Below are 144,179 nucleotides of genomic sequence, written 5' to 3' on the forward strand. Positions count from 1 at the left end.
ACAGGAGGTTGGAGACCGGTGCTAGACGTCAGTGCGCTCAACGTTTTTGTTACGAAAACAAAGTTCACCATGGAGACCACGAAGTCAGTCTTAGCAGCGGTCAGAAAGGGAGACTGGATGGTCTCTCTCGACCTACGAGATGCGTACTTCCACATTCCTATACACCCAGATTCCCAACCGTTTCTGAGGTTTGTTTTCAGGAATGTGGTTTACCAGTTTCGGGCCCTGTGCTTTGGCCTAAGTCCTGCTCCTCTCGTGTTTACGAGGCTCATGAGGAATGTGGCAAAATTCCTCCATTTATCGGGAATCCGAGCCTCCCTGTACTTGGACGACTGGCTTCTCAGAGCTTCGTCCAGTCATCGCTGTCTGCAGGATCTTCATTGGACGTTGGATCTGACCAAGGAATTGGGACTTTTGGTCAACCTAGAAAAGTCCCAGCTGATTCCATCCCAAACTATACTGTATTTAGGGATGGAGATTCGCAGTCCAGTTTTTCGGGCTTTTCCGTCTGCCACCCGAATAGATCAAGCCCTGCTCAAAGTCCAACTAATGTTGAAGAGAGAACGGTGCTCAGTCAGGAATTGGATGAGTCTAGTAGGAACTCTATCATCCCTGGAGCAGTTTGTCTCGCTAGGAAGACTACACCTTCGGCCTCTCCAGTTCCATCTAGCCTTTCACTGGAACAAGGACAAGACGTTAGAGACGGTCTCAATCCCGGTCTCCGAACCAGTAAAGGCATGCCTGAAATGGTGGAACAACAATATCAGTCTGAGAGAGGGACTTTCCCTAGCAGTTCAGAACCCAAACCACGTACTATTCTCAGACGCGTCGGATTTGGGTTGGGGTGCGACCCTGGACGGTCGGGAATGCTCAGGTCTGTGGACCTCAAGTCAAGAGGAGCATGCACATCAATGGCAAGGAGCTTTTGGCAGTCCACTTGGCCTTGATGAAATTCGAAAGTCTCCTTCGAAACAAAGTGGTAGAGATCAACTCCGACAATACCACAGCCTTGGCGTACATCTCCAAGCAAGGAGGCACACACTCCCTCACGCTGTACGAGATCGCAAGGGACCTGCTCATTTGGTCAAGAGATCGAGGCATCTCCCTGTTAACGAGGTTTATCCAGGGCGACTTGAACGTCTTGGCAGACTGTCTCAGTCGGAGGGGTCAGGTAATTCCTACGGAATGGACCCTCCACAAGGACGTGTGCAAGAGTCTTTGGGCGACTTGGGGTCAACCCACCATAGACCTCTTTGCCACCTCGATGACCAAGAGACTTCCAATCTATTGCTCTCCAGTCCCAGACCCAGCAGCAATACACATAGACGCATTTCTCCTAGATTGGTCTCATCTGGACTTATATGCATTCCCACCATTCAAGATTGTCAACAAGGTACTGCAGAAGTTCGCCTCTCACGAAGGGACAAGGTTGACGTTGGTTGCTCCCCTCTGGCCCGCGAGAGAGTGGTTCACCGAGGTACTTCGATGGCTGGTAGACTTTCCAAGAAGTCTTCCTCTAAGGGTAGATCTGTTACGTCAGCCCCACGTAAAGAATGTCCATCAAAGCCTCCCCGCTCTTCGTCTGACTGCCTTCAGACTATCGAAAGACTCTCAAGAGCTCGAGGCTTTTTGAAGGAGGCAGCCAGTGCGATTGCAAGAGCGAGGAGAGCTTCTACCATTAGAGTATACCAGTCGAAGTGGGAAGTCTTTCGAGACTGGTGCAAGTCAGCATCTGTGTCCTCGTCCAGTACCTCTGTAGCCCAAATAGCAGATTTTCTTTTACATCTGAGAAAGGTTCGCTCCCTCTCAGCTCCCACGATTAAGGGCTACAGGAGCATGTTGGCTTCGGTCTTTCGACATAGAGGCTTAGATCTTTCCAACAATAAAGATCTCCAAGATCTCCTTAAGTCTTTCGAGACCTCTAAGGAACGTCGTTTGGCAACTCCTGGATGGAACTTAGACGTGGTCCTAAGGTTCCTCATGTCAGACAGGTTTGAGCCATTACATTCAGCCTCCCTGAAGGATCTCACCCTCAAGACACTTTTCCTAGTGTGCTTGGCTTCGGCTAAAAGGGTCAGTGAACTTCATGCCTTCAGTAAGAACATCGGCTTTTCTACAGAAAAAGCCACTTGTTCACTTCAACTTGGTTTCCTGGCCAAAAATGAACTGCCTTCTCGTCCTTGGCCTAAATCTTTTGATATTCCTTGCTTATCAGAGATCGTAGGCAACGAACTGGAAAGAGTATTATGTCCTGTTAGAGCTCTTAAGTTCTATTTAGCTCGTACTAAGTCATAACGAGGTAAATCTGAGGCATTATGGTGCTCAGTTAAGAAACCATCATTGCCTATGTCAAAGAATGCTTTGTCATATTTTATCAGATTTTTAATACGAGAAGCTCATTCTCACTTGAATGAGAAAGACCGATGTTTGCTTAAGGTTAAGACGCACGAAGTTAGAGCTATAGCAACCTCCGTGGCCTTCAAGCAAAATAGATCTCTGCAAAGTATTATGGACGCGACTTTTTGGAGAAGCAAGTCAGTGTTCGCGTCATTTTACTTAAAGGATGTCCAGACTCTTTACGAGGACTGCTACACACTGGGTCCATTCGTTGCAGCGAGTGCAGTAGTGGGTGAGGGTTCTGCCACTACATTACCCTAATTCCAATATCCTTTTTAATCTGTCTCTTGAAATGTTTTTAATATTGTTTTTTGGGTTGTACGGAAGGCTAAGAACCCTTTCGCATCCTGGTTGATTTGGCGGGTGGTCAAAGTCATTTCTTGAGAGCGCCCAGATTAGGGGTTTGATGAGGTCCTGTTGTATGGGTTGCAGCCCTTGATACTTCAGCTCCTGGGAGTCTTTCAGCATCCTAAGAGGATCGCTGGGCTTCGTGAGGAAGACAGACTTACAAGGCAGAGTAATCGTCTGTCAACTTCCTTACCAGGTACCTATATATTTGGGTTTTGTTATATTATAACTGTCAAAAACTCTAAGCATATACGCTGTAAACTTAATTAACTCTGGTCTCTACCCACCACCTTGGGTGTGAATCAGCTATTATATATTCACCGGCTAAGTTAAATATTTAAAAATGATATTTTAATTATAAAATAAATTTTTGAATATACTTACCCGGTGAATATATAAATTAAAGGCCCTCCCTTCCTCCCCAATAGAGACGCAGCGGGACGAGAAGAATTGAGGCTTGTTTACATGCATATGCGGTATCTGGCCGATAGTTGGCGCTGGTGGGCACACCCGCAACCTTCATAGCGATCGCTCGCGAGTTTTTGTGTGTTTTTCTGTCGAGCCGCTGGAGCAGCAGCTATTATATATTCACTGGGTAAGTATATTCAAAAATTTATTTTATAATTAAAATATCATTTTTAGCTAGGGATTCTTATATTATGTCATCGTTGTCGTGGATTTGGCTATTTATGATCGAGCCTCACGAGTGCTAGGCTTCCTAGCCTAGGCACCTACACACTTCATGCATGATATAACCTTCCTGGTAAAGTTTTATTGAAGCTCAGGCAATATTTTACACATTTATGATATTACTGCCTTATGTTTTCCTCTTCCTAGATAGTATACAAGAGAGTTTTGGTGAACGATTCTCAATGCTCCTATGCTACTAGCCTAGGGGCTTTAGTATACCTTCTTATATGTCCCCATTGCTCTTGTATTGTCTTTTAAGGGGAGACTGACACCTATACCTTTTAAGTCGATACTAATCTCCTAGGAGATTTAAGAGCAATCCCCCTTCCCTCTGATTAGCCTAGGCTATTCTCAGTTTACTTTGCTGCGAACCGAGTTCTGACAAAGTTTTACTGAGACGTTTCGTTTTCTTTCTCCTAACCACTGAGTCGGTTTTTAGTTTAGAACGGGACATCAGAGTAATAAGTCTTTGTTAGGCATCTTACTGTCTTGGTGAAATGATTTCCCATGTCAGGTTAAGCTGCTTTTACAGGAGGCTAGACCTCCCTAGTCCATACGTGGAGGGTTTTGTATGACAATCCCTCCTTCCTTGGTCTAGCAGACAGTCCTGTGCTGGTAGATCTTAGACCGAAGAAATGACTTCTTCACTGCCTAAGGTCTCTGGTACGAGATTCTGTTCTCTTGTGAGATTGTGTCCTGTGTGCCGCTCTCTCACTTGACTAACCCAACCTTGGGAAATGATTTCTCCTACCTGAGGTTACTCCATGAGACCAGAATCCCTTAAGTTGGGTGGTGCCTTCGAGCATTACCTTACTTGTAGGACATCTACCCCCTCCCCTCTGTCTCTTTGTGTTGGATGAGCCAACACCCTCCTGGCCGTCGTTCTACATTTGACCCTAAGGGTTATTTATAGAACTGGCCTGAGGTTCCCTGTCTGCCGCTGGCCGAGCCGGCTGCCAGCAGGTACCCTCGTATTCTTTAGAGTGTTCTTCAGTCCTCCCTTGGACTGCCTTCCATAGCCCATATGGATGGGATATGGTTGGGTGGAAGCCCGAATATAATTCCCCCTTCCACTTGAACCCTCATTCTGGATGTACGCCGGCAAGGCTGAGCTCTTGTCTTCCTCCATCCTCTCTTTTTCTCTGCCTTTCGTTTTACTGGGCCATGTCAATTGTCTGCCGGCTGGCAGTTGCTCTGCCGCCGCTTACTGTGGGCGTCGCTGATCGACGACCCAACGACAATAGACATACTGGGACCGGCTGCCGGCTACTGAGTTACCGGCCGGCAGCCGGCCACCCATAACTTGGACATTTACCGCCGGCTGCCGCCCGGTCCTACTTGATGGAAGGATCCTCGGCTGCCGGCCGGCGGAGCTGCTGCTGGCCGGCAGGGCCGCTGCCGGCCGGCAGAGCCGCTGCCGGCCGGCAGAGCTGCTGCCGGCCGGCAGATTTGTTGCCGGCGACCTGCCGCCCATTACTCTGAAGACAGTAACTGCCTTCAATAGCCCAGAATAGACCGGCATATGCCGGCTTGCCCGGCAGATGCCGGCAGGACTGGCGGCATGCTGCCGACAGTCAGTGCTGTAGCCCAAAAGTTTTTTCCAACCTACAAGGTGCTTCATAGGCAGCCTATTGTGAGACCATCACATACAAGAGAGCGATTCTCTCTACCATTAATGGTTATTAACCATTATTGTCTTTAATCCCCAATATTGAACCTAGAAGATTGTGTTAAGAAGACACTCTATATCAAAGGATATCATCTTCCCCTAAAATTTCTTGAATAATTTAGCGTTCAATATCGGAGGTCATAGCAATTGGCTGGACAGGAAACACATGTAGGTGTCTTTCCTATCTCTAGCTTACCCTATCCAAGCCAATATTATTAATAATATGTATGCTGAAATCTGAGAATTTCACCGAATACTTATATGCTTTTCTTTCTTTACAGGAGGAGCATCCCGAGTGCGGGAACAACTTTTGCAGGGTCCGTAGTAAGAACTTCTACGGCCATGGCATGTGCAGGGCCCACGCTCGCTGCGCAGTCACCAAGGGGGCTCTCAAGTACTGGGACCCACAGGTATGTACCGTTTGTTAAAAAGTGGTTAAAGAGGCTTTTGACGACCAAAAGTCTACTGAGTCAAGGGACGCACCAAGGGAGACGCTGCGAAAATGGGTCTGGGGCTTCCAGAAGAACACCTCTGTCTCATACCTTCCTAATGAAAAGATGAGGGCTTGTCTTTTCCCTAGGACATCTTCGGATGCAGTTAGTCCCCAGGCTCAACCCGAGATTCCCCTTGTTCAGATTCCGGTAGAGTCTGAAGTTTCGGATGCCTTGGAGAGCATTCAATTAGAGGACAACATGTCAGTTGTCTCGGAGGAGACTGAGAACAATCTCCTAGTGGAGGAACTGGATCAGGCGGAGGACGTTCCACCTGAGGCCGAAGTCGAGAAAGCCGAAACAATTTCGGTATCATCAGCCACGGTGTCTGAGCCGGTACTTTCGACTTCTTCCGCTGCACCCCAGTTAGATTCCATCACGAGTACGTTGCAGTTGCTGTTGTCCATGGTGCAGGACATTCAGAAGAAATCGTCCGAGAAAGAGGCTTCTCTTCGGACGAAAATGCATCGGCTGGTTGCAACACGTTTAGCCCCGAAGAAGCTAAACGTCAAGGATCTCCCCGCCTTCTCTGACGTCAACCCCTGGAGGTACGCAGAGCATATGCCTATGTCGGGGGGGGGAAGATCTTCCTCTCAGAGAAACTGGGCATTGTCCCAGTAAAGGAAATTGAGTTCTGCCCCAGCAAAGGGGCCTATCTGGATTGCTATGTCCGTCTAAAGACAGAACCTGCATCCAAAGAGGAGACAGAGCCGAAGGAAACCATCGTCCTTGAACTCTCTAAGGGCCAGGCCTTATATACAACCACCTTGAAGGAGAGGGCCTTTACTAGCTCCAAGGTGCCGGCTCTCAGCAAGAAGCACCCGTCCTTCATTGCTGACCCCAAATGTGCCTTTCCCTTTATGGACAAAGGGCTTAAGGCAGTCTTAAAGGCACTTGAGGCAGGGAAACCGTGCCCTACACTGGAAGAGTGTAGACCCTTCTCCCTCGCCTTTCCATCAGACGATGCAGACTGGAAGGATGTTCACAACACCTTCACAGTTGGGAAGCTGGAGGCAGATATTGCTGGACAACAGTTCGGCGAAGAACTCCCGAAGCTGTCAGACTTTCTCCTGCGCAGAGAACAGGAGACGAAAGAACGTCTTGCTGCTTCCTTGTCTCTGCAGACCGGCCTAGAGACAATGGCAAGCATCCCGGATACCCCAGACATGTACATGGTCTTTGCCAAATCTCATTTGGCGACAGTCACCAAGGACCTGTACAACTTTATTAAAGCCCGAAGGGCTTGCAGAGAGTTCGTGTTTGCCTCGGCTGCGGTGAGACACGAACCAAGGAAGCTCATAGCTTCCAACATCTGGGGAAAAGACCTCTTCCCAAGCGAAGTGGTCAAAGAGGTCGTGGACAAAGCTGCTACAGAGAACAGAAACCTTCTCTCTAAATGGGGCTTGTCCTCTAAAAGAAAATCTTCAGCTGATGAGGGTCCCCAGCCGAAGAATAAGTCGAAACGACCAAGAGTCCCCTCTCGGCCGAAACAACAGCAACAGCTTCCCGTGGCCACGGTGCCCCAGACGGTGGCACAACCACCCACCACCTTCCAACTGGTGCCCCAAACGCTGGCGACCCAATCGCCTGTGTTCACCCAGTTTTTGAAAGGCAGTCGACAACCTTTAGGCCGAAGTCTCGAGGTTCCTTTCGAGGATCCTCCAGACGCCCCTTCAGAGGTAGGGGCAACAAAGGTGGACGTGGCCAAGGAGGTAAATCCTCCACCCAGCACTCAGAGTGAGATGCTACCGGTAGGAGGGAGACTTTTCCTCTTCCGGGATCGTTGGACCTTCGATCCCTGGGCCCACAGCCTAATCAAGAACGGACTAGGGTGGAGTTGGAGCTCAACTCTACCAAACTTCCCTCAATTCTTCCAACACTCAACCTCCATATTGGAAGAATATGTTCAGGAACTCTTGAACAAAAGAGTTATAAGGAAGGCGAAGTCCATCAGATTCCAAGGAAGGCTACTGTATTTTGTGTTCCGAAGAAGGACTCGGAAAAGCTCAGAGTCATTCTGGACTTGTCACCACAAAACAAATTCATAGTGAACTACAAGTTCAAAATGCTGACCCTTCAACACATCAGGACCCTTTTGCCCAAACGGGCATACACAGTCTCCATGGACATGACGGATGCGTACTGGCACGTTCCAATCAGCCGTCAAGTTTCCCCCTTCCTGGGATTCAAACTAGAAAAAAGAAAGTACGTTTTCAGAGCCATGCCCTTCGGTCTGAACATAGCTCCAAGGGTATTCACCAAGCTTGCGAATGCAGTCATTCATCAACTACGCCTAAAAGGAATCCAGGTGGTAGCCTACCTGGACGTCTGGCTGGTGTGGGCAGCATCCGAGGAAGAGTTCCGGTTCCTGGAACACTTAGGATTCAAGATCAACTTGGAAAAATCTCTACTATCTCCAGCTCAAAAGTTTCAGTGGCTGGGCATCCACTGGAACATGCAGTCACACTGCCTTTCCATTCCGTCAAAGAAGAGGAAAGAGATAGCAGGATCTGTCAATAGACTTCTTCAATCTGCAAGGATATCAAGAAGGCAACAGGAGAGAGTGTTGGGGTCCCTCCAGTTCGCCTCAGTGACAGATCCAGTATTGAGAGCACAATTAAAAGATGCATCAGGAGTTTGGAGAAAATACGCATCAAACGATCGAAGAGATCTACAAAGACCGATACCACATCGTCTGCAATCACTACTCAAGCCATGGTCGGAGGCCAAGAACCTAAGGAATAAGGTTCCCTTACAACCACCTCCACCGTCAGTCACCGTTCACACGGATGCCTCGAAAGAAGGGTGGGGAGGTCACTCTCATCACCGGAAAGTCCAAGGAACCTGGTCTCCCCTCTTCAAAACCTTCCACATCAATTTTCTGGAAGCCATGGCAGTTTTTCTTTCTCTGAAGAAACTGAAACTCCGCTGCTCAATCCACATCCGTCTGGTTCTAGACAGCGAAGTCATAATGAGATGCCTAAACCGACAGGGCTGGAGATCGCCTCACATAAACCAAGTGATACAGGTAGTCGCTGACTTACGACCGAGAGATGAGTCGTAAGTCGAGTTCACCGTATATCGAACTAGAAAAGTGAAGTTTCCGTAGATTTATTTTGATACGTTATGATTCGGCAATCATCTGGATCATATTTTGTCAATATTTTCTTACTGTCTATCATTATTCCATTTTTTTGTTTCATAGGATATCATATGCTCTATAAATGCATTTTTGTATTCTATTTATCAATTTTGGAAGCATTTTACAATCGAGTACTGAAAATTTTGTTTACCTTTGGTTATGATCAGCTGATCTGAAAGTGCCGCTACCAACCGTATCAAAATACAGTATGGCATACATACGTATGGCATATTTTTTTTATCATTTCTTAACTTATTAGAAATATCTTCATGATGAATATTACATCAACGCCAATATGTTACAGGAAATCAGTTTCTTATACAGTTCGTCTAATCATTAGGTATAATGCGAAATCGTTGTAGCTCTTTGTGTGTGTGTGTGTGTGTGCGCGCGCGCTCGCTCTCGCAATTGCATACGGGTAGTTCATTTTTAAAGCTTCATACAGTATTCTAGTTCAATATTAAGCCTTTATATTTCATTAGACAATACTGTGTTTAATTGTGGTTTATTAAATCACGTTTATATTTTATTTTTCAATTTCTTGAGCATATCAATAATCAACAAATGCTTTTGATTTACTTTCGGTTGGCATCAGCTGATCTCAAGGTCACGCTGCCGTATTACTATTATGAGCACATATATATAGTGCGGATAACACTGATTTATATAATTTTCTTGACATTCGAAATTTCTTCATAATGCATATTACATCAGCGCCAATATGTTATAGGGTATCACATTTTCCTTACAGTTTGTTTATAGACATTATTAGTTATAAAAGGGATGTGCTCTCTCTCTCTCTCTCTGTATTTTGTTTTAATTCAGTTGTATCTTCATATTTTTTTTTTAATTTTTAAAAAATTCTATATATCATTATTCGATGTTTTGATTATGGGAATATTAACGCATCGGAAGGAAATCACTTGATTTGCCTTTCACCTTCCGCCAGAAATATGACGTCGTCAGACTTTTTTTCTTAAATTTACGGTAAGTTGTACTAATCTTATAACTAATGATACAGACCACTAAAACACTTGATATCGTTACTGGGTGTTTCGATTATGGGAATGCTGTAATAAGATTACTCGGTAACAATGAAAGGAAATCATTCCTTTCAAATGGAAAAGTGGTAGAAAGAACATTAATGGATTATGTGTTGATAACTAAAAGAATGTTTGGAAGATTGAAAGACGTGCACGTGTTTAGGTGTATGGCTAACGGTATGTCTGATAATTTTTTGGTGGAAGGAAAATTAGTTGTAGCAAAAGAGTGGGGGAATAGAGTAGGTGGATGTAAAAGGGAGCTAGTGAAGGTTGAAGAGCTATTAAAACCGGGGATAAAAAGTATTTATCAAGAAAGGTTGAAAATGGCATATGACGCAGTGAAAGTAAGAGAAACTGGTAATTTAGAGGAGGAGTGGAAGTTAGTAAAAGAAAATTTTGTTGGGATTGCAACTGATGTGTGTGGCAAGAAGTTTGTTGGAGGCAGCATGAGGAAGGGCGGTGAATGGTGGAATGAAGTAGTGAAGGTAAAAGTGGAAGAGAAAAATTGGGCTTTTGAAGAATGGCTGCAGAGTAATAGTATAGAGAAGTATGAAAGATATAAGGAGAAAAATGTGGAAGTAAAGTGCAAGGTAAGTGAGGCAAAAAGGGCAGCTGACCTGAGGTGGGGTCAGGGATTGGGTCGTTCATATGAAGAGAATAAGAAGAAGTTTTGGAAAGAAGTGAAGAGAGTAAGGAAGGCTGGTTCGAGAATTGAAGAGACAGTGAAAGATGGAAATGGAAGGTTGTTAAAAGGAGAGGAGGCAAGGAAAAGGTGGGCGGAATATTTTGAAAGTACTGAATGTTGAGGATAATAGGGAGGCAGATATAATTGCTGTTGCAGGTGTTGAGGTGCCGGTGATGGGAGATGAGAATGAGAGAGAGATTACAAGAGAGGAAGTGAGGAGAGCACTAGATGAAACGAGAGTAGGAAAAGCATCTGGTATGGATAGTGTGAGAGCTGAGATGTTGAAGGAAGGGGGTGTGATTGTACTTGAATGGTTGGTGTGATTGTTTAATATGAGTTTTGTGTTGTCAATGGTACCAGTAGATTGGGTTTGTGCGTGTATTGTACCACTGTATAATGGTAAGGGAGATGTGCATGAGTGTTGTATTTCAAGGGGTATTAGCTTGTTGACTGTAGTTGGAAAAGCGTATGGTAGAGTACTGATTAATAGGATTAAGGATAAAACAGAGAATGCAATTTTAGAATTGGAGGGTGGTTTTAGAAGAGGTAGGGGTTGTATGAATCAGATTTTTACAGTTAGGCAGATATGCGAGAAATATTTAGCAAAAGGTAAGGAGGTGTATGTTGCATTTATGGATTTGGAGAAAGCGTATGATAGAATTGATAGGGAAGCAATGTGGAATGTGATGAGGTTATATGGAGTTGGTGGAAGGTTGTTGCAAGCAGTGAAAAGTTTCTACTACGGTATTAAAGCTTGTGTTAGGATAGGAAATGAAGTGGGTGATTGGTTTCTGGTGAGAGTGGGCCTGAGACAGGGATGTGTGATGTTGCCGTGGTTGTTTAACTTGTATGTTGAAGGAGTGGTAAGAGAGGTGAATGCTCGAGTGCTTGGACGAGGATTGAAACTGGTAGACGAGAATGACCATGAATGGGAGGTAAATCAGTTGTTTGTGGATGATACTGTACTGGTTGCGGACGCAGAAGAGAAGCTTGGCCGATTAGTGACAGAATTTGGAAGGGTGTGTGAAAGAAGGAAGTTGAGAGTTAATGTGTGTAAGAATAAGGTTATGAGATGTACGAGAAGGGAAGGTGGTGCGAGGTTGAATGTCATGTTGAATGGAGAGTTACTTGAGGAGGTGGATCAGTTTAAGTACTTGGTGTCTGTTGTTGCAGCAAATGGTGGAGTGGAAGCAGATGTACGTCAGGGAGTGAATGAAGGATGCAGTGTTGGGGGCAATTAAGGGAGTAGTAAACAATAGAGGGTTGGGCATGAATGTAAAGAGAGTTCTGTATGAGAAAGTGATTGTACCAACTGTGATGTATGGATCAGAGTTGTGGGGAATGAAAGTGATGGAGAGACAGAAATTGAATGTGTTTGAGATGAAGTGTCCAAGGAGTATGGCTGGTGTATCTCGAGTAGACAGGGTTAGGAACGAAGTAGTGAGGGTGAGAACGGGTGTAAGAAATGAGTTAGCAGCTAGAGTGGATATGAATGTGTTGAGGTGGTTCGGCCATGTTGAGAGAATGGAAAATGGCTGTCAGCTAAAGAAGGTGATGAATGCAAGAGTTGATGGGCGAAGTACAAGAGGAAGGCCAAGGTTTGGGTGGACGGTTGGAGTGAAGGAAGCTCTGGTTGATAGGTGGATAGATGTGAGAGAGGCAAGAGAGCATGCTAGAAATAGGAATGAATGGCGAGCGATTGTGATGCAGTTCCGGTAGGCCCTGCTGCTTCCTCCAGTGCCTTAGATGACTGCCGAGGTAGCAGCAGTAGGGGATTTAGCGTTATGAAGCTTCATCTGTAGTGGATAACGGGGGAGGGTGGGCTGTGGCACCCTAGCAGTACCAGCCAAACTCAGTTGAGTCCCTTGTCAGGCTGGGAGGAACGTAGAGAGGAAAGGTCCCCTTTTTTGTTTCATTTGTTTGATGTCGGCTACCCCTCAAAATAGGGGGAAGTGCCTTGGTATATGTATGTTTTTGGGCTCAGGCCATGTTGTCCTAATGGAAGTTCCTTCTTAGTAGCTTCCTAGGTTATATTCAACTACAGTGATATATCCCAGAGAATTTTACTAAAGGTATCCAGAATTCTAACTCCTGGTGCGAGTATCCCTTGTATTATCTTATAGGGATATCGCAAAAGATCAGAGGACGTATTCTTGACACATAGCTATCTACACCCCTAATAGCGTGTACACTTCGAGAGGGAAAAGTGGCAAGAATTGTAGGAGAGCCATTATTAAGGCAACACTCCTACTCATACTATGATTGAGCGCCAGCATGCCGCCGTGTGGCGCCCTCTAGTCATTCTTTCTCGTGTATCGTTCCTTACCGGTGTTTATCCTGTGTACCTCTCGCTATTTTGGATTGTTTTTGAGCAATGATGTCCTCACCAGCCACATCTGCCTCTGGAAAGTTAAGTACTATCTTTGATTTGTATAAATGTAAGCTCTTGCCAGTTTTTTCCTCGAAATATGTTCGTAATTAACGTAATAAGAGCTGTTGTTCAGCCGGATGGCGTCATGGACGCGATCGTTCTTGCATGTACATTTAGTTGGCCAGAACGATGTTCCCGGCATATTTCGCTTTAATAACTTTAGCTATTTAGCTTTTAGCTAGAAATTCTTATATTATGCCCTTGTTTTCGTGGATTTGGCAATTTTATTGCCGAGCCCCACGAGTGCTAGGCTTAGTAGCCTAGGCACTCATACACTTCCTGGTAAAGTTTTATTGAAGCTCAGGCAATATTTTATACAATCAAGATATTACTGTGTAAAATTTTCCCCTTCCAAAATGGTATACGAGAGATTTTCGGTGACCGATTCTCACTGTGCCTAGGCTAACTAGCCTAGGGGCTTTAGTATACTTTCATACATGTCCCCAATTGCCCTTGTATTGTCTTTTAAGTGGAGACTGACACCTCCTATACCTTTTAAGTCGATACCAATCTCCTTGGGAGATTTAAGAGCAATTCCTTTTCCCTCTGACTAGCCTAGGCTAACCCTAGTCGGCTTTGCCGTGAATTTTATTCAGGCAAATCTGGACTGGGGTGTTCCCGTTCACCTCTCTCAACCACTGAGTCAGTTTTGAGTTTAGGACGGGCCATCAGAGTATTTGTCTGTGATCGGTGGCCATCTGGATTGGCAAATTGACTTCCTAAGTCAGGTTAAGCTACCGATGCAGGAGGCTAGACCTCCCTAGGCTATCTCCTGGAGGCCTTTTATGATAATGCCTTCTCCCTGTGGCCTAGCAGACAGTCCTGTGCCGACAGATCCTAAGCTGAAGAATTGAATTCTTCCCTTGCTTAAGGTCTCTAACACTAGATTTTGTTCCTCCATTGAGATGAGCAGCCTGGGTGCCGCCTTCTCTCCCTGTCAGACTAACCTGATCTAGGGAATTTAATTCCCTGGCCCCAAGGTTGTCTTTGCTCTGGATCAGAATCTTTTAGGTTAGTTACTACCTCACCTACAGGACCCTTGCCCCTCCCCTTCTGTCCTTTAGTGTTGGCCTAGCCCTCACACATCCTGTCCATCATTCTACAATCGACCCCAAGGGAAGATTGCGGGATTGGCTTGGGCTCGCTGTCGACTGAGTTGACTGCCGGCAGGGATCCTCCTATCTTTAGAGTGTTCTTCAGTCCTCCCTTGGACTGCCTTCCATGGCCCCACTATTGATATTGAGGGGCTATGGTTGGATGGAAGCCCGAATATAATTCCCCCTTCCATATGAACCCTCATTCCGGATGGAGGTATGCAAGGCTGAGCCTTTGCTTTACCTCCCATCCATGCTTTCTCTCTGTCTTACCATCCACCCTGATCCAGCTGCCGGCACCTAGAGCGCCGGCGGCCTCTCGGACGACAGTCGTTGCTCTGCCGCCACTTGCCATGGATTGCCGCTGATCGGTGACCCAACGGTGACCAGCACTTACCGGCCGGCTGCCGGCAACTATGCTAACTGCCGACAGCTGGTCGACCAATTGTCTGAAGACGTAACCTTCCGCTGGCAGCCGGCGGGTCTGCCCTTATAGAGGGATCCCCGGCTGCCGGCAGCGGAGCGGCTGCCTGTGGCCCGCCACCCTATACCTAAGAAGGCAGTATACCTTCAATAGCCCAGGGTAATCATGGCGTATGCGGGCAGGCACTACAGTACTGGCTGTGTAGTGGTCGTTGTCACTGCGATATTGATATTCCGCACGACACATAACGCTGTGCGGTCCGTGCTGTAGCCCATACATTTCTTCCAACCTACAAGGTACTTCATGGGCAGCCTATTGTGAGACCACCACACCAAGAGAGTGATTCTCTCTGGCTTAGATAAAGATCAATGATCATTTTATTCAATCCCCAATATTGAACCTTAGAAGACGGTGTTAAAATTACACCTTATATCCAAAGGATATCTTCTCCCTTAATTCGACTAGAATTTAGTGTTCAATATTGAAGGAGATCATAGCAATGGGCTGGACAGGAAACACATATGGGTGTCTTTCCTCTTTTCCTCCTAGCTTACCTATCCTAAGCTAAGCTAAGCTATATATACAACATCGTATGATGAAATTCTGAGATATTTCACCGAATACTCATCTGCTTTTCTTTCTTTACAGAAGGAGCATCATGAGTGCGGGAACCATTTCTGCAAGGTCCGCAGTAAGAGCTTCTGCGGCCATGATATGTGCAGGACCCACGCGCGCTGCGCAACTACAAAGGGATCTCTGAAGTATTGGGACCCCCAGGTATGTGAAGTTTGTTCAAAACTGGTTACTGAGGCCTTTGATGATCAAAAGTCTACTGAGTCAAGGGATGCAGCAAGAGAGACGCTGCAAAAATGGGTCAGGGGCTTCCAGAAGAACACCACTGGTCCATACCTTCCTAATGAAAGGATGAGGGCTTATTATTCCCCAGGGCATCTTCGGATGCAGTTATCTCCCAAGCGCAGCCTGAGATTCCCCTTGTACAGATTCCGATAGAATCTGACGTTTCTAATGCCTTGAAGGACATCCAACTGGAGGACGACATGTCGGTAGTTTCCGAAGAGACGGAACGAGTCTAATGGGAGAGCAGGATGCTATAAGCCCAAGGGCTCCAACAGGGAAAATAACCCTGTGATAAAAGGAAATAAGCTACAAGAGAAGTTTAAGAACAATAATAACATTAAAATAAATCTTTCATATATAAACTATGATAACTTCCAAATAACGAGAGAAAGAGAAACAAGATAGAATAGTATGCCCGAGTGTACCATCAAGAGAGTGGAAGACCAAGGTACGGAGGCTACGCCACTATACAGTAGTAAAGGATTGAAAATGAGAACCAGAAATTTCTTAAATTAAAATGAGAGAAGTAAAAATAATAGAAAACAAGAATTCAACATTAATAAAAACAATAGCAAATTAGCATGTGGAATCAAAAGGAAAAATGGAGTTTAGATTTTGAGGTAGGTGAATGTACAAGTTAATGGTGAGGGTTACAGAGGCACACATAACACCAGAGAAATAATTATTGTAATTTATAATAATTTCTATTATATGCGATGGAAGTTGAGACAGGCTGATGATACAACAAAACATAATTATTTTAGCCAAGCTCTAAACAGTTAGAAAAAAAATTGTAGTATAGAAGCATGAGAACTAAAAAGATAATATGGCCATCTCAATAAAGGCAAATGTAGTTTACTGGACTGATATAAAATATTTTAACATTTATATAGGATATAATTAGCCAAACAAAAACATTGGAACAGAGACAACACTAAAAACGCCACTACAAATAAGTATTTCCTGAAAGGTTTGAAATTAGCGTATGTATACCGGTAAGTGAATTATGATAGATTCTGTTGGTTTTGAAAATAAACTCTTATTTCAGTAAAACGAGTACCATGCAATTTGGGAGCCGTTGCAAAGAAAAATACTTGATAATTACTCATTAGCAGTTTTACCAACTATTATTTTACGGTCTGCCTTATGCCAACTCCAACTTCCCGCAAACTTATTCCGCGGATTGAGCAGGTTAGGGACCAGGAACAGTAGAGATTTTCGTCGTTCTTGCAAATGGAAAATGTTCAGGACACTTATATTTTAAACACTTTGTGATCAGGAGCAAAATTAATAAAATCATCTTAATGCATAGAAAAAAAATTCTGCACTATGGAGAGCTGATGGTTAAGGTAATTTTGAAATTACAGATGAGTGGCATATTCTAATCTTGTTAAATCAATGAAAGAACTTGGTGATACTTTTCATGGTCTCAGAGGAAGTTCATACTAAGTCAGGTATTTCATACTTATAATCATGTGGTAGGTTGGCCTGGCACCAGCCACCCGTTGAGATACTACTGCTAGAGAGTTGTGGGGTCTTTTGACTGGCCAGACAGTAGTACATTGGATCCTTCTTTCTGGTTACGATTCATTTTACTTTTGCCCATACACATACACACACAACGAATAGTCTGGCCTATTCTTTACATATTCTCCTCTGCCTCATATATCTGACAACACTAAGATTACCAAACAATTCTTCTCACTGCACTGTAATTTTTCAGTGGCCACTTTCCTCTTTGTAAGGGTAGAAGAAACTCTTTAGCTATGGTAAGCAGCTCTTCTAGGAGAAGGACACTCTAAAATCAAACCATTGTTTTCTAATCTTGGGTAGTGCCATAGCCTCTGTACCATGGTCTTCCACTGTCTTGGGTTAGAGTTCTCTTGCTTAAGGGTGCACTCGGGCACACTATTCTATTTTAATTCTCTTCCTTTTGTTTTGTTAAAGTTTTTATAGTTTATATAGGAGATATTTATTTCAATGTTGCTCTTCTTGAAATATTTTATTTTTCTCCGTTTCCTTTATTCACTGAGCTACCTTTCCTGTTGGAGCCCCTGGGCTTATAGCATCCTGCTCTTCCAATTAGGGTTATAGCTTAGCAAATAATAATAATGATAATAAAAATAATAATAATATGGACAAAATAACAATCTGTAGGCCTTATTATATAGGTTATTTTTTTCATAAATCTAATCATAATTTCATTGACAATAGAACGTTAGAATGTAGGCTAAAGATAGTTTATCGCAATAACGTAAGAAGTTTTTAAGTTTGAGAAATGAAATAAAAATATTGCATTAAGGAGTTCGGAGAATTGGAACTTTTGACGGTGTTCTTACAGTTAAAATTCACTGGTTAGAATTTATCTAAACATAAATATGTAAGGTAATTACCTGCAGAGTGGATTTTGCAAAATTAAAAGCCAAAAATGCACGACTTAGTTTATATAACTATAAATGACAAAGAAATGTGACGATATTTCGATAATTATAATACTCGTCAATCAATCAATAATAATAGTAATAATAATATTATTATTATTATTATTATTATTATTATTATTATTATTATTATTATTATTATTATCATTGGTTTTCAAACATTTAATATTTGATAAGATATCTGCATTGAGGGATTCTGGCAACACTGTGCTTCCTTCAGACTGCTGCTATTTCAAAACTTCGTCTTATCGGCGAAAGCTATAAACCCACCAGACTTTAATAACTTGAGCAAAATGTCCACTTCTTTGGTCCTTAATGACGTATCTCAACAATTATCACAAATATGGAAATGTGACGGTGACAGCAACAAACGCAAAATACATGAGCAGTATATGAAGGTAAGGTAATAAGATGAACGGTTTGCTATTTTGTTGTAAAAATTTTTTTTTTTTATCTTGGTCTGAAATACGATGATATGAAGATAGTTTACGACTTAAGAAATCTTATTTAGTGATGCTGTATTAATAGTGAAGCTGGTTGGAAAGCAAACATAGAGTTGAGACTTGGTCTTGCGGTTAAGCTAAGTATATGGCAGCTTAGGGGGAGAGGGTCCTTCGGGGGGCGTAGCCCCACCTAAGTAACGATAGAGCTCTGAGGTTTGAAAGCTTAAGTTACGTGTTCGGTAAAGTTCTACGTGTTCTTGTGTTTGTTCACCTTTAAAAGTGGTTTTTAGTCAACTTTTGAAATTTTACAAAGGCTCCATTTCTGCAAAATGCCAAATTTAACCAGATTCAGTAGCCTAATCCGTAAATGTATGATACTTTAATTTCTAGCCAAATACATGAGCCTACTATTTTGGTTTCATTGTAGTGAATTACATGGCAATGTAACCTAGGTAAAAAACTACTGTTTCTTATAGAAAAAATTACGCTCTTTGAAAATGACACTCGTTCCCGTCGCAAATTAATAGTTTCAGAAATAAATATACATCTATATCCTCCAATAATGGGGGACCCCCAGTGGGAACTCGGGGTTTTGGGTGGGGAAAACATACTGGGGAATCGATATATTATCGTAAAACAAGCCTTTTCTTCTATATACATTACCTTCTTGAAATTATAATAACCGGAGGAAAATACAAAACCGTATATCTGGATAAACTTTGGAGGCGCCGTTGCAAAGATTGTGTCATGAAAAAATACAGTAACCAGTGCTGCCAACGTCCGATGTAGATCAAATGTTATTTTGTGACCTGTCATACTACTAGGCTAGGTTAGGTGGGTTTTTTAGGTTCTGTGCCCTTTTTGTACATTTTATATATTGAGTAAAACTTATATGGAGAAATTATTTAATATATGGAAATATCTATCATTACTATCTTTAGTAATGTCAACGTGTCGTTGGTAACTCTGTGTACCATACGTCAACGTTGGTAACACTGTGTATTATTGGTAACGTTGCTAATGTTATCGTTTGTTCGTAAGAGAAGTGACACCGTGCATCTCAAAGTTATCCGAATTGGTTGATCTGTTTGTTTCCGATTGAAATGAACATCAAATTCGCTTAATTCACATTTTTTACTATAGGAAAACAATTATATATCGTTTCCCCAGTATGTTTTCCCCACCCAAAACCCTGAGTTCCCACTGGGGGTCCCCCATTATCGTAGGATATAGATGTATATATATTTCTGAAACTATTAATTTGCGACGGAAACGAGTGTCATTTTTGAAGAGATCTTAATTTTTTCTATAAGAAACAGTAGTTTTTTTCCTAGATTACATTGCCATGTAATTCACTACAAAAATACCTATATTTTTCCTACTCGCTATCCTGTGTTTTATGCATTTCTGACCATGATCATTGGGGCAAACCACCCGTTCGTGAATTTTCGGACCCCCTTATATAAAAACAGTTGTGGGGGACCTCGTTGGGAAACATAGTTTTTTTTGGGTGGGGAAATGTCATAAACAGTGATTGACAGCCATAATAATGGCCAGAACATAATTATATTTAACACTTGAGATTTGTAAAAGGGTACATAATCTAACAAACCCACCTAACCTAATTTAGTAGTTTCCAGGTGACCGCCCCTCCCAGGTCACAACCCCTAGCTAGGGAGAAAGCCCTCCAGAGCCCCCTTTCCCAGCTCATAAGCCCCCCCAGACCCCCTTCCCAGGTCACAAAACTTTCCAGGTCACAACCGCTAGCCGGATCCCCCTTCCCAGGTCACAAACTAAAAGTAAGTTACAAATAAATCCTTACATTATGATAAAGTAAATCACAAATAATTCCTTGCCATAGGATTGACACCAATATCTCTCTACAGGGGGTTTGCAGTAGAAAATGTGCTGGTCTTCCTTAAAAGTTAAATCAGAATAGGACCTTTGAGGCATAACTGGAACTAATAGTTTCTTGAGAACAGGTCCCTCTTCTTGGTCACTACCACTTCCTTTTGTCCTTTAAAGAAAGTACTAAGAGATCGAGGGAGTATAGATAAAATTATGACAGTTTTGGCATTTTTTGCTAGATATGATGAATGGTGTAAACTACTTTTGTTCCGTAACCGAAATACAAACCACGCTATTTATATTGGGTTTACCTTTTAGCGCAGCTGAAATGGCGAGCCATTAGAATTTAACGAGGGTGTATTACCCCCGCGCTAGTTAGCGGGGGGTAGGGGAGTGGTAGCTAGCTACCCCTCCCCTCCTCACACACAGGTGAATGGTCACTTTCACTTTTGGCTCGGACTGGGACAGACGTCTCTGTCTTGGTCCTCGCTTGGCAGCCATTGTTTGTTTTGTCTTTACTTAATCGCTTACTTTTCTTTTACTCAATATATATGTAAACATGTTTTCATGTTTGTATATATATTTGAGTATAGAAATCAGTAAGTATCCTTTTCAGAGTTGTGTGTGTAGTGTACGATATCTCCGTGGAGTCCTCGGCAGTTAGGCCACCACGGCGTAATTTTATGGGTTGCGATCAAGTTTGACTTCGGTCTTTCTCTCTCTCTCTCTTGAGGTCGTTCACCCTTTTACTACGTTTTACTACGCCCTTGTAGCTTCCTTCCCGTGTGGGGGGGGGGGGGGGGGTTGCTATGCCGTACGTTTTGTCTCAATTAGGCCTAGTTTATGAATCTAATTGTAGTTGTTAATTTTTCAGCTTGTAGAACGATTCCTTTCGGGGTTTTCGTTCTTTCTTTAGTGTTCATTCATTTTTAAATGACATAATTACATAGTTTCATAATTATAATTGTTATAATTCTGTTTTTGGTTACAGCTCTCCTTCCGTGAGTGTAAGTGGTTGTGAGGGCACGTGCCTGTTGTGTAATTCTTGTTTCCTTTCCCTCGGGATTCCTCTTCGGAGCCTTCCCGAGGGAATGAATGTGTACTAATGTTTTTTGTTTTTATTTTTTTACAGTTACCGATCTAGTTCGTTTCTGTAATATGGCTACGGTGTGAGCTGTCTTGTGGAGGCCTGGGGATTCGGCTGTTGCTGCCTCCCCTTTGGATTTTCGTCAGAGGCGTGTCTCCTTCTACTGGAAGTACTCCCGTGACGATTGACAGCTCTCCAGTTCATTTTAGAACTCAGGAGGCTTGCCTCCTTGGGTGGGTAACTTTCCTTCCGAGGGAAGTTTTTCCTGTCCAGGCTTGAGTTTTTCCCCTTTTGGGGGTTCTTCTCTTGCCTTTTTTTCGTGCGACTATGCTCTTGGTGCTGAGCGGTCACACCTGCAGTTTCGCTCAAGGGGGCAGGGCAACTGCAGGAGCCCCTCTTTGGAGGATTGTTCCTTTTAGGTCACTGGCTGACCAGTCTCTTCTACGAAGTGTTTCTTTTTCGTTCGCGAGAGAGTACACTCATAGAGACTCCTCTTCGGAGGATTCTTCTGCTGCTGTTGCTGTTAGCCTCCTTCGCCGTAAGGCTCACCGTCCGCCTCGTCGTAAGGGCCTCTCATCTCCCTATAAGGGTGCTAAGAGGCGCCTTTTTGGAATCTACGTTTGCAGCCTACAACTCCTTCATCCGCCCTGGTGCAGATGGACAGCAGTCTGACCTCGTCTTCCGACGGGCAACGGTCTTCCCGACGGACAACGGTCTTCCGACGGACATCAGTCTCCCGGCGGACAGGCAACGGTCTTCCGGCCTGCTCCTGCTCACTGTTAGCGCACAGGCGCTCTCCTGCTCATCAGCGCTTCCTAATCGCTAGCGCTCTCCTGTTCGCCAACGCTCTCCTGTTCGTCAGCGCTCTCATGATGATCATCTCTGCTGTTCCTGTTGGTTCCTGTTACGCGCCCACGTTCGCCCTCGCGATCTAGAACTTCGGTTCAGGTCTGGGTCAAGGACTCTTCTTCTATGCGCAGGCTTCCACGCGTTGCCTTCTGCTCGTCAGCGATCATCAGCTCGCCAGCGACCTTAGACGCGTCAACGGTCACCTGCTCGCCAGCGATCTCCTACGCGTCAACGATCACCATCGATCTGCCACGCGTGTCAGTTCCCTTGACCACCATCAGTAGCGATCTAGCGCTCGCCTGCTGTGGACCACGATATCCGGTAGCTGAGTCTTGCCGTAGATCTTCCTCCTGCTCGCCAGCGCTCACCTTTTCTTCTGTCGTTCTGTGCGCCAGCTTTCTTCAATCGCCAGCGCACATCTGCGCGCCCTTCTTTGCCGCGCACCAATGGGCGCCAACGGGTTTCTGACCGTCTAGGATCGCCTGATTGACAGCTGGCTTCAGCGCTCACCTTCCTGATGCACCTGCGCGCCTTCTGTTAGCGCGATGCGCGCTAACCATCACTAGTCTCTCTCACGTTGGCAATCGCCTATGCACCCGCGCGATTCTTCATCTGCTCGCTAGCGTTTTGTTAACGCACCACCGCTCGCCAACGCGCCGTCGCGCCATCGCTTGCCAACGCTCCGTCACTCTCCTGCGGGCTATCGCCTCTCCAGAACGCGCCATCGCTCGTCAACGCACCATCGCTTGCCGACGCGCCATCGGTCTCCCGACCGCCTGTGCTCACCCGCGCGCCCACGTGCCTGCGCGGCCACACGCCCACATTCCTGCGCGACCGCACGCCCGCGTGTCTACGCTCATGCTCGACCGCGCACATGCTCTCCAATGTTCGCCCGCGCGCGAACCAATGGTATTCCATAGCGCGGACGGAACGGTGTTCCGTCGCGCGGACGGACGGTGTTCCGTCGCGCGGACGGACGGTGTTCCGTCGCGCGGACGGACGGTGTTCCGTCGCGCGGACGGACGGTGTTCCGTCGCGCGGACGGACGGTGTTCCGTCGCGCGACGGACGGTGTTCCGTCGCGCGGACGGACGGGGTTCCGTCGCCCTTCCTTCCACGCTCGCCCTTCCTTCCACGCTCGCCCTCCTTCTGCGGTCCTTCGCTCACCTTCGTTTGCGTTCCTGCGTGACCGCGCATGGGCGCTTCCACGTTCGCCCACGCGCAAATCATTGATTTACCATCGTGCGAGCTCCAGGGCGATTGCGACCACGATTCCCATTGGGGTTTTCGTAGCATGGACAGCCTGGCGAGTTCTTCCGGAGCGTATTTCCAGAACACGGCCTCACCCCGTAAACGCAGAGCATGGCACTTGCAAGAATAGGAAGAATCTTCAGGGAGGTCTGAGCAACACTCCTCTTTCCAGAACCTGGGTTAGCCCTTCCCCGTCATTCCCTGGAAGGATTTTTGGCGGGGGGCTTTCCGTTCGAGATTTCTCCATCGGCCAAGGGGTGACTGCTTACCCCTTCCTCTTCTCCACCTCGTGTAGGGGGCTTACCAGGTCCTTTCCCTCCTCGGTTACGGCCTGAGGTTTGGTTCAAGGAAGCTACAGGAAGGTCATGGGTACTTTCCTCCTCTCGGGCTCAGGCACCTTGGCGTTTCGTCGTTAAGTATCTAACTTGCGGGCAAGCTCGATGTTGGGCCATCTGGACGCGCTGACCGAGGGCTTCCTTTCGGGTGTCTCATCCGTGGATGTCGACAACCTCAGACACCCTTCCATCCTTGAGAAGAGTTTGTTTGTGCCCAAGGACAGAGACTTAGACAGCGGCTGTGCGGAGGAAGTCGACTTCCGTTTTCACTCCTCCAAGGCGCTTTCTTCCAGACTCTGCAGGGCTCCAGCGCCTTTTTCTTTCAACCACGTCGGCCTAAGTTATCGGCTACGACAACTGAGGCAAGGTGTCCAATTGCAGTTTCCTCCTGTCAGGAACAGATGGCACGTGAGGCTCCCCCGGGGGGCGCATAGTCCTAAAGTGAGCGGTAGAGTTCACGAACTCTAGGATTGGCACCTCCCCCTTGCAGGTTTCACGCTGGGAGAATGCTTAAGGTTACTCATCCGGATGACAGCTTCCCGTGATCAACCAAGGATATCGCGCCTGCCGTCTCTGTCAGCGAATTCAGTGTCTCTGAACCTCTATGCCATAGGGTCGGCAAGAGTTGCCCGTTTGGGCAGAATGATCCATACCTTAGGAGAAGGTCCTCCATAGGATCATCGACGGCTTCACCCCCGGCTTCTTCAGTCGATCCTTTCTTGTAAGGAAGTATCTGAGACGGGAGTTCCGTAGTCGACCTCTCAGCCCTGATCAAGTTTGTCGAACAAACTTCGTCCAGCGTAGAACAGCAGAATCGATCAGACTGGTAACGAGGCGACAGGACTCCTTAAACCCTGGATCGGAAGGACGGGTACTTTCAGTTTCCATTCCATCCATCTTCCAGGGAGCTCGTGGAATTCAGCCTAGACTGCAGGTATTCCTGCTTATGATGCAGTGTGGCGATCCCGCCGTAGCATCGCAGGTTTTTTTCCCCTGAGAACTCTCCCTGCTTTCCTCATGGCCGCTCAGGTGCAGGCTTCCGCCTCCTTCGCTTTTGGATTGCTGGTCAACTCCGGTAGGCTCGGGTTCGACCTTCTTCAGCGCCGGGACAAGCTTCCGGATGCTTACCATGAGTGTGGGTTCATGGTATTTTGCTAGGAGCCTTCTCTTCTTCTGCCTCAACATCTGGAGTAGCTGGCCATGATATGGAGTCAACGGCCTTACCACGTTGGAAACCCCTCTTCTCGTCCGTCCAGCGAGGTTAAGCAACGTCGGTTCTGGTCGGTACTTGGATGGGTGACCACCTGGGGATGCCAGATTCTGTTGCCACCTCCTCTGAGCCATCCCTTCAGTTGACTGTGGCAAGGCTGAGGAGAGTCGCAGTACCTGTTCTCAGTCAAGCAGAGCTTTCAGCCCTACCTTGGAACGTTTCCTAGTTCTCCTTTCCTCATTGACCCGTCTATAGTTCCGAACGGTCGCCTCAGGATAAGTTCCATGTGGGGCGGTCCAAGTTCCGGTGGTTTCAGGCAACGATTAACCGGACCTCCTGGCCCCTATGGGACCAGCGGAACTATTAGACCTGCAATGGGTGTTGACCTATGGAACCTCTTCATGGGAGTGGATATTCTCGTCCTTTCCCCACATTCTTGATGCTGTTCTCGGACTTGTCAAAGAAAAGGGGGGGGGCGGGGGGGGGGGCATGTTCCGGTCCAGGCCTATGGTCAGGACCTGAAGGATACCCCTCCATCATTCAGGCAGGCTTAGGGGCCGTAGTCTGGCCCTCTACAGATCCTACAGCTCTTGCCGAATCGCTCCGTGCGCGTCGACTTCATGATTCTGGCGTTCTAACCAGCAGGGGACGCATTTTCACACCTTCACATCTTGCAGTAGAGATACCGAGATGATTGAGATACTCTCAATACCTCCATCGGCTCTCTCATTCCAGGCAGAGGAATGTTCTCTCCGACTATCCGAGCAGAGCCTCGTAGAGAGAGTGTACCTGGGGGTCTTTGGCCTTGAGTAACCAGCAAGTCCTGTTCTGGGGGACCTGTTCGCGACAGCTTGGAACCTTAAGCTTCCGCTGTTCTTCCCCCCAGTCTCAGACCCCGAGACTCTGGCAAGATGCATTCCGGTGATGGTGGGACAACTTCGACGCCTGCGTCTTCCCTCCTTTTTGTCTGTGGAGAATGAGTCTCAACAAGACCAGGTTGTCTGTCAACCTTTCAATGGGAGAGCTCCACTGGATCTATGCGCAGAACGGTTTCTGGACCCTCTGCTTCCCCTGACGGAACTCCCGGGAGAGCTTCTCCCACGGCACAGACTACTCAAACAACCACACTGCAACATCTTTCACGAACCGGGGCGTCGCTTCGGCTTCATGCCTGGAGACACTACGCCTCCTCCTCAAGAAGAGACAACCCGCTACAGTCGCGGGACGGAGGTCGCGTCATCTGCGATAGTCATCCACAGGGGCCTTCCAGGCGAAGTGAAGAGTCTTCGGTGGTTGGTGCCGTGGGAGATATACCTCTTCCCTTGAGGCCTCTTCTCCAGCAATAACGGTCTTATTGCCTTTCGGCGGGAGGAAACTCCTTTCCGCTCTCGGCAATGAAGCCTGTCGCTCAGCCTTTCCCTGACCTTCAGGCTTAAAGGAATAACTTTTTCCTGCCCGCTGGATCTTTCCTCGCTCATGCGAAGCTACGATCGTCCCTGCCCTAGTCGGAGTGAGACCTCCAACTTGGAGCATGGCTCGGACTTTTTAGTCCCTTAAGAGATCTTCTCAAGACCTTTTACGACAGGCCTCGGATTGTATTCCGTCTTGGGTCTCCTGCTCACTCTGGCTGCGGCCAGTGTGTAAGCAATCTTCTTGGTCTCGTACGACTCCGCCCTTTCTAAGGAAGAGGGTAAGGCAACATTCAGGTTCGCTCCTGAGTTGTTGGCTAGACTCAGAATCTGGGGGTCCCGGCCCTTCGGTCCAATTCCTTCAAGATTTCGAGTCTCCATTCTGTATCTGATGTCCCAAAACCTTCTCTTTCTTGCCAGTAAAGGAATCGAGAGGTTAGCTTTGGGAACAGCTGCAGTTTGTCCTCAGTTGCAGCCGATTTGGGAGCACAAGGAGGACACGGGGGAGAGTCACCAGTATACCTCTTCAGCTCGGACTCAAGGACATTCATCTCGACCTGTCTCCAGACCCTCCCCCGTCACGTCGCCCTACAGCACGATGCTGGATACATCGCAACGTCCCTCGCCTTCGAGTAATACTATGTGATGCAGGTGCTACAAGCTGGAGTCTGGAAGCGTCTAATGACCTTCGCAGCCCGCTTCCTGCAGGGTGTGACCCACAGGAGTTTCGATACGTTTTCTATCGCTCTGTGGTGGCTACACAACAGCTGGTCTAACCTCAGGCTCCTTTTTGGAGAGGTAGCAGAAGGTTGAGGGCATTGTTATCAGGTTTTAGTCTGCATGAACGAAAGAAGTATGTCTGGCCCTTATTTCTTTCTTCATCATCCCCTCTACGGGTAAGCAGCATCCTGGTCTCTGCATAGCTGACCTCGAACCTCTGCAGGTAAACCATGCTTCCTTGTGTTCCGAGTATTGAGTCAATACTGTCGCGTCCCCCATACCCTGACGAGGTGGTATTGGGAACGTCCTAACCCAGAGTTCCTTCTGGAATTCCAGGTCAACTGCCTAGGACGGGTCACACTTCTTCCTTCACACACAAGCTTATGTAGGCCACACGGTTCCTTGCGGAGCAAGGAACTTGTGAGGTGCAGGGACTCCTTTTCTCGAGTGCGACTCACTCGGATTCTGAGTCCCCGGGTAAAGCCAAAGCCAGTATGGCTGGGGACTTTCCACCCTACCTAAGGGGTAAGTCACCCAATGTAAATAGCGTGGTTTGTATTTCGGTTACGGAACAAATGACAAATTCGAAGATAATTTGTATTTTTCCTAACCATACAAACCTTAGCTATTTACACATATTTGCCCGCCAGCCCTGTCCCCCAAGACAAGTCCTACCTCTAAGTGAAAGTGAGCATTCACCTGTGTGTGAGGGAGGGGAGGGGTAGCTAGCTACCGCTCCCCTAACCCCCCGCTAACTAGCGCGGGGGTAATACACCCTCGTTAAATCCTAATGGCTCGCCATTTCAGCTGCGCTAAAAGGTAAACCCAATGTAAATAGCTAAGGTTTGTATGGTTAGGAAAAATACAAATTATCTTTGAATTAGGTAATCCCCACTAAAGGCTCTTTTATCAACGTATATGGTTGGTCAGGAATAAAAATTTTCTTTTTGAGTATGTCGGAGTTGTTGACTAAAGGAAAAGGAAATACAGTATAAAGTGATAATATACAGTGGTAATCTATAGTTTATCATGAAATACAGCTCTTTAGTATTTAATATTTGTTCTTTAATCTGATGTGTTTTAATATCTTTCAGATATTTGCTGAGGTTTGGAAAGAAAGTATTCCACTCTTTGACAATGTTGAGACTGGCCAGAATTTTAAGGAAACCCCTGATCAACAAGAGATGAGAGATGAAAAAGAAGGTAGGTTAGTTCCCATACTAAAAAATCTTCCATTATTTATGTGGATATTCTTTCAGCGGCAGCCAGAGGTAGCCATTAGACATTAATTGTGAGGTGGCAACCCTGCCTAACCGCTTAGCGGGTAGGCTGGGGCGTACCTAGCTGGCTCTATATATACTCTCACAGCGGTGAGACGTAACTTTTTTTTTGGCTCAGTAGAGATCGGATGTGTCCGGTCTCCTCCTGACTGTCTTTGGACTTTTTGATTTTTGCTTTCTCTTGACAGGTGTGTGTTCTTCTGCGATGGCCTTCACTATGCGAATGTGTCCAGGGCGAGAGGGTGCCGCGTGCGGAACCTTCATGCCGTTGTTAAAGACAGACCCACACTCTGTGTGTCCTACTTGCTGAGGGCATCGTTGCGAGCAGGGTTCGCCCTGCGCAGAGTGTAGGGAGTGGGAGAAATTTGGGCGGTGTAGGAAGAAGAAGACTAAGTGCGATCGTTCTCCCTGAGGGGCGAGCGGTGCATGTTCTTCTCGCACTCCCAAAACTCTCTCAAAAGCTCTTTCTCGTGCACGCTCTCACGTGGGACGTGCGAGTAAGAGCGTAGATTGCTTGTCTCCTTGGCAACCCCAGGGTACTAGGGCGGGGTTGCATCCCCTCGAGGAGCAACTTCTCCTCCAGCCACTGGCGAGCCTTTCTTCCTTTCAGATCTGTTTCAGGTGTGCTCGTCCTTAGGGATAACGGGATCCCCTTCGAAGGAGGAGCTGCAGCGCCGCCTTCAGCGTGGTGCCACGAGAGATCCTTCTCCGGAGCCGTCGATATCTCACGCTCTTGAGCTTTGCGAGGTCCACCTGTCGCCTTCCCCTAACCCTTCCACGGGTGGACAAGGTGATCGTTTGCGTTCGCCTCCAACGACCCCCTGCTGATGACGAACCTTCTCTCCATCCTGGGACCTCGTCGTCCCTTAACCCTGAACCCTCTGTTTCTTACCACAGGAACCCTCAGGTTGCAGGTGATTATCTTCCAGGGATCAGTGCTCCTTCCACCAGCAGTGCTAAGGGACGAGCATCGCCATCGCCTTGCCCTTCAGGAATTTATTCCCCTGATCGCTGTTCGCGACGATCGGAAGATCGTAATGATCGTAGGTCATCACGATCAGAGTATGTCTATACGTACAACCCTGCAGGCAGTTGTTGTACAAATTGATATATGGCGAAAATATACAATATGCTCTCTGTACTTACCCCGAAATGATAATATTTTATATGATGATTTAGCAGAAGTCATTCAACAACTCCCTCAACCTTTTCTCTTACTGGGAGATATGAATGGTAGACATCCTTTATGGGGTGATGTTTTGGCCAACACAAGGGGCAATATTATCTCATCAATTGTGGAGAATGAGGATGTGGGACTCCTTAATACAGGAGAGCCCACACACTTCCATGTTCAGACAGGTACCTTGTCATGCATTGACCTTTCAATTGCAAGCTCTAACTGCCTTCTTGATTTTGATTGGAGGACATTAGATGATTGGCATACTAGTGATCATGCACCAATCATTATAAACACCAACAATGATCCACTTTTACAGAGATCGCCACGATGGAATCTTGACAAGGCGGACTGGGAAAAATTTCGTGAGCTAAGCGAAATTGAGGGGGATGCTGAACAGGTTGAAAATATCGATGATGCCATAGACTTACTGAATGGAACTCTCCATACAGCAGGAGTCAATTCAATTCCCAAAACAACAGGGTTATTCAAACGACGACCAGTCCCGTGGTGGTCTTCAGAACTAACTGCCCTCCACAGAGCCACAAGAAGATCTCTAACACGATTGCGTAGACTCCGAACTGATGAGAATTTAATTATGTACAAGAAATGTAGAGCACAGTTCCGTCGTGCCATGAAAGAAGCAAGGCGCCAGTCATAGATGTCTTTTGTTTCCTCCATTAACAGTAGAACACCACCATCTGCTGTGTGGAGGAAAGTAAAAAAGATAGCTGGCAAATTCACCCCCAACCCACCACCAGTGTTGAAGGTGAATGGTCAGTATGTAACTGAAGGAAATGATGTTACCAATGCCCTGGCTAGTCATTTTTCAAATGTATCCAGCAAGTGTGTAGGAGCCCCTGGTCACCAGTATAGGAGCGTTGAAGAAAAGAAAATGTTAAATTTTGCAACAAGAAGGGAAGAGTCTTATAATTCTCCTTTCACTGAAAGAGAATTTGATTCCGCACTTGCTCATTGCAATGATACAGCCCCTGGACCTGATGGAATTCCATATGCAATGATTAAACATGTACATTTTAATACAAAGAGATTTATTTTAAGCATTATTAATAGAATATGGCATGATCATAGCTACCCAAGTGTTTGGGAACAAGCCATTATTTTAGCCTTTTTAAAACCCGGTAAAGACAAGTTTTTAGCAGCAAACTATCGTCCTATTGCATTGACATCTTGTTTATGTAAAATCATGGAGAAGATGGTCAATGCAAGGCTGATATGGTACCTTGAAAAGAAAGGTATTTTATCACCGATTCAATGTGGATTCCGAAAAATGCACTCAACGACTGATGTGTTGATACGACTTGAGTCTTCTATTTGTGAAGCCTTTCCTTCCAAACAGCACAATGTTACAGTATTTTTTGACCTTGAAAAGGCATATGATACCACATGGAGATATGGTATACTTGAAACCATTCATGAAATCGGATTGAGAGGAGAGCTGCCACTATTTATTCAGGCATTTCTTTCACATAGAGTTTTTCAAGTGAGAGTTAGGGAAGCTCTATCAGAGAGTAAGTGCCAGGAAGAAGGAGTTCCTCAGGGTAGTGTGCTGACTGTAACCCTTTTTGCACTAGCAATTAATGGGATATCCTCAGCAATTCCCCGGGATGTTCTCTCAACATTATTTGTGGATGATCTCTCCATATCATTTGCTGGAGCCAGAATGGCAATGGTTGAGAGAAAACTACAGCTCTCAATTGACAAAATTATCCAGTGGGCCGATATGAATGGATTTAAGTTCTCGACAAGTAAAACTACTATTGTACATTTCTGTCGTATCCGGGGAGCACATCCTGACCCGGATATATACATTAAAGGTCAACGGATCTCATGTGTATCGGAAACCAAATTTTTAGGTTTGATATTTGACTGTAGACTTACATGGGTTTCTCACCCAAAAGCGCTAAAAGCTAAATGTGTTGAAGCTCTGAATATTTTAAAAGTATTGTCCCATACATCATGGGGGGCAGACCGCAATACTATTTTAAAATTATACAAGTCCTTGATTTTTTCCAAAATTAATTATGGTTGTGAAATATACTCTTCAGCCACCCCAAGCCGGTTGAAAATATTAGATTCAATACATCATGCAGGTATTAGATTGTCCACGGGAGCATTCAGAACATCACCTATCCCAAGTCTCCTTGTTGATGCTGGAGAGTTACCACTAGACCTTTACCGGATGTCTTCTATTCTTCGGTATTGGTTTAGATTGCAGACTCCCTAATTCTTTAGCCTTCCAGACTGCAAGCCTTGTAAGGCACCCAACATACTTTGAAATGCACCCAAAATCTCCTCAACCCTATGGCTTTCGGGTGAAACAATTATTAAACAGTCTGGATATAATTAGATGTAAGGTACTTCCATTCAAGGTATCATCAACGCCTCCATGGAAATTACCAGAGATATCTTTTTGTAAATATTTTATAGGAGATAAGAAGAATATGTCAGACCTAGAAGCCAGGTCTCTTTTTAATGAACATGTTAAAGAACATAAAGGATAAACTTTTATCTATACTGATGGCTCCAAATCTGATGCTGGCGTTGGATTTGGGGTACATAGTAATGGTTTTAATTGTAGAGGTGCACTTCCTCTGACCGCTTCCATATTTACTGCCGAACTGTATGGCATATTAACCGCTATTGAGAAAATAGCATTGGAGAAGGAGGGTAATTTTACAATTTTTAGTGATGCAAGGAGTGTCCTTCAAGTTATAGAAGTTTTTAATTCTAATAACCCTCTAGTTTTAAAGATTTTAGAATGACTTTTTATTATTGGACGGAGAGGTATAACAGTTCAATTTTGTTGGGTTCCAGCACATGTAGGTGTGTGTGGGAATGAGAAGGCAGATTCACTGGCTAAGAAGGCTGCATCCGAGTTGCTGCCAAGAAGGTATCCCATTGCCTGTAATGATTTTCTTACCTGACATCAAGAAATTGGTTTGCAATAAATGGCAACAGCAATGGGATAGCCTAGATGGGAATAAAGTGCGAGAGGTAACAAATGTCATATATCCTTGGAGGTATAATATGATGCCCCGAAAATGGGAGACGTCTCTTTGTCGTCTCCGTATTGGTCACACTCGGTTGACACACGAGTTTCTGCTGAAGGGCCAACACCAACCGTATTGTGACGACTGTTTAGTACCTTTAACAGTGAGGCATTTGTTGACCGAATGCCCCAATTATAACAACTTAAGGAATAGATATTTGTTTGAGGCTCGAGGTGAGGGTGGCAGGTTCATCCTTGCCAAAATTCTTGGAAATGATGTGTCCTACCATGCAAGTGGCATTTTTAGATTTATTTCAGAAGCAGGTCTTCTGAAAAATATTTAACTTTTATGATTTTAATTGAATACTCTTTTATTTTTTATTTTATTTTATTTTTTATTTTTGTATACATAAATTAAATGTTACCGGCGTCAATGACCTCAGATGTCAGGATGCCTGAAAACTTTAAATCAATCAATCACGATCAGAGCATTTTTAGCCTAGAAGATGCTCACGCTTTAGAGCTTCGCACTCACGAGGCCGCTGGTCTCAACGCTCTCTTCAGAGGCGTTCCTCTTCACAGGGACGAGTCTCACAATCGTGAAGAACGACTCTCACGACCACGAGGGAGGCGTTCGCGCTCGCGAGGGTATCGTTCATAAGGCCGACACTCACGATCGTGAGATAGGCACTCGCGGCGTTCACGCTGTTCTCGAATGAGAGCTAAACGCTCGCGTTCACAAACATCTAGTTGTTCCTACACTAAATACAAACCCTCATTTTTTACTATAGGAGATATTCTAGCGCGAGCTGGAAAATACGGCAGAAAAACCTTAACAAGGTCGTTAACGACTGGGTCAGTAGTTATCCACCTGTTAGGGGTGGGGGACTGCCGGCCGGTAGCTACCGAATACCTTCAATCGAATTCTAGCCGTCGCAGTGGTAACACCGCTGCTCCTGCTTTTGTTTGACTGGCAGACTAGCCTTTCTTTAGTGTGTTTTTGATTAACTTTTTCTTTTTCTTTCTTTATTAGATGTGATGTCCTCTAATATGAGGAAGTGTCCCGGGATTCCCCCGAAATCTTGTGGCACATTCATGTCAACACCAGAGGTGGATCCTCATTCCCTATGCCCTTTGTGTAAAGGTCATAGGTGTTCTGAAGGCTCCCCCTGCCAAGTATGTAAGGATTGGTCGCCTACGCAGTGGGATAAGTTCATGAAGAGGAAGAAGAAGAAATCCAAGAAGGATTCGTTACCTCCAGGTTCGCCGTCAAAAGGTAAGGAGTCTCGGGCCTCTTCTTCGGCCTCTCGATCTCTTCCTTCGAACTCTTCCTTGCCTCCTTCCTCTGAGGGGGAAGTCAAGGAAGAGCGGCACCATTGACTTAACACCCATTCCCCCGGGTCAGGAAGATCAAGTTGCCCCTCCCATTGGGACATTTTCTTCCATCATCGGTGATAATTCTTTTACCGCTCCTATTTCAGATCACGTACGAGCTGTATGGCCTGCCCTTGGACTTCCTGGTTCTCCTTCGGTGGAAGTGTGGAACCAGTTCCTCGCGGGCACAGTTTTACCTCGGGTCCCTTCTGTTTTGGAACCTTCGGGAGTTCCGGACCTCGCCTACATCCCGTCAACCCAATCGGCGGCCGCTGAATTGTCGGCAGTTGTAATAACTTCAGCTCCCGCGGTGCCTACTTCGCTCCTCGCTTGCGCTTCTCCGAAACAACGTCGCAAGCGCGATCATCGCGATACCTCCTCCGCCTCCTCATCGTCTTCGTCCTCCTCAGAGGATAGGAGGGAGAGAGAGAAGAGGAAAAGGAGAGCTCGCTCTCCTTCGCCCAGACGTTATCGTAGGAGAGAGAGGCGACATAGGAAGAGACGTCGTCGTTCTCGCTCTTCCTCGCCTTCTATCTGTTCACGATATGTATCGCCGAGAAGCGATAAGCACTCTTGTCATGAACATAAGAAGAATACATCCTCGCGCCATCGTTCTGCTTCGCAATCGTCTTCGTCTCGCGAGGGATCATCTAGGCGCTATAAGAAGAAGAGCTCTACGATACGTTCTCGCTCTTCGTCATGAGAGAGTTTTCATAAGCGCAATAAGCGCTCCCGTTGGGGGGATGTTTCTTCTATTCACTCCCGGAGCGCGACCAAGGAAAGATAGCACTCTGAGTGCGATTCCTCTCTTTCACATAATTTGAGGAGCTCAGATTGCTCTAGGGAAGGGAGAAAGAACACTTCTTCTCGCCGTCGTTTCGTATCAAAGGGGAGAGATCGCTCCCGTCCTTCAACCTCCCGATCGCACAAGTCTCTGGACATATCCGCGCGGGGTCATTCACCTCGCCCTCGCGTTTCAGACAGAACAGCGCCCGTTCCCGTACTTTCTAACGAGTTACGGAATATGAACTTCACGAGAACTTCAGAAGAAGACGCAGGGGTTCAACCCTTCTTCTCTTCAGCTGAGAACAGAGGAGAAAGGCCAGACCGCCGATCAATGCAACCTCTTATTGAGACAGTACCGTTAATTCGGTCGCCTACGCCTAAACCATCAACTTCCAGGCAAGATCAGGCGCGCGCAGCGCCATTAACCAGCGCCCAGCCTTCCCTTGGAATATCGGCAATGGAGTATGCTACTTCGCCGTTACCTTCAGACACTCGGACTTCTATCGCCCTCCCTCGCGAGGAATTAGCGCGACCAGAAGATTCCGCGGAAGAACAACCATCAAAAGATTTAGAGTCCTCCTATCTGAGGGCTCTAAGAACGATGTGTAATATCTCAGGCCTCGGAGATTTACATCTGTCACCTCGACATACCGACGCTCCAGCTCTAGACTGACTATGTCGTCCTCCATCAAACCCTAAGACCAGAATCGAACTTCCCTGGTCTATTCACACTGCAGGCCATCTTAGGAAGGTCTCGCAGCGGTCTCGGGGGAAATGGGTTCCTTGAAGTCTCAAGGATCCCATAAACTTCTGCAATTTCCTTTTTCGAGGCAAAAGCGTTTTTACAAGGTCAGAGACGTCAACGCTTCTCCTCTGACCCTGGATCCCTTCACAGCAAGGCTCACACCTGGCTGCTCTGCGGAGAGAGAGACTTCTCTTCCAGTCTCCTTCACCGCCACAGAAGCCTCGGCAATGGAAGCAGCGTCAATGTCCCTTCTGGAGGCATTATCCTGGTTTGATTCGTGTTCAGGCACAGTCGACTACCTAGCAAGTCACGAAGACCTTTCAAACCAAAACTCCATGCAGTCCCTGCAGGAAGTCCTTGCTGCTGGGGCCAAAACAATGGACTTCCTAACTGCTATGGCTGCAGCGATGTGGGGCAACTGGATTCTCAAAAGGAGGGAATTGGTAGTCTCCAGACTTCATAGGAGCATCAGTAAGACTGAGAAGTCTGATTTGAGGAACTCGGATCTTCTGCAACCTCTCCTCTTTTCTAAGCAGGCAGTCTCCTCTGCCTTAAAATCTTGGAGGAAAGAGACGTAGGACACCACGATGCAAAAGGCTGCTTCCTTTCGCCCAATGCAACAGCAGCCAACTCCACAACCCAAAGCAACAATCGCAACTCCACTGCCAGCCAAGACCCTCAGCCGCCCCTCTTTTACACCCAAACCTATGAGTAGAGGAAAGTTGGCTCCTCCTAGGGCTAAAGGCAGAGGGAGGAACCCTAGACAGAAATAGCGTCACGGCTCCCCCCTCACAGTGCGTAGGAGAGTGCCTGCAGGGGAGTTGGAGGAGGTGGAAGGCCATGGGGGCCATGCAATGGACCATCAAGGTGCTTCGTTGGGGGTACCGCATCCCCTTCATAGACTCTCCTCCTCCTCTAATTCCTCCCCCAATCTCGTCCTCCCAGGTCCCTCAGGATCCCGGGAAACAGCAATCCCTAGCTCGGGAGATCCAGAGCATGCTTCTAAAAGATGCCATTCAAGAGGTCTCCAACGCTTCCCCCGGGGTTTTTCAGTCGCCTCCTTCTGGTAGAGAAAGCCTCGGGAGGTTGGAGACCAGTAATCGATCTTTCGACCTTGATCCAGTTTGTGAAACAAACTCCATTCAAAATGGAGACAGCTGCCTCCGTGACCCAAGCGGTGCGTCCAGGAGACTTTATGGCATCTGTGGACTTAAAAGATGCATATTTCCAAGTGCCAATCCATCGCACATCTTGGAAATTCCTGTGCTTTCTGGTTCAGGGTTGAATCTCCGAGTTCAAAGTCCTGTGCTTCGGCCTCTCGACAGCCCCACAGGTCTTTACGAAGGTTTTCGAACTCGTATCTTCGTGGGCTCAAAAACACGGAATTCGTCTGCTAAGATACCTGGACGATTGGCTACTCCTGGCCTCGTGTAGGGAGGTAGCTCTGGATCACCTGGGAAGACTTCTGGGCCTTTGCAAGTACCTGGAGATCCTTGTAAATGCAGAGAAGTCTTGCTTGACTCCAACCCAAGTCTTAAACTATCTGGGTATGTCCATCAACACCCAGGTAGGGAGAGTGTTCCCATCGGAAGACAGGCTTCGGAGACTGGATCAGTCCATCGCCCATCTCTTGTCTCCACTGCCGCCTTCAGCCAAGTCGTGGCAGTGTCTTCTGGGCCATTTTTCCTCCCTGGAAAAACTAGTTCCAGGAGGAAGATCGAGAATCAGAAGTCTTCAATGGCATCTGAAGACCCATTGGTCTCAAAAGATAGATTCCCCATTCTTGGCAGTGGAGGTTCCAAGTCTGGTGTTACAAGATCTTCATTGGTGGTCGACCAGAGAGAACACCTAAAAGGGCATTCCCCTCCAAAACCCCAGTCCGAAGTTAAAACTCTTTTCGGATGCATCGCTACGGGGATGGGGTTCCCACCTAGGCCCGAAATTACCATCAGGAGTTTGGTCTCTGGTAGAGCAGCCTGGAAAGGCCGAAAATTCTTTGTAGAAGATCTACAAGGAGGTGAGGTGGTGCTGATGAGCGACAACTCCACAGCCGTCTCGCACATCAAGGGGGTACTCTGGCAAGAGACCTCTGTCTGCTTGCGGTCCAGATTTGCCAGTGGGCGAAAAGTCACAACATTTCTCTCACAGCCAGGTTTTATTCCGGGCCGGAGAAACATCGTGGCTGATCAACTGAGCAGGCATCACCAAGTGCTGAGTGGCGAATGGTCTTTGGATCCTCGAGTAGCGAAGACAGTAATAGCTTTGTGGGGTTTCCCCACAATAGACCTGTTCGCCACCTCTCTGAATGCGAAGCTTCACCGCTACGGGTCCCCAGTTCCAGATCATCAGGCAGCGATCCAGGACGCCATTCAACACTCCTGGGACAACCTGGATGCATATGCCTTTCCACCCTTTTGCCTACTCAGAAGGGTGATCAACAAACTCACGACCTCCCGGAACTGCAAATTAATGCTACAGTAATAGCTCCGGCTTGGCCAAGCAGAAAGTGGTACGCAGACCTTCTTTCCCTGCTGGTCACAGTGCCGAGGTTTCTACCTCCAGAACCCCTTTTGTTGATGCAGCCACACAGTGGTATCCCCCACGGGAGAATCCACTTCCTGAAGCTTCACGCCTGGAGGCTGTCTAGTTGCTCCTCAGAAGCAGAGGATTTTCAGGAAAGGTGGCTGAGCACATGTCCAGGCACCTGCGCCAATCTTCCACAAACCTCTACCAAGCAAAATGGAGAGTGTTTGCAGCTTGGTGTAGAGGGCGAGACGTGTCTCCACTCGATCCCTCTCTTCCATTAGTAGCAGACATCTGGTGTACCTCAGGGAGGAGAAACTCCTATCAGTCTCGGCAATTAAGGGCTATCGTTCAGCCTTAAGCCTCATCTGCAGACTGAGAGGAGTTGACCTTTCCACCTCAGAAGATATCACCTTGTTGATTTGAGGTTTTGAGAGATCTTGCCCCCCCAGTGGAGATTAGACCACCACCTTGGGACGTGTACCTGGTCTTACGTTCCTTGAAGGAACCACCCTATGAGCCCTTAAATAGGGCCTCTGACTACTTCCTAACCCTTAAGACTGTTTTCCTAGTAGATCTGGCCTCGGCAAAAAGGGTTGGTGAATTTCATGGTCTATCCTATGAAGTCACCCATTCTAGAGGATGGGGAGAAGTCTCGCTCAACTTCGTGCCAGGCTTTGTGGCCAAAACTCAGACTCCTTCATCGGCCGATGAGAGGTTTAGAGAATTTCAATTTTCCAGCCTCAAAAGGGTAACACAGGATACTGACCAATTGCTACTGTATCCAGCCAGGGCGCTAAGGAAATACCTGAAGCGCACCAGACCTTTCAGACCACGTCCCCGTCATCTCTTTCTCAGTACCAACAAGGTAAAGAAGAGAATCTCTCGCAACACCATCTCTTTCTGGCTCAAGAAAGTTATTGCGAGAGCCATTCACGGAGACCCTGAGGCAGCTCAACCCAAAGCCCATCAAGTTAGGGGAGTAGCTGCCTTGCTGGCATTTAAGAAGAATTTCTCAGTCTCCCAAGTCTTAAGAGCTGGAGTCTGGAAGCGCCAATCTACATTCACCACTCGCTATTTATCAGATGTGACACATAGGTCTCTAAACACCTTTTCTATAGGGCCTATTGTGGCAGGGCAACAGGTGCTGTAGCTACCTTTACGCCCTTTCAGGGGACAGTAGCCATTGGTGGAGGATTTTGTGTTACACTAGGTTTTAGAAGAACATCCATCTATCTTCTGCTCCTTTCTTCTTCCTCCCATCTGGGTATCCTAGTCTGTAACCAGTTTCAGCTGGACTCACCAATGGAAATAAGGTATGAAACTCATCTGACTCCTCTCACAGGGTATAAGTTATACTCGTAGTCAAGGGGATTCCCCTTTTCAAGGTCAGGGGAATCCTAGGTATGAAAGGGTCCAAGTCATTGTTCCCGACCCTCTTCATACTGAAACATTTGTTTCCACGTAATTACAAACCTTCAGTCGTGCTAAGATTATGGGGATCTACAAAGAAAAGTTAATGGAGATTTGTTCATTAATAGAGTCTAGTCTGAGGACTATCTTCCCTAGGAATAGGGAACCCTTTGTCCACCCTGACTTCAAGACTAAGTCTCCTATAGTAAAGAATGAGGTTTTGTATTTAGTGTAGGAACAAATGACCAACTTATAACAGAGTTTGTATTTTTCCTAACATACAAACCCGAATTCTTTACTCAAATCTTCCCTCCGTCACCGCCCCCTAAAGTAGTCCTAGCTAGAATCCGATTGTATTGTATTCATTAGCTACCGGCTGGCAGTCCCCCACCCCTAACAGGTAGATAACTACCGGCCCGGTCGTTAACGACCTTGTTTAGGTTTTTCTGCCGTATTTTTCAGCTCGCACTAGAATATCTCTTATAGTAAAGAATTCGGGTTTGTATGTTAGGAAAAATACAAACTCTGTTATAAGTTTGTCATATCTCGAACCGAGTGTTCGCGATCAAGGTGTAGACGTTCCTCGTTTAGAGGTAGGCGTACGCGCAGTCCATCAGCGCGAAGCCCCTCATCCAAACCTTCCAAATGACCTTGGACCAAACCTGATGATGAGCTTCACCACTCCTCAGACAGGTGTCCAGCTTAACCCTCAGTGCCTTTCACAGCATGGGGAGTTTTAGCTAAGCGCTCGCCTACGTGAAGCTTGGGGATGCGTCCCGCTGTGGCGAGTTCTCCTTCTAGAGTAGTCCCTACTCAGAGTCGTCCTCTGCTGACTTCGTCGGACATAGGTGCTCCTTCGAGGCAGCAAGAAGGTGCTAGATCTTCTTCTTCCTCTGTGGCGCCTAGTGCTCCTGTTGCGGGCACTTTTGCTCGTGTACCGCATACGTTGGTGCGGGAAGTTCGCGATTTTGTTCATGAATCTTGCGATTTCATTAGCAAATTTGCGAATTTCGCAAGCAATTCGATAGTAGACGTGCTGGAATCGCGAGCAAGTCCAGATCCAACATCTTCCTCTCGCCCTTCTGCGTCCTTCACCTCCAACGGAAGACCGACTGCTGTTTCTGTCTTCGCTTAGACTACGCTCCCCCCTTGCTTAGTTTCTCTTCCTTCGGGGGTGGAGCATAGTCTTAGGTAAGTCTTTCCAGCAAAGTGATTACCTCTTTCGTTAGTGAGAGGGGCCACTCATAGAGACTCCTCTTCAGAGGATTGCTACTGCTTAAGGTCAGCTTGCTGATCCACCGGCCCCCAGGGGCATCATCCCTTCTTCTTAGAAGTATGCCTTCACCTCTGGTGAAGAGACGCCTCTTGGGTTCTTCAGCAACGCAGCCTTCCCCAGCAGAGGAGCCTCCTCTTCCATCATCTTCTGGCCCTCGACCTTCGCCTGTTCCTGGACCTTCTGACGACACTGCAGCTTATCCTCAGACTTCGGTCCTGGACTCCTCTGTGGATAGTTCGCCCTTCCAAATGGCACATCCCGGTTACAGTTCAACCTTTACGCTGTCCTGCTGACCTGCCGCTCACCATGCTTTCCTGTGCGCCAGCGCTCTCCTGCACACAAGCATTCTTCGGCTCGCCAGCACTCGCCAACGCGGTCACAAAAAATATGCACTGAACATATTGTGCATATATGTGGTATTGATGAGCGACTACACCACAGTGGTGGCTTATATAAAGAAACGAGGCAATACCTTTTCGCAGCACCTATGCCATCTTGCAGTAGAGATTCTAAGATGGGCAGAAGATCATTCGGTGACACTCGGCTTGCTTCATTCCAGGCTAGAGAAATTCGCTTGCGGACAACTTGAGGAGAGCGACTCAGATAGAGGGTTCCGAATGGTCTTTGAATTATCTGATAGCCAACAAAGTCCTGACTTCGTGGGGTTCCCCGACTGTAGACCTGTTTGCAACGCCCCTGAACTTAAGGCTCCCACAGTACTGTTTCCCAGTCCTGGACCCTCAGGCTCTTTGGCAGGATGCATTTCAACAGCGGTGGGACAACATCGACGTGAACGCCTTCATCCTGTTTTGTCTGATGAGAAGATTGCTCAATAAGACCAGAACATCCACAAATCCAATGATGATCCTCATAGCTCCGCTATGGCATCTTGCAGAATGGTTCCCTTCTGCAACTAGTAGTAGATCACGGGAGAGAACTTCCTCCACAACCAGATCTATCAAAAACCCACACGCCAACACCTATCACAAGACCTTTCAGTCTCTTCGACTTCAAGCCTGGAAACTATTCAGCGCCTCCTCTCACAGGGAAGCTTTGGCAACAAGTTGGGAAGAGAATGTCTAAACACTTATGAAACTCTTCGACAGCAGTGTACCAGGCAAAATGGTTAGTCTTCTGTGGTTGGTGTCGTAGAAGGGGTATCTCTCCCCTTGATGCCACTATTCCAGTAATAGCGGTTTGTTCCTACACTAAATACAAACCCTCATTCTTTACTATAGGAGATATCCTAGCGCGAGCTGGAAAATACGGCAGAAAACCTTAACAAGGTCGTTAACGACCGGGCTGGTAGTTATCCACCTGTTGGGGGTGGGGGACTGCCGACCGGTAGCTACTGAGTACCTTCAATCGAATTCTAGCCGTCACAGTGGTAACACCGCTGCTCCCGCTTTTGTTTGACTGGCAGACTAGCCTTTCTTTAAGTGTGTTTTTTTTCATTAACTTTTTCTTTTTTCTCTTTAATTAGATGTGATGACCTCTAATTTGAGAAAGTGTCCTGGGATTCCTCCGAAATCTTGTGGCACATTTATGTCACCACCGGAGGTGGATCCTGATTCCCTATGCCCTTCATGCAGAGGTCATAGGTGTACTGAAGGCTCCCCCTGCCAAGTATGTAAGGATTGGTCGCCTACGCAGTGGGATAAGTTCATGAAGAGGAAGAAGAAGAAATCCAAGAAGGATTCGTTACCTCCAGGTTCGCCGTCGAAAGGTAAGGAGTCTCGGGCCTCTTCTTCGGCCCTTCGATCTCTTCCTTCAGACTCTTCCTTGCGTCCTTCCTTCGGGGGAAGTCAAGGAAGAGCGGCACCATTGACTTAACACCCATTCCCCGGGGCAGGCGAATCAAGTTGCCCCCCCCCCCAGTGGGATAGTTTTGTCCGTCATCGGAAATAATTCTATTATCGCTTCTATTCCAGATAACGTGCGAGCGGTATGGCCTGCCCTTGGACTTCCTGGTTCTCCTTCGGTGGAGGTGTGGAACCAGTTCCTCGCAGGCTCAGTTTTACCTCAGGTCCCTTCTGTTTTGGAACCCTTGGGAGTTCCGGACCTCGCCGATATCCCGTCAGCTCAATCGGCGGCCGCTGAAGTGTTAGCGAAGGTAATAACGTCAGCCCCTGCAGAGCCTACTTCGCTCCTCTCTTGTATTATGACGAAACAACGTCGCAAGCGTGATCATCGTGATTCCTCCTCCTCCTCCTGCTCTCCTCCTCTCCTCCTCCTCCTCCTCCTCCTCCTCCTCCTCCTCCTCGTATTCGTCATCCTTAGAGGATAGGAGAGAGAGAGAGAAGAGGAAAAGGAGAGCTCGCTCTCCTTCGACAAGACGTTCTCGTCGGAGAGAGAGGCGACATAAGAAGAGACGTCATCGTTCTCGTTCTTCCTCGCCTTCTATCTCTACATGAAATGTCTCGCCGATACACGATAAGCGCTCTCGTCGCAAACATAAGAGGAACACTTCCTCGCGCTATCGTTCGGCTTTGCGATCGTCTTCCTCTCGCGGGGAATCATCTAGGGGCTATAAGAAGAGCTCTACGAGACGTTCGCGGTCTTCTTCACAAGAGAGTACAAGCGCAATAAGCGCTCCCGTTGGGGCGAGGTTAAATCTGATCGTCCCCAGAGCGCAACCAAGGGAAGAGAACATTCTGAGGGCGATTCCTCTCCTTCACATTTCTTCGCTAGGAGCTCAGCTCACGCTGGGAAGGCGAGAGAGAACACTTCTTCTCGCTGTCGCTTAGTATCATCAGAGAGAGAGCGCTCCCGTACGTCAAACTTCCGAGCGCGCAAGTCTCCGGACATTTCCGCGCGATGTCATTCTCCGCTCCCTCGCGTTTTAGAGAGAACAGCAACCATTCCCGTACTTTCTAATGAGTTACGAAATATGGGCTTTGCGAGAACTTCGGAAGAAGACGCAGGGGTTCAGCCCTTCTCCTCTTCGGCTGAGAACAGAGGTGAAAGGCCAGGCCGCCGATCAATGTATTCTCTTATTGAGACAGTACTGTTAATTCGGTCGCCTTCACCTAAACCTTCAACTTCCAGGCAGGATCTTGCGCGCGCGGTGCCATCAACCAGCGCTCAGCCTTCCTCTGGATTGTCGGCAATGGAGTATGTTACCTCGCCGTTACCTTCAGACATTCAGACATTTCCGCCCTCCCTCATGAGGAATTAGCGCGACCTGATGATTCCTCGGAGGAACTACCTTCAAAAGACTTAGAGTCCGCCTATCTGAGGGCTCTAAGAACGATGTGTAATATCTCAGGTCTCGGAGATTTACACCTGTTGCCTCGTCATACCGACGCTCCAGCTTTAGACAGACTATGTCGTCCTCCACCTAACCCTAAGACCAGAATCGAACTTCCCTGGTCTATTCACACTGCAGGTCGTCTGAGGAAGGTCTCGCAAGCGGTCTCGGGGGAAACGAATTCCTTAAGGTCTCAAGGATCCCATAAAATGCTGCAGTTTCCTTTTTCGAGGCATAGGCGCTTTTACAAGGTCAGGGACGCCAACCCTTCGCCTCTGACACTTGATCCCCTCACAGCAAGGCTTACACTTGGCTGCTCTGCAGAGAGACTCTCTTCCCTTCCAGTCTCCTTTACCGCAGCAGAAGCCTCGACAATGGAAGCAGCGTCAATGTCTCTTCTAGAGGCACTATCCTGGTTTGACACATGGTCTGGCACAGTGGGCTACCTTGCAAGTCACGAGGACCTTTCAAACCAAAATTCCATGCAGTCTCTGCAGGAAGTCCTGGCTGCTGTGGCCAAGATTTTTAATTCTAATAACCCTCTAGTTTTAAAGATTTTAGAATGGCTTTTTATTATTGGACGGAGAGGTATAACAGTTCAATTTTGTTGGGTTCCAGCACATGTAGGTGTGTGTGGGAATGAGAAGGCAGATTCACTGGCTAAGAAGGCTGCATCCGAGTTGCTGCCAAGAAGGTATCCCATTGCCTGTAATGATTTCTTACCTGACATCAAGAAATTGGTTTGCAAAAAATGGCAACAGCAATGGGATAGCCTAGATGGCAATAAAATGCGAGAGGTAACAAATGACATATCTCCTTGGAGGTATAATATGATGCCCCGAAAATGGGAGACGTCTCTTTGTCGTCTCCGTATTGGTCTCACTCGGTTGACACACGAGTTTCTGCTGAAGGGCCAACAGAAACCGTATTGTGACGACTGTTTAGTACCTCTAACAGTAGGGCATTTGTTGACCGATTGCCCCAATTATAACAACTTAAGGAATAGATATTTGTTTGAGGCTCGAGGTGGGGGTGGCAGGTTCATCCTTGCCAAGATTCTTGGAAATGATGTGTCCTACCATGCAAGTGGCATTTTTAGATTTATTTCAGAAGCAGGTCTTCTGAAAAATATTTAACTTTTATGACATTCAACTTTTATGATTTTAATTGAATACTCTTTTATTTTTTATTTTATTTCATTTTTTATTTTTGTATACATAAATTAAATGTTACCGGCATCAATGACCTTAGATGTCAGGATGCCTGAAAACTTTAAATCAATCAATCAATCAGTCGCCTCTTTCTGGTAGAGAAAGCCTCGGGGGGTTGTAGACCAGTAATAGATCTTTCGACTCTGAACCAGTTCGTGAAGCAGACTCCATTCAAAATGGAGACAGCGGTTCCGTCACCCAAGCAGTACGCCCAGGAGACTTCATGGCATCTTTAGACTTGTGAGATGCTTATTTCCAAGTGCCAATCCATCGCACATCTCGGAAATTCCTACGCTTCCTGGCTCAGGGTCGAATCTTCGAGTTCAAAGTCCTGTGCTTCGGCCTCTCGACCGCCCCACAGGTCTTTACGAAGATCTTCAAACTCGTATCTTCATGGGCGCACAAACATGGAATTGGTCTGCTATGATATCTGGACCATTGGCTACTCCTGGCCTTGTCCAAGGAGCTAGCTCTGGATCATCTGAGAAGACTTCTGAGTCTTTGCAAGGATCTGGGGATCCTTGTAAACGCAGAGAAGTCTTGCTTAACTCTGACCCAAGTCTTGAACTATCTGGGTATGTCCATCAACACCCAGGCAGGGAGAGTGTTTCCTTCGGAAGACAGGCTTCGGAGACTGGATCAGTCCATCACCCATCTCTTGTCTCCACTACCACCTTCAGCCAAGTCGTGTCAGTGTCTTCTGGGCCATCTTGCCTCTCTGGAGAAACTAGTTCCAGGCGGGAGATCGAGAATCAGAAGTCTCCAATAGCATCTGAAGACCCATTGGTCTCAAAAGTCAGATTCCCCATTCTTGGCAGTGGAGGTCCCAAGTCTGGTGCTACAAGATCTTCATTGGTGGTCGACCAGAGAGAACACTCAAAAGGGTATTCCCCTCCAAAACCTGAGTCCGAAGTTAAAACTTTTCGGACGCGTCGCTACGGGGATGGGGTTCCCACCTAGGCCCCAAATTAGCATCAGGAGTTTGGTCTCCGATAGAGAAGTCTCTCCATATAAACCACCTAGAATTATTAGCTGCCTGGAAAGGCCTAAACTTTTTTGTAGAAGATCTACACGGACGAGAGGTGGTTCTGATGAGTGACAACTCCACAGCCGTCTCGTACATCAACAAACAAGGGGGTACTCTGGCAAGAGACCTCTGTCTGTTAGCAGTCCAGATCTGCCAGTGGGCAGAAAGCCACAACATTTCTCTTTCAGCCAGATTTATTCCGGGCCGGAGAAACATGGCGGATCAGCTGAGCAGGCATCACCAAGTGCTGAGTGGAGGATGGTTTTTGGATCCTTGAGTAGCGAAGACAGTAATAGCTTTGTGGGGTTTACCCACAATAGATCTGTTCGCCACCTCTCTGAATGCGAAGCTTCCCCGCTACGGGTCCCCAGTTCCAGACCATCAGGCAGCGATCCAGGACGCCCTTCAACACTCCTGGGACAACTTGGACGCTTATGCCTTCCCTCCCTTTTGCCTGCTCAGAAAGGTGATCAACAAACTCAGGAGTTCTCAGGACTGCAAGCTAACTCTAATAGCTCCAGCTTGGCCAAGCAGAGAGTGGTACGCAGATCTCCTTTCCCTAATGGTTCAAGTGCCGAGGTTCCTGCCTCCAGAACCCCTTTTGTTGACGCAGCCACACAGTGGTATCCCCCACGGGAGAATCCACTTCCTGAAGCTTCACGCCTGGAGGCTGTCCAGTCTCTCTTCAGAAGCAGAGGCTTTTCAGGAAAGGTGGCTGAGCACATGTCCAGGCACCTGCGCCAATCTTCCACAAACCTCTACCAAGCAAAATGGAGTGTTTGCAGCTTGGTGTAGAGGGCGAGGCGTGTCTCCACTTGATCCCTCTCTTCCTTTAGTGGCAGACTTCCTAGTTTACCTCAGGGAGGAGAAACGCCTTTCAGTCTCGGCAATTAAGGGCTATCATTCAGCCTTAAGCCTCATCTGCAGACTGAGAGGAGTTGACCTTTCCATCTCAGAAGATATCACCTTGTTGATTCGAGGTTTTGAGAGATCTTGCCCCCCCCAGTGGAGATTAGACCACCACCTTGGGACGTGTACCTGGTCTTACGCTCCTTAAAGGGGCCTCCATATCAGCCCTTAAATAAGGCATCTGATTTCTTCCTCACCCTTAAGACCGTCTTCCTAGTAGCTCTGGCCTCGGCAAAAAGGGTTAGTGAACTTCACGGTCTATCCTACGAAGTCACCCATACTAGAGGATGGGGGAAGTCTCTCTCAACTTCGTGCCAAGTTTTGTGGCCAAAACCCAGAATCCTTCATCTGCCGATGAGAGGTTTAGAGAATTTCAATTTTCCAGCCTCAATAGGGCAACTCAGGATACTGACCAATTGCCACTGTGCCCGGTCAGGGCGCTAAGGAAATACCTGAAGCGCACCAGACCTTTCAGACCACGCCTCCGTCATCTCTTCCTCAGTACCAACAGGGTAAGAAGAGAATCTCTCGCAACACCATCTCTTTCTGGCTCAAGAAAGTTATTGCGAGAGCCATTCACGGAGACCCTGAGGCAGCTCAACCCAAAGCCCATCAAGTTAGGGGAGTAGCTGCCTCGCTGGCATTTAAGAAGAATTTCTCAGTCTCCCAAGTCTTAAGAGCTGGAGTCTGGAAGCGCCAATCTACATTCACCACTCACTATTTATCAGATGTGACACATGGGTCTCTAAACATCTTCTCCATAGGACCTATTGTGGCAGGTCAGCAGGTGCTGTAACTACCTTTACGCCCTTTCAGGGGACAGTAGCCATTGATCGAGGATTCTGAGTTACACTAGGTTTTAGAAGAACATCCATCTATCTTCTGCTCTTTCTTCTTCCTCTCATCTGGGTAGCCTAGTCTGTGATCAGTTTTGGCTGGACTCATCAATGGAAATAAGGTATGAAACTCATCTGACTCTTATCACAGGGTATAAGTTATACTCGTAGTCACGAGGGTTCCCCTTTTCAAGGTCAGGGGAATCCTAGGTATGACAGGGTCCTGGTATTACTCCCGACCCTCTTCATGCTGAAACTTTGGTTTCTACGTATTTACAAATCTTCAGTCATGCTGGATTTGGGGATCTACAAAGAAAGTTAATGGGAGATTGTTGATTAATAGAGTCTAGTCTGAGGACTATCTTCTCTAGGTATAGAGAACCCTTCGTCCACCCTGACTTCAAGACCAAGTCTCCTATAGTAAAGAATGAGGATTTGTTTTTAGTGTAGGAACAAATGACAAACTTATAACAGAGTTTGTAGTTTTCCTAACATACAAACCCGAATTCTTTACTCAAATCTTCCCGCTGTCACTGCCCCCTAATATAGTCTTAGCTAGAATCCGATTGAAGGTACTCGGTAGCTACCGGCTGGCAGTCCCCCACCCCCAACAGGGGGTTAACGACCTTGTTAAGGTTTTCTGCCGTGTTTTCCAGCTTGCGTTAGAATATCTCCTATAGCAAAGAATTCGGGTTTGTATGTTAGGAAAAATACAAACTCTGTTATAAGTTTGTCATGTTTCTTGTATACCTTCGAGAAGGAAAACTTCTTTCAGTCTCGGCGGTAAAAGGCTATCACTCAGCCTTGAACCTAGCCTTTAGATTGAATGGAGTGGATCTTTCCTTTTGGTTGAAGCTTTTCTTACTCAGACGGAGTTAAGAGATCACTGGTTCATGTCTTGAGATCCCTAAAGTGTCCTCCTTACAAACCACTACACCATGCCACAGACCGTAGTCTTACTTTGAATACGATGTTCCTACTCGCTTTAGCAACTGCGAAGAGAGTTGGTGAACTTCATGGTCTCTTGTATGACATCAACCATTCAAGGAGATGGGGGGAGGTGATACTCGGCTTCGTCCCTGAGTTTATTGCTAAGACTCAAAATCCGGGTTACTGGACCATAGATTCGGGTCCTTTCAGATTAAGTCTCTCCATTCTGTAACCAATGACCCAGATCAATTGTTACTTTGCCCAGTGAGGACTTTTGAGTTATTGTCTTAAATGCATTGCAGCAACAAGACCCCAGCTTTCAGCCTTATTTGTCAGCTCGGGCAGAATTAAGAGTAGGGTCCGCAAAGTCATAGACTATGCCCTCCAACATGGCCCTCCTCAAGCTTGAAGACCTAGAGCTCATGATGTCAAGGGCATCAGTATGTCCCTGGCATTTGAACATAACTTCTCAGTATTACAAGTTTTGCAAGCAGGCGTGTGGAAGCGTCAAAGATCTTCACGGCCCACTTCCGGAAAGACATGACCCACAGGAGGCTCGATACGTTCTTTATCGGGCCTATGGTGACTGCGCAACAGGTGGTTTAAGAATACCATGAGGTCTTTGTTGGACAGGTAGCAGTTGATTGAGGGGATTGGTTACCCGGGTTAAGTGTGGGATGAATGAAAGAGTGTGTGGCTTTTCTTTTCTTCATCTTCCCCTCTCTTGGGGAACAGCACCTTGGGCTCCTCTGCAAGCTGGCTTCAACCTCTGCAGGTGAGAACCATTTCCTTTGTGTATCCTGCTATAGACAATAACTAGTTATACTCGTTCAGGTCCCCAATGTTTCCTGCGAGGTAAACATTGGAAAAGTCTATATATGTAATACAGTATTCCTGTTTAGGAACTCCAATGCTCTTACTTAGACATTCATATGCTATTTCCACAACCACACAGATTCCTCAGGCCGCAATAACACTTATGCTGTGAATTGTTAGCAAGGTGTCAAGGTTTATCCTTAGATACTATCTAATACTGTACTAGGAAAGCCTGGGTCAATGACTATGCCAGAAGTTGGAGTTCATCCACCTAAGAGTGTGTCATCCATATAAATAATGTAAACTTTGTTAGTGAAAGAACAAATAGCAAATTTGGAAGTAATTTGTATTTTTCCTTAACTAATACAAACCTGTAGTTATTTATATAAATTGTCCCACCATCACCTGTCCTCTGAAGTCCTGCCCGCAATTGAAAAGTGAGGCAGCTCTGCGAGCTGTGAGGGGAGATAGGTGTACCAGCCACCCCCCTTCCTACACACAACATTGGTAAAGTAGGTGTGACGGCGCCGAGTAAGGGTGCGAACTCAAAGGCAGATTGGAAACGACTGAGTTATATTATTGTGGAACACTCTCCTTATATACAAAACCTCAAGGCAACAGGACATGACAAGTTCACAAGACAGACAATATCACAGAGGAAAAACCAGACATGAATTTTCATGTTCGTTTTAGTGCGAGGGAAGAGCGAAGATACAAGCATAATATATACAAAAGGAATTATGTACAATTGTGTGAAACACGGTTGGTACATGGCTCCCCCCCTAAAAATGACATACTGTACATGTTAAATAGGGCGCCCTGATCTAGAGAGGCGAACTGTAGGCGGGTTATCTGGCAGAAGATAAGCAGGTTTCAGACGATCAATGGAGACCCAGTCTTCTTTGCCCCGAATGTTTAGGAGGAATGCTTTCGGACTGCGTCGGATCACAAGGAAAGGGCCCGTGTAAGGGGGCGTTAGTGGTGGCTTGCTGGTGTCGTTGCGCAGGAAGACGTGCGTTGCAGAGTGCAAGTCCGTTGGTATGTGATGCTTCGCTGGGGGCTTGTAAGTCTGGCGGCACGGAGTAAATTTTCCCACGACGTGACGTATGCGCTGGAGATCATCGGAGGAGGTTGTAGAATCGCCATACACCATTTCGGCTGCCGAGACGTCGAGGGCGTCTTTAGGAGTGGTCCTTAGTCCAAGGAGGACCCAGGGAAGCTGAGTAAACCAGTTGCAATCCTTGCAGCGAGACATCAAAGCTGCTTTGAGGGTGTGATGAAAACGTTCAACCATTCCATTGGCAGCGGGGTTGTAGGCCGTTGTCTGATGTAGGGTGATGCCCAGGAGATTCGCTAATGACGTCCATAATTGAGAGGTGAAAGTGGTTCCCCTGTCAGAAGTAATATGCTCAGGGATACCGAATCTTGAAATCCATCCAGAGAGTAAGGCAGATGTACATGAGGCGGACGTTGCAGTTTCCATGGGAATGGCTTCAGGCCAACGAGTGGAGCAGTCGATGACGGTAAACAGGTAACGATGTCCTTGTGATGTGGGTAGGGGGCCTACAACGTCGACGTGAATGTGTGCGAAACGACGCTGAGGTTGAGGAAAGGTGCCCACTCCTGAATCCGTGTGTCGATGTACTTTGGAAGTTTGGCAAGAAGTACAGGCACGGACCCAATCCTTAGCATCCTTAGAAATGCCGTGCCAAATGAACTTTGCCTTCAGCAGCTGTGCAGTAGAACGGCACGAGGGATGTGAAAGGCCGTGGATGAGATCAAACACCTGTCGGCGCATGGGAGCAGGAATCCAAGGTCGCGGTCTACCAGTACTGACGTCACAGAGGAGGGTGGTGTTGGAGTCTTCGAGGGGAAAATCCTCCCAACGGAGGGACGTGCAGGATGTCCTACAAGCTTGATACTCTGGATCCTGTCGTTGGGCTTCAGCCAGGGCGTTGTAATCCAATCCCAGTTGAACGGCAGCCAACGTGTTTCTTGACAGGGCATCGGCAACGGGATTCATTTTCCCAGGGACGTATTGGAGGGTGCAATTGTATTCAGCCACGGCGGAGAGATGTCGGCGTTGACGGGCGGACCAGGCGTCAGACTGTCGAGTGAAGGTGTGCACCAGAGGCATGTGGTCTGTGCGAATGATGAAGGGCGTACCTTCTAAGAAATGGCGAAAGTGACGGACAGCCAAGTGCACCGCCAGCAATTCTCGATCGAAGGTAGAATAACCCGATTCTGCCTTGGACAGTTTTCTGCTGAAGAAGGCCAATGGGCGGGGCGAGCCTTTGACCACCTGCTCGAGTACTGCACCAATAGCGACGTCGCTGGCATCGGTGGAGAGAAGGAGAGGGGCGTGTGGGATAGGAAAAGTGAGAGCCGCAGCAGTTGATAGGGCCTTCTTTGCATTGCAGAAGGCTGCTTCTTGAAGGGGACCCCACTTCAGGTCCTTCGGCTTGCCCTTGAGGGAGGCGTAGAGGGGAGCAAGAGTGGCGGCAATGGCTGGCAGAAAACAGGGATAATAGATGATCATGCCCAAGAATTCCTGCAGAGCTTTGACGGTCGAGGGCGCGGGGAAATTCTGAACGGCTGCTACCTTCTCAGGGAGGGGATGGACTCCTTCAGGAGTGATACGGTGCCCTAAGAACGACACTTCGTTGGCGCCAAAGGTACACTTGTCGTACCGGACTACAAGGCCGTTTTGTTGCAGGCGGTCGAGCACGATGCGCAGGTGACGGAGGTGTTCCTCTTTTTAGGAGGAGAACACAAGTATGTCGTCCACATAACATACACAGAAAGGGAGGTCCCCTAAGATGCCATCCATGAGACGTTGAAACGTTGCCCCAGCATTACGAAGGCCAAAACAGGAGTAATTGAAGGTGTATGTGCCAAACGGAGTGGTGATGGCAGTCTTGGGGATGTCTTCTGGGTTCATAGGCACCGGATAATACCCTTTCAAGAGGTCGAGCGTAGAGTAAACCTTCGCTTTGTGCAGGTAGGAGGTTACATCGGCAATGTTTGGGAGGGGGTAGTGATCCGGTTCTGTTTGCATGTTCAGGCGCCTGTAATCCCCGCACGGACGGAGGGAGCCGTCTTTCTTCAGAACGATGTGTAAGGGTGACGGCCATGGGCTGGAGGCCTTTTTGCAAAGGCCCATTTTCTCCATTTCGGCGAACGTCTGTTTGGCAGCTGCCAATCGTTCCGGTGCCAGACGTCTGAATTTTGCGAAGACTGGGGGTCCCGTCGTCTTGATATGGTGATAAATACCGTGCTTGGCAGGAACCGTGGGCGTTTGGCAAAGTTCTGGACGGAAAACTTCCGAGTACGACGTGAGGAGGTGGGCGTAGGCATCCGTGGGTGTGCTGATGTGGAGAGCGAGGTTAGAGGGGGCGGGTTGAAGAGGTGTCGACAAATACGAGTCTGCGTTGACCAATCATCGGTGGGCGACATCGACCAGAAGGTGGAAATGAGAGAGGAAATCCGCACCGAGGATTGGCATTGTGACGTCAGCAACGAGAAACTTCCAATTGAATTTACCGTTTCCGAACGATAATGTGAGGTTCTCGTAACCGTAGGTGGGTATCGCAGATCCGTTGGCAGCTACCAAGCGGACGTCGGCAGATGTAGACAGACTACGTTGTGCCTTGAAGAGTTTCCTTGGCAAAAGAGAATGACAAGCACCCGTGTCTACCAAAAATCGCACGCCCGTTCCTGCATCCTGTAAAAAGAACAGATTAGAAACATGGGAGGCCACCGCCACAAGCGATGGCCTGCTTACACGTTTTTTGGCCACTGACAATCTTTGGCACATTTCTTCGCGGTTGCCCCGAATCTGAAGTGGTAGTAGCAAAACTGCGGCGGATGGGAGGTAGTAAGTGGCTGTAGAAGTCGTTCGTTGGGGCGCGAGCGATTGGTGGGTGGTGGGCGGCTGTGTCGCCGCTTCGGCACGTCACGGGGTAGGCGTGTATGTCCTACGGCATTCATGTCAGCTTCGGTTGACGTTGAATAGGCATCCTCGTCGTCAGGGGTGGAGGCGTTGATGGAGGTCTTGAAGTGGCTGTCCATAAGGGCGTCGGCTTTGGTCATCAAGTCCTTTATGGGTAAACTATCGACATCGGGTATGGCAGCGCGTACAGGTTCAGGTAAACGGCGTATCCAAAGGGCACGGAGTAGGTTCACCTCACGAGGAGAGCCGTCTGCGGCAGGTTGAAGGCGAGCGATACTGGTCATTTCCCTGAGGGCAAGCGAAGCCCTTTGGTCCCCCAACGGTTGTTGCGAGAGCTGAAAAAGCTTTGCTATACGGGCGGCTGGCGACGGCGAGTACTGCTGCAAAAGGTATGATTTGAGGTCGTCATACGCTATTGGGGTGTCTCATTGTTCACAAAGCCAGTCGGATATTTCTGGGAAGGTGTCCTCAGTTATCGCCGCGAGAACATAATCCGCTTTGGTGGTTGAGCGAGTCACGCCCCTGATACGAAAGTGGACTTCAGCGCGTTGAAACCAAGCGAACGCTTCTCCGCTAGCGAACGGTGAAAGTTTCAATGGGGCGGCTGCGGCGCCAATTGATGTAGTCTCCGTCATAGTACCAACGATGGAGGGGCGAGGGAGGTGGGGGTGGAAGGCAGTGGGAGCGAGTTGACTTCCGGGGTCACCAATGTGACGGCGCCGAGTAAGGGTGCGAACTCAAAGGCAGATTGGAAACGACTGAGTTATATTATTGTGGAACACTCTCCTTATATACAAAACCTCAAGGCAACAGGACATGACAAGTTCACAAGACAGACAATATCACAGAGGAAAAACCAGACATGAATTTTCATGTTCGTTTTAGTGCGAGGGAAGAGCGAAGATACAAGCATAATATATACAAAAGGAATTATGTACGATTGTGTGAAACACGGTTGGTACATAGGGTTGCCACCTCATACTGTTTGGTCTATTGGCTACCTTCCAGTTTTGCAGAAAGTTAATCCATATAAATAACTACAGGTTTATATTAGTTAGGGAAAAATACAAATTACTTCCAAATTTGTTATATTACTTCCAAATTTGTCATTTATATTTCATATTTCCACAGAAAATATCGAAGAGTTAGAAATTCGTCATGAAGCAACACTGATAATAGTCACAAAAAAACGCAAAGAATATCCTTCCCGTATTGCAAGCTATCTTGGAAAGAAACGAAGGATTCAGAAAAATACCATAGTAAGTGAAATATAAAGTAAACATTTCTTTTGTCCTTGATATAGTATTTATTTTGCCATTTTTGCAAGAGCATTCTTATGCTTTTTATTTTATTTTGCTAGGCAATACAGGTTGCTAAGACCTAAAGTGTTACTGCGCTCATGCATTAAAGCGCCTTTTAGTTGTCTCATTCATATTGCTTGCTATTCAGGTGTTAAAGAGCGTGACTCAGCCTTTTAAACAATGTGGTTATGCTTTACTTCAAACCCTATCTACTTTTTCCTCAAAAAAAATTTTCATTTTAAAAACCAATTGAAAGATAATTTTATAACCAGAGTTGTATTTGAGAAATTCTTTTACCCTTAAAATTTTATTTCATTCAACGTGTATTAATTTATCAATGCATTTATATTTCTTTTATAGATCACTATTTTTCATATGCTAGTTTTTTGTTTTTGCTGGAAGTGGACATACAGAATGTAGGTTATAAGATTTCTTATCTTTTCATGTTTGAATGGCATGAATGACAAAAATCAATCAGTATTTAAAGAATTAGAATATTTTTTTTTCTGAAGATTTCAGAGATTTCAAAGCTAGACTTTAGGGTGTATGAATATGGGTTTTAAGCAGTAATTTTCCTCTCCACTGGGATCGTAAAGACATAACCATTGATTAATTCCCACGTGGTTACAAACTTCTTAGTCAGTTAATGGGGTTACTTCTGGTTTTGTTTCCTATAGCCAGACAATAAAAAAAGAAATCAGTAGATTGCGTCATACTACGTTGTTAGGTAGCTACTGTTCATACAGGCTACGCTTGTCTCAAGCGTTTACTCACAACACTTCTGGCCGTGCTGGCAGTTGGACATCCCTGCCTTCACTTTTATGATTAGATAAACGCATCACCTGCTCTTTGTCTTTCTTTTGCTTGTGCTGGTGTCTTTGCATCGTTGATGTTACCTGTCACTAGTGTATTCTTTGCAGTATTTGTGAATTAGCACGTGTGCTTTTCAACTACTGTATATCGAATTTGATGCGTTCCTGTAATAGTCGCCCTTGTGGAACCTTTATGTCCGTCTTGTCTAGGAGAAAGATGTTGGGTGGAATCTCCATGTGAGTATTGTAGGGAGGGGTCGTCCTCCCAATGGGGTAGATATCGTTCCCCTTTGGTAAACTGTGAGAAGAAACGAGTAGGTTTGTCATCGAACGTTATCTCCCTACGAAGTTCTATGTGTCAGGAGCCCTCAGAGGTTTCTGCTACATAGGACGATGACTCCAATTTCGTTAACATGTTATCTCCTATTGTTAGTAATGTGCATTATGAAATTGAACCTGTTCCTGTAGCGAATCCCCTGGCTACGGCAGTTACGTTCCTTGAGCCAGATCTGCTAGATGCTTCTATCCCAGACTATGCTATTATGTCTAGATCCCCTGACCCCCAGGAGTGCACTGAGTAGGGATATTTGCTTTTCAGATTATGCTATAAGATGTTCCCTTTAGAAGTGTCTCCAATTAGAACAGTGAAAGCTTCTTCTCATTCCCAAAAGGATCTTAGAGTTGAGCCTGTCATTTCCCCTCATACTGAAGCCCTATTTGAAGGTTCTGATTACCAGTCTTCGACTCGTACTAATGAGAAAGATTTGCCTTGCACACCTGTACGCTGAGTGTAAATATTCCTGCCAGGCCAAAAATTTCTTCCAAGAATACTGTCAGGTCGAACGTTCAGATTCGTAACTTTGAACGTTCCGACGGATCTAAACATGAAGTTACCTCTGCGCAGCCTAGGCAGGCTGATAGGTCAAAGCATGTTTTTACCTTAAAGGGGCCTGGCTGGAATGCCAGTATATGGGGGTATAGGATGAAAAACACAAAATCCTGAAAAAATTCACTGAGCTTCGTATGGCAATGGAGAATGTGTAAACGAAATTATTTTGTCAAAACTCCTCTTACTTTCATAGTTACAGGGTAATTAGTAAAATTAACTAAAAACAAAGCAAAAACATTGTTCCCTACAAGAAAATGCAGTATTTCTTCTATTATTGTAAATTTTTTATAATAATTACATTTTAAACATTTAAACTTACCCGCTGGTTATGTAACAATAGCTTTATTCTTCTGTCCGGCATAAATTCAAAAACTCGCAGCAATTGCATAGATATGCCAGGTGTACACTAGCGCCACCATGGTAGCTAGGCCAAACTATTCCTCCCAGCACCAGATTTTCTTCTGCCACCATACTGGCAACATGGAAAGGAATTCACTCATGATTAACCTGGATTTTAGCAGTATATTGGTGATGTACTCTTATATACGGGTTTTAGCATTCGCTTATTTAGTTTTGTTTGATATTTCATCGCTATGTCATAGCTTAAAAGGTAGGATTAAAAATTTTTCAACCTATTTTTAACTAACGAAAGCATTATGGTGATAGGTAAACATCTCGCCTCATCGATGACGTCACAGTCATATGACGTAAGCTTGAGTATGACTTGCATTTTCTTTCTTTTTCTACAAAGAATGATAAGTTAATACTATCTTACAAAGTATTTAGTTATATAAAATAAAAGGATTATGTTATTTTAAGAACATTTTTGTCCTTTTGGTATGCTTTCTTTGGATAATTTTCATTCTGTTTTAAAGATTAGCTAGCGTTCAGTTTATTTATGCTACGCAGTCCTCAGACTATCGTTACAGTATTACTCTTTGTATCGATACTGTATTTATGAAAAGTACATTTTTCTTTAAAACTAAAGTTTTCAAGTTGTATTAGATAAAAGGAATATGTTATTTTCCAATTATATTGGTCCTTTAAGTATTTTTCTTTAGCTATTCTGTTTACAAAGATTAAACAAAATTAGCGTTCAGTTAATTTTTTTATACGACGTAGTATTCATGACAATCGATATAGTCTCACGATTCTTTGTATCGTTGTTTACTTGTTCGTTTTTGGAATAGTAAATTTTTTTGTATAATATTTATAAATGTTCCAATTGTTAAATGTGACTATTGGTCTTTTATTGGAACTCCTTCAGTAATAAGGGTTGGTTTAAATATATAGATATATTCTTTTCCTATATCTATTCATTTAATATTTTAATATTTTATATAAAATATTTTGTTATATTTTATTTAGGATTCAGTGACTAGTGTGTTTTCATTCAAGACCTTGACTGAATAGTAAGATCTCCCCCTATGGGCGTGTCTACTTTTGGTTGTATGCCAGAGAGTTAAAAAATGCAAATTTTTAGTGCTAAATTAGTGCAGTGAATTTTATTCAATACAGTGGAGGGTGCTTCTGTTCGCACCTGTTGTTATCCTAGCCTTAGACCTCTTTCAAGCTCCCGGACCCATGGGAGAAGTAATGTCGAGCGGCGAAGGGAAGCGAGAGGCGTAGCCTGGCGCCTACCGTCTTGTAAGACCCGAGCAGAAGTCCCCTCGAGCGTTTTCTGTTGACGATTCCCAGAACGCTCGCCCTCGCTGTAGGTAAGGCGAGGTAAAAGTGTTTTCTAACATTTAGCGGCCAAGCGCGAGCGTCTGCCTTTCAGGCGCGCGACAAGTGCCAGGCAGCTGAACGTGATGGCGCGCACCAGGTGGCTGAGCTTGATGGCGCGTGCCAAGCAGCTGAGCATGGTAGCGCTCGCCAGGTGGCTGAGCGTGACGCCTCGCGCCAAGCTAAGCGTGACAACAACAGAGCGTTGGTCATCGAGCGTTCAGCAAGGCTAGCTACTAACGCTGCTGTAAGAGTTTGACGTGATGTTTGTAACTTAGTGCAACTTCTTGGTTTCTCTTGTTCGATGATCTACCATTCTAAACGCGATCGGCATAGTTCCGCGCGTCTGAATCGCGAGCATTTTGTAATCGCAAGCGTTATTGTTCTGAAACTCACGTGGCGCCGAGCGTCAAGAGCTTGCATGGCATCAAGCGTCACGCAGTTGAACTTGACGTCGAGTGTCAAGCAGTTAATCATGACTCCGAACGCCAAGCAGTTGCGTGTCGTTGAGCATCAAGTAATTGAACATGACATCGAGTATCAAGCATAGCTCCAAGCGTCTAGATCGCGAGCGTCTGAATCGTGATTAGCATTGTTCCGAGAGTCATGTGACGCTGAATGCCAAGCAGTTGCTTGCCGTCTGGCTTCCAGCAGTAGGACTTGATGTCTATATGGTCATGAGCGTCTAGCGTTGGAACATTGTTACGCAAGGTGCTATTTTAAGAAATAAATATCAACTAGAAAGATATTACGTTCTCAGACCAAGGCCTGCTTGAACTGATTCTTGATGTCTGTGGGAGAGCGAGAATTAAACCTCTAAAGCATTGAGGTCAGAATTCAGGACCTTAAGGAGTTTACTTCTAGGAAACAGGACATCTCTACCTAGTTTAGAGACTTGTAGGAGGAAGGGAGTAACTTTCAGAAACTCATGAGAGTTTTTCTGAAGAGTTTCCATTTTATTTTGTACCTGCGGCTCCTCGTCCCGCCTTCAGAGTTTTTCGCTAAGGAGGACGTCGAAGGAGTCTCTTTATTATTTTATTATTATTACTAGCCAAGCTATAATCCTAGTTAGAAAAGCAAGATGCTATAAGACCAAGGGCTCCAATAGGGAAAGATAGCTCAGTGAGGAAAGGAAATAAGGAAATAAATAAATGATGAGAATAAATTAACAATAAATCATTCTGAGAAAAGTAACAACGTCAAAAAGACAGTGCTGATAGGGCAGTGCAATAGCGCGTCCTCAATGCAGCATAAAGAACCTAACTGCTGATGTTGGTGCAACAGCACGTTGAGCTGCAACAGCAGGAAGTGCATTAGGGCTTTTGTAAGAGAAGGCAGTGTCCCTTTTTTGCTGTGTATGTCCTGTCTGGATGTCAAGTTGGCAAAGCTTTAGTTCAGACCGATACGGATCTTGTTCCTGAGTCTGGTGTTACGGTACAGGCACTGCCGCTTCCGCCACACTGTTTTCAGTCTGCTGAAATGCGGAGCGTTATGTAAGCGATGAGGAAGGCGAGTTCGCGATCAAAGTTTTCTACACCGGTGTCACCTAATGTTGATCCTAATTGCACTATGCTGCTGGCATGGAGCAACGGCTCTCATCTGTTATGCAGTTTTATCAGCCTGCTGTTAGCAGGCGGCCTACCAGTAAGCTAAATGTTGAACAGTGTGATATCCCATTGAGTGTCTGCTTCTCTTGATACCAGACATCAAACGACCAAGCGTGTCATCGAGCGTTTACCTTCCAAGCGCGGCGACGATCGCTAGGCAGCTAAGCGCGGCATTGAGTGTCAAGCTGAACGTGACATTGGGCGTCAAGCTGAACGTGACGGTGGGCGTCAAGCTGGACGTGACGTTGAGTAACAAGCTCGTGACGTCGAACGTCAAACAAACCGTGACGTCCAACGTCAGTCACATACTATTCAAGCTACGTCCAGCAGACAAAAGTTCTCTATGGAGATTCAGAAGACTATGCTTGCAGTAGTAAAGAAGGTCCACTGGATGATCTCTTTAGATCTCCAGGATGCTTACTTCTACTTCCCCATCCATCTGAACTTCAAGCTACCAGAAGGTTCGTGTATAGGAGGAAGTTTTCCAGTTTTGAGTTCTTTGTTTCGGGCTAAGCACCACCCCTCAAATAGAGGGTGTGTCTGTGAGGACATATCGTTGTTTCCTATCCTTAGACCTCTTCCAAGGAATGTCGATTTGAAACTTCTTCGAGCTCCCTTTTCCCGGAGAGAAAAAACATTGAATAATAAAGGAAACGAGAGGCTTTAGCTCCCGAGTAGTCGCCTACTCGAGCATACCTTTTGACGCCTCACAGGTCTCTCACCTTCATCATAGGAAAGGTGAGGTGAAAGTTTTTTGTCGTCTTCAGATGATTCAGCCCCAAGACGAGGCTGGCATCAACTTCCAGACTTATAAAGAGGAAGATGGACACGGTCAATCAGCGTCTTTTCTTAACACCGCAAGCTTCTGATTGTAGTCTTTCGAACAGTTCTGAGCATTTTTTCTTTCTACCAAAGAAAAACTCTCATACCAATCATTCTTTTAGGATGTCAGCAACTGTCAAATAATGTCCAACTCTCTCAGTTGCAGGACAGTTGTCTGAGCCTAGCATGGCTTCAGTTCATGCTCCTTCTCCACCATCAAACTGGTTATCGTATTCTGGACGCTCTGCATGTTTTTTAAACGGTGTAGAAAGAGAGCTTGTAGTAGACATGACGTCTCCTGTACCACAACAGTTTGACCCTATTTTATTACACTACTAGATTTGCAACAGAAGCTCTCTTCGCTCATGCTAGTTTGTCGGCCTGCATACAATAAGAGAGTAGCAGACCTGGATCTTGAGTGTCAGGTAACTTCACGCCTGGACACTAAGTGTAGTGAGCCTTCTAGTCGAGATGTTCTTGATGACGAACGTCTTTACAACTCCCTGGCAAGGAGTCAATCAAACAGACGTGACGTCGTACGTCCACCTAACAGGACGTCGAGATTCCAGCGGAACAGGACGTCCTGTAAGACGTGACGGCGAGCGTCTATCGAGACGCTACATGATTCATCAAGCACAATGCGACCCCGAGCGTCAAGCAGCTCGTGACATGGTCTTGTACACGTTCCCACCATTCAAAGTGCTTTACAAGAGTTCGTCTCTCACGAGAGAACCAAGTTGACTTTAGTAGTTCTCTTCTGGCCGTCAAGAGGTTGGTTCACAGAGGTTCTGGAATGGCTAGTGGACATTCCAAGAAACCTGCCATTGAGAATAGATCTTCTTAAACAACCCCACTTGGCAAGAAACCATCTAAACCTCCAAGCTTTACGTCTGACTGCCTTCAATCTATCGAAGAACTCCCTAGATCTGGAGGGTTTTCGAAGGAGGCAGCTAAGGCTATCGCTAGTACAAGAAGGACTTTTACCATCAAGGTTTTACAGTCTAAGTGGGAGATTTTAGAGAGTGGTGTAGAGCTAAATCAGTTTCTTCATTCAGTACCTCTGTAACACAAATTGTCGATTTCTTCCTAAACTTTAGAAGAAAGCACATTTTTTCCTCCCCGACCATCAAGGGGTACAGGAGTATGCTGGCAGCTGTCTTCGGACACAGGAATTTAGATCTCTCAAATAATAAAGACCCTCAAGATCTTCTCAGATCTTTTGAGACTTCTAAGAAGCGTCGATAAGATTCACCGGCCTGGAATTTTAGATATTGTTTTAATTCCTCATGAGTGACAGATTCGAGCCTTTACACTTGGTTTCTTTTAAAGATCTGACCTTGAAGACTTTTCTTAGTAGGTCTGGCAACAGCTAAGAGAGTTGGTGAAGTTCACACTTTTAGCAAGAGTATTGGCTTTAGAAACAGAAAAGCCATATGCTCCTTGCAACTTGGATTCCTGGCCAAAAACGAACGTCCTTCTCATCCATGGCCTAAATCTTTCGAGATTACTATTTTCTCTGATATGGTGAGTGAAGAGTGGAAGAAAGTTATTTGTCGTGTTAGAGCACTGAAAAGTTTTATCTGAACAGGACTAAAGATTTAAGAGACAATTCAGAGGCTCTTTGGTGCGCAGTTAAGAAGCCTGCGCTACCTATGTCTAAAAACGCCCTATCATTTTTTTATAAGAATTTTAATTAGAGAGGCTCACTCACACTGTGGTGAGGCAGACCTTAAGTGGCCTAAAATAAAGACTCATGAAGTTAGAGCTGTGGCAACTTCTGTAGCTTTTAAACAAAACCGTTCTCTGCAAAGCTTCGTGGATACAACCTTTTGGAGGAGTAAACCTGTATTCGCCTCGCATTACTTATAACGTGTCCAGACTCTTTATGAGGACTGCTACACTTTGGGACCATTCGTAGCAACTAGTGCAGTAGTAGGTAAAGGATCTACCACTACGTTTCCCCTGATCCCTAGTACCCTTGTTCTTCTCTTGGAACATTTATATATTTTTATGGTTGTACCTGAAGATTGGTCGACAATCTTCCGCAATCTTTGATTTAGTCAGGTGGTCATTTTGTTCCTTGAGAGCGCCTGGAACAAGGGTATTAGTTGAGGTCCTGTCAGCATAGAGGTTATTACCCGTCTGACAGCTCCTATGGATCTTCAGCCCCCTGAGTGGACCGCTGGATCTTAAGGATAGCAGACATAATGAGGCAGAGAATCATTGAAGTCAGCTTCCTTAACAGGAACGAACCCTTAAGCTTGTTTTTATTTAACACTTGAGTGATATTCCAACAATGTTGCTGTCTCTGACCCTCCACCAAGGGTGTCAATCAGCTATTGTTATATAACCAGCGGGTAAGTTTGAATGTTTAAAAATGATATTTTCATAATGAAATAAATTTTTGAACATACTTACCCACTGGTTATATAACTTAAAATCCCCCCCTCCTCCCCTCTAGAGACCTATGGGCATGGAAAATCTGGTACTGGGAGGAATAGTTCGGCCTATCTACCGTGGTGGCGCTAGTGTACACCTGGCATATCTATGCGATTGCTGCAAGTGTTTGAATTTCTGCCGGACAGAAGAATAAAGCTATTGTTATATAACCAGCAGGTAAGTATGTTAAAAAATTTATTTTATTATGAAAATATAATTTTCAATGTAAAAGAAATTTTGAATAATGACATCTACTGTATATAGCTTCCACGAGTCACAAGACAATGTATTACACGGTAATTACACCCTTCGCCCTACAGTCTTACCACAAACCTCATAGAGATTTCATGTCCTGAGTTTGACATCTGACATTCACTCATATTTAAGTTTGTTTTTCTCGTTTTTGGCAAGAATTTTATCATTTCAAAGAGGAAAAGACAATTTTAACAACAAATATAAGGAAGATGATAATTCACTAATAAGAGTTCAGAAGTGGGTAGTATCAAAAGAGAGAGAGAGAGAGAGAGAAAGTGTGTGTGTGTGTTTTGCCTAACAGGAGCCAAAATAAGCAAGATATAGAGCAAAATTATCTTCATATATGATTAAATTATGATAAATAACTTTTGTTTTTGTTTATTAATATCCAGAAAGGAACATAAAATTCATAATAATCAGGATTTATTAATATTGTCTTTGTAAAAATACAATGAAATACTTATCTCAAAACTATACTTATTGACCTTCAAATTCTATCTTCTCCCTTAGTTTTAAAGATACAGTAGAACCTCTACATACGATTGCCTTTACATACGATTGTTTCAACATCCGACGTAAAATTCGATTGAATTCTCATCTCGACACCCGACGTCATGCTCCAACATCCGACATAGACCATACGCGTAGAATTTTCTCGAAATATCGGTCGTAGTTTCTTATTTACGCCAGTAGATGGCAACACATTGGAGAGACGCCAGTGAGCGTCGCATCGGTCAATTCTCTATTCTCGTGCGCATCGTGTGGTTGTACCCTGTTCAGTCCGTTATCAAGTGCTTATTATCTTCCTTTTTTCACATTTCATTTTTGATTTTACGTATAATCATGGGTCCTAAGAAGCTTAGTTTTGGTACAGGTATTAGTAGTGGTGAGAAAAGGAAGAAAGCAATGCTTTCATTAGAATTGAAGCAAGAAATTGTAGAATAACATGAGCGCAGTGTGCGTGTGAGTGATCTGGGTAAACAATATGGCTGGAATATGTCTACGATCTCGACAATCATCAAGCAGAAGGCAGCCATTAAAGCAGTCAAACCATCGAAGGGGATCACCATTATTTCAAAACGTCGCTGCCCTACCCTGGAAGAGATGGAATGCCTTTTGTTAATATGGATGAAGAACAAAGAGATTGTTGTCGATACGATCACTGAAACGATCATTTGCGAGAAGGCCAGCGCTATCTATTGTGACTTGAAGGCGGCGGGCTCTGGGGGTGTCGCTGGGGAGAGTTCAACCGATCCTACAACGGAGGAATTCAAGGCGCGGTTGGTTCGAGAAATTTAAGAGACGGATCTGGATTTGTTCAGTTGTTCGACACGGAGAGGCTTCAAGTTCGGACACCAAGGCTGGTAAGGATTTTGTTAAGAAGTTTGAAAAGATCGTGGAGGATGAAGGCTACGCAGAGCAGCAAGTTTTCAATTGTGATGAAACCGGTCTGTTTTGAAAAAAGATGCCTAGTCTAACATACATCACCGCCGAAGAGAAAAAAATGCCTGGACATAAGCCCATGAAGGATCGGTTGACTCTTGCCCTATGTGCCAACGCCAGCGGGGACTGCAAAATCAAGCCGTTATTGGTTTATCATTCCGAAAACCCTAGGGGCATATAAGGCACATAAGAGTCAATAAGGACATGCTGCATGTTTTCTGGCATGCTAATTCTAAGGCTTGGGTTACTAGGCACTTCTCTGTGGAGTGGGTAAACCAAGTTTATTCCGTAACTGAAATACAAACCACGCTATTTAATATGGGTATTACTTTCGGCGTAGCTGAAATGACGAGCCATTAGAATTTTAACGATGGTTTACTACCCCCATCGCTAGTTAGCGGGGGTTAGGGAGGGGTAGCTTGCCACCCCCCCCCCCACTCACACACCTGTGTCCTGAGCTCACTTTTGCTATCGGCTCGGGTGGGAGACGGATGTGTCCGCTCTCTCCCTCGCCTCTTTGACAGCCATTAATGCTTTTAGTCTTTTTACTTACTTTTTCTTATACTTGTAAATATATATAAACATTCTTCATGTTTATGTATATATTTGTGTATAGAAATGTAGTAAGTTTTCTTTTTCAATATTAAACTTACCCGATAATCATGTAGCTGTCAACTCCGTTGCCCGACAGAATTCTATGGAGGGATACGCCAGCTATCACAATACTAGAAGGGGGTGTACTTACCAGCGCCACCTGTGGCCAGGTACTCAATCATTTGTTGTTGACACCTCCTCAATTATTCCTCTGTCGTGCTTCCGGCTAGACGTTCTGGGATACGCTCATGGTCTTCGAGTTTATTCATGGATATTTGGTGAAGTATTCTCTTAGATTAACGGCTGTCGCATACTGGAATCCTTTTTATATTAGCTAGTTAGCTTTTATATAAACTCTGATTAACGGTTAATGAATTTTTGCTTGTTTTTGGATCACCCTTTGACTTACTCTTTGAAACAAGATGTCTGACGTTTCGCAAGCTCCCTCCCATAGACGATGTAGGTCTTGCAATAGGCGTATTCCGAAGGTCTCGGTAGATCCTCACACCGCTTGTTCTGACTGTAGGGACAGGCCCTGTCTATTAGAAAATCGGTGTGAGGAGTGCGCCGGACTTTCGGAATTGGATTTTGTACGTCTTTTAAAATATTCATCCAAGTTAGAGAGAACTAGAGCTAGGAGAAGTTCTTCTCACTCTTCTATGTTTTCCTCACCTCATGATCCCCTACCTTTTCCTACCCCTGTAGTGGCTACCCCCGAACCTACTGTGTGCCCTCCGCCTGATATGTCAACTGTTTTGCGTGCTATTCAGGCTTTAGGAGATAAAGTAGAATCAGTGGTAAGTGACCATAAGTCTCTGATGGCCGAGGTTAAAGAACTGAAGGTCAAGAGTGCAGTGGGTGGAAATAGTGCCAGTGCTGTGACGAGTGCTAGTGTCTGTGCAGTGCCAAGTGCTAGTGGTGCCAGTGTGGTGCGTGAGGATTTTTCTGTGCGAGCCAGTCGTCCTCCCAGTCCGGGACCTCTTGCAAGCTCCCATGCCCAGGGGAGAAGCAATGTCGAAGGGCTTAAGGGTTCGACAGGCCTTGTTAGGCGCACAGAATTATCCTCGGTGGTTGCGGGCGTGTCTTCCTTAGACCGTCACTCCCACCTGCAGACGATTGAGCCCGTCTTCTCGTCCGCTGATCTTCATGCAGGGAAGAAACGTTGGTCTCAGGTCTCGAGACCGCTTAAACGTAGAGTTCAGTCAGCGAGTGCTCAGCCAGGTTGCAGTCATTGGCTCAGCTCCGACTCGCCTCTGTCTTCGGTCGACTGTACTCCGCCCAAGAGGAGTAAGGTTCTGCCTATACAGACCCCGACTGTGACTTTACCTCAGTCTGTTATCGTTTCTGCCGACCCCAAGTGGACCCTGCTTCAGTCCATGCAAGTTCAGCTTTCGGACTTGATGCGTGAGTGTCGGGCTGAGAGTGTTGCACCTCCTGCACTCCCTCCACCTGTTCTCGCTGCACCTGTGCTCGCCCAGCCTGCACCTGCTCCGCCTGTGCTCGCCCAGCCTGCACCTGCTCCGCCTGGTCGCAGCACCATCTGCCAGGCGTACGATGTTGAACCACTTTCGGAGTTTGCTGTTCACAGTGTTGTTCAACCTCAGCCTTCTTTAAGGCAACCCTTGCTTTGGGATCAGGAGAGTTACACTCTTCCTCCTCCTCCCCTTGCTGCTCCACCAGTGGTGCAACTCTCGGTTGGGGTACAACAACCTCTCCCCTCCGTGAGTCTGTCTGCTCAACCAGCGCTGCACCGAGTTCAACCCTCATCTAGGCAAGCTCATCTACACCATGCACTTGCGCCTCAGGAGCCTCAGCTTGCTAGAACTTTACCTTGTTCTGCGCAGCCTCAACCTTCTCATGCTCCACTCATCTCTCAGGAACAGGAACGGACTACTCCGCCTCCGTCCTCCGCTCAGCTGGTGCAATCCTTGGGTGCAACTCTTGCTAGGAGTCAACCTCCTTCACCCTTGCACCTGCCTTCTGCTCCGACTGTTGTTCAGCCTATGCAGTCTGAACCTCAGGTTTTCCCTCAAGTTGAGGAAACCTCTGTTGTTGTTCCTACCCGTTCTGACTCTGCGGTTCAGCATTCTGGTCCTTTTGCTTCGCTACCTTCTGCTGATGAAGTGTCGGATGATGAGGAGGCACATCTTGATCCCTCATCAGACGTGGAGGAGTCTAAGCTTTCTCCATTGTCTGTTGATTTTAGAAAGGTCTTGGCTCTACTCAGGGAGCTTTACCCTGACCACTTCGTCTCTGCTGTTCCCCGCTCTCCTCCATCTGAGTTTTCGCTAGGCGTGCAACAAGCTAAGTCGAGCTATACTAAGCTTGTCCTAGCTAGATCCTCCAAGAGGGCCTTAAGGACCTTAGGGGAGTGGCTTCAGTCTAAACAACACCTGGGCAAGACTTCCTTCATGTTCCCTCCAACGAAGCTCGCATCGAAAGGTTGCGTTTGGTATGCCACAGGGGAAGCACCAGGCTTGGGAGTTCCTGCCTCTGCCCAGGCTGACTTCTCAAGTCTGGTGGACTCGCCTAGGAGGACTGCGATGAGACGCTCGAAGGTTTGTTGGACCTTCTCAGACCTGGATCATCTTCTGAAAGGGTTGTTCAGAGCTTTCGAAATGTTCAACTTTCTCGACTGGTGCCTGGGAGCCCTCAGCAAGAAGACATCTCCTGCGGACAAAGACTCTGCCATGTTAATTATGTCCTGCATGGATAAGGCTATCAGGGATGGATCGGGTGAGCTAGCGTCGTTATTTGTATCAGGGGTGTTGAAGAAAAGGGAACAACTGTGTACCTTCCTCTCAGCCAGCATTACACCGTGCCAGCGGTCACAGCTCCTTTTTGCTCCACTCTCAAAGTTCCTCTTTCCCGAGGAGCTAGTTAAGGACTTGTCGGCTGCCCTGATACAGAAGGACACGCACGATCTTGTAGCTTCATCGGCTCGTAAGTCTAAGGTTACCACCTCTGTCCCCAAGACTTATCGCTCTCCAGTGGCTGATACCCCGGCCACTAGGTTCATACCGCCCTTTCGTGGTAGAGCCCCCAGCCGAGGAAGCTCCCGTCCAGACTCTCACAGGGGCAAGTCTAAGAAAGGACCCAGGACATCTAAGGGAAAGCACTGACTCTCAGATTCTCCAGACAACAGTAGGAGCCAGGCTCAAGATCTTCTGGCAAGCCTGGGAGAAGAGAGGTGCAGACGCACAGTCTGTCAGTTGGCTGAGGTACGGTTACAGGATTCCATTCTGCCTCAAACCGCCTCTGACCACATCGCCCATCAACCTCTCTCCCAACTACAAAGAAGAGGACAAGAGGCTAGCATTGCAACAGGAGGTGTCGCTACTTGTGCAGAAGAAGGCAGTGGTTATAGTCCGGGACCATCAATCCCCGGGCTTCTACAACCGTCTCTTTCTTGTGGCCAAAAAGACAGGAGGTTGGAGACCGGTGCTGGACGTCAGCTCTCTCAACGAGTATGTCACCAAGCAGACGTTCACAATGGAGACGACCAAGTCGGTCTTAGCAGCGGTCAGACAGGAGGACTGGATGGTCTCGTTGGACTTGAAAGATGCATACTTTCACGTTCCCATTCATCCAGACTCCCAACCTTTCCTGAGATTCGTTTTCGGAAAGGTTGTCTATCAGTTCCAAGCCCTGTGTTTTGGCCTAAGCACAGCTCCTATGGTCTTTACTCATCTGATGAGGAATGTAGCGAAATTCCTGCACTTATCGAACATCAGAGCCTCCCTCTACCTAGACGACTGGCTGTTGAGAGCCTCCACGAGTCGTCGTTGTCTGGAGAACCTCTCTTGGACTTTAGATCTAATCAGAGACCTAGGTCTATTAGTCAATATAGAGAAATCTCAACTCATTCCCTCCCAATCCATTGTGTACCTGGGAATGGAGATTCAGAGTCGGGATTTTCGGGCTTTTCCATCGGCCCCCAGGATAAACCAAGCCCTACAGTGCATCATGAGCATGCTGAAGAGGAGCAATTGCTCAGTGAGACAGTGGATGAGTCTCACAGGGACCCTCTCATCTCTGGCCCTGTTTGTCGAGCTAGGGAGACTCCACCTCCGCCCTCTTCAATTCCATCTTGCAGCTCATTGGGACAAGGGCTCGACTCTAGAAGCAGTCTCTATCCCTATCAACCAAGAGATGAAGACCACTCTCCGGTGGTGGAAGCACAATCTTCTTCTCAAGGAGGGTCTATCATTGGCCATCCAGACCCCCCATCTTCATCTCTTCTCGGATGCATCGGACTCGGGCTGGGGTGCGACCTTGGACGGACGGGAATGCTCAGGAGTATGGAACAAGGAACAAGGATTACTCCACATCAACTGCAAGGAACTGTTAGCAGTCCATCTTGCCCTGTTGAACTTCAAGTCCCTCCTGCTAGGCAAAGTGGTGGAGGTGAATTCAGACAACACCACAGCCTTGGCTTACATCTCCAAGCAAGGAGGGACCCATTCGAGGAGCCTTTACGAGATCGCAAGGGACCTCCTCATTTGGTCAAGAGGTCTAAACCTCACACTGGTCACGAGGTTCATCCAGGGCGATATGAATGTTTCAGCGGATCGCCTCAGCAGAAGGAATCAGGTCATTCCCACGGAATGGACCCTCCACAAGAGTGTGTGCAACAGACTTTGGACGTTGTGGGGTCAACCTACCATAGACCTGTTTGCCACCTCCATCACCAAGAGACTTCCGCTTTATTGTTCCCCTGTTCCAGACCCTGCAGCGGTTCATGTAGATGCTTTTCTTCTGAACTGGTCCCATCTTGACCTGTACGCATTCCCTCCGTTCAAGATTATAAACAAAGTTCTGCAGAAATTCGTCTCGCACGAAGGGACACGGCTGACGCTGGTTGCTCCCCTTTGGCCTGCAAGAGAATGGTACACAGAGGTACGTCAATGGCTAGTCGACTTCCCCAGGACTCTACCTCTAAGAGTGGACCTTCTACGTCAACCACACGTAGACAGGTTGCACCCAAACCTCCACGCTCTTCGACTGACTGCCTTCAGACTGTCGAAAGATTCGCTAGAGCTAGAGGCTTTTCGAAGGAGGCAGCCAGTGCGATTGCCAGAGCTAGAAGAATTTCCACTCGTAGAGTCTACCAGTCTAAGTGGGAGGTCTTCCGAAGCTGGTGTAGAGCCAATTCAATATCCTCTACCAATACCTCTGTGATCCAAATAGCTGACTTCCTTCTTCATCTTAGGAATGAGAGATCCCTTTCAACATCTACGATTAAAGGGTATAGGAGCATGTTGGCCTCAGTCCTCCGCCACAGGGGTTTGGACCTGTCTTCCAACAAGGACCTTCAAGACATTCTCAAGTCTTTTGAGACGTCTAAAGAACGTCGTCTTTCCACTCCAGGCTGGAATCTGGACGTAGTCTTAAGGTTCCTTATGACATCTAGGTTCGAACCTCTCCAGTCAGCTTCCTTCAAGGATCTTACCCTCAAGACTGCTTTTCTCGTTTGCCTTGCAACAGCTAAGAGAGTCAGTGAGGTTCATGCCTTCAGCAAGAACATTGGTTTCACAACCGAATCAGCTACATGTTCTTTTCAGCTTGGATTCCTAGCAAAGAACGAGCTTCCTTCACGTCCTTGGCCTAGATCGTTCGAAATACCTAGCCTCTCCAACATGGTAGGTAACGAACTAGAGAGAGTTCTTTGCCCTGTCAGAGCTCTCAAATATTATCTGAAGAGGTCTAAACCTATTCGAGGACAGTCAGAAGCCTTATGGTGTGCCATCAAGAAACCCTCGAGACCCATGTCCAAGAATGGGCTTTCGTACTATATAAGGCTTCTGATCAGAGAAGCACATTCTCACTTAAAGGAGGAAGACCTTGCATTGCTGAAGGTAAGGACCCACGAAGTAAGAGCTGTAGCTACTTCGTTGGCCTTTAATAAAAACCGTTCTCTGCAGAGCATTATGGATGCAACCTATTGGAGGAGCAAGTCAGTGTTTGCATCATTTTATCTGAAAGATGTCCAGTCTCTTTACGAGAACTGCTACACCCTGGGACCATTCGTAGCAGCGAGTGCAGTAGTAGGTGAGGGCTCAGCCACTACATTCCCATAATCCCATAACCTTTTTAACCTTTCTCTTGAATACTTTTATTGTTGTTTTTATGGTTGTTACGGTAGGCTAAGAAGCCTTCCGCATCCTTGGATTTGGCGGGTGGTCTATTCATTCTTGAGAAGCGCCTGGGTTAAAGGTTTGGTAGAGGTCCTTTAGTAGGGTTGCAACCCCTTGTACTTTGGCACCTTTGGGTTGATTCAGCCTCCAAGAGGAACGCTGCGCTCAGTAAGGAAGACGAACTTTAAATAAAAGGCAGAGTAACGGTTCTATTCGACTTCCTTACCAGGTACTTATTATTTCATTGTTATTTGAGATAACTGTTATATGAAATTTTGGGATACTTAGCTATCCTTTAATCATGTACACTGGTTTTCACCCACCTCCCTGGGTGTGAATCAGCTACATGATTATCGGGTAAGTTTAATATTGAAAAATGTTATTTTTATTAATAAAATAAATTTTTGAATATACTTACCCGATAATCATGATTTAATCGACCCTCCCTTTCCTCCCCAGAGAGAACCAGTGGACCAAGGAATAATTGAGGAGGTGTCAACAACAAATGATTGAGTACCTGGCCACAGGTGGCGCTGGTAAGTACACCCCCTTCTAGTATTGTGATAGCTGGCGTATCCCTCCATAGAATTCTGTCGGGCAACGGAGTTGACAGCTACATGATTATCGGGTAAGTATATTCAAAAATTTATTTTATTAATAAAAATAACATTTTCAGTGTTTGTGCTGTGTGTGTGATGTACGGCAACAACACCTGCGTAGTGCAAGGCCACCACGGTTACACGTCATGGGGTACGGCGTCTCCCTCTTGGTCCTTCGGTCGTTCCTTCGGCTTTTCCGTTAACTCGGCCGCCGTGGGGAATCGTCATCGCTGGACTTTCTTCATTCATCTATTATCTTCGCTGTTCCTCCTTTCCTACAGGGAACTTGGATTCTCAGCGAAGAGAATGTGGGAGTTTAGATTGACTACGGTCTCTCTCTCTACTCGAGGTCGTTCACCCCTTAATACTACTACATACTATTACGGAAGCTCCTTTCCTGTTGCGTGTTGGGTTGCTATTCCGTTTGTCTCAATTATTTTTAATGAAATCTAATTGTATTTTTAACTTTTCAGTTTCTCTGTGGGGAACACTTCCCTTCGGGGGTCAGTTCTTCTTACTATTTGTGAACATTCTTAGATGATTTAGATAATTATAATTCTGTTTTTATTACTACTGTATTACTCCGCTCTCCCCCTTCTCCCATGAATGTCAGTGGGGGAGGAGGGCGCATACTTAATTTTTAATTCTTCCTCCCTGGGGAATCTGTTAAATAATTATTTAATTTTATTTTCCCAGTTAACTATGCATTTTTTCTTCGTTTGACTAAAGAGTCCCAACGAAGCAGAGCTGTCCTGTTTGTGCCTGGGGAGTCTGCTGTCGCTGCCGTCCCTCAAAGGACGTCGTCATGGGCGTTATCTCTTCTCTTACAAGTTCTCCCGTGACAACATGCCAGCACTTCAGATCATCTTAGAATGCTAAAGGAGGTTCGCCTCCAGGGGTTGGGTAACTTCCCTTCCGAGGGAGGTTCCCTCCCTGGGTGTGAGATCTCCCTGCAGAGGGAGAACTTCCCATACCTTAATAATTCATCGCCGTCGACTACTGTGCTGCTCTTCGGCCAGACTTTTCTCCCCCCTTGCTGAGTTTCTCTTCCTTCAGGGGTGGAGCACAGTCTTGGCAAGTCTCTTCTACGAAGTGTTCACCTCTCTCATTCGCGAGAGAGGCCACTCATAGAGACTCCTCTTCGGAGGATTGTTCCTGATTAGATCAGCTTGCTGATCCGGACCTCTCTGCAGATTTTTTCGTCATCTCCTAGACCTGCTGACCTACCGTCTCTGTTCCTGACTGCTGACGCCCTGTGGACACCAATGAATCCTTTTGTTAAACAGGCATCGATCCCTTCGGGGAAAAAAAAGGGCGTATGGGCAAGTACTGCACATACTTCCCTTAAGCGCCAGGTTTCCCCTGCGCGCCAACGCTCACCTGCGCATCAGCGCACATCGTTGGAGTTTCCTGAGATTGCACACAGGCGCTCTCCAGTGCTTCAGCCTGCGAGTGTCTCCAAGTCTCTTCTACGAAGGGTACCCCTCTCGTTCGCGAGAGAGGTCTCTATGTCATAGAGACCCCGCCTCGGAGGATCAAGCAGAACTTCCAGTGTTGATCGTCCTGCCAGCTGATCTACCGATCTTCCAGCTCAACCTTGCGCTGCAACGAAGGACTTCGGCCCTGGACTCTAAAGCAGACCTGCCTACGGTCCTCATCGGGGGATGCCCGCCCCTTTTAAGGACACATCCCAGTTCCTGATCGTTCTGTTAGCTGACCCTTCAACCTAACGCATGAAGCGCTCGCCAACGATCTTCTTACGCGCGCAAGCGCCGACGATCTTCTTTCGCGCGCAAGCACTGACGATATTCATACGCGCGTAAGCGCCGATGATCGTCCACGCGCGGGCACCGATGGTTTCCCGCGCGCGCTCGCTGATCTTCTAACGCGCGCAAGCGCCGACGATCTTCTTATGCGCGCAAGCGCCGATGATCTTCTTACGCGCGCAAGCGCCGATGATCTTCTTACGCGCGCAAGCGCCGGAGATCTTCAAGTGCCAGCGATCTTCAAGCGCCGACAATCTATTTCGCGCGCGGGTACCGATGGTCTCCCGCGCGCGCCAATAGTCTTGCGCGCTCGCGCGCACCGATGGTCTTCCGCACGCGTGCCAACAAACTCCTATGCGCTGCAGCACGCTCCAACATTCTGGTCCACACGGGCTCTTCATTCTGATCCTGCATATCAATCTGATTCCTGTGCACTCTATGAAGTCTCGCCCGCGCGAGCGTTTCAATAGTCTCCCGCGCGCCCGCATCAGCGCTTCGACAGTCTCTCGTGCGCGACCCCGGGTATTCCCCAGTGCGCTCCCTAGCGCAATCACCAATACCCTCCCCTGCGCGAGGCTGCTGGACATCGCGCGGTAAGGGCGCCATCGCCACATTCCCCCCCCCCCCAAGCACAGAACAGCGCGCTTGCCGGAGGGGGGAAGGTTCCAGAAAGGCCCAGGGACATGCCTTCCTTATCTTTTTACAGGCGACTTCCCCTCCAGAGGGAGTGTCGCCGTCAGCCGGCAGCCTGGTTTGGGATTCTAATCAGAGCGGTAGCACAGGCTTTTAAGCTGTTCTCTCTTGAGTTGAGCCACAAATCCTTGGCTGCATCCACTCCCCCGATGAGGAAAAGAGGAGTTTCGGACGAGGTAACTTCTCCGAGGACGTAGCTGTCTCCTCGTAAGTCTTCGAGACAGCCACTCTCCCCCCTCAGACTTTTCTCCCTCCCCTTCGGACGAGGATTACCCATCCTCAGGAGAGTCACGGGAGGTGAGACGTTCCCCAATCACAGCATTGAGGGAAACCCCACCTCTCGTGGTAAAGTCTTCTCGAATAGGGGTGGAGAAGAGCATGCCTCCGTCGTGGTTGGAGTCCTGCATCCCTCCTAGGAGGGAGTCAAAATCTACAGGCTCAGACATTCTTTCGTTATGGGAACGAACCTGTTTGAGCCTAAGGACATGAAGCAGGCGGCTGAGAGGTGTAGGAAGTCACCAAGACTCCCTCCTATATGGGGCTTTGACATTCAAGCCCTATAAACCTCCAGCACCTCAGCAACCACGTCCCACCAAAACAACGGCAGCTAAGACAGTGGGGCCTAAGCCCTTTCCGGTCAAGGACAAGAAGGGCAAGTAGTCCCCCAGGGGAGGGAAGAATCCTAGAAGGAGCAGCCGAGGCTGCAAACGCTAGGTTTGCCAGTTCCCCTGCATGTCCGCCAGTGGCGGGATACCTACAAGGTTGCGCAGACAGGTTGTGGCAACTGAGGGCCGTTTCCTGGACGATTTCCGTAATCAGTCACGGATATCGCGTCTGTTCGCAACACCTCTACCTCCCCTGAGGATGAATCCGGTGTCATTTAGCACCCTTGCCATGGGACCAGCAAGGGGGCAAACTCTGTGGGCAGAGGCCCAGATTAAAGCAAACTCCGGTCAGCATGGAGACCGCAGACACAGTCAGTCTTGCAGTAAACCGCAAGACTTCTTGTGTATACTGGACCTGAAGGATGCGTACTTCCAGATCCCAGTCCATCCGTCTTCAAGGAAGTACTTAGGATTCAGCATAGACAACAAGGAGTACCAGTTCAAGGTGCTGTGTTTCGGTCTCTCCACAGCACCAAAGGGTTTCACCAGAGCTTGTATCCTAATATCATTGTGGGCACTCAGGATCGGCTTCCGTCTCCTCCATTATCTGGATGACTGCCTGATCCTAGCAGACTCGGAGTCATTCCCTCTTTGACACCGAGACAAACTTCTAGGACTTTGCCAGGACCTAAGGGTCAAGGTAAGTCACGAGAAGTCCGCTCTGCTGCCCAATCAAAGACTGGTTCACCTAGGCATGATTATAGACACCAATCTCCATAAGGCCTTTCTATCAGACAACAGGATAGCAAGGCTGAGAAGAGTCACAAGCCCTTTCGTCAGATGAGAAGAGCTTCCAACCTAATCGTGGTTACGTCTCCTCAGTCACCTTTCACCCTTGGCTCGTCTAGTTCTCAACGGTCGCCTCAGGATGAGGTTTCTCCAGGGGCGACTAAGGTCCTAGTGGAATCAAGACTGCGATTCCCTGGACATCATGATCCCTATGGATCCTGGGAACAGACGAACCACCAGTGGTGGGTGACAGGCGAGAACCTACGAAGAAGAATGGATCTTCTCATTTCCTTCCCACGGGTTGGATGCTGTTTTCGGACACCACCAAAGGAGTGGGGGGGCGGGGGGGCACGTTCTGTACCACAGTACAGTACCTCAGGCCTGTGGTCAGAATCGGAAAAGTGCCTCCACATGAATCTGCTAGAGATGAAAGCCGTCTTCCTGGCCCTTCAACAGTTCCAACAAAGACCTGGTGGGTCATTCTGTGGTGTGATGAGCTACAACACCACAGTAGTAGCTTACATCAACAAGCAAGGAGGTACCTTTTCAAAGCAGCTATCCCATCTCTCAGTAGAGATACTGAGATAGACCGAAGTCCGCTCGATTCCTCTATCGGCTCGCTTCATTCCAGACAAAGGGAATGTGCCCGCCGACAGTCGGAGCAGAGCGTCTCAGATAATGAATACCGAGTGGTCCTTGGATCATTCAGTAGCCAACAAAGTCCTGACTTTGTGGGGTTACCCGACTGTGGATCGGTTCGCTACAGCGGTGAACTTCAAGCTCCTGCTGTATTGCCCCCAGTCCCAGATCCCAAGGCACTCTGGCAAGATGCCTTCCAACAACGGTGGGACAGCACCGACGTGTACGCTTTTCCCCCGTTCTGTCTGATGAGGAAGGTGCTCAACAAGACCAGAATATTGGTCAATCTTTCGATGACCCTTTATAGCTAGGCTATGGCATCACGCAGAATGGTTTCCGTACCTTCCGCAACTCCTATCAGAGTTACCGAGAGAGCTCCCTCCACGACACAATCTACTCAGACAACCACATGCCAACATTTTTCACAAAGCCGTAGCTTTGCTTCGACCTCACGCCTGGAGACTATCCAGCATCTCCTCACTAAGAGAGGATTGTCGCAACAAGTTGCGAACGGGATGTCTGGACACCTGCGTAGGTCATCCGCAGGGGTCTACCAGGCAAAGTGGCGAGTTTTCTGTGGTTGGAGTCGTGAAGGGGTATCTCTCCACTCGATACCACTATTCCAGCGATAGCGGAGTTCTTCTTATATCTGCGGGAAGAATGCGCCTTTCAGTCTCGGCAATGAAAGGCTATCGCTCAGCCTTAAGTCTTGCCTTCAGGCTCAAAGGAGTGGACATTTCTTCCTCGCTGGAACTTTCCCTACTCATACGAAGATATGATCTTACCTGCCCTCAGTCGGAAGTGAGACCTCCTCCATGGAACGTGGTTCGAGTTCTCAGGTCTTGTAAGGACCTCCCTACGAACCATTACGCAGGCTTCAGATCGCCACCTAACTTGGAAGGCGGTGTTCCTACTAGCTTTGGCCTCGGCCAAGCGAGTCTGTGAACTTCATGGTCTTTCGTATGACATCGCCCATGCAAGGGGATGAGGGGAGGTAACGTTCAGATTCGTCTCTTAGTTTGTGGCTAAGACACAGAATCCGGGAGTGCCGGATCCTCGACTCGACTCTTTCCGGATTTCGAGTTCGTTCTATAACAGATGACCCAGACCATCCCCTACTGTGTCCAGAAAGGAGTCTGAGGTTATATCTCAAAGAACAGCTGTATTCGTCCCCAAGTGCAAGCTTTGTTTTTGAGCACTGAGAGAACGAAGAGGAGGGTCACCAAGAATACCATCTCGGCTTGGATTTGTAGGGTAATTCATCTGTCCCTAATTCCTGACCCTCCTCCATCATGTCGCCCTAGAGCGCATGATGTCGGGCGTAGCTACGCCCCTGGCCTTCAAGAAGAACTTCTCAGTGGCGTAGGGGTGTGGAAGCGTCTGACGACCTTCACAGCCCACTACCTGCAAGACGTGACCCACAGGAGGCTCGATACGTTCTCTATCGGCCCTGTGGTGGCTGCACAACAGCTGGTTTAAACCTCAGGCTCCTTAATGGACAAGTAGCAGTGGGTTGAGGGCATTGTTACCCGGTTTTAGTCTGCATGAAAGAAAAGGTATGTCTGGCCCATATTTTTTTCTTCATCCTCCCCTCTCTTGAGGAAAGCAGCATCCTGGGTTCTCTGCACAGCTGACCTCAAACCACTGCAGGTAAACCATGTTTCCTTGTGTTCCTAGTATTAAGTTAATACTGTCACGTCCCCATACCCTGATGAGGTGGTATTGGGAAAGTCCTAGCCTAAAGTTTTCCATCTAAGAACTTCAGGTCAACTTCCTAGGACGAGTTGCACATAATCCTTCACACACAGCATATGTAGGCCGCAGCCCTTGCATAGCAAGGTGCAGTGACTTTATTGTTGAGTGCTGACGTCAGATAATGAGTCCCCGGGCAAAGCCAAAAGCCAGTATGGCTGGGCCTTTTCCACCCTTCCTAAGGGTTGAGTCACCCATATTAAATAGCGGGATTTGTATTTCAGTTACGGAACAAATGACAAATTCTTAGATAATTTGTATTTTTCCTAACTATATAAACCTTAGCTATTTAATCAAACTTGCCCGCCACCCCTATCCCCCGTGAAGTCCTACCTCTAAGCAAAGTGAGCTCAGCACACAGGTGTGTGAGGGGGGGTGTAGCAAGCTGCCCCTCCCTACCCCCCGCTAACTAGCGATGGGGGTAGTAAACCCTCGTTAAAATTCTAATGGCTCGTCATTTCAGCTACGCCGAAAGTAATACCCATATTAAATAGCTAAGGTTTGTATAGTTAGGAAAAATACAAATTATCTTCGAATTTGTCATTTTTGGCCCTGCTGTCAAGAAGTACCTTCAGGAGAGGAATTTGCCTTTAAAGTGCTTGTTTTGCTTGGATAAGGCTCCCGCTTAACCCCCAGGACTCGAAGATGATATCGTCGACCAGTTCAATTTTATCAGAGTGCTGTATCTTCCACCAAACACCACCCCTATCCTCCAGCCCATAGACCAGCAAGTCATCTCTAATTTTAAGAGGTTCTACACCAAGCACTTATTTAAGCAGTGCTTTAATGTCACGCAAAGCACCAACTCAACTTTGCGTGAATTTTGGAGGAGCCATTTCAATATCGTGCACTGCTTGAAGATCATAGATCAGACTTGGGAGGGAGTAACTCGACGGACACTGAATTCAGCTTGGAAGAAGCTTTGGCCTGATGCTGTTTCTCCCAGAGATTTTGAAGGTTTTCGCCCCGAGCCTGAACCTGTGCTTGCCGTAGAGGAAGACGTAGAAGATATTGTATCCCTTGGCAAGTCCATGGGTCTGGAGGTTGATGAAGATGACATCACCGAACTCGTCGAGGAGCATCACGAAGAGCTCACCACTAAGGAACTCAAGGATCTGCATGCCATGCAGAATGATGAGTTCCAAGCGTAGTTGAGTGAGTCGGAGGAGATCGAGGAGGTAAAGCACATCTTAAGTTCGGCTGAAATAAAAGAGATGTTAGCACATCATCAACTCGTGGTTAACTTCATTGATAAGTATCACCCACAGAAACTTCTGGTTTGCCGTGAAGTTTTGCAATTCGATGATGTCTGCTTAACCCATTTCAGAAAAATTCTGAAAAGCCGTACCCAGCAATTTTCTCTCGATAGTTTCTTTAAAAAGTCTACGAAGGGGTCATGATGAAGATCGTGATGGTGAGAAAGAAAGTGAAGCAAAGAAAACTAAGATTGAAGTGAGTGAAAGTGATGAAAATTATAAATAAAAAAGAAAAAAAGAAAATGTAAATAAAAAATATAAAATATAAAAGTCAGATGAAAATAAATACGCTAAGTTAGGTTAAAGTTCACGTAGTGTAAGTTGGAGTAAGTTACGGTACATTATTGCAGTCACCATCTCTACCTCCTCGCCGACCGTCTGTGTCCTCCTGCGTAGCAAAGCTTACACCTTCGTTGGTCTGTCTCTAAGGTAAAGGGACAATAAAAACCCCTTTTTTATTTATTTCTTTATAATTATTCTTTTTTACATCTCTATTATATAATGCAATTGTGTTATTGCTATGTGTAATTATGTGTAGTAATTTATTAAGTAGTTATCATAGGTTTTTGGGCTGTAGAACGAATTATACAAATTACTGTACAGTGTATTCTTATGGGAATATTTGCTTCAACATACGATTGTTTTAACATACGATCTAGGTCCCGGAATGAATTAAGATCGTATGTAGAGGTTCCACTGTGTAGCATTGAAATTTGGTATATAACTTAGAAAGACATTGCAAAACAAATGTTGCCCTTTTTTTCCAAGTTTTGTTTCATATTTTTTTCGTAATTTTTGTTCCCCCAATTTTTAGGGTTTATTTTTTTACCATAATGAAAAAATTCATATCCAGCAAAAATATGACTTTTAGAAAAAATACTCCTCATATTATTGTAGGACTACATCAGGTCTATATAGGGTAGTAATACCAGGTCTTAATATTAATCATGAAGAGAGGAGATAGAATTTGAAAAACCCTTTTTTTCAGGATAATACTTCCTGGCGTTGCAAAATCGAAGGTCAGAGGCAAAAATCCTATGCAGTTTGGAGATGTCCTAAGTCACCTTATTAAGTGGTATGAATGTCATAGTCCTGTCCTTGAAAAACTGCATTAGCCGGTCGGCCACCCGTAAAGTGTTATGATGTCACTGAACACCATCTTGTACTTGGGAGTATTCTTCCGCATCATGATGATGCTGAGAATGTAACTATACATCCATCTGCTGTTAGAGGACGTATTAAATTATCTCTTCATAAATCCAGAGTTCCACTGGAGTTTTATAAACTCTTGGCAAAGAAGCAAAGTGATAGAACCTCACCCTACGCAGATAGGAACCCTGTGTTTTATGCTAGAGATAAACCCACTAATTGTCCAGGTACTCCACATTCTTACACTCAATGAGACGATCATAACTATCAGGATAAGTGTTCTTCAGAACGCTTTTATTTTTGGGGAAATTCTCAATAGGTACAGGAAGTAGATAATGGATGTTGAAAATTTCCTACTTCGAGAATTACCCCTACATCGGATGGAGAAGAACCGATTAGCAGACGACGTAGACATGGTCCTCGCCGTATGCGTTCAAAAGGACAGAGTACTGAGAACTCTTGCCTCATAATATGAGTTCCGAGAGACTTAAACATGTTATTTTCATTAGTAAAATAAATTTTTGAATATACTTACCCGATAATCATGTAGCTGTCAACTCCGTTGCCCGACAGAATTCTACGGAAGGGATACGCCAGCGATCGCTATACAAGAGGGGGGTGTACTCACAAGCGCCACCTGTGGCCAGGTACTGCAGTACTTCTTGTTGACACCACTTCAATTTTTCCTCGGTCCACTGGTTCTATGGGGAGGAAGGGTGGGTCAATTAAATCATGATTATCGGGTAAGTATATTCAAAAATTTATTTTACTAATGAAAATAACATTTTTCAATATTAAACTTACCCGATAATCATGTAGCTGATTCACACCCAGGGAGGTGGGTGAAAACCAGTGTACATGTATATCAAGAAGCTAAGTATCCCGTATTTAATATTATCAGTTATTCAAAATAACAATGAAATTACAAGTACCTGGTAAGGAAGTCGACTTGAGCCATTACTCTGCCTTAAATAAGTTCGTCTTCCTTACTGAGCGCAGCGTTCCTCTTAGGAGGCTGAACAACTCTAAGGTGCTGAAGTATCAAGGGCTGCAACCCATACTAAAGGACCTCATCACAACCTTTAACCTCGGCGCTTCTCAAGAAAGAATTGACCACCCGCCAAATCAACAAGGATGTGGAAGGCTTCTTAGCCGACCGTACAACCCATAAAAAGTATTCAAGAGAAAGGTTAAAAGGTTATGGGATTATGGGAATGTAGTGGCTGAGCCCTCGCCTACTACTGCATTCGTTGCTACGAATGGTCCCAGGGTGTAGCAGTACTCGTAAAGAGACTGGACATCTTTGAGATAGAATGATGCGAACACTGACTTGCTTCTCCAATAGGTTGCATCCATAACACTCTGCAGAGAATGGCTCTGTTTGAAGGCCACTGAAGTAGCCACAGCTCTCACTTCATGTGTCCTTACCTTCAGCAAAGCAAGGTCTTCTTCCTTCAGATGAGAATGTGCTTCTCTAATCAGAAGCCTGAATAGTAAGAAACTGAGTTCTTAGAACTTGGAAAAGAAGGTTTCTTGATAGCACACCATAAGGCTTCTGATTGTCCTCGTAAAGGTTAAGACCTTTTTAGATAGTACCTAAGAGCTCTAACTGGGCAAAGTACTCTCTCCAGTTCATTCCCCACCAAGTTGGACAGGCTTGGGATCTCGAACGACTTAGGCCAAGGACGTGAAGGAAGCTCGTTTAGCAAAAACCGAGCTGCAAGGAACATGTAGCCGTTTCAGATGTGAAAACAATGATCATGCTGAAGGTGTGGATCTCACTTACTCTTTTAGCTGTTGTCAAGCACACGAGGAAAAGAGTTTTTAATGTGAGGTCCTAAAAAGAGGCTGATTGGAGAGGTTCAAATCTTGATGACATAAGGAACCTTAGGACCACGTCTAGATTCCAGCCTGGAGTGGACAACCGACGTTCCTTTGAGGTCTCAAAAGACCTAGGGAGGTCCTGTAGATCTTTGTTGGTGGAAAGATCCAAGCCTCTGTGGCGGAAAACCGCTGCCAACATACTTCTGTAACCCTTGATCGTAGGAGCTGAAAGGGATCTTACTTTCCTTAGATATAACAGGAAGTCAGCAATCTGGGTTACAGTGGTACTGGTTGAGGAAACTGCATTGGTCTTGTACCAGCTACGGAAGACTTCCCCTTGAGACTGATAGATTCTGAGAGTGGATGTTCTCCTTGCTTTGGCAATCGCTCTGGCTGCCTCCTTCGAAAAGCCCTTAGCTCTTGAGAGTCTTTCGAAAGTCTGAAGGCAGTCAGACGAAGAGCGTGGAGGTTTGGGTGTACCTTCTTTACGTGAGGTAGACGTAGAAGGTTCACTCCTAGAGGAAGAGTCCTGGGAATGTCGACCAGCCATTGCAGTACCTCTAAGAACCATTCTCTCGCGGGCCAGAGCGGAGCCAACCAACGTCAGCCGTGTCCCTTTGCGAGAGGAGAACTTCTGAAGTACCCTGTTGACAATCTTGAACGGCGGGAATGCATACAGGTCGAGATGGAACCAATCCAGCAGAAAAGCATCCACGTGAACTGCTGCTGGGTCTGGAATCGGAGAACAATACAACAGGAGTCTCTAGGTTATCGAGGTAGCGAACAGATCTATGGTTGGCTGACCCCACAGGGCCCAAAGTCTGCTGCAAACATTCTTGTGAAGGGTCCACTCTGTGGGGATGACCTGACCCTTCCGGCTGAGGTGATCTGCCATGACATTCATACCGCCCTGAATGAACCTCGTTACCAGCGTGAGCTTTCGATCTTTAGACCAGATGAGGAGGTCCCTTGCGATCTAGAACAACTTCACGAAAGAGTCCCTCCCTGCTTGAAGATGTAAGCCAGGGCTGTGGTGTTGTCAGAGTCCACCTCCACCACTTTGTTAAGCTGGAGGGACTTGAAGTTTATCAAGGCCAGAAGAACCGCCAACAACTCCTTGCAATTGATGTGAAGTGTCCTTTGTTCCTGATTCCATGTTCCCGAGCATTCCTGTCCGTCCAAAGTCGCACCCCAGCCCGTGTCTGATGCGTCCGAGAGGAGAAGGCGGTCGGGTTTCTGAACAGCCAAAGATAGACTTCCTTGAGAAGAAAGCTGTTCTTACACCACGCGAGAGAAGACCTCCTCTCTTCGGAAACAGGAACTGAGACCGTCTCTAGCGTCATGTCCTTTATCCAGTGAGCAGCTAGATGATACTGAAGGGGGGGAGGTGGAGTCTCCCTAACACGATGAACAGGGCCAGCGATGAAAGTGTCCCTGTTAGACTCATCCACTACCTGACTGAGCATCGGTTCCTTCTCAGCATGCTCTGGATGCATTCTAGGGCTTGGAAGATCCTTGGGGCCGACGGAAAAGCCCGAAAAGCTCGACTCTGAAGATCCATACCCAGGGAGACAATGGTCTGGGATGGGACGAGCTGAGACTCCTCAAAATTGACCAGGAGGCCCAGTTCCTTGGTCAGATCCATAGTCCATCTGAGAATCTCCAGACAGCGACGACTTGTGGGAGCTCTTAAAAGCCAGTCGTCTGACGGAGCCGGACACAAGATCATGGTACTGCTGCACAGTCTGTGAACTGTCAACCATGGGGAAGCGAGGAAGTACAGTGACAACCCGAAGCTGTCTAGACTGTCTGGGTCGTACAGACAACTCCTTATCGGGTTGCTGAGGTTGCCGCACTGCGTCACAACAAGTCACTTCTGCTGGTTGTTGAACGTCTTCCCAGTGACACACTGACTCCGTAAACAAAAAAATCCTCTAACAAGGACTAAGCTTGGACTGCATGTCTTGCAACACAGCTCAAGGTCTATGGGAGCAGGTGTGGTAACAGACGGGGTTAGCGACTGAAGTGGAACCATTACCTTCCCTGGGAGCATGTTATGCTTAAAGAAAAGTCCATAGGAGGCTCCGCAGCTAAAGGCTCCTCTCCAAATGACAGAGTCCTCAAGGGAATATCATAAGGAGGGAGAAAAGCACTTTCTCATCTACAGGGACCATATCCGAGAAAAGCTAAGTTCTCTCAGTGAGGGTTTCACTGGTGCAAAAGCAGCAGACTAGAAGGCAACGTTATGAAACTGCTTGACAGTCTAGTGAGTTGGCAACAACCAAAGATGTGTGACTGAGAAGCATGCGGTAAGGTATGCAGAGCATGTTGTATGCAGAGCATGCTGTATGCAGAGCATGCTGTATGCAGAGCATGCTGTATGTAGAGCATGCTGTAAGATAAGCAGAGCGTGTTGCATGGCGTGTAACATTTCTCAGAAATTCCATGACCAGTGCTAGAGTGAGTAATATCGCATTACCGTCCATTGAAAGTGCACGTGCCGAGGGAATTGATTTAGACTGTTTTGTTGATGAATTTGATAGCCAGCATGATAATCGTAGAATTAAGCTACACTAAATGTACTATAATCTACTTCACCTCAGGAAAGGGAAACTCGCCCTGTTGGCAACACTGCATACTTCATGCATGCTTGCATGGGGTTTAATATCAACATAATATTACCTTACATTCATAACTCATGATTCATTTGTTTAGAAGATATTTTTGCCATATTTTGCGATTTGTTAAAAATATATTGCAAGGAATACATATATATTTTTATATAAGGAATACAAATAACCTCCATTATCATAATGTTTGTGTAGGCATACATGTATATGATTACAAATGCAAGTTATGAAAGTAATGAGGTGTTATTATTGTCATTGTTATTCCCAAGTTGAATGGGAAGAAGCTCAAGTTGAGGAAAAAAATGGCAGATGCATGCGTTGAGGTGGCTGACTCATAGCATGAGGTTGCTGCCTCAAGAGTTGCGCTTGCTGTAAGGGTTGCGGATGCGCAGTAGCAGGTTCCTGAGGAACGAGTTAAGGTTCCTGAGGTGTGAGCTGCGAGAGTTGAGGTAGCGGCTGCGCTTGAGACTCTTGCCTTGAGGAGGGTTTAGGTCGCTGCAGCGAGTGCTGAGGTGGCTGCCTCATTGATGGAAGAGGTTGTCGTACCTCAAGAGATTGTTGCCTCGCTGGTGGAACCGCAAGCGGAAGCGGAGGAAGTAAGGCATAAGACTCCTGCTCCCATTGCTGAGGTTGCCTTAAGGAAGGTTAAGGTTGCTGCACAACGCTGGTAACTGGCAACTCAGAACGCGGTAAGGTAGCCTGAGGAACCTCAACTTCGTACGCCTGGCAGACTGGACTGCGGTGAGGCGGAGCTCTCGCAGGAGGAGGCGGAGGTTGCTGCACACCGCTGGTAACTGGCAACTCAGAACGCGGTAAGGTAGCCTGAGGAACCTCAACTTCGTACGCCTGGCAGACTGGACTGCGGAGAGGCGGAGCGTTCGCAGGAGGAGGTGTAACCTTCTCAGCCTGAAACTCACGCATTAAGACCGCAAGCTGCGACTGCATGGACTGCAGCAAAGTCGTCTTGGGATCAACAGACGATAAGGTCTGTTGAGGCAAAGCCTTAATAGAAGATGAGGTCTGTTGAGGCATCGCCTTACCTCTCTTAGGAGGTGTGCAGTCACCTGATGACTGAGGAGAGTCAGAGCTAACCCAATGACTGCATCCGGGTTGTTGAACTCTAACTTCGTACGTCTGGCATAGGTCTGGACTTTACGTTTAAGAGGTCTTGAGACCTGAGACCAGCGTTTTCTCCCCGAAATTTCTTCTGCAGACGAGCAAAATAAGGGCTCAATCGTCTGCGGGTGGGAGTGACGGTCTCTGTAAGACACGCCCGCAACCACCGAGGATACTTCTGTGCGCCGATCAAGGCCTGCCGAACCCTTTTGCCCTTCGACATTGCTTCTCCCCTGGGCTTGGGAGCTTGCAAGAGGTCCCGGACTGGGAGGACGACTGGCACGCACAGAAGTACCCTCACGCACAACACTGACACACTTTGCGCTAATCACTTATCACTTTTGATTTTCTGTTTGCACTTATTTCACTGAACTCGAAACTTTAAGTGGTTTGTACCTGAAACACGCAATTCTATCCTTTCTCAAAAGTTAGTACAGTAATTGCGAAAACAGAATTACAATGTAACAGAAAAATCTAATGAAAGATAAATAATTCAGTGGCTGGAAAGAGACTAAACACTAGATCAAATAAACTACGTTTAAAATCTCTCACCGCATAAAGCTTGAGAACAAGAAAAAACTCTAGAAACGTTTACCTTCTTCCCCTAAAGAGACTAGGGAGAAGAGCAAAAACGATAACAACGTTACTCGCTTGAACGAAACGTTTATCCTCCTCTTTCTCCCTCCGTCTCTATCTCTCTCTCTCTCTCTCTCTCTCTTGACTTAGAACCTGAGAGAAGAGCCCAATCATATATATCGTTAAAACATATTATTGTTAAAGGAAAATATTTCCCAAAATGAAAAGTTCCTTTATTAGAATTAAAACCATTAAGTTAAGAAAGAATGAACAAAACGCTAGACACGGTTACTCTTACTGCAACGTGACACCGTGAAAATTCTTTCTCTATCGTAACGATAGAGCGCAAGTTGAACGTTCTGAACGTCAACAACTGCAGAGACAAAACAAAACGTTAGTTCAACTTTGAAAACAGTACGAGAGTATCAAAGAAATTCTTTCAAAAACATTAAAATAGCATAATATGTTAACAGGTAAAACCGAAATGACGGGCTCAATGTTAAAAAACTTCGGTACCAAGAAAAGACCGCCTACTATTAGGAAAGGTCGAATATAAACAAATATAAAAATTAATTTTAATAAGTTTATAATAAAAGGAAGTTAATCGAAGAGGCCTATAAAAGGCGGAGAGATATAAAATAAATCTATAACTTTTGTTAAGCAAAATTAAGAAAGAGAGTCTATACTCTCTTAGACACCAACACTTCCGTCTAAGGGAAGGGTCGGCCATTTAAAGGTGAAAGAGAGTTCATACTCTCTTCGTCACCATAATTAATCAAATTAATTCCAAAAGTTAGCTAAGCTAATAATAAAGCTTCCTGAATAGCGAAAGCTGAAATCTTAGAGCAATACTTCACCAAAAACCGTGAACAAGACTCCAAAATTATAAGCGTATCCATGAACGTCTTGCCGGAAGCACGACAGAGGAAAAATTGAAGTGGTGTCAACAAGAAGTACTGCAGTACCTGGCCACAGGTGGCGCTTGTGAGTACACCCCCCTCTTGTATAGCGATCGCTGGCGTATCCCTTCCGTAGAATTCTGTCGGGCAACGGAGTTGACAGCTACATGATTATCGGGTAAGTTTAATATTGAAAATCTCTTTTTTCCTGATGAAGATATAGAAATGAATGTTCTTATGATGGGAGCGAACTATAATTCCTCCCACTCCTTCTTTGCCTCATCTTTCCTTCATTACTCAAGGGAAAGGAAGGACGTCTGAGAAAGAATAATTAACGCTGTTAAGACAGAAAGTCCTCATTGGGATATAGTCACTTCTGTTGATTCCCCTGAAAACCTCTTGTGGTGTGCTGATGCACCCCCCCCCCCCCTTGAGTTCCCAATATTGTGCTTGAAACCTCTCATTTTATTAAGATCACAAGCTTAATCCATCACTTAAGAGGTTTGGATGATACTCCCTTAGCACAGACTGCTAATAGACTATGCGGCATCGACAATATCTTCCCACTGTCTGAGCCCCAGACTTAGGTTTGACATGGCTTTTTCCAACCTAACGAAGAACACTTGAGCTTTTAAAATCCCAAGTCTCCATTACAGAAAACTCGGTAAACTCTTTAAAAGCGAGTAGATTATTGAAACCTATGACTTTACCTCTGCTGTGCCAGAGACATTTTTATGTTAACTGTGGTGCTTTTCAGAGCCCTCTTCCCATTACTCCAGATGTGGCCAATTTGGTACCTTCAGTTCCGGCCGAAAGACTGCCAAACTTACCAGCCACAATTTCAGGTCCTGAACTGGTAAATATGGAGGTAGCTGCCATGGCAGCCATTCAGACCTGTTCGCTTCGCCGTTTCGAGGAACCTCAAGGAGGAGACCGTTCAAGGAACTCTCAAAATCTGACACTAAGGTCATAGAGTTCATCCTCCACCAGAATATTTTCCTATGGGGAAATTGTGTTCTGAAGAGGCGCGACGCTGTTTAAGCAAAATGTTGTAGACTGCTGTCTCGTAGAGATGCTACAGTCCTTAGGAACTCTGACCTTATCAACTCTCCTCTCTTTCTGTCCTCAGACATGACTAAAACGATCAAGAAGTTAGAGAGACTGTGGCAGAGCCCCGTAGTCAATAGAGCAGCGGCACCGAGGTTCCTTGGAAACAGACAAAGGAACTCAACTTGCTGTCTTAACTTAAAAGGCAACTCCCTCAACAGAGATGTCGTCTCCCTACCATGGACGGACAACAGCCTGAGATGCAGAATCCTAGGATTAATTTTCGTTGGAGAGGTCATCCCTCCTGTCAAAGAGAACGAGGCGGCAGAAGTTCACGCCAGGGACTGCTTGTCCCCCAGCTTACCACTAGTGGGGAGATGCCTACAATGCACTTGGCAAAGGCGGCAGGACTTGGTCGACCCTTGGACTGTAGAACTTCTTCTTTCAGGGTATTAGATCCCCTTCATAGACTGTCCACCTCCTCTGACCAGGAATCGGATCCAACTATATTATATGAAAGGATTGTCAAAAGACCTACTCCTAGCAGAGGAAGTATCCAAGTTGCTAAGCAAAGAAGCAGTAGAGGAAGTCTTTGTTGACTCTCCAGGCTTCCTAAGCAATCTATTCCTGGTAGAGAAGCTGATGGGAGGTTGGAGACTCCATCCTCCATTCTCCAGGACATCAGGAAGAACAACTACCTTCTGACCATAGACTTGAAAGATGCTTACTTTCAGGTCCCCATCCATCCTGCCTAGAGGAAGTACATAAGGTTCCCCTTTCGAGACAAACTGTTCCAGTTGAGGGTGCTGTACTTTGGCCTGCCTACAGCTTCCCAGGTCTTCACCAAAGTCTGTGCTTGGGTCAGAGGGCTGTAAAGAACAAGTGATCCCAAGCTTCAGACCATCCTGCAACCCTGCTGCGAGTACCTTAAAAGGTGATATCGGACCTCAAGTGGTGGCTGAAGAAGGAGAACCTATCGGCGGGAACACCCCTCTAGGATCCTTCCCTGCAGTTCATGCTGTTCACAGATGCATCTCACCAGGGATGAGGCAACCATATGGGAAAGGAACAGGTCTTGGGCCTATGGTCAGGGGAAGCTAAGAGCTTACACATGAGGTAACTGGAAAAGAAAGCGGCACAAGAAAGCATTTTTCCACTTTGGAAGGACTCAGACAAGTCACTTCGTGGTATTGATGAGTGATAACTCCACAGTAGTGACCTACATCTTTAAACACGAAGGCATAGCCTCTCTTCTGCTATGCAACCTAGCAGTAGAGATTCTCAAATGGACACAGTACGAGGCAATCTCTCTTCTCTTGGCGAGGTTTATCCCCGGGAACAGAAACATCATTGCAGACCATCTGAGCTGTTGAGGGACGAGAGTTGGTTCAGAATGGTCTGTGCTTCCTCTAGTGACGAAGATACTTGTGACTTTGGTGGGTACCCCATCTCTAGACACGTTTGTCACCCACCGGAATCACAAACTCCAGTTGTATTACTCTCCCATTCCAGACCAAGCTGCAGTGATGAAAGACCCGTTTCAACACCCTTAGAATGGTTTAGACTTCTACCTCTACCCAATTTTCTGACTGAGTCGTCAGACACTGAACAAAATCAAAACATCCAAGGTTAGTTAGAGTAACACTAGTGGCCCCAAAGTTGCCAGCAGAAGAGGGGTATTCAGACCTGCTGGAACATCTCATGGAAACACTTGTTGACTGAATGCCCCACTTTTAGCACTTTTAAAGATAGATATCTGTTTTAGGCTTGAGGTTAAGATGGCCGGTTCATCCTTCCCAAGATTCTTAGACATGATGTATTGTACTATGCTAGTGTTATTTTTAGATATATTTCAGAAGCTGGTCTTCTGAAAGCTATTTAACTTTTATAATGACATCTTTACTTTTATTGTTTTAAATTGAATTTCTTTTTATCTTTTATTTGTAACTGATAATATGGGCAGCAATGATCTTAGATATCAGAATGCCAGAAACCTCCAAATCAGCCAGTCATTCAATCTTTAGCCCCTGATAAGCACTTCTTATGTCCTCTTCCTCATGATAGTTTGTGCCTGCCACCACTCTTTCAGGGTCCCCTCTTGGTTAGGTTAGGTATGGGGGAATAGGTAAGCTGATGTCAGCATTCGCCCTCACCTGTTGTTGAGGAAGGGGAAGCATCGTATCTTTGAATAAGCTGACAGCACAGGGCCTAGCCTTGAGGAAATAATGTCCATTGTTGGGTAATTGCTACAGTCTGGACCTCTGCCCCTTTTATTTCTCAGACTTAGTGTGTTCTTGAACCCATCTTTATACTGGCGTTGTCTTTCGGCCATCTTCCTGGGGCACTTCACTAGAGATCCCCTTGGTGATTTGAAGGATTGCTAGTCAGTGTTCAGAGGTCCCCCGATTCATCCTGTTTCTGTGAAACAGGAGGCATGGGGCAATTTTCCTGATGCTTAGTGAGTTGATGGAGGGCTGGGGACTGTACCTGAGCTACATGGTCCTATTAGGTGTGAGGTCAGTAAACTTCTGAACTTCAATGTTGTGGAAATACAAGCAGCATTCTAACTCCACATATCTAAGAAGGTTTAAGGATGACTAGGTAGTATTGTTACAGTGACACCACCTTAGTAGCCCATGTCTCGTTCCCTCCACCCTTTGCAAGTTGACAAAGCAGATGCATATCTGGGTGGTGTACTAACACCGTAGAACTGTCAGCCAGGTAGATCCCTAATAAGACGTATGTATTGTACTAGCAGACAAATCCAGTCACCAAGGAAAAGCTGTAAGCTCGGAATAGTCCTTATATCCTAGCATATCAGAAATCACTGGAAACTGTCATGTTTGTCACACAGCTAACTAGAAGCTCCTGGTGTTTTGTTCACCCGTCTGAGAGCCATGGTCAGTGTTTGAGGCTCTTCCAACACCCATGGGATCTCCTGGACATCTGTTGTCCACCAATCAACTTGTTTATCAGCTGATCAACCTATGTTGACCAAGCCACACTCCAATATGACCCTTGTTGCTGCCAAATGGTTACTTGCAGAATGATTCCTAATCTGTCAGCCCAACTAGAAAACTACCAGAGAAAGTGAGTCATCTGCTTAGAGCACCTCGCCGGCTGTTTGCTTCTGGAAGGACCTAACTTCTCTTACTAGTGTGTCAGCATCTCTTACTTAGCACTGGCAGAACCCGAAAGGTGTTACAACAGTCTTTTTTTAAGTTCGGGAAACTTTTTAGGGTATATGCTTCAATCTTTTAGGGAGCAAAAGTATCAGCCTAATGTAGAGCTCATGAAGTCAGGTATTATCACTACTAAGACTCCAAAAATATGCAGTTGGACAGATGGAGTATAGATCTGCCAACTACCTTTAGTCTTACTAAATAATAAGTATATAGTACTTACAATGAGTGCCAAAGCTTCTTTGGCCTTGTAGTGGCTACTCATATAGTTATGTAGCCACCCTAGTTCCCTTATGGGACAGGATGCATCATTTTTCTGGTAACAGGTTCTCTTTAAATCTGGAAGAAGAGTAGAAGGACTAGCTTTTCTGTTTCTTCTTTTTTTCCCCATACCTGGGGAGTACATTTTTATACTGTTACACGCTGGAACTGACATTGATGCTGGTAAGCTACTTCTCTGAGCACCATTCTTATTAGACCAGATCTGTAAGATGTAGTTCTCCCTTATCCTCCCTTTTGAAGTGGGAGGATGGTGGTATGAATACCTATTTTTCAGCCATCTTGCACCTGGTATTTCATTCCAGACTGCATCTCCGTCAGGGGCGAAAGGTTCTTTCATCAACCAAGTACCAGGTATCAAGCAAATACTGACCGTGCCCTTTGCATCTTTCTGGTGGGCTGATAGGTGGTTGCAGTAGTCATCTCTTTAACTCCCGTACGGGAGACTGACATTTCCAGGGAAGAAAGAGGACCAATCAATTCGGTTCTAAGGGACGAAAGGTTTTTACTGTCTAAGATTAGGAATAAATAACAAATTTTAAAAGTACTTTCTATTTTTCCTAACTATACAAACCTGAGTTTCACCTCAACCATGCCTCACAGTCCTGAGTTTAAGGTCTAAAGTGAAGTCTTTGACAGGCGTATGGGCGGGGCTATTCACCCTCCCTCGCTGCCTGTAGTTAACTACCTCATTAACAATTTCAATGGCCTTCCCAACTCCGCTAAAGACATTCCCCCCTTTTTTTTAAAGGACTCTGCTTTGTATAGCTTAGAAAATACAAATTACTTTAAAAATGTTATACAGTATTGTCTTATTTACTTCACATGTAATATTTTCATGCAAGGCCACTCTCCGTGCTTGAGCCATTAGGTTTTAGCATTCTTCTTTTCAACTTGGTGTTGCAGGTTTGCATCTAATGATAATTGTAAAAATAATGGCCAAAAACAAATTATGGATATCTCAGATTTGTCTGTCTGTGCAGTTTTTCAGGTAGTGTCAGCAAGCAAGGCATTTTAAAAGTTATAGTCTCTATAGGATTAGATTTTGATAATGATTAGAATCTACTTGGTACAGAATTAACAACCTTCAAATTTTTTTCACCAGCAAGCAATGAAGGTAGACCTTCCTCTCAGGACACCTTTGGAAGTCGATGAGCCTAACTTTACAACTGCTGATCTTTCCTTTAAGAGTTCACCAACTGCACTATCAGAGAGTTTGCAGCATCTTCAACCTTGCATCCAACGTCTCAGCAATCTTGCCGATGCTGTCAGCACTCTTCAGATGATTCATGATGATCCTGCGGAGATGATCTGCTCATCAAAGACGCTGTGATTAGTTTAAAGAGGATCTTTATTGCCTCAGCTGATGCCCTTGTGAAAGATTTATTCAAAGAATATGTGTATAATGTATCGGACATATATCATGAGAAAATGGGGTATATATTATGTGAACTTGAGAATTCCTCTCTTGATATACTGTATTGCATTTTAACTTTTTGTAATTTCTTTAATAACATTCCAAACTGATGAACCTTAATGGCAGAAAAAAGTAATGTTCCTGTCACAATCAGTGTTTATGTATACATCTTTAACGCTGAAGGATTTATTTAAAAAACTCTGTCTATCTCCAACCAGTTTTTCTCAAACCTTTACAATATTTTTTTTAAATGTTTTGATGTGTATAATGTAATACTTTATAAACAGGGTTTTATTTTTTGTCTTTTAATGTGTTTATTTATTTTTTGTGATTAATGTGATTAACAAAGGTATGTCCAACTATATTTTGTTAGATTATCTTTTGACTTGAATGAACTAGATTACCAACTTGTATTACTTTTGGTACAGCAGTACAAATTTGTTTTGATTCAAGGACATTAGTCAGTACTTCAACAAAGATATTCTTCAGAAAGGAGAATAGTATCCATCAAACCAGGAATGTTGAACCAATTGTCTTTGTGTCCTGGCATTTGGCTCTACAATAACACCATCCAGGCACAGGTATAGGGTGTGTGCATCTTGGAAATACCAAATAGCTTGATAAAGTTTTGCGTGTGAAACATAATACTCGAGTAATGATACTGTCCCTGCACAGTATACGGTTCACTATAGACATTACCTGTACAGTATTGAATGGTCATGCAGTTCCCTTTCGGCCCCTAACTGGACCTAATTTTAGCCTTCTACCTTACCTCTGTTCCTGTTCATTTCTACTTTAACTTCATAGTGCAACTGTGAAGTTTCCCACAGGTGCACCTTTGCCACAAATGGCCTCCAGGCCTCCAGGCAAAGAAGTTATGCATGAGTGACTGCACACGGGCATGCGCATGCGAGCAAGTGATCTTATTGTCAACAAGGAATATACAGCATCTTGCAATTGGAACTTTGTTCTAATAAATCATTAGTGTTGATGGAAATCGGGTTATGCATTACCCTTCTACCTTCCCGTAACCAGACATGGGTGGTCAGGCCTACCTGCAAGTAGACTGCCTTTATCCCGGGCAGTTGTTATTATTATTATTATTATTATTATTATTATTATTGTTATTATTATTATTATTATTACTTGCTAAACTACAACCCTAATTAGAAAAGCAGGATGCTATAAGCCCAAGGGTTCCAACAGGGAAAATAACCCAATGAGGAAAGGAAATAAGGAAATTAATAAACTACAGGAGAAGTAATTGACAACAAAATAAAACATTTTAAGAACAGTAACATTAAAATAAATCTTTCATATTCAATTTAAGAAACTAAAAAAAACAAGAGAAAGAGAAATAAGATAGAAAAGTGTGGTCGAGTGTACCCTCAAACAAGAGAACTCTATCCCCAGATAGTGAAAGACCATGGTACAGAGGCTATGGCACTAACCAAGACTAGAGAACAGTGGTTTGATTTTGGAGTGTAATCCTGGAAGAGCTGCTGACCATAGCTAAAAGTCTCTTCTACCATTACTAAGAAGAAAGTAGCCAATGATCAATTAAGAGTGCAGTAGTTAACCTCTTGAGTGAAGAAGAATTGTTTGGTAATCGCAGTGTTGTCAGGTGTATAAAGACAGGAGAATATGGACACAATAGACCAGGCTATTCGTTGTATGTGTAGGCAAAAGGATAATGAGCCGTAACCAGAGAGAGATCCAAAGTAGTTCCCTCCTAACTTTCTGATTGGTCTTAGTTTTTAAAAGAATACTCAGACCGAATACTTTAATAAGCGAATGTGTTTCCGGTAAGGGAACATTAAAAATTTATGCCAATTTTGTCGATTGGAAACGAAGAAATACAAACGTTTTTGTTGTTCATAGGAAGGTGTCTTGATTGCGAACGTTGATCAACGTTCTCCAATTGAGCTCCGGACGACTTGTAATTCGGGCTACGCCCATATGTTTGTCCGCCTCCCTGGTCTATGTTACTGGTTCGTAGCAATGGATTGAAGATATGTGTCTGGGTACCTTTTGGAAGGAATTGTATGCTATCAGTCGTTATCGACCGGTCTCTTTCCCTACAGCGATCTCTAAGGCGATTCGCTGTGATAACATCTTCCTCTAGGGAGTATGGACTGTCCTGGTTTACTTATCTGTAAGCATACTCGATCAACTCCCACTTTATTGGAGGCAGTTAGAGGACAGGATTCTTCCCCCCCCCTCCATAGCAGATGCTTACAACTGGTTTCCTACAATTGGTTGCTTGTAACTGACTGCTGGTCTTTACATTAACTTCAGATGTTACTTGTTAAGCAATCTCTCGGCCCCTCAGGAGTAACCGAGGAGAATTGAATTTCTCTTGAGTCAAGGTCTCCTGTTCCACTCAATGGAACTTGCTAACCCTTAGGGGGGAACAACAGTCACAATTATTGGAATTTGTTGACTCCTACTGGGTAATTGGTTGACCTCTCCATTTTCCAATGATCAGAGAGGAAACATTTTCCTCATGGGTTAGTTGCTAGTACAACAGCCTATTAAGAAGGAATGCCTCCTCCTGTAGAAGTGTATAACACTACCCATCAGGCTGCTGCGGGAAACAGGTCGTACGAAAATAGTCTGACCCATCCTAGTGTTCTTGGCCCATTACTTTTCATACTATATACACATCACATATGGTTTGGTCAGGAAAACAAGCTTGTTGCATATGCAGATGAAGCTACTCTGCATCAATTCCATCTCCTGAATGAAGACCTGGTGTTGCTGAATCCCTTAATAGAGTTCTAGCTAAAATTAGTGCATGGTGCAAATTATGGGGTATGGTCTGGTAATTGCTTGGACCTCGTATACGACTCCCCTGGCGTTATAACTAGTAAGGTTGGTTTTCCAGTTGGGACATCTGATCTTGCCTTGATTTCATTAGTAGTGAAGACTGAGCAGCCTGTCCCTGATGTATCATACTCTTGTTAAATTTATATGAAATCCCAAGCAGACTGGAATGGGATTTTGCATGATCTTTTGTGCTTGAATTGGTCAAAATTATATAGTAGTGTTGATCCTTTTGTCCCTTTGAATGAGAATCTAGTCAACATAATGATAGGCATATCCTTTCTTGTGTGCTGAGGTACCGAGTGAAGGACAAACCGTGGTTCAATGATGATTGTAGACGTGCTTATTTGGAGAAGCAGGAGGCCTATCATCTTTGGAAGGGTAACAGATCAGGTTAGATCTGGAATGACTATATTCAGCTTTGAGCTTTTGCTCAGAGAGTTTATGCCTCAACTGAAAAGGATTACAATTTAACCATAAAAGAAACCCTTTCTGGTACAACTCAGGAACAGAAATGGTGGTCTATCCTTAAATCTGCACTCTTTGGTGTAGATGCAACAGTCACTCACTGTCCAAAGGAAAAGGCAACCATTTTGGCTGCTGTTTTTGACAATAAACAGAGTAATGAAATACTTGAACTTCCTCATTCCTGTTTTCCTGAGGCTAAACTAACTAGTTTAGCTTTTAGATCTTGTGAAATTAAAGCTCTGTTGATGGATCTTGATGCTTATGTAGGTGTAGACCCAAATGGTATTTTTCCTTTGTTTTTTATGAAGACTGCAGATTTCTTAGCTCCAAAGTTATCTGTTATTTTGCGTAAGTTAGTAAGAAGAGGAGCTTTTAGCACTTGTTGGAGAATTTGTAATGTTACTCCTCTATGTAAATGTGTTTGTGGTAGCTCAAGTCCAACTGATTACCGCCCAATTTCCATAACTCCCATATTATCTAAAGTTTTTGAACGTCTTCTGGCAAAACGTCTTAATAGGTTTGCTGAAGGTTATCATCTATTCCCTAGTTTGCAATTTGGTTTTTGTAAAGGCATTGGAGCATGTGATGCCCTTCTTACAATCTACAATGCTGTACAGAAATCCCTTGATTGTGGTCAGGAAGTTTGTGTGATTGGCCTTGATTTTAGTGCTACCTTTGACCGTGTTAATCATGAGGCCCTTGTTTTCAAACTCCAACATTTGGGAGTGGGTGGGTCATTTCTTAGCATTATTATTGATATTTTAAGTAATAGATCTCAAAGAGTTGTTGTTGATGGGCACCATAGTGAGTATAGGAATGTGATATCTGGTGTTCCATAGGGTAGTGCTCTTGGCCCATTACTTTTCATACTATATACACATGACATGTATAGAAAACAAGCTTGTTGCATATGCAGATGATGCTACTTTCTTTGCATCAATTCCATCCCCCTGAATGTAGATCTGAGATTGGTGAATCTCTTAGTAGAGATCTAGCTAAAATTAGTGCATGGTGCAAATTATGGGGTATGAAGTTGAATCCTAACAAAACTCAAATTATGATTGTAATTAGGTCAAGGACAGTGGCTCCTCAACATCCAGATCTTAGTATTGATAATGTTTCTTTAAATTTGTATGACACTTTTAAAATTTTAGGTGTGATTCTCAACAGCAAATTTACTTTTGAGAAACACATTGGGTCTGTGTCTTCTTCAATTACACAAAAAATTGGCTTGTTGAGAAAGTCTTACAAGATTTTCGGTGATCAATCTATTCTGAAGAAGTATTTTAATTCTTTCATTCTACTTTGTTTTGAGTATTGTTCTCCTGTCTGGTCTTCAGCTGCTGATTCTCATCTTAATTTGTTGGACAGAAACTTACGGTTTATTAAATTTCTTATTCCTGATCTAGATAGTAATCTTTGGCACCGTCATTCAATTCGTTCATTATGCACGTTACATAAGATTTTTCATAACTCTGACCATCCTTTACATTCAGATATCCTGGGCAATTCTATCCTGTTCGTAATACCAGGGAGGCAGTTAATTCTAATAGCCAGGCCTTCTCCATCATGAGGCTCAATACTACACAGTATTCTAGAAGTTTTATTCCAGGTGTGACCAAGTTGTGGAATGATCTTTCTAATTGGGTAGTTGAATCAGTTGAACTTCAAAAGTTCAAAGTTGCATCAAATGTTTTTATTATGACCAGGCTGACATAAGTCTTTTTATAGTTTATATATGACATACCTGTTTTGACGTTAATAGTTTATATATGACATATCTGTTTTGACGTTGTTACTATTTTTAGAAGGTTTTATTGTTAATTTGTTCTCATCAATTATTTATTTCCTTGTTTCCTTTCCTCACTGGGCTATGGTGTAAGCGATATGTTTGTAAAAACTAGGAGCAAAGGAAATCAACGTCACAGTCCCACTCACTCTGGAGAAGATCTTTGTCTCCAGAAGATGAAAAGACCAAAGTCTATAAAAGGAGAGTTAAAAATTGAGGTACACTACTTTTATTTTGTACACTAGGTCCAATGAAAGGAAATGCAAAAAGGAACAGCAGTCTTTTATTGTTTCCAAAGATGTATAAATGTAACAGTAATCAATTGTAACATTATATGCAGTAGATATACAGTATACAGAAAACTGGAATTTTCCAACCCCAAAATTATGTGACAGTTTCAACGGCTGCAGGTGCTGATGATCTTCCAGAGACCAACGCCCCTTCCAGGGCTGAGCAGGGACTTGATCTTCCATCTTCGCTTCCTTGGCGACATTCTTCGCCTGATCGTCATTCGCGGCGATTTGAAAATCATCTGGAATCTGGATCAATGGTCATCTCGATCCGAGTGTTCTTCTAGGAGGCACTCTTGCTCTAGAGCTTCGCGCTCACGAGACCTTCGGTCCCAACACTATCCTTGGAGGCGTTCCTGTCCATGCACGATCACGAGCATCCCAGTCAAGGTTTAGGTGCAGAAGTTCGCGATCTAGATCACGAGAACGACGCTCGCGTTCGTGAACGTAACGCTCTTGTTCACGAGGGTGACGTTGACGCTCGCGAGGGTGATGATCATGTTCACTAGCTAGGCATTTGCGACAATCTCGCCATTCTTGATCGAGAGCTAGATGTTCCTGATCACGAACAATTTGTTCACTATCGCGAACCACACTTTCTCGATCAAGGTCTAGACGCTCCTCGTTTAGAGGCAGAGGTAAGTGCACGAGCAGTCTATCAGCGCGTCGCTTCTCAGTCTGCCCATCTCCTAAACGACCTGGGACCGACCCTGATCTTGAAACTGACCGTTCCTTGAGAAAGGTGTCATGCTAAGCCTCCAATGCCTTTTACAGCCTGGGGGGCCTTAGCAAAGCGTTCACCTTCGCAACGCTCGCATCCTGTGGTGACGTGTTCACCTACGCAACACTCGCATCCTGTGGTGACGCGTTCACCTACACTCAGAGGCCTATGCTGCCAACATTGTCCAACGTAGAGGTCCCTTTACTGCAGCAGGAAGACATCAGGCTTCCTCATATTTGTTCAGCTCCTAGTACTCCTGTGGCGAGCACTTCTGCTTGCGAATCGCGCCTGGTGACGAGTGAAGCTCGCGAATTTACCAGCGAATCTCGCGATTTTGAGTGTAAATCGCCGATTTCTGTGAGCAATTCGCGAGCAGAGGGTTCGAAATCACAAGCAACCCCTCCATCTCTGCCTCTTGCTTCTACCACCTCTAGCGGACGGCCCATACACTTCTCAGAAGGGTTTAAGTAGCCCTCGAGCAAATACGCTAATGTTCCCGTTAGCTCAGATCTCCCTCCTCGTACATTGAAAGAGCTTTATCGGATGCCTATAAGGATCTCCCCTACATCGGAAAAGTCTCCAAGACTCTCCCTAGAAGACATTCTCCCCCGATGGTTCCAAGGGAACATAAGGACTTGTCTAAGGGTGCTGAACTCCCTGTGTGGGTCAGCACTTTTCTCACCACTCTGCAGCAGTCCTTGGATGTGGCTCCTCAGCCACCACAGACATCTTCTACTCCTGTCGTAGCAACTCTTGTAATCCCATTGTAATCTTCGTTGAGCTCGTCTCATAGAAGTGTCGACACTAGCAGGAGACTGTTGTCGACTAGAGCACATAGATCATCCCCACCTCGATTCTGTGCCGTTGTACCTCCATCTTCAGATGCTTACAGATCTAAACCTCCCTTTACTCCGGTGAAGGTGAGGGAGATCATAGCTAAGAAGATGAGGAGGAGGATGAGAGGCGTTACTCCACTTCATGCTGATATCCTCCACCCTAGGGGCAATAGGGACTTGGGCTCTCCCAGGGAGATCGTTCTCCATAACTTCAATCCTCGAGAGATTTAAGTACAATAGTGCTACTGGACCAATGTCCAGTGTCCTTGCCTCCTCTTTCTGAGGCTTTGGTGCCTGGTGTCCCCAAACCCTCAGAGGCTGCTCCCTCCAACATCTAGGAGCAACGCCCTCCTGTGCGAAGGGAATCCAAGGATACCAAGACCAAGCCAAAGAATGCCTCAGCAAGGAAGGTGAGGCTGGCTAAGGCACAAAGAAGATCCCCTGCTTAGGGTCCCTCCACAGAACCCGTTGACGTACCTGACCTACCCCAAGCTCTGGACATGAGCCTAGAGGTAGGTGATCTTTATGATTCGGATCCTGATAATCACCGCAAAGCTGCAAGTACGAACTTCCACTCTGAGCAAGAAAGGCATGAGTCGGAGCACACATTTTGACAGATCCTCTCTGTTTGAGGGCCATAAATGGGCTTCCAACCCCTGGAATCCCAGATCAGGAGTTCAAAGAAATGGTCCTAGACCAGATCTTTGAGACCCAGAAGCCCTTAGAACCAGTGCAGCCTTGCCGTTGTCTAAAGGCCTGATGGCCGGCAAGAGGAAGGCTATTGCTCAAATAGCAGGAACTTCCAGTTCCTTGAGGGCAGGTTCCTCCTCTTGGTCTCTTCCACTTCTGTTTTACAAAAGAAGTATTATGAGATCAGAAGTGAACCTCATTCCACCATGTCCCTCGATCCTTCAATTGAGTCCTTAACGAAGGGTCTTCCAACTCAAACTCTCTCCTCTTTGAGGGCCTCCCTCTCGACACTTCAGTTCCTCAACATAGAGAGAGGTGCGAAGTATGCTATGCAGGCTGCTTATTGGCTTGATCCTTGCGCTTTATTGTGCGCTCCCACGATTTGTAGGAGTCATTAAGAAAGTCCTTGGAGTCTTTCCTGATGTCAGGTACCCGTACTCTTGAGTTCTTGTCACACCACGTCATCAACCTGTGGGCTAAAGCGATACTCAAGAGAAGTGACACTGTGATAGGAAAATTCCACAAGCAAGTGCAGAAGGTGCAAGTCTCCCAGTTGAGGAATTAAACCCTCGAGGGTTCTTCTCTCTTCGCTCCAGAGGAGCCATAACTTCTAGGTCTTATGGAAAACCTTCCCATTCTTCCTGCAGTCAGCAGACTACTCCTTCTCATCCCTTAACTTTCGAGTCATTGGGACATTCAAAGGTGTCTGAGCGGCCCTTTTAGTCCAAGGGACAGAAAGGGAATAAGTCCTTTAGAGGCATAAAGGGACAAAGGACAGTGGCCGAGGTGGTGGCCACTCCCACTAGGATTGGCATTCCTCTCCACCCTCCACCTGTGGGAGGATGCCTGCAGTGCTTCTGATAGAGGTGGCAGCATCACGGGGCTGATCCCTGGACGATCGAGGTGATCTCCTTAGGATATCGCGTTCCCGTTCATGCAATCTCTCCCTCTGACTCGGGATCCAGTACATTTAAGCTTCTATGCAAAGGGATCGGCAAAGGAGCTTGCCCTCAGGGCAGAAGTCCAGATAATGCTGCAGAAATGCACTCACCAAGAGGTTTTTACAGTCTAATTTTTTTTTTCTGGTGAAAAGGGGGGACATGAGGCGGGAGACCAGTCATCGATCTCTCCCCTCTGAACAAGTTAGTTCAACAGATTCAGCTCAAAATGGAGATGGCAGACATGGTCATTCAGGCAGTTCGACCAGAGGACTTCATGTGCACTCTGGATCACAAGGATGCATACTTCCAGATCCCAGTCCATCCGTCTTCAAAGATGTATCTCAGATTCATACACGTGAACAAAATATACCAGTTCAGGGTTCTTTGCTTTGGTCTCACGACAGCACCTCAGGTTTTCACCAGAGTATTCGCCCTAGTATCATTTTGGGCTCACAAGAACAGTATTCGTCTCCTCAGATATCTGGACGATTGGCTACTTCTAGTAGACTCAAAGACAATGCTTCTTCGTTATCGAGATATGCTTCTCGAGTTTTGTCAGGATCTGGGAGTCATGATAAATCTCGAAAAGTCATCACTGCTTCCCTCAAAAAGACTGGTTTATCTCAGTATGATAATAGACACTGTGCAATAGAAAGTCTTCCCATCAGATGAAAGAGTAAACAGGCTGAAAGAAGTGGCCTCACTCTTCCTCAGACAGGAGGTTCTACCGGCCTCTCGTTGGTTGAGTCTGTTAGGTCACCTAACTTCTATGATCCGTCTGGTTCCAAACGACCGCCTCAGGATAAGATCCCTGCAGTGGCAGCTGAAGTCTGTGTGGAACCAACAGTCACATCCACCTGACACTCGAGTTCCAAATACTCAGGAACAAGTGACGGACCTGCTTTGGTGGGTGACAGACGAAAACCTCTGCTAAGGTCAGGATCTTCTCTTCCTTCCTCCCGACTTGATGCTCTTAACACTGCATCAACAGAAGGGTGATGGACATTCATGTTGTACCACAATATCTCCGGTCTTTGATCAGAGTCAGAAAGGTGTCAGCACATAAATCTTCTGGAGATGAGAGCAGCCTACCTAGCTCTTCATCAGTTTCAAGTTGCTGGCAGGCCACTCCGTGGAGTTGATGAGCAGCATACATAAACAAACAAGGCAGTACCTTTACTCAGCCTCTATGTCATCTTGCAGTAAAGATCCTCAGATAGACAGAAGAACATTCGGTGTCCTTATCGGCTCGCTTTATTCCAGTCAAGAGGAATGTGCTCGCGGACAATCTGAGCAGAGCGAGTCAGGTAGTAGGCCTGGAATGGTCTTTGAATACTTTGATAGCCAACAGTCCTGTCTTTGTGGGGTTCCCCAACTGTAGATCTGTTCGTAACATCTCTGAACAGCAAGCTTCCGCTGTACTGTTCTCCAGTCCCGGACCCCTCAGGGTCTATGGCAGGATGCATTTCAACACCGATGGGACGATATCGACGTTATGTGTTTCCTCCGTTTTTTCTTATGAAAAGACTACTCAAGACCTGAGCATCCAAAAATCTAATGATGACCTTTGTAGCTCCACTATGTTATCATGCAGAGTGGTTTCCAGACCTTTTGCATCGTGTAGTAGATCTTCTGAGAGAGCTCCCTCCACAACCAGATCTACTCAAACAACCTCATGCAAACATCTTCCACAGAGCCATGCAGTAGCTTTAACTTCACTCCTGAAGACTATCCAGCGTCTCCTCTGTCAGAGGGGCTTTTCACAATGACTTGTGGAAAAAATGTCCAAACACTTGCGTGTCCTCTGTGTTTGCGTACCGGACAAAATGGTCAGTCTTCTGTGGTTGGTGTTGTGGAAGGAGTATCTCTCCTCTCGATGCCTCTATCCCCGAAATAGCGAAGTTTCTTGTACACATTCGGGAGAAAAAACTTCTTTCGGTTTCGGCGGCAAAAGGCTATCGCTCAGCCTTGAGCCTAGCCTTTAAGCTGAGAGGAGTGGATCTTTCCTCTTCGTTGGAGCTTTCTCTAACACAGAGTTATGAGGTCACTTGCTCTATATCAGAGATAAGGCCTCTTCCTTGGAATGTGGTTCATGTCTTAATGTCCTTAAAAGGTTCTCCTTATCAACCCTTATGCCATGCAACTGACCGAAATCTCACTTTGGAGACGGCGTTCGTGCTTGCTTTAGCTTTGGCAAAGAGAGTCAGTGAACTTCATGGCCACTCATATGACATCGCCCATTCAAGGGGATGGGGGAAAGTGACACTCAGCTTTGTCCCTAAGTTTATTGCTAAGACTCAAAATCCGGGTGTTCTGGACCTAAGATTCGGACCCTTTCAGATTGAGAGTCTCCGTATTGTAACCAATGACCCATATCAATTGTTACTGTGCCCAGTGAGGAGTTTGAGATATTATCTTAAACTCAGTGCAGCAACACGATCCTGTCTAACATCCTTGTTTGTTAGTTCGGGCAGAATAAAGAGGAGGATCACTAAGAACCACTGTGTCTTCTAGGATACGACAGGTGATTGAAAGAGCCTTGGCTCCTGATCCTTCTAAGGCTCGATGACCTAGAGTCCATGATGTCGGGCATTAGTAAGTCCCTAGCCTTTTCCGTGTTGCAAGTTCTACAAGCGGGTGTGTGGAAGAGAAAAACTACTTTCACCGCCTATTATTTGAGAGACGTGACCCACAGGAGACTTAATACTTTTAATATCGGTCATGTGGTGGCTGTTCAAGTGGTTTAATAATACCTTGAGCTCCTTGTGGGACAAGTATCAGTTAGTTGAGGGCATTTGTTACCCGGGTTAAGACTGGGATGATTGAGAGAATGTCTGTTTTTCCTTTCTTCATCTTCCCCTCCCTTGAGGTATAGCACCATGGGTCCCTCTGCAAGCTGGCTTCAACTTCCTTGTGTAGCCTAGTATAAGTTATAAATATATATACTGTTCACGTCCCCATTGTTTTCTTGCGAGGTAAACAATGGGTAATGTCTGTACTTATTTCCTATATAATCTCGGAATGTTCATACACTATAAATTGCACAGGCCGCTAATTTACGCATTTTGTATCTTTAGCGAGGTGTCAAGTTTTCCCTAGAACAGTCTTATACTCTACTAGGTAAAACCAGGTCAATTTCCATGCCAGATAATAGGACTTCCACCCACTGAAGAGTGAATCATCTACATAAATAACAAAAGGTTTGTTAGTATGGAAACAAATGACAAATTCGGAGATAACTTTTATTTTTCCCTAATACAAACCTGGAGTTATTTATATAATTGGCCTGTCATCACCTATCACCCCAGAAGTCCTGCCTGCAATCAAAAGTGACATACCTCAGTCGGTCAGTTTGTATTATAGCCAACACTTCTTGTTGGCACGGCCCTTTCCCTTGGTCGGCCCGTAGGTAACCTGCAATTTTGGAAGGTTGGTTGATTAAGTGAAAGGAAATTTGAAAGGTTTTTAGTCGTAGAGACAGATGTGAACAGGGTAAGGATGATGGTGGTAGTGGAAGAGGGCCATCATGACACAGATAATGGTAGTTAGAAGGGGGTGTAAGGCCTTTGAAGAGTAGAGAAAGGTTGCAGGTGGGGTTGTCCAACCCTTTACTCTTTAAGGTCGCTGCGGAGTATTTCAATAGTAGAGTAGGTATGGAAGTATACAGAGGATGATGTGAATAGGGCCTTCCAGTGAGGGGATGAGATGGATAGATGAGAATTTCAGAGGTTGTTACCTTGGTGGAGGTAGTCTTGAAAGCAATTGTCTGTATAACTATGTTTTCGACAATTGCTTCTCCCAGTGTGGCTGCAGTCTGCCAGGCTTGTGGCAAGTTGGTGTCCATTTGAAGGTCGCCCCTCAGCTGTGTTATCTCCCTACATTCTAGTAGGTAGTGCAGGAGAGCCTGTTGTGGTATGACATTACAATGTTCACAGGGTCTTTGGTTATCATCCAAGATTTCCCAGTTTGCCTTGTATCCCAACCTGAGCCTGTGTATGCATACAGCCTGTTCTCTTGGGGTGTATCTGTCAATGGGGGGAGGCTCTAGCTCCGTGGCCCATTTGTACCATGTAGCAGAGGGAGAGCCATTCCCTATCCTCTTGTTTAGTTCTTCAGTTAGATTTTCTTTGAGCTGTGGCTTTATTTTATTCTTAATTAGTTACAGTGCAGGCTGTATGTGCACCTGTACACTTTCTGTGTGCCTGATGCTTTCGGCTAGTTCATCAGCCTTCTCGTTTCCTGGTATCCCAATGTGACTGGGAATCCAGTTGAGAGTTACAGGTCTGCCTCTTTCATTGTGCTGATATGATAATGCAGGGCCTTGTTTTCTTTATTCTTTTTTCTGTTGCAAGGCTTGCATTGAGGATCTTGAGTCAGTATTTATGTCTTCTCGTCCTTCATCATTTTCAATGGAGTATTGTAGTGCTTGTTTATTGCAACAAGCTCTGTCTGCATGGTGGAGGCATTATTGGATGTCCTCCAGCAGGCTGTGAGATTACTGGAAAATACTGCAGCTCCCATTGTCTGGGTTCTAGGGTCTACAGTACCGTCAGTGTAATAGGTCTGCGCTCCTGTTGTTTCCGCAATACGGATTGCTGCCTGGGCTGCATTCCTAAGTTCCTCCATTGTGCAGTCTTCCTTTGCCCTAGGAAGCCTAGTGTACTTGAAGGTTGCCACTTCTCTCTTCCATGGTGGGGTGTGTTGTGCGCCCTGCCCTGAATCTGGGCTTAGTTGCATAATATCCTCAGCTAAGCCCAGGCTCTTTATGTTGTTACTATGGTCCTTGCCATAGAAGCTGGGGGTTTGAACCTCAGGGTGCTTTGACAGTTCCTCTCACACTCTCTTTTTTGTTATTGAGTCTGTCTGAGAGGAACATCTTTGCAATTCTGGATGCATTTCTCTGTGCGATCCTGTCTTCTAGTGATGGCAGACCAGTTTCCATCCTTGTGTTGCACAGCGTTGTCCATATAGGGGCTCCTAGCATGAGCCTCTTGGCATTGTTTTGAATTACTTCTACTGAGGCTTTTTGGGTGTCTTGTCAGGTTGGTTAGGGTTGGAGCGTTATAGTCGACTAGCGTTCTGGAACAGGCTAGATAGTACTTCTTTTGAACATGCTCATTTGCTCTGTCTTGTAGTTTAGTCATGTATCTCATGGCTGCCAGTCTGGCATTTGCTTTTTCTTTGAGACACTTGATTTCCTTCTTGAAGGTGAGTTGTTTGTCTATTACAACTCCCAGGTATGTGTAGCTGCCCATCCACTCTAGGGGTTCCATTCCTATTGTGAGTGGATGCAGGGGGTTTGGGTGCTTTAATTGTCATTGCCTTGGTTTTACCTATGTTTATTTTCAGTCTCAACTCATTGGACTTTTGATTGATGTCATTCAGTGCTCTCTGCATTCTTACCATTCTGACTGGTCCTCTAGTTATTACACATACGTCATCTGCATAGATAAATATCTCTACTCCTTCAGGGAGTTGGAGAGAGGCTATGTTTTCCATGAGGATGTTGAATAGGAGGGGGCTGAGAATCCCTCCTTGTGGTGTGCCATTTTCCAAGTCATGAAAAGCTGATGTCACTCCTTGGAATTTGACTCTAGGTTGTCTCCCTAGCACGTAGTTCTTTGTCCATGCTAGAGGGTGACATTTTACTCCTTTTCTGGCCACTGATTGCAGCATTGCTGCTGGGCTGGCAAGCTCAAAGGCTTTTTCAAAGTCTATGAAGACTATAGTTGCCTTCTTTTGTTAAGTACAGCTTAGAACATCATTAATGCATTCAGAGGTTCCAATTCCCTTCTGATATGCATATAGCTGTTTGTGTAGGGGACTAGATTTGTACTTCATTCTGTTTAGAACCATTTTATTCTCCTGTCTTTCCCATGCAGGATACTAGAACTATTGGTCTCGGATTTCCTGGATCCTTTGGCTTGGGGATCGGCTGTGTGTCTTGTTGCCTCCAGGCTTGAGGCCTTGTGTGTTCTGTTCATTAACCTCAGGAATGCGGTTTCTCTTGCTGGACCCATGTGTTTGATCATGGTGTAGCTTATCCGGTCTGCCCCTAGCGCAGTGTCTTTGCCTGATTTGTGCACTGCCCTCAATTCCTCAATTGTGTATGGGGTGTCTGTGTCATCCTGTAATTGACAGGCTGTGTTAACCTCCTCCCATCTAGCTGGCGCCAGTTGCTCCTGTAACATTCTAGTTTCAGGGGAGAGATTAGCTGATTGTGTTCTGTTTGCGAAAGCTGTCGCAATTCTATCAGCCTTCTCTTGTGGGTGTGGGTGTATTGCTTAAGTGGTTAAGCATAGTGGCCACCTCGCACTTTTAGTCTAGTGGCTACCTTCCAGCTTTGCCGAAAGATAATCTGCATAAATAGCTCCAGGTTTGTATTAGTTTGGGAAAAATACAAATTACCTCCGAATTTGTCATTTTTGGAGGTGCCGTTATGTTCAGGTTCATGGTTGAGGCATAGCCTTTGCAATGACGCCTTTAAAAACTAGTTATTGAAATTATCTTTTATACTATTTTGTCTTTTTCTCCGCATCAGGTTCAGTATTTCTTTTTTATTTCTTAATTTCTTTCTCTGAAGTTCTTAAAAAAAAAAAATCCTATTTTTTGTAGGTCTTCCTTGTAGGGTTGTTGAAGCTCAGTTATTTCATTCCTTTTCTATATTCATGGTTAAAAAAAAATTATCAAATCTTCTTCCTCATTAAAAAAAAAATTACAGTTTACACTCCCCCATGATGTTTAGTTTAACGCATTGTCATATATTTCTTCTTTAATTTCTTTCTTCCATTTTCTGTGTATCTCTAAGTTCACTTTACTTTCTCTTTCTTCTTTCCATTTTCCAGTGTTACACTTTCTGGGTTTGGATTTTATTCCTGGCTTGCTCATTCGTTTTATCTGCCTTATACCCAGATTTAATTTTTGTAGGTACTTTGCTGTTTTTTTCCCACCATTTTCCTTCTTTATTTTGAATGTCATGGATTATTGTTTTCAATATTTTTTCCCCATTCAGGGTACGGTTTATGTACTGCAGCTTTCATAGAACATGCCCCTATCTCTTCCCTTTAAGTAGTATTAGCTGTACTTTTAATGGCACTTTTTTTCATATACAGTACGTATACCCCATTCTCTATCCTTTGTAGTCCCTTTTTCAGTTTCTGTCAAATTTGTTTGTTCCATACAAAATAGATGGTAATGCATTACTTTTGCCAAATATATTTCCTATTAGTACTTTAATAAACTTTTTTTCTATGACTAAATACATTAAGTTAGCTAGTTTTTATGTTTATTCTTTTGCAACCATTTCCTGAGTTTTAAATATGTTCCTATTTCTGTTTAGTTTAATTCGTAAGTATGTCAAACTTTCTACCAAGTTTATTCCCTCTATGTGATCTGGCTTTTCTTTCGTGTTGTAAATCATAAAAGATGTTACGATTTGTTTTGCATTATCTATATCATCTGCAATCACTAAGGCATCACCTGCAAAACATCATTATTCTATCTCTATTAAATTCTTTCTAAAATCGTTTCCTTCCTCTATAATTTTCTTCATGACTATATATGTAATTAGCTTGAAAAGTGAAGTTGATCCTGTGGAACCCTGTTTTATTCCATTTGTAACCTCCATATCTTGTATTAAACCTTCCACTGAGTCAATGCCTGTAGCATCTCTTTGGTAAATATTTGCAATTGCATTTAGGATTTTGGTGTTGATTCTGGATTTTTTTAACACTTCCATTAATACCTCCCATTTTACAGAGTCGGAGACTTAACTAAAGCCTGTATGGCAGTTACTATATGGGGTTTCTTATTTCTATACCTCTCTTCTACACATTACTGTAATATAAAAACATTGTCTTCTGTTCTACCTCTTCTTTTAAATGTTTTCATATTAAATTCAATTGAATATGACACAGGAGGAGAAAGGGTACTGATAGGAATTAAAGCAGAACGGAAATGTAACAAGTGAAGTAAACAGAGAAAATAAGACCCATGAAGCGCTCTGGATAAAAATTGGCAATGGTTGTACTAAGATTAGATTAGGAATAGTGTATGCTCCATAAGAAGGTAAGAGTACCAAGGAGGAAAAGAATAAAGGTATAAAGTAATAAAAGAAGTCAAGATAGCAGATATGAATAGAGAAAAATAATCGTGGGAGACTTTGGCAAGATGCTTGCTCAGCTAGTAGATAATATTAATTTAAGTTTTTTCAATACGCATGAAAAAAATGACTAAATGTATTATTATAGACTATAGAATAATTAGAAAAGATGAGGAAGGGGTTAAAAGGATCCACATAGACGAAGAAAAATTAGTTAAACCCTACAGAGTAACACATAGAATTACTTACACAGACCACAATGACATGATAATTGAAATGGATTAGCAAACTGGTACTAACCTGGATAATCAGAAGAGAATAATCCTAGACCTAGAAATATGTAAAGGAGAGATTGTAGCTGCAGGACTTGCAAATCATCAAAGGGAGACGGACATTAAAAGAAAAATGTAAAAAAAAAAAAAATGGTAGGAAAATGTTAATAGGATAAAGGAGAAATACAGCAGGAAAGTCAGCAGAAAAAAACCACTAAACAAGGAGGAGAATTTTAATGAAGATGAAAAGGAAAATAAGGAAGATCAGATTGAAAGAAGATGATTTAGAAAACAGACGTCTCCGTGAATTTCAAGAAAAAAACTGATAGACAATTTCGTAATAAAAGAAAAGGCCAAAGAAGGTATTACAAACATCGGATAAAGTTAAAAGAAAGGGTGGGGTCAATGGAGCAGCATTTTGGGATTTGAAAAAAATGGTGATGTACATAAGGCAAGTCCTATGACTGCCATCAGAAATAAAGATGGAGTAATAGAAAATTTTGAGGATATTAAAAAAGAATTTGAACTTTATCATACAGACCTATTCAAGTTGGAAAAGAGTAATACAGAACTGGATAAACAAGCTGACAAAATTAATGAATTGGCTTTCAGGTGGGTAATGGGAAAGTAAAATAGAAAAAGGTACAGTAATGAAGACAACTCAACAAGAGGTAGATGCTGTGATACTATCCCTGAAAAGTAAGAATACACGAGAAAGACAAGAAATGAGCAATAAAATATTGAAAAAACATGGCCCAAAACACGAAGAATGGCATGAGAGAAATTATTATCTAAATTGAAGAGAGAATAGAAATACATGATGAATGGGATGAACTAGAAATATTATCAGTGGGAAAATCTAAAGGTAGCAGATTAGATATAAACAATAGAAGATGACTATCTATTACGAACATGATTATTAAAATGAGTGAAAAATTAAAGATAATGAATATTAAGGATGAAGTTAATGACAAGATTAGCAGATTTCAGTGTGGTGGGATAGAGGATAGATTAACAGCTGATCACCTGATCACACTGAATACAGTCATAGATTATAATCATTACTTAGGAACTTCAACATTCATATGGTTTAGAGATGCAGTAAAGTGTTTTGATAAACTTTGTAAGATTGTATATAAGAACTGAGTATTAGACAAAGATGATGCTAAGATATATGATTAAATAAGAAAACTAAATCAACTACCACGAGTCCTGTTGGGTATACAGAGGAAATTAAAATAGAAGAAAATGTAAAACAGGGAAGGTTATGTTCAATTGTCCGGACAAAGTTAATTCTATAAGTGAGAAGACGATAAACCTGATCAAAAACATTAGAATAGAAGCCATAATTTATGTAGATGATATAAGGTTTCATAACTTCAATATATACAAAATAAAGAAAAAGCTATAAGCAACTAGTGCAGTTATTATTGTTATCATTATTATTATTATCATTATTATTATTGTTATTATTACAAGCTACGCTATAACCCTAGATGGAAGAGCAAGAAGTTGTAAGCCCAATTGGTCCAACAGGGAAAGTAGCCCAGTGAAGAAAGGAAACAAAGGAATAGGTAAACTACAGGAGATGTGATAAACTATCAGAATGAAATATTTTAATAACAGTAACAACATTAAATTATATCTTTCATATATAAACTATAAAAACTTCAAAAAAAGAAAAGAAAACAAGAGATAGATAAGTAAGAACAGTTTGGCCGAATGTACTCTCAAGCAAGAGAACTCGTCCAAGACTGGAAGACCAGAGTACAGGGGCTATGGCACTATAATTATTATAATTGTTACTACCCAAGTTACAACCCTAGTTCGAAAAGCAAGATGCTATAAGCCCAAGGGCTCCAATAGGGAAAAATAGCCCAGTGAGGAAAGGAAATAAATAAATTATGAGAACAAGTTAACAGTAAATCATTCTAAAACAGTAACAAGCTCAAAACAGATGACCTATATAAACTATTAACAATGTCAAAAACAGATATGTCACATATAAACTATAAAAAGACTCATGTCAGCCTGTTCAACATAAAAACATTTGCTGCAACTTTGAACTTTTGAAGTTCTACTGATTCAACTACCCGATTAGGAAGATCATTCCACAACTTGGTAACAGCTGGAATAAAACTTCTAGAACACTGTGTAGTATTGAGCCTCATGATGGAGAGGGCCTGGCTATGAGAATTAACTGCCTGCCTAGTATTACGAACATGATAGAATTGTCCAGGGAGATCTGAATGTAAAGGATGGTCAGAGTTATGAAAAATCTGATGCAACACGCATAATGAACTAATTGAACGACGGTGCCAAAGATTAATATCTAGATCAGGAATAGGAAATTTAACAGACCGTAATTTTTTGTCCAACAAATTAAGATGAGAATCAGCAGCTGAACACCAGACAGAAGAACAATACTCAAAACAAGGTATAAGAACTAAAGAACAATGGTTTGATTTTGGAGCGTCCTTCTCCTAGAAGAGCTGCTGGCCATAGCTAAAGAGTCTCTTCTACCCTTACCAAGAGGAAATTAGCCACTGAATAATTACAGTGCAGAAGTAAACCCCTTGACCAAAGAAGAATTGCCTGGTAATCTCAGTGTTGTCAGATGTATGAGGATAGAGGAGAATGTGGAAAGAATAGGCAAGACTATTCGGTTTATGTGTAAGCAAAGACAAAATACTATCGATAGGGAGTTATTTTGTCCTTTGACTGGCCAGACAGTACTACTTTGGATCCCTCTCTCTGGTTACGGCTCATTTTGTCCTTGCCTATACATACACCGCATAATCTGGCCTATTCTTACCACTTTCTCATGTCCTCATACACCTGACAACACTGAGATTACCAAACAATTTTTCTTCACACAAGGGGTTAACTACTGCAATATAATTATTCAGTGACTACTTCCCCCTTGATAGGGGTAGAAAAGACTTAAGCTATGGTAAGCAGCTCTTCTAGGAGAAGGACACTCCAAAATCAATCCATTGTTCTCTGGTCTTGGGTAGTGCCATAGCCTCTGTACCATGGCCTTCCACTGTCTTGGATTAGAGTTCTCTTGTTTGCGGGTGCCCTACACTCGGGCATGCTGTTCTAACTTATTTCTCTCTCTCTCTTTTTTTAATGATCTAATCTAATGTGTGATTTTTTGTTTATTCTTCTCGTGTAGTTTATTTATTCCCCCCCTTTTTTTTCTTTCCTCACTGGGCTATTTTTCCAAGTTAGAGCCCTTCGGCTTACAACATCTTGCTTTTCCAACTAGGGTTATAGCCTAGCTTGTAATAATAATAATGAAAATAATAATAATAATAATAATAATAATAATAATAATAATAATAATAATAATAATTCAATGTAGTACTGTCTGGTCAGTCAAAGAACCCTATACCTCTCTAGCGGTAATATTGTAACGGGTGGATGGTGCCCTAGCCAACCTACTACCTACAAAAGAACTAAAGAAATTTACTTTTACCGTCAACCCACAGAAGTCTGCGGTTTTAGTAATTTGACAATAAAAGAAGAAAAGGTTTAAAAGGTGAATGTATTGGTTAAAAATGAAAGGATAGAAACACTTTAGAAATATAAATACTTAGGAGAATGGTACTCAGAAAATGGAAAGCATAGTTCTGGTATAAGCAAAAGGGAAGCAAAACCCTGCCCTGGTACCTGCAATGTTTGCAAATATCGAGGCACGAGACACGGAAATGGAAGAAATAAAGTATACATTACAAAAATTATGAAAGGCTTGTTTGAACAGGTTGCTACCACACCTTATTGGTGGCTAATAGTAGAAACAGGAATATGGGCAGTTGAAAATAGAATAGAGTATTAAAATGTGATGCTTTTTCATAACATCAGATGACAAACGATAAGTTAATGAGGTAGTGGAAGACCAAATAAGGGAACCATATGGGGAATGTTATGAAAAATTTTATAGAAATATGAAGAAAATATATTAAAATTTAATAAGTAAGAAAGTGTAAGACAAGAACTCAAAAAAGAAATAAAAGTAAAGTGGCAAATGAAATTAAAAGAAAAAAAAAGAAAAAAAGAAGCAGAGATGACAAAACTGAGGTTTGTGAATAGTAACGACAGAAGAGATCTCAACTCAACACTTAGGAAGCAGTAATAGTTATGAAAACAAGGTTGAATATGATAAAATTGAAGGAAAATTAAAAAAAACAGGAATGAAAAGTATAGGCTTTATGATGTGTGGTGAGGCAGATGATACTACGGAGCATATGTTTTGCTGTAATTAATCAAGAAAAAATAGAAGCAATGCCATAGAATTAGGAAATTTAGAAACACCAGCTAAATAAATTGCCAGATATATCAAATAGGCCTTTGGAGTTAGAAGAAAAAGTATGCAAGCTGTGCTGTCTGTGTAGGAGATAACTATTTATAATGAATTTTCTGCAAATTGCAGTTCTTTGCACCCACTACGCTTCCTTTTTCTAGTAGGTTGCCCACAATCAATGTTGTGTAGAGATCAACGAGGAATCTAGAGTGTTTATTAGGGGACGTTACTTTTAAACAAATGAAATAAAATAACGTAACCATTATATTAGAGAAACATTCCAGAAAGATAATTGAATCTACACATTTTTTTCTATTTTATAGGCTTTAAATGTACATTAATACTTTTTCTCGTATCTACAGTATATGGTAAATGAAAGAAGACCCGATGATTTTTCTTACTGAACTGAACCTTGTCCATTAACTCCAACTCCCGAAGATCTTTCAAACGGAAAATTGTGGGATTTACCTTATTAATCCTTATCGTGAATCTTCCAACACCGCTGTGAGATACTTTAATTGATCTCATTAGCGCTGCAAGAGAGTTGACAAGAGTATGTTTATATTTTTGTTGACAGCAGCCAAATTTAGTTGTGACTGACCCTTGTCAAACATTTGCTAATTAGCCTAGTGGTTTGAGGGGCCATGTGTTATCAATAAGAGTGAAGATGGATTATAAGCTTATTTTGTTTCCGAACCACTGAAAGAACGTTCGCTAAAAACTGCGTCTTTGACAATTTACAGCCATCTCTTAAGCACGTTGTTTAATGCAATCCGTAAATTTCAATTTGGCCACTATTCGCCATTATACACATATTTCCATGCCTGAAAAACCATATTTCACCTGGGAAACACAGAAACACAACCTACAACCTAGCCTAAGGCTCCCCCACCAAACCTAACTTGCTTTCCCCCTTACCTTGAATTTGGGTGTCTTACCTTATTGTTTGGGGTTGTGAATCCGTGATTATCCACTACAGTCTGATTATCTCAGATGTCTTTGAAGTGATTATTCAAAGACACTATTTTCTACAGATCAATATCTGTCTAAAAAAAAAGAGCCGGTTAGTCAGAAACTGCCATTTTTTGTTTTTTGAAATAGGATGTTTCATATGGCATTTTCATATGTGATGTTTTCATATGGCATAAAATAACTATAGTACTACAAGTTGAGCACTTAGAACAATAATTTGTGACTACACAGTAATTTAGCAATAGCTGCTTTATTAAAAAAAAAATTACTTTGTGATAGGAATGTTTGCACACCGAAACAAGAGCATGAAAGAACAACAGTCGAACCTTAGGTTACAAGTATTTTTAATACAAACAAATTTGTATTGAATCACAAATATTGAATCGGCGTGCAATAAAAAATATTGGACTTTTTGGACATTTTACATGGGCAATTACAAACCAAGCTATCACAGGATATGCAGAAAGCAATCTTACACCACTCAAACCATGTTTCTGTGATTTTTAATCCATTTTGCATTGCATTAACTTGCCTCACCTCACTTGCTCTTTCACTTTGAGCAGCCCTCGTAGAAGCATCATCTCATGTGAGCGTTTTTTAACTCTTCTCTGTAGTATCGTTACAATGGCCACCAAGATTATTAAGAAAAATCCTAAGAGGGAGATGATTTCAGTAGAAACAAAGATGGAAATTATCGCAAGGCATGAACAAGGCATGCGTGTAGTCAACCTTGCAAGACTGTATAATCGTAGAACATCTACGATTTGTTCAATTCTGAAGAGAAAAGAAGAAATAAAAAAAATTGATGTTGCAAAAGGGGTACTTGGAGTGACAAAAAAACGCCCACCTCTTTTAAATGAAGTTGAAAAGATGCTGCTTATCTGGATTAATGAGAAGCTGTCAGCTGGTGATAGAATTACTGAAAACAACATTTGTGAAAAGGCAAAGTTATTGTATGCTGACCTTTTAAAAAAGGAACCGGGTACATCAGCAGAAAAGAATATAATGTTCAAGGCGAGCCGGGGATGGTTAGAAAATTTCAAGAGGAGAACTGGCTTCCTTAACAACGTGCGTGGAGAGCCTGTACGCTCCATTGCCAAGGTAGCAGAGGGATCTGTTGCCGATTTTAAAATCGTCTTATACTCTGACTGTTATATACCGTATTCTGTGTGTTACGTACCATATTCTCAGAGTTATATACTGCAACAAGATTTTAATTGCGATGAGACTGGTCTACTTAGGCAGAATATAACCGAGAAGGCCTTCATTACAGCAGATGAAAAGGCAATTACCGATCTTGAACAAAGTGAGCAGCTGATGACCGTGGAGTCCGAATTGCACAATGAGCAGCAACAAGAGGTTGTGGAGGAGGAGGAGGGACAGACTGACAAACTAATTGCTTCAAGTGAAATTAAGGAGGCTTTAAGAATGTGGGAAACCCTGCAAAATTTTGTAGATATACATCACCCAGATAAAACTTCAGCATGGCGTGCTGTGAATCTATTTAACGATAATGCGATGTCTTATTTTCATGACATTTTAAAGAAAAGGAAAACGATGTCGAGGTTTTTCGTCAAACTTGATTGTAAGAGTGTAAAAAAAAACGACCATGCATCCAGAAAGCGTAAATTTTGTGATTCAGTAAGTGGTAGTGAACATCGTTCAAGAGGAGAAAGTTCCGTCATTTTACCAGAAGTTCTCATAGAGGAAGATTCTCCTTCCAAGCAGTAACCCCCTCCTCCTCCTTGTCTTAAGTCTCCCTCACACCAGGTAATGTTCTAGTTAATTTGTTAATTTTTTTTTTTTTTGTGAATTATTGTTCCTACAAAAATATAAACCTTCTTCCTGTAATAGGAGTACACTTTCAATGAAGCTGAATATGACAAATTCGTAGATAATTTGTATTTTTCCTAACTATACAAACCTTAGCTATTTACATGGGGTAATTACTTCGGCGTAGCTGAATGACAAGCCATAAGAATTTTAACGAGGGCTTGTTAGCGGGGGGGAAGGGGTAGCTTGCTACCCCTCCCCCCTCACACACACAGTGAGTGCTTCACTTTGCTTAGAGGTAGGACTTATCCCGGGGGACAGGGCTGGCTGGCAAATATGTGTAAATAGCTAAGGTTTGTATAGTTAGGAAAAATACAAATGATCTACGAGTTTGTCATTTGTTCCGTAACTGAAATACAAACCATGCTATTTACAAGGGGTAACTTAACCCTTAGGAAGGGTGGTAAGTCCCTGCCATACTGGCTTTGGCTTGCCCAGGGATTCCATATTCGAGTGTCTACGTACTCAAACAATAGGGAATCCCTGCTCCTCGCTAGCAGCTGTGAAACTGCTGCGGCCTACGTAAGGTGTGTGCGAAGGTGAAAAGTGACTCGTCCTGGGAAGTTGACCTGGAGTTCCTCAGATGGAAATCTAGGCTAGGACTCTCCCAATACTACCTCGTCAGGGTATGGGGACATGACAGTATTACACTTAATACTAGGAACACAAGGAAGCATGGTTTACCTGCAGTGGTTTGAGGTCAGCTGTGCAGAGAACCCAGGAGGCTGCTTTCTCCAAGGGAGGAGAGGATGAAGAAAAGAATACGGGCCAGACATACCTTTGCATTCATGCAGACTAAAACCGGGTAACAATGCCCTCAACCTTTTGCTACTTGTCCATTAAGGAGCCTGAGGTTTAGACCAGCTGTTGTGCCGCCACCACAGGGCCGATAGAAAATGTATCGAGCCTCCTGTGGGTCACGTCTTGCAGGTAGTGGGCTGGGAAGGTGGTCTGACGCTTCCACACCCCAGCTTGCAGGACCTGCGTCACTGAATAATTCTTCTTGAAGGCCAGGGACGTAGCTATGCAGAACTTCAATGGGTGTTGTTTAAACTTCATGAAGGCCGTAGGCTGTCCTGGAGCATGCGCTCTAGCCAAGACAAAACCGCGAGGTTATTGTCTTAAACTCGGTTCTACCATTTGATGGAGGCAGCCTCCCCCGTCATTGTACACTGGGTGCAACGACTTGCTTTTTACACGATAGGCTTCCGAGACCTTTTTATTCTATCCTTACAGGGTTATTGTTTCGAATAATTAGTCCCGAAGGAACGTTGTTAGCTGACATTAAAAGAACGATAGCAACAGCGTGGGCAACTTTTCATTACGTTTACGAACGTTTCTAATTCCGCCCACAGGTAACCAGACATCCGTTTCTGTGTAACGAACACTGGCTAGCTCCTCACATAAAGAGGAGGGGTAAACCAAAGGTGAAATGATCATCTCTATAACTGTATATTTTGTTTGAGAACATGTTCGTCTCATTCAAGAAAATATTACAGTTAGTCAACGATGAAAATTCTTTCGGCAATAATGTGGCAGCTTTCAAGAAAAACCTGAAGACTTATCTCTTTGGAAAGTTTTATAATAGTGATCAGAAAACTATTAAGCCTGAATACAAATGCTAGCAAAAAACTGAAAAGATACAGAGCAAAATATAAACTGGAAAGAAATTATTTTCACACATCAAGGCCCGCCTGAACAGACTCTTAGTGTCTGATGGAGGGCGAGAAATAAACCCCTAAAAGTAAGTAATGTTGCGATTTGTTGCACATACATTATTCGCGCAACTTTTCTAATCCGTGGCCACGGAAATTTGTTCTTAAAAACCTGACAGTTTATAGGCTAGGAAGAAGAAGAACGACACTTATGTTCTGTGGGGGCATTAAGATATTACCTCCGCAGAACAGAGTTTTCTGAGAGAGTTTATTGTAGAAGCACATTCTCAAGCTAACGACGCAGTGTTTCCTTTACTGAGAGCGAAAGCGCACGAAGTTCGAGTGGTATCGACTTCTTTCGCTTTTCGACACAACTTGTCACTATCCGCTATCCTGCAAAGTACATTTTGGAGGTCTAAATATGTGTTTACTATGCATTATTTGAAAGAAATCGAAACAGTGTTTGAAGATTGTATGTTTCTCGGTCCACTTTCGGTAGCTGGCATGGTGTTGAGAGGAACAACATAGGCGGTTGCTCCCTCTGTTAGCCTGTTTCGCCTTGTACCAAGGTTGGCGAGTTAAAGGGAAGTCTGGGGGTACAATGTACCTGGAGTACTCACCAATCATTTTAGTGTTAGTTTTGGTGGGTAAAGGTTTTTATTTCGGTGTAGGTGACAGTTTTTTCATGTTGGTTACTTCTGGTCTTAGCCCAGGGCAAGGGCGATATTTTCTGGTATCTTCGTTGAGTACCATGACTACGAGGATCTTCCACTCCATGTAGAGGCCAGGAAAAAGAGGAACGACTCATGTCGTGTGGGGGCATTAAGATATTACCTCCTCAGAACAGAGTTTTCTGAGATAGTTAATTGTAGAAGCACATTCTCAAGGTAACGACACAGTGTTTCCTTTACTGAGAGTGAAAGCGCACGAAGTTCGAGTGGTAGCGACTTCTCTCGCTTTTTGACACAACTTGTCACTATCCACTATCCTGCAAAGTACCTTTTTGAGGTCTAAATATGTGTTTGCTACGCATTATTTGAAAGAAATCGAAACAGTGTTTGAAGATTGTATGTTTCTCGGTCCACTTTCGGTAGCTGGCATGGTGTTGGGAGGAACGACATAGGCGGTTGCTCCCTCTGTTAGCCTGTTTCGCCTTGTACCAAGGTTGGCGAGTTAAAGGGAAGTCTGGGGGTATAATGTACCTGGAGTACTCACCAATCATTTTAGTGTTAGTTGTTGTGGATAAAGGTTTTTATTTTGGAGTAGGTGACAGTTTTTTCATGTTGCTTATTTCTGGTCTTAGCCCAGGGCAAGGGCAATATTTTCTTGTATCTTCGTTGAGTCAGCGGTGAACACCATGACTACGAGGATCTTCCACTCCATGTAGAGGCACCCATTGGTCATATTCCAAGCCTTCTACTATGTAAGATGAGCACCGACCAGAGGCAGTATTCTCCTGCAGTAGCTCTCTTACATGGTAAAGTACAACAGGCACTAACAGTGCTTTTGGGTATACTTTATTTTCAAGAATCGTATGTGATTGTTGAAGTAAAACTTACATCCACAGCCCCCCATCCTTGCATTGGGTAATCAGCTGTATAATTGTTCGGTAAGATACTGCAATAAAAATTGATTTTTATTATAAAATGAAATTTTATTGCATACTTACCAAACAATTATTAATCCAAGCCCTCCTCCCCACTGGTGGATGGCTGGGCAGAACGAATTGATGTTACCTGGACAGTTGTACCCATAGCTCCCTCGAGTGGAGGGAGATGACGTCACCTACATCAGCGATGGCGGCGCTACCGCGGTAGTTTTGAATCTATTGTCTGCCATTCGTAGGGAACCAACAGCTGTATAATTGTTCGGTAAGTATGCAATAAAATTTCATTGTTCTGTAACCGAAATACAAACCACGCTTTTTACATTGGGTTTACCTTTTAGCGCAGCTGAAATGACGAGCCAATAGTTTTAACGAGGGTTAATTACCCCCGCGCCAGTTAGCGGGGGTTAGGGGAAGGGTAGCTTGCTACCCCTCCCCCCCCACACACCGGTGACTTGCTTCACTTCACTTTTGGCTCGGCGATGAACAGACGTGTCTGTCCATCGTCCTCGTTGACAGCCTTTAATCTTTTTTCTGCTTTTTCTCTACAGCTTGTGTGTGTGTTTGAAGTTGACTACCTATTTTATCTTTGCTATGCTTACGTGTCCTGGTGTTGCCGGCCGCCCTTGTGGGACCTTTTTGTCGGCCTTGGATACGGATCCTCACACCCTTTGCCCTCAGTGTCGGGGCCGTCGTTGTGACCAGGAAAACGTGTAGTGAGTGTAGGGAGTGGTCTGCCTCCCAGTGGGAGAGGTTTGGCCGCCGGCGTAAGAAGAAGTCCAAGAGAGACCGTTCTCCTTCGGGGGTTGCCTTGAAGGAGGAGGGTTCTCGGGACTCTTCTTTCCCCGCCCAAACCTCCTCCGAAGCTCCCCCTAGTCCGGCTCCTAAGGAGAGTCGGCCGAGTGGTAGCGCAGGCCCTAGTTCTGTTTCCCGACCTTGGGTGGGGGGAGAGGGCGTCGCCTCCCATAGCGGGGCGGTTCCCCCTCCTCCTCCGGGGGAGGTTATTGATAATTCGTTGTCTAATGATGATCTTTTACAGATTTGGGCTTCCCTGGGGCTTAAGGGCTTGCCCTCAAGGGTCGCCTTGTTTGACCTTGTCTTGTTGGGGGCCGCCGTCAAGCAGTCGCCGGCGGTAGCAGAGGTAGACCCTCTGTCTATCGTCGACGTCGTGGTGGCAGAGGCCTCCGACGGGGCGGGGCAATCCTCTGCAGGTGCAGTTGAGGATGTTGGTGCTGACGGCTTTCCTCCCCCTTCCGTACATCCTTCGAAGGGGGAAGTGAGTCCTACGGGCTCTTCTGCTGTTCAGCTTCCCTCTAAGGGGAGTGCCTTGACTGAGACTCCCCTTCGGAGGACTGATGGTCCTGATGATCTTCCCCGTGGCCGCCTTCGCCGTAAGGCTCACCGTCCACTGCGTCGCAAGGGCCTCCCTTCCCCTTATAAGGGGGTTAAGAGGCGCCTTTTTGGATCTTCTTCCTCCGAAGGGGACTCTCCTCATCGTACTCAGCCTACAGCTCCTGCTCCTTTGGACCTCTCTGCCGACTGTTCTCCTACTCCTGCTAGAACTTCACCTTCTGGGGACCTCGTCACCCTACGGGCAATGGTCCCTTCGGGGCAAAGGGATTCTTCGCTTTCACGTGCAGTGTTAGCGCACAGGCGCTCTCCTGCTCGTCAGCGCTCTCCTGCTCGTCAGCGCTCTCCTGCTCGTCAGCGCTCTCCTGTGGACATCCTACATCCTGTGGTTCCTGAAGAGCGCTTAGCGCGCCAGCATTCTCCTGCTCGCCCTACTGCAGTGTTAGCGCACAGGCGCTCTCCTGCTCGTCAGCGCTCTCCCGATCGTCAGCGCTCTTTTGAGGATCATCGCCCTCTTGCTCGCTAGCTCTCCCCTGTGGTCTCTGATCATCCTGCTGTCCCTGTTGGGCACCCTGCGCGCCATCAGTCTCCTGAGCTCTCTCGCGATCCTCATCTTGTGTCTACTCAACATCGTCCGCGTTCTCCAGCGCATGTTTCTAAAGCACATGTTCGCCCACGCGCCTACGCTCTTCCTGTTCCTGTTCGTGAACGCGCCGCGCCAACTGCTCCTTCACAGGATCTCACGCGTCGCCCCCTTGCTCGCCAGCGATCACCTGCTTGCCAGCGATCACCTACTCGCCAGCGATCACCTGCTCGCCAGCGTTCACAGACGATCCTAGTATCGCCTGTTCGTCAGCGTTCTCCTACGCGTCAACGATCAGCTGATCACCGGCGATCTCCGGACCGCCCGCGTGATTTACAGCCTGCGCGCACGCGTTCTCCAACGCGTCGTCGACCAGAGATTCTGGAAGAACATGGTTCGCCATCTGCTAGCTCGCCATCGCGCGATCATTCACCTGCGCGTCCTGCGCGCTATCGCTTGCCAACGCGTCACCATGCGACAACGCGCCATCGTTCACCTGCGCGTCAGCGTTCGCCAGCTCACCACCGATCGCCTGCTCGCAATCGCTCTCCCTCGCGCTATAGGTCTCCTGACCTACGTCGCCAGCGACCTTCCTCGCCCACGCGGCAACGCGTTCCCTCGCCATCGCGCCAACGCATTCGTTCGCCGACTCGGCCACGCGCTCGTTCACCTGTACACCCTCGTGCCCACTCGCCTGCGCGCCCGCTCGACCATTGTTCGCGGCGAATTTCGCAGCCAGTGGTAGCAGCAGGAACGCGTGTTCCCAGACAGCGCTCGGGATCGCTTCCATCCAAACGCAGGACTGTTGTGCAGGACAGGGAAGACACTGCGGAGAGGTTAGTGCTTCATTCTTCCCCCCCTTCTTTTCAGGCAGGTACTGTGGTGTCCACTCCAAAGGATCGCCCGATCCCTTTCCCTCCAGCGAGGATTTCGGACTCTGTGTCCGTGGAGCAACAGACTTGGTTTGGTCCTCTGATGCGGGCGTTAGTGAGGGTAATGAAACCAGCACTCGCCGATCAGGGCAACAAACCTACGGCTGCCTCTCCTACGCTGAAGAGAAAGAGAGGAGTGGACTTCGTGGTGACTTCCCCCAGGGCGAAGTTGGTTCCCAAGAGGTCTGTCGCGAAGCCCCCTTCTCCTGCTCGAGCGTTTCCTCCTTCTCCCATGGACGAGGCTTTTCCGTCCTCGGGTGAGTCCAGTGAAGAGGTAGTCTTCCCCTCGGCACCAAGGGGGGAGACTTCGCTTCTTGGAGGAGAGTCGTCCCGAAATCATCTTCGAGGATTCGCCAGGAACCCACGGCTCCCCGGGGAAACGTCCATGCTTCACCCCAGGAAGAGATTCCGGGGACAGGAGACTTAGCTGCCAGCCCGCAAGGAGGAGATCAGCAGGAATCCGAACATGCCTTCTGGCAGGTCCTGAGCCTGATAAGGCAACTTAACGGGCTTATGGACCCCGTGATCGCCCCCCGTGAAGGCAAGGACACTATCTTGGACGAAGTGTTAGACGTTCGGAAGGCCCCTAAGTCCAGTGCGGCTCTGCCCTGGTCTCGGGGTCTGAAGAGTGCCAGAGCTAGGGCCAATGCTCAGCTCGCGATTCTTGCCTCCTCCAGTCGTTCCTCTGCCGGGAACAAGCTCTTCCCTCCTCCTCGTCTTCAGCAGAGGAGGTATTTCGAGATCTTGGGTGAGTCCAACCTCGCTCTTCCTCTCCATCACTCCGTGGAGGAGCTGGTGAAGGGAATTCCCCTTGAGAAGCTCTCTGCCCGGCAGGTGTCGTTCTCGGCGGCAGAGATCCTTAGCCATGAAAAGGTTGCGAAGTGTGCCATGCAGGGTACTTCGTGGCTGGACTTTTGGCTAGGAACTCTGGGCATCCTATTGCGCTCCAAAGACTTGTCCAAGGAGACCAATCGGAAGGCCCTGGAGACCTTCTTACTCTCAGGCACCCGCTCCATCGAGTTTTTGGCGCACCAGGTTACCACCCTGTGGGCCAACTCGGTGTTGAAGCGGCGCGATGCTGTGACCGAGAGATTCCATCCGAAGGTCCCCGCCGTGGATGTGTGTAGGCTCAGACATGCTTCCCTTCTGGGGGAGAACCTGTTTGAGCCTCAGGACATGGAGCGAACGGCTGAGAGGTGGAGGAAATCCAGCACAGACTCCCTCCTCCTTAGGGCCCTTACAGCTCAGCCCTATAAGCCTCCAGCTCCGCCGCAACAGCAGCAGCAGCCTCGTAAGGCTCCGAAGCAGGCACCGGCAGTTAAGAAGGTGGTGTCTAAGCCCCAGCCCTTTCCAGCCAAGGTCAAGAGGGGCGGTAAGTCCTCCAGGGAAGGCAAGACTCCTAGGGGTAGCGGCCGCAGCCGCAAGCCCTAGGGGTGGCAGTTCCCCTGCGTGTCCACCTGTGGGGGGATGCCTTCAGCGTTGCGTCCGCAGGTGGCAGCAACACGGGGCCGATGCTTGGACGGTCTCAGTGATCGGCCAAGGCTATCGCGTCCCGTTCACAACATCTCAACCTCCCCTGACAGCGAATCCAGTGTCGTTGAGCTCCTATGCCACGGGGTCGGCAAAGGGGCTGGCCCTTCAGGCCGAAGTCGAGACCATGCTCGAGAAGGGTGCTCTCCAGGAGGTCGTCGACGGCTCCCCAGGCTTCTTCAGTCGACTCTTTCTTGTAAAGAAGGCATCTGGAGGCTGGAGACCTGTCATCGACCTCTCAGCTCTGAACGGGTTTGTCAAGCAAACCCGGTTCAGCATGGAGACAGCAGACACGGTCAGACTTGCGGTGAGACCACAAGACTTCATGTGCACACTGGATCTAAAGGACGCGTACTTCCAGATCCCAATCCATCCGTCTTCCAGGAAGTACCTGAGATTTTGCCTAGATGACAAGATCTACCAGTTCAAGGTGCTGTGTTTCGGTCTCTCCACAGCTCCTCAGGTGTTCACCAGAGTGTTCACCCTGATTTCATCTTGGGCGCACAGGAACGGCATTCGTCTCCTTCGTTATCTGGACGATTGGCTGATCCTAGCAGACTCGGAGTCGACCCTTCTTCGGCACCGAGACAGGCTTTTGGATCTTTGCCAGGATCTGGGGATCGTGGTAAACCTCGAGAAGTCCTCTCTGCAGCCATCCCAACGACTGGTTTATCTAGGCATGCTAATAGACACCAATCTCCACAAAGCCTTTCCATCAGACGACCGGATAGCAAGGCTGAGGAGGGTGGCGGAAGCCTTCCTCAGGCGAGAAGAGCTCCCCGCCCAGTCGTGGTTGCGTCTCTTAGGTCACCTATCCTCCCTGGCTCGTCTGGTTCCAAACAGCCGCCTCAGGATGAGATCCCTACAGTGGCGGCTCAAGTCCAGGTGGAATCAAGGATCCGATTCTCCGGACATTCTGATCCCAATGGGGTCTTTGGAACAGACGGACTTGCGGTGGTGGCTGGTCGACGAGAACCTGCGGAAGGGAGTGAGTCTTCTCGTCCTCCCCCTGGAATTGACTCTGTTTTCGGACGCGTCAAAAGAAGGGTGGGGGGCGCACGTTCTGAACCAGAGGGCCTCAGGCCTTTGGTCAGAATCAGAAAAGTGCCTACACATCAACCTGCTAGAATTGAAGGCCGTCTTTCTGGCTCTTCAGCAGTTCCAACGGTCCCTGGCGGGTCACTCCGTGGTGGTGATGAGTGACAACACCACGGTAGTGGCTTATATCAACAAGCAGGGAGGCACTTTTTTGCAGCAGCTATCCCATCTTGCAGTAGAGATTCTGAGGTGGACCAAAATCCACTCGATAACACTATCAGCTCGCTTCATTCCTGGCAAGAGGAATGTGCTCGCCGACAGTCTGAGCAGGGCCTCGCAGATAGTGAGTACCGAGTGGTCTTTGGATCCTCAGATAGCCAACAAAGTCCTGACTTTGTGGGGTTCCCCGGCTGTGGACTTATTCGCGACAGCGTTGAACTTCAAGCTGCCCCTGTACTGCTCCCCAGTCCCGGACCCCAAGGCACTCTGGCAAGATGCTTTCCAGCAACGGTGGGACAACATCGACGTGTACGCCTTCCCACCGTTCTGTCTGATGAGAAGGGTGCTCAACAGGACCAGACTATCGGTCAACTGTTCGATGACTCTGGTAGCTCCGCTATGGCATCACGCAAAATGGTTCCCAGACCTTCTGCAGCTCCTGACGGAGCTCCCGAGGGAACTTCCTCCACGACACGAGCTTCTCAGACAACCCCACTCCGGCGTCCCTCACAAGGCCGTGGCCTCGCTTCGGCTTCACGCCTGGAGACTATCCAGCGTCTCCTCGCGGAGAGAGGCTTTTCGCAACAGGTTGCGGAGAGAGTGTCTCGGCACCTGCGAAGGTCCTCTGAGGGAGTCTACCAAGCAAAGTGGAGAGTCTTTTGTGGTTGGTGTCGTGGGAGGGGTATCTCTCCACTCGTTGCCACTATTCCAGCAATAGCGGACTTCCTCGTTTATCTGCGGGAAGAAATGCGCCTTTCTGTCTCGGCAGTGAAAGGCTATCGCTCAGCCTTAAGCTTGGCCTTCAGGCTGAAGGGCGTGGATATTTCTTCATCGCTAGAACTCTCTTTACTCATACGTAACTATGAGCTTACCTGCCCCCAGTCGGAAGTGAGACCTCCTCCTTGGAACGTGGTTCGAGTCCTCAGGGCTCTGAAGAGACCTCCCTTCGAACCATTACGCCAGGCCTCCGATCGCCACCTGTCTTGGAAGACGGCTTTCCTACTCGCTTTGGCTTTGGCCAAGCGGGTTAGTGAACTTCATGGTCTCTCGTACGACATCGCCCATTCAAGGGGATGAGGGGAGGTAACGTTCAGGTTCGTCCCTGAGTTTGTTGCCAAGACTCAGAATCCTGGAGTGCCGGATCCTCGCTTCGACTCTTTCAGGATCGCGAGTCTCCGTTCTGTAACAAGCGACCCAGACCAGCTGCTACTATGTCCAGTGAGGTGTCTGAGGCACTACTTGAAGAGAACGGCTGCAGTCCGTCCTCAAGTGCGAGCTTTGTTTGTGAGCACAGGCAGGACTAAGAGGAGGGTCACCAGAAACACCATCTCAGCTTGGATTCGAAGGGTTATCCACCATGCTTTGAATCCAGACCCTCCTCCGTCACGTCGCCCTAGGGCACACGATGTCAGGGGTGTTGCTACATCCCTGGCCTTCAAGAGAAACTTCTCTGTGACGCAGGTACTTCAAGCTGGGGTCTGGAAGCGTCAGACGACCTTCACAGCCCACTACCTGCAAGACGTGACCCACAGGAGCCTCGATACGTTCTCTATCGGCCCTGTGGTGGCTGCACAACAGCTGGTCTAACCTCAGGCTCCTTTTTGGACAAGTAGCAGTAGGTTGAGGGCGTTGTTACCCGGTCTTAGTCTGCGTGAATGAAAGAGTACGTCTGGCCCTTACTTCTTTCTTCATCCTCCCCTCTCTTGGGGAAGCAGCATCCTGGTCCTCGCATAGCTGACCTCGACCTCTGCAGGTAACCCATGCTTCTTTGTGCTCCTAGTATTAAGCTTAATACTGTTGCGTCCCCCATACCCTGACGAGGTGGTATTGGGAACGTCCTATCCTAGATTCCTATCTAAAGGTCTCAAGGTCAACTTCATAGGACGAGTCACACTTTCCTCCACACACTGCTTTTGTAGGCCACTCGTTCCTAGCGATGCTAGGAACTTGTGAGGTGCAGGGGCTCCTTTCCTCTAGTGCTGCTAACTGAGGGATTGAGCCCCCGGGCAAGCCGAAGTCAGTAAGGCTGGGGACTTTCCACCCTTCCTAAGGGGTAAGTCACCCAATGTAAATAGCGTGGTTTGTATTTCGGTTACGGAGCAAATGACAAATTCGAAGATAATTTGTATTTTTCCTAACCATACAAACCATTCCTATTTACACAAATGTGCCCGCCATCCCTGACCCCCTAGTCAAGTCCTACCTCTAAGTGAAGTGAAGCAAGTCACCGGTGTGTGAGGGGGGAGGGGTAGCAAGCTACCCTTCCCCTACCCCCCCCCCCCCCCGCTAACTAGCGCAGGGGTAATTAACCCTCGTTAAAACTATTGGCTCGTCATTTCAGCTGCGCTAAAAGGTAAACCCAATGTAAATAGCTAAGGTTTGTATGGTTAGGAAAAATACAAATTATCTTTGAATTTGTCATTTTTATAATAAAAATCCATCTTTCTTATTCCTTGAGACGTATGACAGTGACGATTCAACTGTAAATGAACAATACGTGATATGAAACATTGAATAATCTGAATGAACAAGATATAACGACAGTGGAGGCCCTGTAGAGAGTGGGGTTCCCCTGCTGTATGAGACCGAAAAGCAGCTGTCAAAGTAACGCAAGTAAAGAGGTACCAGTGCAACTACCCCAATGGCCATTCTTTTCTGTCAGCCTTACTTGCAGAAGTTCTTCAATTTGGTAACCTCCCTGTCTCTCCTCCGAGTGAAAGGTTTTTCACGAAGTACTGTACAGATGTCCGAATACCTCATTAGATATTCTCCAGCTGTCTACCAGAGAAATTGGGCCAACCTCTGCGACTCGTGTCGAAAGGGGATACTTCTTTTGGAGCCTCTCTGCAACTGATAACTAATTTCTATGTCTACTTTCACTGAAAGAAACTCCTCTTAGTCTCTGTGGTTAAGGGGTACTGCTCAGACCTAAGACATGTCTTCAGTCTGAAAGGCCTGGACCTTGCCTCCTTTAGGGAACTGTCCATGGTGATTAAAAGCTTTGATTAGTCTTGTCCGCCAAAGTTCTCGCCTCTAAAATGCTTGCTGTACAAACTTTTGAGAAAGGCATTGGACAGGTGTCTCAAACTTAAGACCTTGTTTTTGCTGGCTCCCTTCTCGACAAAAATGGTATGCAAACTTCATGACGTGGTATGCCATCAGTCATTCCAAGAGATGGAAGGAGGTTTCACTATTCTTTGTACTCAAGTTCGTGGCGAAGACACAAATTTCATTAGATTACAACCTGAAGTTCAAACACTTCATGTTATCTTAAAGATGTACAGTGGTACCTCTACATACAAATTTAATTCGGGTGTAGAAACGAATTTTCCCATAAGAATACTGTACATGGTAATTCATTTTTTTCAATATTAATCTTACCCGATGATCATGTAGCTGTCAACTCCGTTGCCCGACAGAAATCTACGGTCGGGATACGCCAGCGATCGCTATCCAGGTGGGGCTGTACTCAACAGCGCCATCTGTGGTCAGGTACTCAAGTACTTCTTGTCAACAAGAACTCAATTTTTCCTCTGTCGTGCCGCCGGCAAGACCTACTTGGATACGCTGTTGATTTTGGAGTCTTTTGTTCACGATTTGGTGATGTATTTGCTCTAAAGTTTAGCCTTCGCTGTTCAGGAAGCTTTATCCTTAGCTTAGCAAGCTTTTGGAATTAATTTGATTTATTGGTTAACGAACTTTGCTTAATTTTGGAATTCCCCCTTGACTACTTCTAAATTCAAGATGTCTGACCATTCCCAAGTTCCTAAATACAGGCAGTGTAGTGTTAGGACTTGTACTAGGCGTCTTCCGAAGGCCTCTATAGATCCTCACACCGTATGTTCCAATTGTAGGGGTAAATCCTGTCAATTGGAAGATCGATGTGGGGAATGTGCTGGGCTTTCGGAATTCGATTTTAACGAATTCCTTAGATATGCACGTAGGTTAGAGAAGGAGAGAGATAGGAGGAGTTCTTCTCGCTCTGTGGATTTTTCCTCTCCCCATGCCCCTCAACCTTTTCCTTCCCCTGTGGTGGTGACTCCCGAACCTGCTACGAGTGCTCAGCCTGCAATGGCTGATATGTTGCGTGCCATTCAGGCTCTCGGTGAGAAGGTGGAGTCGTTGGTTAGTGACCGCAATCAGCTCTTGGCAGATGTCAGAGAGCTGAAAGCGAAGAGTGCAGTGGGAAGTGTTAGTGCTAGTGATGTGCATAGTGTCAGTGTCAGTGTTGCGCATGAGGGTACATCTGTGCGTGCCAGTCGTCCTCCCAGTCCGGGACCTCTTGCAAGCTCCCAAGCCCAGGGGAGAAGCAATGTCGAAGGACCAAAGGGTTCGGCAAGCCTTGATCGGCGCACGGATGTATCCTCAGTGGTTGCGGACGTATCTGTTAAGGATCGTCCCATCCACATACAGACGAATGAGCCCTTACATTCCTTGTCTGTGGAAGAGGTTTCCAGGAGGAAACGGTGGACCAAGGTCTCACGACCGCTCAAACGTAAGGTCCCTTCCGAGCTAGTCCAACGGCCCAGGTGTAGCCACTGGGTCAGTTCGGACTCGCCACAGTCATCTGATGACTGCACACCTCCCAAGAGAGGTAGAGTGGTCCCTCAACAGGCTACTGCTCCGTCTGTTGTTGCTCCAACCACAGTAGACCCTAAGTGGTCCATGCTGCAGACTATGCAGTCTCAGCTTGCGGCTTTCATGCAGGAGTATCATGCCGAGAAGGTTAACACCTCTCCTGTTAACCTACAACCCGCAGAGGTTGTGCGTTCAGCAGATACTGCGGCTGCCTGCTCCCACACCCCACCTGTGAGAGCTCCTCCACCGATGCGCAGTCCTCCCTGCCAGACACATGTTCTTGCTGCACCATCTGCTAACATGCGTGAGCTGCCGCATCAGGAGTTGCCGGGTTCCAGCACTATGCGGCATTCTCCTCAGCCCATGCAGCATGCTCTGCAGACCTTACAGCATGCTCCGCATACCATGCAGCATGAGCCGCATACCTTACAGCATGCTCTGCATACCATACCGCATGCTCCTCAGCCCACCGCAGCCCCTCCCACACACCAGCCCTCTGCTTTTGTTGTTGCCAGCTCGCAGACTGTCCAGCAGAGGCATGATGTTGGACCCGCAGGTACGCATGCACCCGTTCTGCAGGATTCAGCCGTTCAGCTTGCTGCTCTGCCTTTGCCACTCACAACTCAACTTTCGGATGATGATGTATCGGATGATGAAGCTGCTCATCTGGATGAACCTCACTCTGATGTTGAAGGACACAAGTCTTCGCCACCCTCCTTAGACTTTCGCAAAGTCCTTGCCTTGTTCAGGGACTTGTATCCTGAGCATTTTGTGTCTGCAACCCCTCGTTCTCCTCCCTCCGAGTTTGCTCTGGGCATGCAGTCTGCTGCGCCTGCCTTCACCAAGCTTGTTCTCGCCAGATCATCTAGGAGAGCTTTGAGGGTTATGGGGGACTGGTTGCATTCCAAGAAGCAACTGGGAAGGACCTCTTTTGTGTTTCCTCCTCCCAAGCTTGCTTCTAAGTCGAGCGTCTGGTATGCCACGGGAGAGGAACCTGGCTTGGGGGTTCCTGCCTCTGCCCAGGCCGACTTCTCAAGTCTGGTTGACTCTCCCCGCAGGTTGGCTATGAGACGTTCGAAGATCTGCTGGTCCTTTTCCGATCTAGATCATCTGTTGAAGGGAGTCTTTCGTGCCTTCGAGATATTCAACTTCCTCGATTGGTGTTTGGGAGCCTTAAGCAGGAAGACTTCCCCTTCAGATAAGGACTCGGCCATGCTGATCATGTCTAGCATGGACAAGGCAATTCGGGATGGGTCTGGTGAACTTGCGGCTTCATATGTATCAGGAGTCCTCAAGAAGAGAGAACATCTTTGCTCCTTCTTATCTGCTGGTATCACTCCTTGCCAGAAGTCAGAGTTGTTGTTTGCTCCTCTCTCCAAGTGTCTGTTTCCGGAGGAGTTGATTAAGGGGATGGCTGCCTCACTTATCCAGAAGGATACTCATGATCTGATGGCTTCTTCTGCACGTAAGGCTAAAACCTTACCTTCCGTGCCTAGACCCTTCCGCCCGGCAGCAGTTGATACACCTGCTTCTAGGTTCATCCCGCCCTTTCGTGGCAGAACCTCCAGCAGAGGAGGTACCTGTGCAGACAGTCACCGTGGCAAGTCCAAGAAGGCTTCCAAGTCCGCAAAAGGCAAGTTTTGACTGCCTTCCTCTCCAGACAGCAGTAGGAGCCAGACTCAAGACCTTCTGGCAAGCTTGGGAGAGCAGAGGTGCAGACGCTCAGTCTGTGAAGTGGCTAAGGGAGGGATACAGAATTCCGTTCTGCCGCAATCCCCCTCTAGCTACATCTCCCATCAACCTCTCTCCCAACTACAAGGAGAAGGACAAGAGGCTAGCGTTGCAACAAGAGGTGTCGCTCTTGCTACAAAAGGAAGCGGTGGTCATAGTCCGGGATCATCAATCCCCAGGCTTTTACAACCGTCTCTTCCTGGTAGCCAAGAAGACAGGAGGTTGGAGACCGGTGCTGGACGTCAGTGCTCTCAATGCTTTTGTCACCAAGCAGACGTTCACGATGGAGACGACGAAGTCGGTCCTAGCAGCGGTCAGGCAGGAGGACTGGATGGTCTCGTTAGACCTGAAAGACGCATACTTTCACGTCCCCATCCATCCAGACTCCCAACCTTTCCTAAGATTCGTCTTTGGAAAGGTTGTGTACCAGTTCCAAGCCCTGTGCTTTGGCCTAAGCACGGCACCTCTTGTGTTTACCAGACTGATGAGGAATATTGCGAAATTCCTTCACTTGGCAGACATCAGAGCCTCCCTCTATTTAGACGACTGGCTTTTAAGAGCTCCCACAAGTCGTCGCTGTCTGGAGAATCTCAGATGGACTATGGATCTGACCAAGGAACTGGGCCTCCTGGTCAATTTAGAGAAGTCCCAGCTCGTCCCATCCCAGACCATTGTCTACCTGGGTATGGAGATTCAGAGTCGAGCTTTTCGGGCTTTTCCGTCGGCCCCAAGGATCAACCAAGCCCTAGAATGCATCCAGAGCATGCTGAGAAGGAACCGATGCTCAGTCAGGCAGTGGATGAGTCTAACAGGGACACTTTCATCGCTGGCCCTGTTCATCGAGTTAGGGAGACTCCACCTCCGCCCCCTTCAGTATCATCTAGCTGCTCACTGGATAAAGGACATGACGCTAGAGACGGTCTCAGTTCCTGTTTCCGAAGAGATGAGGTCTACTCTAACGTGGTGGAAGAACAGCATTCTTCTCAAGGAAGGTCTACCTTTGGCTGTTCAGACCCCCGACCACCGTCTCTTCTCGGACGCATCAGACACGGGCTGGGGTGCGACATTGGACGGACAGGAATGCTCGGGAACATGGAATCAGGAGCAAAGGACACTTCACATCAATTGCAAGGAGTTGTTGGCGGTTCATCTGGCCTTGATAAACTTCAAGTCCCTCCAGCTAAACAAGGTGGTGGAGGTGAACTCCGACAACACCACACCCTTGGCTTACATCTCCAAGCAGGGAGGGACTCATTCGAGGAAGTTGTTCGAGATCGCAAGGGACCTCCTCATTTGGTCAAAAGATCGAAAGCTCACGCTGGTAACGAGGTTCATTCAGGGCGATATGAATGTCATGGCAGATCGCCTCAGCCGGAAGGGTCAGGTCATCCCCACAGAGTGGACCCTTCACAAGCATGTTTGCAGCAGACTTTGGGCCCTGTGGGGTCAGCCAACCATAGATCTGTTCGCTACCTCGATGACCAAGAGGCTCCCGTTGTATTGTTCTCCGATTCCAGACCCAGCAGCAGTTCACGTGGATGCCTTTCTGCTGGATTGGTCCCATCTCGACCTGTATGCATTCCCGCCGTTCAAGATTGTCAACAGGGTACTTCAGAAGTTCGCCTCTCACAAAGGGACACGGCTGACGTTGGTTGCTCCCCTCTGGCCCGCGAGAGAATGGTTCACAGAGGTACTGCAATGGCTGGTCGACGTTCCCAGGACTCTTCCTCTAAGAGTGGACCTTCTGCGTCAACCTCACGTAAAGAAGGTACACCCAAACCTCCACGCTCTTCGTCTGACTGCCTTCAGACTATCGAAAGACTCTCAAGAGCTAGAGGCTTTTCGAAGGAGGCAGCCAGAGCGATTGCCAGAGCAAGGAGGACATCCACTCTCAGAGTCTATCAGTCTAAATGGGAAGTCTTCCGAAACTGGTGCAAGGCCAATGCAGTTTCCTCAACCAGTACCACTGTAACCCAGATTGCTGACTTCCTGTTACATCTAAGGAACGTAAGATCCCTATCAGCTCCTACGATCAAGGGTTACAGAAGTATGTTGGCAGCGGTTTTCCGCCACAGAGGCTTGGATCTTTCCACCAACAAAGATCTACAGGACCTCCTTAGGTCTTTTGAGACCTCAAAGGAACGTCGGTTGTCCACTCCAGGCTGGAATCTAGACGTGGTCCTAAGGTTCCTTATGTCATCAAGATTTGAACCTCTCCAATCAGCCTCTTTTAAGGACCTCACATTAAAAACTCTTTTCCTCGTGTGCTTAGCAACAGCTAAAAGAGTAAGTGAGATCCACGCCTTCAGCAGGAACATAGGGTTCACATCTGAAACGGCTACATGTTCCTTGCAGCTCGGTTTTTTGGCTAAAAACGAGCTTCCTTCACGTCCTTGGCCTAAGTCGTTCGAGATCCCAAGCCTGTCCAACTTGGTGGGGAACGAACTGGAGAGAGTACTTTGCCCAGTTAGAGCTCTTAGGTACTATCTAAGAAGGTCAAAACCTTTACGAGGACAATCAGAAGCCTTATGGTGTGCTATCAAGAAGCCTTCTCTACCAATGTCTAAGAACGCAGTTTCTTACTACATCAGGCTTCTGATTAGAGAAGCACATTCTCATCTGAAGGAAGAAGACCTTGCTTTGCTGAAGGTAAGGACACATGAAGTGAGAGCTGTGGCTACTTCAGTGGCCTCCAAACAGAACCGTTCTCTGCAGAGTGTTATGAATGCAACCTATTGGAGAAGCAAGTCAGTGTTCGCATCATTCTATCTCAAAGATGTCCAGTCTCTTTACGAGAACTGCTACACCCTGGGACCATTCGTAGCAGCGAGTGCAGTAGTAGGTGAGGGCTCAGCCACTACATTCCCATAATCCCATAACCTTTTTAACCTTTCTCTTGAATACTTTTTATTGTTGTTTTTGGGTTGTACGGTCGGCTAAGAAGCCTTCCGCATCCTGGTTGATTTGGCGGGTGGTCAATTCTTTCTTGAGAAGCGCCTAGGTTAGAGGTTGTGATGAGGTCCTTTAGTATGGGTTGCAGCCCTTTATACTTCAGCACCTAAGAGTTGTTCAGCATCCTAAGAGGACCGCTACGCTCAGTAAGGAAGACGTACTTAATAAAGGCAGAGTAATGGTTCAAGTCGACTTCCTTACCAGGTACTTATTTATTTTATGTTTGTTATTTTGAATAACTAATAAAATGAAATACGGGATACTTAGCTTCTTTGTTAACATGTATGCTGGTCTCCACCCACCACCCTGGGTGTGAATCAGCTACATGATCATCGGGTAAGATTAATATTGAAAAATGTTATTTTCATTAGTAAAATAAATTTTTGAATATACTTACCCGATGATCATGAATTAAAGAACCCGCCCTTCCTCCCCATAGAGAACCAGTGGACCGAGGAGAAAATTGAGTTCTTGTTGACAAGAAGTACTTGAGTACCTGACCACAGATGGCGCTGTTGAGTACACCCCCACCTGGATAGCGATCGCTGGCGTATCCCGACCGTAGATTTCTGTCGGGCAACGGAGTTGACAGCTACATGATCATCGGGTAAGTATATTCAAAAATTTATTTTACTAATGAAAATAACATAATTCGTTCCTCAGCCTAAAAACCCATAATAAATCCTTAATAAATGGCTACACATAATTACACATGATAATAACATAACTGCATAATATGAAAGAAGCATGTAAAAAAGATAATTATAAAGAAATAATAAATAAAAAATGTGTTTTATTGCCACTTTACCTTAGAGACAGGCCAACGCAGGTGTAGAATTTGCTACGCCAGGAGGAGCAAAACGATCGGCGAGAATGTAGACATGGTGTTAACATGTTCTTTAAATAAATTCTCTCTCTCTCTCTCTCTCTCTCTCTCTCTCTCTCTCTCTCTCTCTCTCTCTCTCTCTCTCTCTCTCTCTCTCTCTCTCTCTGTCTTGTTCTTCTTCACTGTTAGTGTTAGAGACGTCTATTAATTTTTTCTGAGAGAGAGAGAGAGAGAGAGAGAGAGAGAGAGAGAGAGAGAGAGAGAGAGAGAGAGAGATTAATCAAAAATGTGTTGTGTACATATGATTTTTAACAGCGTTAACGAGTTGAAAGAGTTAAATGTAACTAAAAAAACAATATCAGCGAATCTGAATTCCTTTATTAACTAGAACAAATATTGATACAAACACACTCATGTGCGTATGCGCAAACACACACACACGCACGAGGAGACACGATCGGCGAGGAGGTAGAGATGGTGACTGCGATAACATACCGTAACTTACACTACGGAAATTTTAATCTAACTTAGCTTATTTTTAATTTTTTTTAATTTTTATATTTCATATTATTTACATTTTTTTTCTTTTGATTTTTTATTTTCATCAGTTTCAGTGACGAGTTACGGTATGTTATCGCAGTCACCATCTCTACCTCCTCCCCGACCGTCTCTCTTACTGCGCAGCAATTCTTGCACCTGTGTGTGTGTGTTTGTGTATACGCACACGAGTGTGTTTGTATCAATATTTGTTTTAGTTAATAAAGGAATTCAGATTAGCTGTTATTACTCTCTTAGTTACATTTAATTGTTTTTTTAACTCGTTGACGCTGTTAAAAATCATATGTACTCTAAACACATTTTTGTTTAATCTCTCTCTCTCTCTCTCTCGGAAAAAAAAAATAATAGACGTATCTAACACTAACAGCGAAGAAGAACGAGAGAGAGAGAGAGAGAGAGAGAGAGATTTTATTTAAAGAACATGTTAATGCTATGTTTATAGAGAAACAGAAAAAGAGAGAAGTCTTATTTATCTTGGTTTTCTTTGCTTCACTTTTTTCTTTCTTTCTGTTCATCACGCTGGCCCTTCTCACAAATGATCGTTGCCAACAATCTCTTTGTCCTTTATCCCTATCAACAAAAGGTGTTCTATCTCTTCCAGGGTATTGCTACGATGTCTTGTAATAATGGTGATCCCCTTCGATGGTTATTTGCTTTAATGGCTGCCTTCAGCTTGATGATCCTCGAGATCATAAGCCTATTCCGGCCATATTGTTTAGCCATACAGTATCACTCACATGCACACTGCTCTCATGTTTTTCTATAATTTCTTGCTTTAATTCTAATGAAAGAATTGCCTTCTTCCTGTACTGAAACTTAGCTTCTTAGGCACCATGTTTATAGGTAAAATAAAAAAGGAAATGTGAGAAAAGGAAGAAAATAAGCACTGTTGATAACAGACCAATCAGAGGACAACCACACGATACACACAAGAACAGAGATCTGAGCACTCGACGCTCAATGGCGTAATGTTTACTTCGTATGTTGGAACAACACTTCGGATGTCGAGGCAGAAATTTGGTCGAATTTTACTTCGTATGTTGGAAAATTCGTATGATGGGACATTCGTATGTAGAGGTACCACTGTACCTAGTTATCTGGAGGAGCTGCTTCTCTGTCCTGTAAGGGCATACACATGCTACATCAAAAGAATCTAGCTTTTCAGATCAGAGCACAAGAAGCTTTCCGTTGGCACTGGTAGGGTGAAGATAGAGATCTCCAAGGACATTATCTCCTATCCAAGGACATTATCTCCTAGTTTCGTTAAACCATTGACACACACCCTTCCTTCGGAGGATACCGAGAGTTGCCGTTTGAGAGTGTAAGCCCACGTAGTCAGATGTTTTGGCTCCACCCTTTCCTTCTGGAAGAATATGTCCATGGTGCAAGTGCTGAAGTCAGAAGTCTGGAAACACCGGACAACCTTCACCACCCGCTACAGACCCACAAGGCCCTGGACACATTTACATTATACTTGAGACCTATGGTAGCTGCTTAACAGATTGTATAGCAAGCCTAGCTCCCTCACAGGATAAGAAGCATCTCCTCTAAAATAGCAGGCAAGACATAAGCCCAAGAATGAAAGGTAGTGTCTAGCCCCTTTTTCCTTTCTACTTTCCCCTCTCTTGGGGTATTAGTAGTTGTGCTGTTATGGAGCTGGAATGGATGAACAATGCAGGCAAACTATTCAATAGAGCCACTTTTCCTTACATTGCTTTGTATTAAAGTATCTCCCCCATCCTTCTTACAAGTGTAAGGATTGAGAAAAAGTATGCATTACCATCAATCTTATAAGTGCAATATGTGGACTTACAATCCAGTAGGATTGAGATTCTTCTAAGACTCTCTACTTTCCTTAGTGGAGGCCCAAGCCAAAATGAGTTATGACTTTCACCCCACTTCAGAACCAAAGTAAAATGATCCCTCGCCACTTCACGGTTCGACTATCGCGGACTCTGTGCATCGTGATTTTTTTTTGTCGAAAAATGAAATTGTTCTGTACCTGGAATACAAACCTACGCTATTTTGTAGGGGTATTACTTTCAGTGAAGCTGAAATGACGAGCCATTAAAATTTAGCAAGGGTTAACTACCCATACCACTAGTTAGCGGGGGTTAGTGTGGTTAGCTTGCTACCACTCCTGCTAACACCGGTGATTTAACTCACTTTACTTTTGGCTCGGACGGAGACCAGTTGTTATATATATATATATATATATGTATATATATATATGTATATGTGTATATATATATATATATATATTTATATATATATATATATTTATATGTATATATATGTATATATATACTGTATATGTATATACATGTATATATATATATATATATACATATATATATATATATATACATGTATATATATGTATATATATATATATATATAGATATATGTATATATATATATATATATACATATATATATAAATATATATATATAATTTATATATATATATATATATATGTATATATATATATATATATACATGTATATATATGTATATATATATATATATATATGTATATATATACATATATATACATATATATATATATATATATATCTATATATACATATATATACATACTGTATATATATACATATATATATACATATATATACCATATATATACATATATATATACATACATATATATATATATATATACATATATACAGTATATTGTATATATATATATATATATTTACATATATATATATACATACATATATATACATATATATACATGTATATATATATACATATATATATATATACAGTATATATATATATATATATATACACATATATACATATATATATATATATATATACACATATATACATATATACATACATACATATATATATATATATATACATATATACATATATATATATATATATATACACATATATATACATATATTTATATATACATATATATACATACACTATAGAAAAAAACTAATGGCAGTCCAAAATGGGTGAGGAGGAAGAGTGGTAACAACTGGTCTCCGTCCGAGCCAAAAGTAAAGTGAGCTAAATCACCAGTGTTAGTGGGAGTGGTAGCAAGCTAACCACACTATATATATATATATATATATATATTTATATATATTTATATATATATATACACTATATATATATTTATATATATATATATATATATATTTATATATATATATATATTTATATATATATATATATATATATATTTATATAACGGATTTTGAGCGAAGCGAAAAATCTATTTTTGGGTGAGATAGCCATGGCGTCCTGATGGAAGGTTCCTTTTTGGTATCTTCCTTGGGTAAATAACTACTAAGATATTCCCAGAGAATTTAACCACAGGTTATCACAGAATTCTAACTTCTGGAGCGAGTATCCTAAAGGTTTCCCTTTTAAGACATCGTATATCAACAGGGGACGCATGTATTAACGCGCCACATAGCTATCTACACCGCGAACAGAGTTAATGCTTCGGTGTGTAAGGGCTGAGAATAGCTGGGAGCCGTTCCATAGCTAATCTCATCCGTGGCTACTTTTGGTACTCGAGACGTAAACAAACGGGCGCCATTGCTTAAATGACGTCACGACCGTCTTCATCCTGAAGCCAGTTGCTTGCCGATCACCATGATACAGCAGAGCAGGGTGGGACCTAAAAACTGGACGAAGTAGCAGGGAGGGTCCATCAGGACGCCATGGCTATCTCACCCAAAAATAGATTTTTCGCTTCGCTCAAAATCCGTTTTTTGGGCTCAAGCCATGGCGTCCTGATGGAAGAATACCAGAGAATCAATGTATCGTGGTAGATTTTCCCCTATTAGTAAGTGCCAAGGGCTTTGACAAAATAGCATAGTAATCTTAGTAAAGAACCGTAGGGAAGAATCTTCCTGCCCCCCTTGGCAGTGAAGTTCCCACGGGCCATGCCGACGTCAAAGTGGTATTGAAGGGCTATTCACCCTGATAGAAGAACTTGAAGAACTTGGAGACGAAGCTGAATGTTTGGCATTAGTATAGAAACATTCTGAAAAGCAGACCAGTGGTGGTTGGACACTGTGTGCTGAGAAGGTTGGTTTCATCTCCAGGGTATGAAGAGTAAGTATTCGTATTGGAACATTACGTAGTCAGAGTGAATATAAATTAAGGGTTAGTATCTTAATTTCTCCATGAACCATAAGGAAAAGGGGATAATAAAACTATGACAGGCATGTATTTCATAGTAAGTAGGAGCTGATTGAGACGCACAGGTAATAAAATAGAAATTTTATTTCACAAATGCAGAAATTAAATGAATTGCAGCAATAAGTAAAGTTCATTTACAGTAATTATAATGTACATAGTAATAAAGACTTGCTCTTGAATCTGAAAAGGAATTTCAAATTTATTAGTAGGCACTCGTTCTCGAGGAACGTTAGTCTTTTGATTAAAACACATCATGCTCAGGGCATGCGGCACTTGTGTGACAACTATGACATTTCACCTGGGATAAGAACAGTTATAAAAGCACTAAGTGTTTTCGACATCACTATGTATCGCTTGAGGGTCAACATAGGCACCCGAAGAGTTAGAGTCCCAAGTAACTCACTGTTCTATGCAGAGTTAGGTGCAGGTTTCATAACACTACCTGCGGCTACCACAAAATGTTTGACTTCGTGCACTTGTTTCGCATAATGTTTAAAGAAAACGCGCGAGGACTTCCAGCCTGTGAAGCTTTAAGGCTTTCAAAGTCCATACTCTGAAAGAAATTCAGAGATGATGCAACTTTTCCTAGGATCATGACCGGCGGGTGTACTGTCAGGATCCGCTCTGCGAATGAAGTAGGTGATTTTCGCTCTTAATTGTTTCAGTGACAGGTCGCTGCCCGATGTTTCTCCTTTGAAGAGTTGGCCTCCACCAAAGTTCGAAGTTCTGCGAAGATAGACCTTGAGGCTCTCTACTGGGCATAAAGAGACATCTTCCTTCAGGGGGCATATTCTCCAGGGGCCCCATCTTTTGGTGGGTAATTCATTTTTGGCGAGAAACGTCGGATCAGGGGAGAGGGTAATGTCTCCTGTATCAGTAAACAGGATGTGACCCTCTTCTCTTGATAATGCCACTATTTCGCTGGACTCGGGGCTCCCGAAGCAAGAGCAAAGAGAAATATAACTTTCTGAGTCAGATCCTTGAGAGGGCATGATCATTATCTAAGTTGGAGGCGAAATGGAGCACCTTGTCTAATGACCAGGAGATCGGTTTCGGTGGGGGTGCTGGGCGTAGATGAGCACATGCTTTCGGTAGTTTATTGAAGATGTCGCTGGACAGATCAATTTGGAAGGCATACAGAATTGGTCTGGTCAAGGCCGATTTGCAGGTTGAAATCGTATTGGCTGCTAATCCTTGTCCATGAAGGTGAATGAAGAAGGACATGCAGAAATCAATTGTTATTTCTTTAGGATTTTTTGTCTTGACGAAAGAGACCCATTTTCTCCAGGATGATTCGTATTGCCGTCTTGTGGATTCGGTCTTGTATTCCTCGAGGAAGTCTAGACTTTTCTTCGAGATCCCAAACCTCTTCTTTGCGGCTAGGGAGAGAAAATCATGAGATGAAGGTCCTTGATTTTCGATGATGAAGCGAAGACAGTCGACTTCTGTACTTGTTGGGAGAGAACTGGGCCCGGGGAGGGAGGGGATCAGCTTGGGCTGCAGCTCCAGGACCAGGGGGGGGGTACCAGTTGCTCCGGGGCCACTTGGGAGCCACTAGGGCCGCTGTCCCTTTGAAGGTTCTCAGTTTGGAGAGGACTTTCAGCAGAAGGTTGGTGGGAGGGAACAGGTAGATCTTGGACCATCTGTTCCAGTCCAGTGACATGGCATCCACTGCTTCTGCCTTTGGGGTCCTCGTACGGGGCCACATACCGAGGAAGTTGATTGGTTGTCGCTCGTTGCGAAGAGATCTATCTGAAGTTCTGGGACTTGGTGTGAGATGAAGGAGAATGATCTTGCGTCTAGAGACCATTCCGACTCTATCGGGTTTGTTCGAGATAGAGCATCCGCTGTCACGTTGCGGAATCCTTGTAGGTGAACTGCAGACAGGTGCCACTTCTTCTTCTCTGCCAGACGGAAGATTGGGAGAAGCACCTGATTTATCTGGGGCGATCTTGAGCCTTGGCGATTGAGACATCGAACTACCACCGAGTTGTCTAGGGTTAGACGAATGTGGATCGAGGGAGGCGGGGGATAGTTTCTTCAGAGTTAGAAGGACCGCCATGGCCTCCAAGATGTTGATGTGGAACGTCTTGAACAGGGGAGACCAGGTGCCTTGAGCCTGTTTTTGGTGGGAGTGACCTCCCCAACCCTCCAGCGAAGCGTCCGTGTGGATGTTGAGTGATGGAGGTGGGTGTTGAAGAGGAATGGACCTTTTCAGGGCCTTTGCTTCCGACCACGGCTTGAGGAGAAGTCGAAGTCTGTTTGGGAGCCGTCTCTTGAGGTCTCTTCGAGCGATGGATGCAGAACGTCTCCAGACTCCCGCGGCATCCTTTAGCTGTGCACGAAGCACTGGGTTTGTTACTGAGGCGAACTGTAGAGAGCCTAGAACTCGTTCCTGCTGGCGTCTTGAAATCCGTTTGGATTTCAGTAGTCGCTTGACAGACCCTGCTATTTCCTTCCTTTTCTTCTGGGGGATGGAAAGGCGGTGTGACTGAAGGTTCCATTGGATTCCTAACCACTGGAACTTCTGAGCTGGAGAGAGGCGAGATTTCTTCTCGTTTATCTTGAATCCCAGGTGTTCTAGGTACTGGGTGACTTTGTTGCAGGATTTTACACAATCCTCGGGCGATGGAGCCCAAACTAGCCAGTCGTCGAGGTAGGCCATCACCTGGACGTTTCGGAGGCGGAGCTGTTGTACTATGGCGTCCGCCAGCTTTGTGAAGATCCGAGGGGCCACATTGAGGCCGA

General features: G+C 45.5%; 2 protein-coding genes and 1 pseudogene across 2 annotated transcripts in view; all 3 read left to right on the forward strand.

The window, feature by feature from the left end:
• The first annotated feature begins 17,920 nt into the window (after positions 1–17,920).
• LOC137616526 (uncharacterized) lies at positions 17,921–93,838 on the forward strand. The gene is made up of 4 exons (XM_068346364.1): positions 17,921–18,111; positions 27,959–28,067; positions 54,514–54,641; positions 93,313–93,838. The coding sequence occupies exons 1-4, from the start codon at positions 18,007–18,009 to the stop codon at positions 93,538–93,540; spliced, it is 570 nt and encodes a 189-aa protein (XP_068202465.1). The 5' UTR covers positions 17,921–18,006; the 3' UTR covers positions 93,541–93,838.
• LOC137616817 (5S ribosomal RNA) lies at positions 24,736–24,854 on the forward strand (annotated as a pseudogene).
• Positions 93,839–115,423: 21,585 nt separating the features above from the next.
• Positions 115,424–144,179, forward strand: part of LOC137616528 (tigger transposable element-derived protein 1-like) — a 50,280-nt gene continuing 21,524 nt past the window's right edge. Inside the window, exon 1 of the mRNA XM_068346365.1 lies at positions 115,424–117,606. Within this exon, the coding sequence (XP_068202466.1) occupies positions 116,461–117,567 (1,107 nt within the window). The 5' untranslated portion in view covers positions 115,424–116,460 and the 3' untranslated portion in view covers positions 117,568–117,606. The remainder of the gene's footprint in view (positions 117,607–144,179) is intronic.

The sequence above is a fragment of the Palaemon carinicauda genome, chromosome 22 (genome assembly GCF_036898095.1).
Source record: "Palaemon carinicauda isolate YSFRI2023 chromosome 22, ASM3689809v2, whole genome shotgun sequence".
Lineage (NCBI taxonomy): Eukaryota > Metazoa > Arthropoda > Malacostraca > Decapoda > Palaemonidae > Palaemon > Palaemon carinicauda.

Excerpts from the sequence above, each read along its gene's own strand:
- LOC137616526 (XM_068346364.1), top strand. The coding sequence starts at position 18,007 with ATGTCCACTTCTTTGGTCCTTAATGACGTATCTCAACAATTATCACAA. Across the intron at positions 28,068-54,513 it reads GATGAGAGATGAAAAAGAAG|AAAATATCGAAGAGTTAGAA; the intron begins GTAGGTTAGTTC and ends ATATTTCCACAG. Across the intron at positions 54,642-93,312 it reads GGATTCAGAAAAATACCATA|CAAGCAATGAAGGTAGACCT; the intron begins GTAAGTGAAATA and ends TTTTTTCACCAG.